This window comes from Siphateles boraxobius, unplaced genomic scaffold (genome assembly GCF_051911475.1).
Source record: "Siphateles boraxobius isolate OS27281-9 unplaced genomic scaffold, OSU_SipBor_1 2, whole genome shotgun sequence".
In the NCBI taxonomy this organism is placed as follows: Eukaryota; Metazoa; Chordata; class Actinopteri; order Cypriniformes; family Leuciscidae; genus Siphateles; species Siphateles boraxobius.
This window is the reverse complement of record NW_027508810.1, coordinates 12,827,384-12,959,041: the sequence shown is the minus strand read 5'-3', so window position 1 is coordinate 12,959,041 and position 131,658 is coordinate 12,827,384. Positions and strand designations below refer to the sequence as shown.

General features: G+C 37.5%; 3 protein-coding genes across 5 annotated transcripts; 2 read left to right on the top strand and 1 right to left on the bottom strand.

The window, feature by feature from the left end:
* Positions 1 to 10,117: 10,117 nt before the first annotated feature.
* Positions 10,118 to 20,306, top strand: sparc (secreted protein, acidic, cysteine-rich (osteonectin)). The gene is made up of 10 exons (XM_077235970.1): positions 10,118 to 10,249; positions 15,145 to 15,214; positions 15,427 to 15,453; positions 15,880 to 15,967; positions 17,099 to 17,220; positions 17,450 to 17,570; positions 18,101 to 18,234; positions 19,122 to 19,270; positions 19,642 to 19,790; positions 19,872 to 20,306. The coding sequence occupies exons 2-10, from the start codon at positions 15,158 to 15,160 to the stop codon at positions 19,898 to 19,900; spliced, it is 876 nt and encodes a 291-aa protein (XP_077092085.1). The 5' UTR covers positions 10,118 to 10,249; positions 15,145 to 15,157; the 3' UTR covers positions 19,901 to 20,306.
* Positions 20,307 to 26,188: 5,882 nt separating this feature from the next.
* g3bp1 (GTPase activating protein (SH3 domain) binding protein 1) lies at positions 26,189 to 37,779 on the top strand. 2 transcript variants are annotated; one of them, XM_077235965.1, is made up of 12 exons: positions 26,189 to 26,355; positions 27,462 to 27,578; positions 27,727 to 27,808; positions 27,896 to 28,069; positions 34,950 to 35,040; positions 35,148 to 35,238; positions 35,478 to 35,688; positions 35,811 to 35,912; positions 36,313 to 36,430; positions 36,667 to 36,795; positions 36,873 to 36,982; positions 37,069 to 37,779. In XM_077235965.1, exons 2-12 carry the CDS (start codon positions 27,484 to 27,486, stop codon positions 37,297 to 37,299), a joined length of 1,434 nt encoding a protein of 477 aa, XP_077092080.1. In that variant the 5' UTR covers positions 26,189 to 26,355; positions 27,462 to 27,483; the 3' UTR covers positions 37,300 to 37,779. The 2 variants fall into 2 exon arrangements, with proteins under 2 accessions (XP_077092080.1, XP_077092079.1); XM_077235964.1 differs by having other exon boundaries at positions 26,195 to 26,355; positions 36,313 to 36,454.
* A 10,133-nt stretch (positions 37,780 to 47,912) lies between these two features.
* On the bottom strand, positions 47,913 to 103,317 carry glra1 (glycine receptor, alpha 1). 2 transcript variants are annotated; one of them, XM_077235953.1, is made up of 11 exons: positions 102,993 to 103,317; positions 102,528 to 102,805; positions 93,955 to 94,079; positions 87,097 to 87,135; positions 77,695 to 77,762; positions 74,900 to 75,123; positions 72,909 to 72,991; positions 69,688 to 69,825; positions 65,554 to 65,768; positions 62,658 to 62,804; positions 47,913 to 48,943 (listed from the first exon to the last, which is right to left on the bottom strand). In XM_077235953.1, exons 2-11 carry the CDS (start codon positions 102,572 to 102,574, stop codon positions 48,653 to 48,655), a joined length of 1,377 nt encoding a protein of 458 aa, XP_077092068.1. In that variant the 5' UTR covers positions 102,575 to 102,805; positions 102,993 to 103,317; the 3' UTR covers positions 47,913 to 48,652. The 2 variants fall into 2 exon arrangements, with proteins under 2 accessions (XP_077092068.1, XP_077092069.1); XM_077235954.1 differs by lacking the exon at positions 87,097 to 87,135 and having other exon boundaries at positions 102,528 to 103,317.
* Positions 103,318 to 131,658: the final 28,341 nt, after the last annotated feature.

The following is a 131,658-nucleotide window of genomic DNA, read 5'->3' as shown; positions in this document are numbered from 1 at the left end:
CGGCATATTGACGCATGGTCAAAAGCGTCAGTTAGATGACGCCTTGGGATGAGACTGTGTTGTCCAAACTGTTTATCGCTACTGTTCAGATCCGAGTCGTGTGTTCATGCAGCTCTTTGGCAATGTGGCAATGACATTGCGTTGATGCAGGGGTTTGCATTTGCAATAGAGATGTTGTCTTATTTAAATTTTACAACATGGAAATGTGTAGCCGCCGCACTGGACTCCTGCGTCTTGAGCTTAGCCGATTTCAAAAATAATAATTTTCTGCTTGTCCGGCACTTTGCAACAACACAGCCTTGTTTCAGCAGCGACTTTCAGCATGTTCCCTTTAACAACGCCTGACGTTTACATTTTACGTGGCGTGAGAAAGTCACATACCAAGCGAAATCCGACCAGAGCGCTCAGACTGAAGCAGATTTCCGTGTATGTAACTTGAAAAGGATTTCAAACCACATATGGATGTAGCTTGAAACGGATTTCATGTGCTTTTTTTGGACTGACAATCTGAACATAGCCTATGTCGTGATAAGAAATTGAAGGAAGAATAGCGGTAAGGGCAAGAGAAGCTCGTTCGGATCTTTACCACTTATTAACTTTAGTTCGTCAAAATTCCACGCTCTTTCCTGCGTACTAAGTCCTTCTCTATATGATTTCGCAGCTTCCATGTGTTTTTTTCCATGGTTTAGACATCATAAATGAATGTAACAATGTGTTCAGTAGTACATAAACAGTGCAATCCATGCTGTTGTTTACATCCGAGTATCTCCAATATGGCTGCGTATCCGGGTAACTGACCAAATCGTGACGTAGGTGCAAACCCTCTGTGCTGGAGCCATCTTTGGAAAACAGTCTCGACCAGTCGAACCATGAACGCCGTGCTACGTCCTGGTCGATAGCATGGTCGATAGTCACAGTTCAGCTCACGTAACACGGCGTTCGTGGTTCGACTGGTCAGAATGCTTCGGTTTGCAAGTAGGGACCCTCATTTATGCTACCGTGTTATAGTGTGGGGCTATTTTGAGCCTTGTTAGTGGTATTAACTAGTGAATTTTATTTTTTACTTATTCTATGTCCCATACACTAGCGTTATATAAGCCAATCGGTGGTTAAACTAAAACTAACGTTAAAACTGGGTACATTCGATTATCATGAAAACGCATCCCAGAGAACGCTCGGCTCGGTTCCCATGTGTTATTTAGACCCAGGTTAATTCTTGGCCGGAATTGTCCTTTAAGGATGGACCTCAATGGCTAGAGTTTCCCACAACTGAGGTTGAAGACAAAACTGTTCAGCAGTGAACAAATATAAGAAATTTTTATGCCTCAATTTTAGGACACTTAGACATTTCATACTTGCAGCATATTACATTTTTTTTTTGTTGCTTTAAACAAATCACAGAAACATTGATGACTTGGGCCTTTTTTATATCCTAAAAAGTGATGTGAAATTATTTTGTGATGATAATTTTCAACTCTTGCCTGTTTTAGGGTTAATTTTAGTTAAGTATTATAGTTGTTTTTCTGTGTGTTTTGTCATTTTTATAAGTTTGTTTTTAAATTATGTTTTTATAGTTTTTATAATTTCTTTGTTATTTTAGTACCGTACATTGAATTAAACTAAATGCAAATGAGAAATGTTGCCTTTGCAACAATCTAAAATAGTTTTTTTATATATTCTATTTTATTTCAGAATGTTTATAATATTTTAAGTAACAAAAAATGGTATTGTTGTCATCATTTACTCACCCTCATGTTGTTCTGAACCTATGAGTTTCTTTCTTCTGTTGAACACAAAAGAAAATGTTTTAAAGAATGTTGGTAATCAAACAGTTATTGGAGCCCATTGACTTCCACAGTATTTTTTCTCCGCTATGAAAGTCAATGGTTACCGTCAACTGTCTGGTTACCAACATTTTTCATAATATCTTATTTTGTGTTCAACAGAAGATAGAAACTCATACAGGTTTGGAACCACTTAATTGAGGGTGAGTAAGTAATGATACAATTTTGGGGTGAACTATCCCTTTCTGAAGTAATATATTTATTGGTTACAGTACAAAATCACATCTTTATATTTGTGAAGCGAATGGACTTTCAGTAGGCTTGCATTTTTAGCCTCGGCACAGTAGGGGGCAATGTTACCCTTTCAATAAAACAAATCCATTTTCCAGGCAGCATTTTTTAAATTGAGTGTCTGAATGTTTTTTTTTTACCTCAATGACCCCTTTGGTGGACTGAGAGACGTATACATTCATGTATTACATTATTTATTATGAATGGTTTGTTGGGTTAGTTTACATGATACATTTTATTGTGAAGAGAATATTAAACTCTGAATTCTTGCTTTTTTAGGATTGGTTGAAGTTCCACAAATTTGTTTAAGGTTCGTTGCAGACCCCCTGTTAAAGATTTATGTTAAATGTAAACTGAATCTACATCACATAAGTTAAACATTTACTATATTCTGTTGGAATGCAAGTTTTGTTCTCATTCTCATGATACATTAGAGCTCTATACTGCCCTATTGATGAAGCCAAAAGCCCACGAACAAAGAAAACTTATACAATTTTCGAATGCAAAAAGACCCAAAGTCATCAGTTTTAGTTGATGTAGGCAAGTCAACATGTCCTAACATCATTGAAAATGTGGTGCAACTAATTTGTAATAAATAAAGCTTGCGTTTTAGGGATACTGTTTAAGGAGGTGTTCCCGGGAAACCACAAATCCTAAGGATGGCTCCACTAGGGAGGTATTCTACAGAAGTACAAGGGTCACGATCACAAGAGAGTAACAAAGAAATGCCATTCAAGCTTTTTCACAAAATGCAGTTAAACAGAGTCATCAAGCGGCTGCTTGTAGGAATGTATTACTATCAGCAGCTCAAGGGACAAAGTCTCATTTTAATACAAATGACTGTGTACACTGCTTGTACTTTAGAAATGGGTGCTTGCTGGATACCAATATGTCTATAGCACATTTTTTGTATTATGAGTTGTGTGTGTCAGATGTGTGGAATACAGATCCACAAAATAAGTGAGTGTAGCATTGTTCACACTGATGTAGAGCAGGTTCTTACCTGAAAATAATCTGAAAGAGTGAATCATCGACTTGCTTTTTTCCATTGTTCAAGCTGGTTTATAAGGGTGTAGCCTATGAAAGCACAGAGGAGATGTTGACAGGCATTGACAGCTGTACCAAACCAGGGCTGTCAGCAAGGGCAAACAACTGTATATCTGTGAATATGTATTTATTTACTGATGAAACAATACATAACTCCAGAAATAGATCCCAGTCTGGACAGAATGCAGCAGTGTTGTAAGCCTATTTACACGTCACACTCAACAACTAACCAAAAGACAAGAGTAAGACTGTCTTCAGCCATGCCAAGCTTCCCTGGTTTTAAGTGATGGGAATAGAGATCGAAACTCGCTCATACTACTGTGAGGTCCGCACAATTGATCTTTTGTTGTGTGGAATGGCTGGATTGAAAAGAGAAAATGCAAGGAATGCAGCTCGCTACTGCTAGCCTCTCAGAAAATTAAATTACCAACACTAATTTAAGTGCAGTGCCTAAATCTATTCCTACATCTTTTGCGAGAGGAATTAATTTTTTTCATGATTCATGAGATTAGTAGTGTGGTTTTGTTTACTTAAATATAACACACACACACACACAATTAAGTGTCAGCAAAGCTACAGGCTCAAACAGGGCTTTCCCTGCAAAAAATCAACAGCTACTGTATCAGAAGATGCAGTTCAGGACTGACTGAGCATCCACAGTAAATGGAGTCCTCCCCAAATCCGGTGTCAAATATCTACAATCTAGGATATTTGCATTTTTCCCCTTTGGTACTTTTGAAAACAGTACAATATCTGCAAAAATCTACTGATAAATGCCACATGGCATTGAAAAGAATTCCTTCCTTTTTTCAACATATTGAGCCTACAGGACATGACTAAAGAGTGAGATGCCATGCAGGATGAGACATGTGTAATCATGTACTCGGATCAAGGGTAACACAAGCACACCCTCAATCAGTGTGCAGACTTCTCCATCTCAACAAACACCCTGCACTTACTGCAAACATATATAATAGAAGAAATACAGCTTTTCAAGAAAAAAACTGAAAGATAAAAGAAGATAGAAAATAATAAATAATGAATATTTAATAATAATTAAATAATAATGTATTTAGGTTTATGCATAAACTGACAGAACAAATATCACAATGAAACATGACAAAATGATCATTGCAAGATTTCTTAAAGCGGTAGTAGCCTTCTCGAAAATAGGGAAGCTTGTTTTAATGGGTCACAATTTTGACTATTTTCTTGGAATTCTGAGTTTATAGCTCACTACTCTGACAAAATCGTCAGAATTACGAGATAAACTTGCAATTATGACTTTTTTCTGGGAACTGTGAGTTTTTATATTTTGGAATCTCGAAATTGCGAGTTATAAAGTCAGAACTGAGAGATATCAACTCACACTTAAAAATCACTATTACCTTTTTTTTTATTCCATGGCGGAAACATGCTTCCATAATAAAATGAAAAATCATTTATTCGCCCTCATGTTGCTCCCATAGTGAGACTGTCAAGTTATTATTTTTATTATTATCAATTAATTAATTTAATTATATTAATAAATTGTTAATTATCTATTTATTATTCCAAATCATTTAAGAGCTGGTGGAGGGAAGAGTTTCAGTGAATATTATCTTGTAAGGCTGTTTGGTATTTTTACTGGAAAAACAAAACAATAGGATTCTTTGCTGTGTCCATGCATGTAAAAAAACAAACAACTTCATTGATATAGTCCACGAGTAAATTAGAACAGGTTTGCAGTTATTGGTTATATACTAAATTGTCTGTTAAAAAAGCCTAACAGATGGGGTCTGAAGCTAATTATGAACACAGCGTTAATTCCATGCTGCTTTAATTTCTGTCTTAAATGATGTTTAGTAGAAAGACTCTATGGATTATTCATATGATTCAGATTTCAGAAGAAAGCTGCTGATGTGGCAACAAAAGGAAATTGTTATGAGATCATATTTCTACTCTTAATATTCTTGTCATCGGCGCTGTCAAATGTTTTAAATGTCTTCGGTATCGAATGCTGCTTGTGGGGATTATAACGGAATAATGGCCTTTAGGAATTTCATTATAAAAGGAATTGATTAAAAATGAGCTGCAGTGAGATGATAGAAGTTTTGTTCACACAGTTGGTGAGGAAATGGAAAAAAGGGAAGGGAAATGAAAAAGAGGAGGCTGGGACTGATAATTTAGCAGTTCTCCTGAAGGTGTTAAATGGGTTATCAAATTTGCCTTAATCTTTTGACATAGTGCCATAGCTTAAATCATCCTCCTCATTATAAACAAAGCATTTAATAATCAAGCTCGAAAAACAACTCGTTTTGATATTGGGTGACCTGTGACGACACACGGGCAAATACATTTGTATATGACTGCCTCCAAATCAAGACATTGACCAATAGTTATACGTCATCGCACCATAGGCCCCGCCCACTTGCATTCAGTAGTTTAATGTCTGACATTTGCCTTCACTGGATGTGAGCATCGTGTTAAAAGCAAATAGAACCCATTTTAATCACTGACCCTGACATTCACTGACTAACCTTAAAAAAGCCGCCCCTTAAAAACTGAGGGTTACAAATTATATATTTGTTTTGTTGAGCACACTTTATTAACGTTATAAGTGAACCTCAAGGAACACATTAAAATAATAAACAAAATTGCATGTCATGACCCGTTTGATCTAAATCAAACAGTGTGAGTAGCATTTAATTTCTATTTTAAATATACTGTGGGATTCAAAAATTTGAGTTATACATATTTTCTGTTTAAAAATTGTCAAAAGGTTCAAACTACTTTTTTCTTTCAAGTTTAAAATAGAATCCTAGATTTGAACCCTACTGTAGCTACGAAACTTGCTTGAAATTTCTCTTTGAGCCTCACTTTATTATGAAAAATGAAGACATCTGCATTTAAAAATCACCCTAACTCAACCTGAACATAATCACTGGGCTTCGTCTAGTCTTTATTGTACACGTTATCGGGTCACCTCCAGCAGCAGATCAGGATTCTGGAACACAAGCCGTCCCACTGAGATCATCTGATGCCCACATCTCACAACACTGCATTCTGATCTAGTTAGACACTCTGGAATCATAACATTCTAACTATTCTGTACATTTGCTCCATCTGTCAGTTTCTTCCTGAATCGACAACCAGATGTTTTCTCTCCATGTGTATCTGTCCAAGTCATCTTTGTAATAAAGGAAATAAGGAATACAGAGGAAGCTCCATTGTATTTTGTCTAGTACATTGCTCCCATCTGTTTCTCCATGCTTTCAGATGCTGAATACCTCAGCATCTTTTTACTTGTCAGATGAGAAGGCCACTTTATGGCCACAGATTACATCAGATCCTACACTGAAAAGGATTTGCAGCATCATTGACAGTGTTGTTAGATCCATGGCTTAATCTGCGTCTAGCATACTTTACAGTTTATGGAGATGAATACTGTCTGTAAACTGCAGATGCAGCGCAAATTGTATTAATGTTTTAATTTAATGTTATAAAAACATGACAATAAATAAAAATAAATACTTGATTTCACAATATTGACCAATATTTGTTTTAATTAAATAATAAAAGAACATGGTATTTAATAAATAAATACATGATTTCCAAAAATCTACAATCGTCCTTTGATGTTTTAAATAAATAAATAAATGAAAAATGAAAAGAAAAAACCTGACAATGAATAAATAAATTTGATCGTTGCCCATTGATGTTCTAAATGAAATAATAAAAAACATTCAATAAATAAATATACTTTATATTGCAGTATTGACCGTCATCCGTTAATATTTTAAAGGGGTCATGACCTTTTTTTAAATTATTATTTTAATGTTCCTTGAGGGTTTTTCCTACAAAAAAAAAACAAATATAAATGCAGAAAAACAATCATTTTCAACCTTCGTTCTGACCCTCTGTCTAAAATGATCAGTTTTTAAGGGACGTGATCAAAGGCTTGTCAGTAAACATCATAGGAAACTATGGGTGCTTCTCAATCCTCAAATGGATGCTTCCTCGTTTCCTCGCTCTTACGTCCTCCAGCCCGTGACCCGGAAACCGGTATGAGGAGTGAGGAAGCTTCTCGAGGATTCATGAGCGAGGACATATCCTTCCCTCGCATCCTAAGGGGGTGGAGCTGACACACAAGGAAAGGAAGTGAGGAAAGGAAACCACGATGCACAAACAAGAAATGAGAGGCACGCAGTATCAACGTCCACTCGGTACATCCAACGCAATGCTCACACCCAGTGCAGGCAAATGTCAGCCATTAAGCTACTGAACTCCAGTGGGCGGGGCCTATGGTGCGATGATGTATAACTATTGGTCGATGTCTCGATATGGAGGCAGTCATATGTAAATATATTTGCCCGTGTGACGTCACAGATCCCGCAATATCAAAACGAGCTGCATATATGTCAAAAGATCAAGGCATATTTGATTTCTCAAGTCATGACTCTTTTAAACAAACAAATAAGCTTAGCAATAAATTAGCAATTACCATTGTGCCCTTGAGCACTGGACCTGAACAAAGTCTACAACTATTCAAGCTGGATTCAGAGCCTGCACTATGATATTATTCACCTGAATCACATAAATAAAAGAGTGTGTGGCATGTGGTTGTTTGCACAGTACTGGCAAAGATGATGGGGTCTATTTCCAAATTATAGAGCAGCTCCTGAAACAATGAGATGGTTCACTGTGAAAAGACACGTTCAATTTGTGTGGGCTCCTTTCAGTTGACGTAATGACATGGAGAGGTTTCTCTTGCCAAACACATTCTGTCATTGTATTTCCCATCGCAACTTCTTTTGGTGGATGGAAATGAATTGCTTTACTTACTGACATTGTAAGTTATATGTCGATCTCTAAATAGTATTTCAGATTTATCAACATAATGCCACCTGAACCTGCACATCCTGTGTATATGTACAGTAAACTAATATGTGATGATATATTCCCGTCCTGTGTTGATATTATTCGCTGGTCCCGTTGGCCAGAGTTTACCTAAAGTCTAAACAGGAACTAGGATGAAAAGGGACCTTATTCCTTAAAGGATGGGGATCTTTGAAGAGCCTGTGGAACTTTATTGAGGAAATGGTGGTCGAAATCCCACCGTCTGGTGTGTAATTCAGAATCGAGCTATTTTCAGTCCGGCCTCAAGAGAGGTATTTCCCGTAAATGAACCAAAGAGGGGCTCTTTCAAAATAAATCAAGGGCCAGCATTTGTGATGCAACATTTTGACACATATTATTGCTTAATAGTACATTATAATTTTATATGTGTGTGTGTGTGTATGTGTGTGGGTTTCATTTTTACTGACCAACCCCCCCACCGCCTTTATAAAAGAAATGTGTCCGTTTCTGTTATAAATTTCAGGGAGTCTGTGACCCTTTGTGATCTTGTTAGATCATCTCACAGACAGCGCCACGTCTGCAGTGCATAGAATAATTACACCTCCTCCGTGGCCTGCTTTCAGTGTCTGCAGAAGCCAGAATGGAAAATGCCACGTTGCAGAGAAACTATTTTTTTCCAGTGTTGTCTCATCCAGATGTTTCTCTCCTAACTGCTCTGTACACTCAGAAAGTACAGACATTAGCAATCTATAGCAGAGTGAACCTCTTTGACTGTGAATTGACGGCAGATGTCTGATGGGTGGATTGAAACGGTAGGCGTGATTAGTTTAGTCTGCTGGTCAGGACACACAAATCTAAGAGACAGTACAGTGGGATGGGTCCCTGGAATTTCAGACTGTTTTTTTTTTGTGAAGATTCAACCATTTGACAGTCTCTCTCAAAAAATGCTTTGCTGCCAATCTGAAATACATGCTACAGTCAGCCACCAAAGATGATCTGTGCACCATTATCTGATCATAAATGCTTTTAGGATCATACATTAATAGGAGTAATTACATAATGGCATGTGTATGTAAAAATCTGAGAGAAGTTTTTGTAGACCAGGTCTTTCTGGGCAGATAAAGCATTTTTACATAAGAATAGAATCTTACTTCAAATATTGTGTCAAAGAATCAACAGATTAAAAAAAATGATACATTAATTGAATCTTTCCATCACATAAAACAAGTAAAATGTTATATAGGGCTATGTACAGTATACTGGGTCATTTTAAAGTATAGCTTACGTTTTTGAAAGAAATTATATTGGTTCATATATAGGTATTTTATATGTTATGTTTTTTTATGCATGCATTTTATTATGGAAATTTACATGGGTGGTCCAAAGTTTGGAATAATACATAAGATTTTTTTATATTTTTGAAAGAAGTCTCTTATGCTCAACAAGGCTGCATTTAAATTTGATAAAAAATACAGTAAAACAGAAATATTGTAAAATATTATGACAATTTAAAATAACTTTTTTCTTGTAATTTATTCCTGTGATGCAAAGCTGAATTTTTTTAGCACCATTACTCCAGTCTTCAGTGTCACATGATCCTTCAGAAATCATTCTAATAATAGAATGGGGAATATCTTTTTAGTTTAAACAAAAGAATAAAAGGCACATCCAAGCAGACAATCCCGAAGAGTTTGCACTGTTATTGAGTTTCTATTGCTCATTCTCTGCATGAGTCTTTCTTTGCTTCAACATTGACCTGCATGATCTGACAATAAGCTTAATTAAACAATTCTTAGCTGGAAGTGAGGATTTTTGTAAATCAGACACAAATTATGATCTGGCTTGTTATGTTGGTCTATGTTCCCTCAAACAAAAAAACTAAAAAAAGTTGCAGACTGTAATACACACCAGTTAGTTTTAGACACTTTAGACACTTTACTAACTATAACTCTCATTATAGTATTAGTGGACTGTACTAGATTGTGGACTATCAAAATAAAGCGTTACCAAGTCATATTTAACACTCTGAGATGATAAAGTTAATGGTCACATACCTACAGTAAAGTTCAAACATGAACTTAGTTAAAAGTATACATTGAGTATAAAGGTCCACGTGAGTTGGATACAGAGAGTTAACTGTGGGACGTCCCACCCTAACTGAGTGAAAGGGGTTGACCAGACCTGCCCACAGCAAATGTCTTCTGTGTGAACTTGTATTGCTGTTAGATAGTTTCAGACCCTTCCAGCAGCTGACTTCTCCTCGGGCTTCTCTGTTAGACGGACAGAAGGTAAGAACATTCATTTGGGTCCTCTTCCATTCTTACGTCCTGCATAAAGAATAAATACAGTCTATGGTCAAGTGTTGATTTACTAATACTTTCTAAACCATTGCCAAAACAACTCTTAATAATAGTAGCTTGGTTTTTGTTTGTGTCTTACTTGCATGCTAAAAAGATTGTGAGGTTACTTTCCCATGTCTGAAAGCACAGATGTATTGACCTCTCTGTAAACCTTCCACTGGAAGCAGGTGTCTGTTGTTTTATGTCAACTTTGAGTTGCTTATTCATTAATTATGAAATCTTTGTAAAATGAACATGAGCAGATTATTTACCAAGCTAATTTTCTTACTGTGCTGTTTACTCAAAGTGTGAGCCTAAAACGTGCACTGTAGCGCTCAGAGCAGCACAATATTGAGGTATTGTGTGCCACATATGCAACAGGAGGGGTGAAGACAGAAGCAGGGATGGAGGGGGAGGGGAGAGAGATTCGGCCCAATAGACCCCTCCCCTTACAATTACTCCAATCAAAAGGAATGCGTGTATCCATGGTGATTTTTCACCAGCTGTTTGAGACCATGTCAAACGAGGCAGATGTAGCTGCTGTAGACAAACAAGAATCGTGTGAAGACAAACTGTCAGCCAACAGCAGCCGGAGGGGCTGAATTTTCCTTTAAAAAGTTTGAAAACCGTTTTTTTCAAGAATTATTATTATTTTCTTATTCATAAAAATGTGCATAGCAATTGATTATGGTAAAGGTTCCAAATGTGGGTTTTTGCAGCGATGCCATTTTTGGTTCCCCAAAGAACCTTTAGTTAAACAGATCTTAAAAGAACCTTCTATGCAATTAAAAGAACAATTAATTCTTAACGGAACTATAGATGCCAATAAAGAACCTTTATTTTTAAGAGTGTATTTTGCAAGATTTCATGATAAATGTTTGGTACGGCATGAATAATATTTCCCCCCTGGTGCAGCAAAAGATTTTCATGAGAGATTGGAAAAAAAAAATATATATATATCATGTGCCTTTGGGTGAAACAGAAAAGATTAAAAGTTGTTTTTTCCCTATCAATTTTGTATGCTGGGAGTTTGTGAAGAAAGAAAACCTCAAAAATCAGATATGTTTGTCTTATATTTACAAATGCATATGGATTCACTGTAATACATTTTTTTTTTTAAAGTTGCTGCCCTAAATTTTTAAGGACAATCAACTTGGATTTTTATTTCAACTTACATTAAACTTAAATAAACTGAGCTGGATCTTGTATAACTTATTTTAAAAAGCTGAACATTGCTTTACTTATTTTTATGAGTTAAAGTAATGTACTATGTTGTCATAACATATTGATCATAAGATGTTTTTACAATGTTGGTGAATCCCAAAAAAACGGAAGACTTAAAATTAACAAAAATAATAAGTTGTGGAAATTGAAAAGAGCAACAAATCAGGTTAAGAATGTGAATTAGCACAAATCAGGTTCTGACCCCATTTTTAACCCAATGGTCTGGGGTTTGCGATCATCTTGAGGATCAGAATATAAATAAGTCATATTTCATGGCCACAGATAAGGTCTTTTCAAGGTGATATGCTTTTATTTAGAGTAAAATTAATTTCCTTTCCCACAGACAGTTGCTCTGTTCTTTGCACTGGATAAAGGAGACCGCTAGGCAGTAATAACAGTGCGGTTTAACTTACAAAAAGCAGTGGGGGATGGGCTGATGACTTAAAAAGGTCAGGTGATTGTTAGCTCGGGTTACACGGATCTTATTTGCTCAGTCACTCTCTTTTAACTGTCTTTTGTCTAACTCAGAGCTCCCTGTACTCCTTTTCAGCAGAGGATGAAATTTCCTCTTCCCCCACCTTGTTTTTCTGCACAAGGTTTAGCTTTGTAGGTGCAATTCGTCGGCACAGTAATCAAGATAAAGTTACAAAGAGATGAGTTTTCATTTCCTGAGCAACAAAACCCCAGGAGTTAAACAAACTTGTTGATTTGGTGCTGTAGCAGATTTCAAAGTTAGCATGTCAACGCTGATTTGTTTGAAACCCCACTTTTTGTCATATTAAATCTTTTTTTTTTTTACGTGACTGGCAGGTTCACTGTTTGTTTCAAGGGAGCTTTCAGTAAGAAGTCTGTTTTTCTGCTTAGCACTAAACGTCGCACAGATGCAAGCAAGTAATTATGCCGTAATGGACAGGTGGCTTGTGCAGAGGTTTACTGTTCATGCCAAGTGACATCCTGCTCTATAAATCAAGCATGCCCACCAAACTTTATCCCAATCCTGGGTATTGAATGATATTTGTGTTTAATATTCTAAAACTACCTTGGATGATATTAGTGTAAGCATAGCAAACATATTTTCTCAGATATTGTTTAGTATTTAAATTTGCCTTTTGATGCGTTGGCAGCAAGTCAAATGTAGTGGATACAGTTTTGCAGCTAATTTGTTTATCAAGAGATTGAACCACCTGTTTTTCCGCTTCGGAGAGGAAGAGAACTCCGTCTGCGGAGCTTCTGGAAAATGACTCTTTGGGGAAAAAACGCAGAGTACTGAGCCGCTGTTTTCCTCACGGTTTACACCCAACAGCCTGCTGCTTACCTAACTAAACTCTAAATTAAATATTGGGTAAAAATGGCATCCTTTATACCGCTGACTTCCCTTCAGTTCAGTCATGTTTGATTTTCAATGCGACCTTCCAAACAAAATAAGTTGTTTTGCTCTAAATTGACTCCACTAGAGTAGTGGACTTTTACTTCAGCCAAAAAAGTGAATTACATAAATGTGCCAAGTTGTCTCCTGAAAGGAACAGAGCGGACATCCAAATTAAATACGGGACATGATGTCGGGTCATTTCCTTCGTCCTATGACTCACACAACCTGTTAAAATAGGACGTTTTTGTTGACGGGAAGCGAAAAGATTCCTTGTCTGCCATGTTTCAAGACGTCAGTATTTGAGGAGGGTGACAGAGTCTCTGTAGTCCATGTCTAAGTCTATTAGAGATGTGGGGTGTCTGACCTTGGTTCGAGCAACCACCTTCTTTTCCTTTGCCAAAGAAAACAGGGCCATTGAAAGGTTCACAAACCTGCTTACACGGCTTTCGTGTGCTGAAATCCAGAGATCATGCGTCATGCACTCAACTACAAGAGTTCTTGGATGAACTGACCAACAATATTACTAAAAAATCAACTCGAATGGAGGATCCATGGATTTCCATGACATATCCAAAGGCTATATCTAAAACCGTTTTATGAAATATTTGACAACACAACCAACTGGTCAATCGGGATCAGAATGAGCCTCAAAGGATTTAAATTCGCATGAAACAGAATTTGAGATAATCTCCTCTCCCCTATTGTGGCGTATATCCGAGTGAAACGGCTTGTCAAACAAGAACATATGGGTCTTGAATTTGCCAATGTAAATTGATTGGATGTTTTTGGTTTGCTATAGCTGTGATCCCATGTGATTGACAAGTTGTCCCACCCTCGCGCCAATAAACACATCATCAGAGAAGAGATGACGCTGCAAGATGGAGGGGAAGTTATTTTGTTGAAAAATTATGAAGGCACATGAATTAAACAAATAATAATGATGTGCACAGATACATAATTGTAATAAATACTGCAATATTCCATAAAAACAAGAGTTTTTAGTATTGATTTCATGGTGACTTTTAATTGAAAGTACGCATTAAGTATGCATATGACATTTTGATTAAAAATAAGAGCCCAAAAGTTAAAATAAAAATAAAATAAAAACATGCACGTATGAATCTTTCACAATGAGATCAATAAGATGCAATTAGAAAATAGATAGGGTGGATTTCAACTTCAACTTCATGCCAATTTTAACAAACCTCATGCAGTTTTTCATGAATAAACTAGGAATTTTTCAACCTTGAGCAACAAGCCAAGGAGATTCTCAGCAGTTGCTGGGCAAATTATTCTCAGGTCAGTGGTTTCAAGAATACTCCTTAATTCCCACAAGAATTTTAAAACTCAGCCAATTACTGCACAGATTTTATGCACTAATCCCACCCATTATCCACTCATGCACAAACAGGCCCACCACAGCTCGAGGGGTGAGAAATTAGCTTTGTAAGTCAAAAACAAAATATGTCGGAACACATTTTCATCATGCTTCTTACATGAACTTGGCTGATGGATGCTCCCTCAATAACCAATAACTTTCATAATCAAACACAGTTAACGTTAGCATCGAGCCTTTCATGTTCAGAAATGGCAGGGTATCTTTTGTTTCGTAGCTGGTTTCATTACTGCGTCTGTGTTTTTATAGAAAAGCAATAGTGTATGGCTTTGATCTTTGTTCTTTATTGCAATAAAAATGACGTTGATAGAATCTCCCCAGTGATGGTCTACCGATGGCTGCTTTGAACTTTCCAGCCATAGACAAAGTATATATCTATATTGATTCAGAGAGACAAGAGGAAAGCAAGAGAGATCTTTGGTGCAAAGAAAATGGACATGAGAGTGAGTGCTTTCAGACAAACAGCCCCTATCTTCCTGCAGGAAAGTGTCGTTTCTCAAGGAGAACATATCGCATCAGTCCGTCTTCCAGGCGCTCTTTGAGCAAGAGGAAAGCAGTCGAGCTAGCAGAACAAAGACAGACAGAGCTCTTATCTCAATCAGCCTCTGTGTCTGGAGAGACTGACTTCTGTAGGCTACTTATCCGTCGTCGAGCATACAGAGCAGGTCTGGTGGCCCGAACGCGTGTGGTTCAGCATCTGAGGTGTATTGATCTCGAGTTACGGGTGGATTTATATAAAAGGAATATATAGGGCCAACTGGATTTTGTTGTCTCATACTCCTACAAAACATGCATAATACTAACATGATAATGTGATGCTCCGTAAATACTCAAGTTTTGGGTGTTTTTGCTTAGGCTGAAACTCAAGATGAGGGTTTGGATCTTCTTCCTGTTCTGCCTCGCTGGCAAGACTCTGGCTGCTCCAGTAAGTAAATCTGAAAGAGAAACATTAAATAAATATATTATTTATATTGAGTATGATATTATAGAAACGGATTTTATTATAAGTAAATGAAATAATATAAAACAAACTTTGTTTTAAAAACCAAAGAGCGTTTTTTTTATGTCCGTAGCTCCCTCAGTAATGTTGCGTTGTGACTAAACTTTGACTAAACTCCATAAAAATTTAATTTACAGACCGAAGAGGAGCCAGTTGTCGAAGAGGTATGTTATATTTATTTATGTTAAAAAATCTCTTTAATAAGGCCAAACTGCATTTTTAAAAAGCCTTGTCAAGCCAGTCATTGGCCAAAAATAGACACCTCCCCCCCATTATGGGACCAGATGTGTTTATATATGCACATGTTCAACTTCCTGTTAAATTCCCCGGGGGACTGAAATCCATAAAAGTTTGAAAATATATCTAAAAGGGACTAATTACAATTCATTGCTTCGCCACATGTGCACACAGATGCCAGTTGTGTTGGACACAAAAGCAAAACTCTTGTTGTGGCTGTGCAGTAATGTGGGTCATTCGCTCCCAGTGCAGTTTTATATTTTCCTCACATTAAAGAGGAAAGCTGTGTTTAAAACTGGGCTTGGTTCTACAGGCCATACCCATAATACTTTTTTTTCTGTCTGATAATTCAGGACCTGGAAGTGGGAGTTAACCCAGTCCAGGTGGAGACCGGAGAATTTGATGAGGCCATTGAAGTTGTGGAGGATGTTATTGCTGAGAGTGAGTATGATGTCTTTTCCACACCACCAGCAAAGTTTTGTACAGTACAGAGAAGTTTCTGCTGTTTGCATCATGTCTTCTGTCCCTGAATATGAGTGAAGTTGTGATAACATGTGTAGATGTACATGAGACCATGGGTAATAACAGGCTGCAGATAAGTCAAATGTAGACAGCTATAATTATGTTTTCAGACAGACTAAGTTATACAGGACATTGATGCCAGTGCCAGTCATCTAGCCACATGATGTTTTTGCCAACCATAAAATATTTAGAAAGGGGAAAGAATGTAAATCCATTGGAGAACAATTTGTTATACTGGATGCCCTTTAAAGAAATACAATTAAATAATATAATATAAAATTAAATAATTATATATATATATTACATTAAATATATATTCAAAATTACAACAAATTAAAGGGTTAGTTCATCCAAAAAGTTAATATTCTGTCATTAATTACTCACCCTCATGTTGTTCCAAACCCATAAGACTTTCATTCGTCTTCAGAACACAAATTAAAATATTTTTAATGAAATCTGAGAGCTTTCTGTCCCTCCATTAACAGCCTATGCAACTTCAAGCCCTAGAAAGGTAAAGACATCATTAAAGTAATCCATCCAACTCCAGTGCCTCAGTTTTCTGAAGCGACACGAGTGCTTTGTTTGTGCAGCAAACATAATTGACCATTTTATTTACAAAATATTAATCTCCAAAGCGGCTTCACGAGAGCACCACAGCGCATGTGCTGTTACGTTGTTGCGAGGAACGTGCATTTGAAATTAATATTTTGTAAATAAAGTGGTAAATTATAAAAAAAAAATGCACAAACAAAGCCCTCGCGTCACTTCCTAAAATTGAGGTTAAACCACAGAAGACACATGACTACTTAAATGATGTCTTTACTACCTTTCTAGGACTTGAAAGTGGTAGTTGTGTAGGCTGTTAAAGGAGGGACAGAAAGCTCTCAGATTTCAAAAAGCATTTTTTTTCCGAAGACAAATTAATATCTTACAGGTTTGGAATGACATGAGGGTGAGTAATTAACTACAGAATTTTCATTATTGGGTGAACTATCCCTTTAAATATATATATTTTTATATATATTTGTCATCAATGATTTTCCCTTACAGACCCCTGCCTAAACCATCACTGCAAGAAAGGGAAGGTGTGCGAGGTTGATGACAGCAACCAGCCCATGTGTGTGTGCCAGGACCCCTTGACCTGCCCCGCCCCAGTTGGAGATTTCGAGCATGTGCGTGGCTTTAGTCATTTCCTTCATTTCATATCTGTCTCAAGTCTCCACATGTGCAGTGACAGCAATGCCTAGAAACACATGTACACCATTTTAGCAGTTTGATTGAAATGTTAGTTTATGTATTGGGCAAGTAATGTCAGTAAACATTAGTAGGATACCTTGGGGAAATCCAAACCTGTCAAGTTGACAACCGTGGCATTTATGATTGCTCATATTTCTGTCACAGGTCTGTGGCACTGACAACAAGACCTACGAGTCCTCCTGCCACTTCTTTGCCACCAAATGCACCCTGGAGGGCACAAAGAAGGGCCACAAGCTGCACCTGGACTACATCGGACCCTGCAAATGTGAGCGCACAACTGTGAAGGAAAACAAGGCACACACATTCAAACAGACTTTGAGAGTCAAATTTAGACCACTCACAAACTCAGTCATGAATGCAAGTGGAATTGAGTGCTTTGAATTGATTGATGGCTTGAGGCTTTGAGGCGTCCCTGTTGCCCCCTCCAAACACTGAGCACGGGGCGAGCCTGAGCTTGCCAGTGCTGCTCCACAAAGCAGGCCGAATCCCCCTAAATCTTCCTCATCCACTTTCGTTGTACACCATGAGTCAGGACTGAAGGGCTCAGATGGAGCTCCCGCTGCGGCGTAGTCTCATTGCTAAGCAGGGTGTCTCAGTAAGAGACTCAGAAAACGTGTTTTTGGCATTAACGAATTAGATCTTGACATCTATAAAATTAATATTAGCCAGAGGGCTGTCATTTGCCTCCTTTTAGACTATCATGCTGCATTATGTGCTAAGAGGCATGTTAGCATGCTGTTTGTGTTTATTATTTATTACAAATCGATTGTTTTTAATGTTTGGATTTCCGCACAGTCATCGCCCCCTGCATGGACAACGAGCTGAATGAGTTTCCCCTGCGCATGAGGGACTGGCTGAAGAACGTGCTGGTGACCCTGTACGAGCGCGATGAAGACAATAACCTGCTCACCGAGAAGCAGAAACTCAGAGTCAGTTCAACTTTCTGCCTTTAAAATACTGTTTAACCAGCTGAACTTTCCATTATCATCTACATAGCACTGTAAAAATTATTTTAACTAAAGATCATTAACAGGGAACGACAAAGAAAAAGAAATAGTGCAAAAACATTCCAAAAAATATGTAGGCCATTTCATATAAAATTTCCATCCATTTGAACATAAACTAATGTGATGCATATTGTATCAGTCATAGATCATTGATAAAAAAACAGGTAAGTATTCTGTAATACTAATACATTTAATGTGTTTTAAATACGCAATAACCAGGTTTATATGTTTCTCGTCAATCTCTTTAACCAACTTAATATTGCTTGTTCCACAGCTAGCCATAATTTAACCATGTTCATTTTAATTGAATACATGTAGTTAACTGAATAACTATTTATGCTGATACTAAGCTATTTGATACTAAAAACATGAGGTCACACTTTAGTTTAGGGTCCATTTCTCTCTATTAACTACGAGTTTTGCCTCAATAAACCTCTAATCATTACTGCCTACTAGTAAGGTAGTTGTTAAGTTTAGGTATTGGGTAGGAGTAAGGGATGTAGAATATGGTCATGCAGAATAAGGCATTCATGTAAAATCAAATAGATAAAAATAAACTATGCCAAGATTTTTTTTTTTGAGTAAAGGAAACTAACCGGTTTTATTTATGTGTGACTGCAAATATGCATCCCCTTAGGTTTATTAGTTTATGTTAAAACTGAATAATCCAAATGGATAGAAATTTTGTATGCAATTCAATGCATGAATCTTAAATGTAAGCCTAAAGATTTTTTGAGTGCATAATTTAACAATAGTCAAAGCCAATTGGGGAAACTACTGAAATGCCGAACCTCACGCTGTGTTTTTAGGTGAAGAAGATTTATGAGAATGAGAAGAGGCTGCAGGCCGGTGAGCATTCTCTGGACCTTCTGGCCCTGGACTTTGAGAAGAACTACAACATGTACATCTTCCCCGTTCACTGGCAGTTTGGCCAGCTTGACCAGCACCCTATTGACGGGTATATATGTTTAACTCATTTTCACAGCCATTCCAGCTAGATCCAAACCTAATATATTTCAGAGAAAATTATGCTAAAAAATAAATATTTTATAATAACTATTACCTTGATGGTTCAGCTAAGTGTTTTGGTAGTAGAAGCTAACAGTAGCCTTGAGCTACACTGTAAAAAAATATTGTAAGTTTAGTCAACTTGAAATGTGAAATTCGACTAAGTGACAACTTGGATTATTTGAGTTGACTAAACTTAAAATTTTAATCCAGAAGAAACACTTACTTTTTTAAGTTGAAACAACAATTGTTTTTACTGTGTATATGTCAGTAGAAATGTTATTAATCTAAAAGCACATGTGTTATTTTGTGTTATATAAGGTTCCTGTCCCACACCGAGCTGTCCCCTCTGCGTGCTCCTCTCATCCCAATGGAGCACTGCACCACCAGCTTCTTTGAGCAGTGCGATGCTGACCAGGACAAGTACATCGCTCTCGAGGAGTGGGCCAACTGCTTTGGAATCAAAGAGCGTGAGTTTTTGACCATGCAATTCATATTTATTTAATGTTCAGTTCATTTTATAGCTAACTTTGGCTGTTTTCTGCTTTCAGAGGACGTCGACGTTGATCTTGTCATCTGAGCACGTCTACCATTGACGCTGCCTAGATACTATTGGGGCGAGGTGCTAACCCTTAAGTTAAAATCAAATTAAAGGTGCTAATTGCAATTTCTAACAACCTGCATATACCACTAAACATTCACAATGTTTAAAAGAAAGTGCACAATCCACATGGTAACTATCACAATAAGTGATTGAACACTGCCCATTTTTAAAAGTTAGTTGAAGTTGGAAAGACAAATGTTGGACAGGCTGTATTAAAGAGAGAGTTAAATATGATGAACTATGTATGTTGAAAAAACACTTTTTTTTGCTTTGGAAATGGATCCACAAATGTTTTTTTTAAAACTCAGAATCAGGGCTTGAATTGTAAGTTTGGAGTTCGGATGGTGGAAATGTACAAATAAAAATAAAGTTTCCAAATAAATGTTATTTCTGCTTGCTTTATAAACTTTTAGTTTAATTTGTTGCACTCTTTGCGGTGGTGGATTATTTGTTTTGATTTCTTTATTAAGTCTGAAAACGTCTTTTAATTAGAGCCCTGAATATCTACAGGCGGATGTTTTTATTTGCATAATGTTTCCTGTCAGAAATCAGGGCCAAATGTTGAGTGTTTTAAAAGTTGTTAAATACAAGGAAATATTATTTGAATTCAAGAGGACAGAATCTCGCAGGATGAGATTTTTTTTTTCTCCCTCCAGCATGTTCACATACATTTGCAGTATTTGCCACAATGTGAGCACCATGAATCTCTTTACAATAAATACAAAAATAAAATCAACTGAAAATTTAAAACTCTTTGCATGCATTTATCCATTTGTCTTGATCTGTTTCCGGCAGGTTCATATCTGCCCATTTATACTTAAATGTTTGATGGAAAGAATGAAAAACTCTGTCAAACATGATGTTTACAGATCATTTGTTTTATTCCGGCACCCACGATCATTTTAGCGTAGAAGTACATATGATTCTGAACATAGACTGTAAATTTGCAAAGAAAACAATGGTGCATGGTCAGCAGGATCTCTGTATACTGTGGGGCTAAAAAATCTAGAACACATATGTTAGTAGTTTCCTTGAGGGTGGAGTGGATGTTTACGTAATTTCCTTTATGCCTTTGCATTTTTAAATATATATTTTAGAAGCCTGTAATTTAAAGGATTATTTTTAAGCCTCCGAGGCCATGTGGCTACGGCTACCTCAGTGTTTAACTGTTTGCACTGAACAGTTAAATGCTGTAAAACATCCACAAATCAAACTCAAACAGCCCTCTCCTGTTTTATAATAATTTAGGCTAAGAAGATATCAGGGGACTCATGTGGAGAGAATTTTCTAATAGTTTGTTTTTGCTTAAAGTCGTGATCTGTAGTTTTTCACACTATTTAATCATATGTTATGTTCATATTTTTTAAACAACCAATAATTTCGGCTCTATTATAGCTCACACTCAAACAGAACCAAGTTTCAAGCATGTTGCATATATTGCACGAAAAAGCAGTGGGAAAAAGAGTCGATGGTCTCAGCGGGGAACAAGCAGAGCTAGAGAGAAAGAGCAGGATTTACCCAGTCACCAGTCTCACCCTTCCAGCCAGACACTCACGTCAGGAATCTCAAACAATGGCAGAGCTCCAGCCAGAACACTGTGCTGCGCAGTCCAGCCCACTTCTGCACCCGGGAGGGGGGAAACACTCTTCTCCACTCCTTAACCCTAAAACCAGAATGCTGAAGATCACAAAATCACAACATTACTAACACTTAAAGTCCCAACATGTAACACTAGACACAAATAGCCTAATATTGCACCTGTTGTTGTTTTGTTGTTGTCAAAATTATGACATATACACTGCCTTTCGAAAGTTTTAGATCGGTGTGATTTTAAAAAGTTTTTAAAAGAAGTCTCTTCTGCTGTATTCAAGTGTTTTCAAAAAGAAAACCGTTATTTTAAATTGTAATAATATTTCACAATAGTACTCTTTTTGCTGTATTGTGGATCATATAAATGCAGCTTTGGTGAGCAGAAGAAACTTTTTTTAAAAACATAAAAAAATCTTACCGATCTAAAACTTTTGAACTACACTATAGTGTAGGCTACACTATATCTCTGCCAGTGTCAGAAATTATTGATGGTGGTTTCTTCATGTTTTAGAGCTCATTGAATTGTTTGCATTAAAAAAACAGACAAAGAAATGAAAAAAAAAGTTTTAATATTTTAGCTGTACATTTTAAATAGGGGTGTAAATACAGATTTCTGACAGCTAAGGCCAAAGACATGGAATAAGGGATAATCCACTGATAGCTATGTGCATTAAATGAGCAATATCACACTTAGGCTAACAATTAGGCTACATGTTACACCTATAGGCACATTCTCTTGCCATTTACGCTCACTGTCAAGAACTATTTTTTAGCGTAATTAACATATACATGTTTGGTTTTAATACTTGTATTGTGTGGTAACTGTTTTATACTCGAGGCGTCGTACCTTATTGTTTACATTTCAGCATGGCTGTGATTTGGCCGTAGTCAATCACAGCCTGCTGATATAGAGCCGTATCGCACTACTACGAGTGTTATATTGCGTTTATACAACAGTTTGACGGCACAAGTGTGCAAATGAATAAGAAACAACAACGGAGTGTCTTTAAAAAACCTCTTTTGAGCGGAACTACTTCCTTCCGCCACGGATTCAAATATCAAGTTGACAGTTGAACAGTTGAGCCCGAGCATTACTAATTCTAAGGCCGTGTCTCCACCAAAGCGTTTTTTCACGCTCCTGGCGTAAAATTCTAATTGTTTTCAACGGGAGCGCCGCGTTTTTTGAACGCCATGAGCGTAACGAGGCGCTGAGCGAGTATTTAACGCTCAAGCGCTGAGCGCCCGGGGCTTTTTAATGGTCGCCGAGAGTTGAAAAATGTTCAACTTTGGGTAAAACGCTGCGCTCATCACTGTCAATTTTTACACAGCCGTCCAATCACAGTGGAGGAGGGGCGGGACAAATACCACACGACCAACTGTCACAACATTCTTTCTGTACAACGACGTCAACCAGCAGAGCTAACCGAACAAAGTGGATGAAAAATAAATTTTTAGTATGAAACAAAATTATCTGCGAAATCAGTTACAAGTAAACTGGGCTACGGATATTCTGTATCATAGCAACGAATCGTCTCAACTGAAAAAACGCAGCGCTGCCAAAACGCTCTCAAGCGCCCACAGCTAGGCGTTTTCAGCAGAGCGTCCAGCGTTTTCAGCCGGCTAAAAACGCTTTGGTGGATACACGGCCTAAGATATTGTGTCTAACGAGGCGCTGAGCGTGTATTTAACGGCGACCAGTAAAAAACGCCGGGCGCTCAGCGCTTGAGCGTTAAATACACGCTCAGCGCCTCGTTACGCTCATGGCGTTTAAAAAACGCGGCGCTCCCTTTGAAAACAATTGGAATTTTACGCCAGCTGCGTGAAAAAACGCTTTGATGGACACGCGGCCTAACGCTCAAGCACTGAGCGCCCGGCGTTTTTTACTGGTCGCCGAGAGTTGAAAAATGTTCAACTTTGGGTAAAACGCTGCGCTCATCACTGTCACTTTTTACACAGCCGTCCAATCACAGTGGAGGAGGGGCGGGACAAATATCACACCGACCAACTGTCACAACATTCGTTATGTACAAAGACATTAAAGGTTGTATCAGTGATTTCAGGCCCAAAAATAAATGTCTAATCTTTCCTAACGATCCGCTAGCTGCCCGCCCCATAAGCATGCCGTCCAAAAACCGCGTCTCTGTAGGCAGCGTAGGCTCTGAGATCTGCACACAAATACAAATGTGTACAACCACCACTCAAAACCAAAATAAACAGTGTTCCAACCAATCACTGACAGGGGCGGGTGTTGTGAGGTTTTGCACTCGTGCACGGCTGGATGCGAAATCGGAGGAACACCCGCCCCTGTCAGTGATTGGTTGGAACACTGTTTATTTTGGTTTTGAATGGTGGTTGTACACATTTGTTTTTGTGTGCAGATCTCAGAGCCTAGGCTGCCTACAGAGACGCGGTTTTTGGACGGCATGCTTATGGGGCGGGCAGCTAGCGGATCGTTAGGAAAGATTAGACATTTATTTTTGGGCCAGAAATCACTGATACAATCTTTAACCAGCAGAGCTAACGGAACAAAATGGATGAAAAATTAAATTTCAGTATGAAACAAATTATCTACGAAATCAGTTACAAGTAAACTGTGCTGCAGATATTCTGTATCATAGCAACGAATCGTCTCAACTGAAAAAACGCAGATTTTTCAGAGATTTAAACATTAGGCTATCTGCATAAACAGCGATGTTACAACCTCGTTGCTGAGAATACAATGTAGCGATTCAGTAGCTAAGCTATAGCAGCGTTGACAATTTTCTGTGCTCCTGAATGTTTCTTTGTGTGTGCAGCATGATCTCAGAGATTTGTGTCCTGTGTGACCTGTGTGTGTGTATAGTGTGTGTGTACTTCAATGAAACCAGCGCATGGTGATTAAACTGACTGGAACTACCTGTACTACCTGTGTCCTAATGCACACCTTCTAGCCAATAAGAATCGAGTATTCAAACCATGGTATAAAGTGTTGTAAACAAAATGTTAGATAGGCTGCTTTTTTTAAACATATTTGAATGTAGTACTATTTTGATCCTCAATTTAAATATCGGGGTTATCTCTCTCTTTCTGGTATTTTTGCCCTGCAGCCCTGGTTCATTTTGGACCTTACGTACTACTCCTAACAACCTGTCCTCAGACCAGTACATTATACAATAGCCTATTGATGTAAACTTGAAATATAAGCATGTCCTTTAAATAAATTCTACTGACAGAATGAAGAGGTTTGTTTAATAAAAAATATGAAATAAGATTTCACAGCTGTGTTCACATCAGATAGGCCTATTTCTTAATATATTTTTACAACTAGATTTGTCAATGTTAACTATAAATATTTAATACATTATTCTATATGTCAGTGTTTGTTGATGCATACTGAAATAAGCATTCAACATTGGTAAATACCTCTGAACATGCTGAACAGATGAATACAAAATGTATTTATTTGGATAAACTTTTTTCATCCCAGTTGATTGTAAAAGGGTAATAAACAGGGAAATGTTTGAGAGATTAACTCACTCTCCCAGAACCTGCAGTCCAATCTAACGGTTAAATCGGATTTATTCTCACGATAAACAAATGAACAGGCTGCGTTTCAAGCATCGATTCGTGAAGTTAATAGTTATTTGAGATGCCTTTGGGAAACGAAACGAAGCCCAATTTTTTTTCAAAGTGCTCATGGTTGCATGCATGGGAAGCGTGTCGCCCCCTAATGGGCAATATACGACCTCAATATATTCATATTTACAAGTCATTATTTATTTTAATCTCTAATGCAGTTCTGCCGAATTATCTGGATGTGTATATAAAAAAATAAAACTAGAAAAATCCGTGCTAATGCTTTTCTCCACACTGTAGGGTACCTGACCGCATCCAAATGGGTTATTCTACTTGAATTAAAAATATTTTGCATTGTGAGTGGTATTACTTTGACGAGATTAATTACCCCACAAATGTCATTACAGTACTGAGCCTGGACATATCATTATTTTCTACGATAACTATTACAGTATAGGCTATAGCAATATCATCATGATGTTATTTTTAATTAGCTTAATTACTATAGCATATCATCTTTAAAAACAAACATTACTATGATGTATAAACACATATAGGCATATACTTAAACAAATATATTTTAATTACCACACACTATTTATATATAGGCTATATATATATATATATATATATATATCGTTTTTTATATTCTGATAACAAAAATTGGCTGAATGTGCTTAATTTTAATACAATAAATATCATAATACAAAAAAATATAAATTGCTTGTAAAATATTTCTTATTTATGTATTTTGGTTTCTGAAGTGAAATGAGACCTGTTAGGCCTACTGTACATTTTCTTCACTTCCCAAGAAGCCCCTCAAAACACTTTTTTTATGTTTGTGGTTCACATTATCTAATGTGCATCGACATTACCTGGCAAGTTGTTAGTTTCGCAAACAAAACGCCAAAATGCGCAAAGCATCAACACGTTCAGTTGCTGCGTAACTCATGTCCGTGCGGGCCTAACAACCTTGCTCTGGTGTTCGTTTCACTCTCGGTTTCAATAGGTTGCAAACAGTCTGTAAAGTTTATGTTAATTAGATGAAGGTGGGGACTTTGCGAGAAGACGAATGCTGATTGCACGCACAAACCCACTGCGTCAATCTGATTGGCGTTTGGGTTCAGCCATCAGAAGGGTCGTTGATTTAGTAGGAGCTCGTGTGAAACCGGCAATTCGCCACACGCGCTGCTGCCAGTGTGTCTGAGCTAAAGCTTCACAGCTATCGGCGCTTCACTCAAATCACTTCAGACTCAACCCAAACACACATTACTGATTCCCTCTTGGTAAGTGTTTTTGGAATTAAATGGCTGATTTAAAAAAAAAGAGAGAAAAAAACATTTATTTTGTGCACATTTTTTGTTTTGTAGTCCGGTTAGCGTACTGAATCCGATAGCTCGTGCGCAGCTAATAGACATGTGCTGGATTTATTTGTTAAACATCTACAATTCCAACATTTTTCATATTAATACATACCTGGTGTAAAAATATGACTCTTTAATCGAAAACTTAAGCGGTAAGTCTCACGGTTAGGCCGCTGGGTGGGTTTTTGTAGCTCGACGCTGTGAGGATTAGCTTTAGCCAGTTCACCTCACCACCAGCCGACATTTCCGTGACCGAGCGATCCCGCGTTTGAGTTGTTACATTGTAATACAAGTTTTTTACGATGTTTACATTAAAATGTTCTTTAAACGTATTTTCCACACATGTTTAATGTTATCGTTTGCGGTTGATAACTTAATCATCATCGGGACCAAGCTTATGCGACAAAGTACTGGGCACGTGCCTGATTCATGAACGACGATTTAAGAAAGTCATTGTTTTGGCGTATATGGTGTAACGTTATCTGACTGAAAAAAATATTTGTTTCTTTTACTATCAAATGTCATAATGTGATCACAAAGGAACCGGGCTCAAGATGGCAACGCGGTGTGTCTTGTTCGGGCCTAACGTACTTTAGTCCATCTCACAATGGATTAATCTGATTAATAATAAGTTAAGGAATAATGTTCCACCCTACATGATGAGCAGCTAAACCAAGTAATGTTCATGAAGGGTGTGGCTTTTTCCAATCGAAATCTATAGAAACGAAACGATCGACTATCGACATGAAATGGCCTCATTGCTTCTCGATAGGCTCAACAAAGGGATTTGTTTCGGTTTCACCAAAGGGTCTCTCCTAGTTTTCAATCAACAGATGTAGTTTACCTCTATAGTAGGTAACGTTTTTCAACCAGAAATAGTAATTCTCAATCACCCATCACGATCTTTAAATCCGTATGACTTTCTCTGTAGGAAAAAGATATTACTGACAGCTCTTTTGTGTTCACCAGGAGAAAGTCATGGGTCACAAAAAAAAAAAAAATTGTAATGAGTCATTTTGTTCGTTTAGTTGAATCCAGTTGACCAAAGAAATGGTGATGGAGAAGCCAAGTGCCCAGCTTGTCGGGCGAGAGTTTGTCCGACAGTACTACACCCTGCTGAACCAGGCTCCTGACTACCTGCACAGGTGAGGATTGGCTGCCTTCATAATCAGATTTTCTTTGCAAATGAGGTTTGCAGAAATTTGATCACAATCCCTTGCTGTTAAATGCATGTTTCAAATGTGGTAGCACATATTGCAATAAACCTAAACCTGTTGCATTTATCTTTCTCAGGTTTTATGGCAAGAACTCATCTTATGTGCATGGTGGTCTGGATAATAATGGCAAACCAGCTGAAGCAGTCTATGGGCAGTCTGTGAGTTTTAATTCGTGTTGTGGATTTTTTTTTAATACTAGTTATGGTTCAGTGTAGTAGCTCAATGTCATTTTACCTTTTGAACAGGAAATCCATAAGAAGGTGATGGCTCTCAGTTTCCGTGATTGTCACACTAAGATCAGGCATGTCGATGCCCATGCCACCCTGAACGAGGGAGTGGTGGTGCAAGTTTTGGGGGAGCTGTCTAATAACATGCAGCCCATGAGGAAGTTCATGCAGACTTTTGTTCTGGCACCTGAGGTATGAAGATTTCTTCACAAATGTGTTATCAGATCAAATTAACAAGACCTGGGTGAATACAATAAAGTTGTCTTTGAACATCTGCCAATGCAGACGTAAACCATTGGAAATGTGAGGTCGTGTGGAGTAAAGACTGAATTCGAAAGACCTGTGAAATGGAAAAAGTGAATATGTAAATCGATAGCCATCATTGAAGTACTCACAGGAGCGAAAATATCAGGCATTTGATTCTTCACTCTGAAACTCGCAGTGTATATATTAATTTCTTTGAAATGCTGCATTTTTGATTTCAGAATAGCACTATGCTATATGAAATTTTTTTAAATGGTTTTAATATATTTTGCAGCGTGGGGATGCTGATTGTTTGTTTTTTGACAACTGAAGCTTGTTAACTGACAAGATTGTTGAATTCAAATGGACAAGTGTCTGTGGCCCATTAAAAATAACAATTAGTTTTAAGGTAGGGACACACCAAACGGACGCCAAAGAACTAGCCCTGATGAAAGTCGACTGTTGTCGCCTGCGTCAGGGCAAAAAAGCTGCGCTTGAACACTGAGAACTACAGCTAAGATATGTCTATTTCTGCAGATACACCAACCGTAAACAAAGCAGTGTGTGTTTACCGTTTTATCTATCATGCTGATCACTTTCTTTATTCCACTCGGCTCATGTTAAACCTTTATAAGGCACTCATTGAAATAATTGGAAATTCTAAATTTTAATCACAGAAAGCTAATGGGGGATGTTAAAGGACCTTTATACAAAAAAAAATGTTCTTAATTATTTTCATCTTTGCATTGCAAATCAAGGTCAATGAAGTTACCATATATGAGCACTTGCCTGTCTAGGGTAAAATAAATTACCGAGAGTGAATTTAAAAAAAAAAATGTCACAAACACACAAACTGCAAGGAACATTTATTTATTATAGACACAAACTGCAAGGAACATTTATTTAGAGACATCTGTCTTGAGGTACTGATACTGGCATCTTGTGGAGGGTGCTCTGGGAGTACAGGGTCCGGGGCCCTTTCCTAAGGGCTATCCAGTCCCTGTACGACCGGAGCAGGAGCTTGGTTCACATTGCCGGCAATAAGTCAGACTTGTTACCGGTGCATGTTGGACTCCTGGCAGGGCTGCCCTTTGTCGCCGGTTCTGTTCATAATTTTTATGGACAGAATTTATAGGCACAGCCAGGGTCCGGAGGGTGTCAGGTTTGGGGACCACACGATTTCATCTCTGCTGTTTGCAGATGATGTTGTCGTGCTGGCCCCAGCAAGCCAGGACCTTCAGCATGCACTGGGATGGTTTCCAGCCGAGTGTGAAGCGGCTGGGATGGGAATCAGCACCTCCAAATCTGAGGCCATGGTTCTCAGTCGGAAAAGGGTAGCTTGCCCACTTCATGTTGGTGGAGAGTTCCTTCCTCAAGTGGAGGAGTTCAAGTATCTTGGGGTCTTGTTCATGAGTGAGGGAAGGATGGAACGGGAGATTGAAGACGGATCGGTGCAGCTTCTGCAGTAATGCGGTTGATGTACCGGTCTGTCGCGGTGAAGGAGTTGCAAGGCGAAGCTCTCGATTTTCCGGTCGATCTACGTTCCTACTCTAACCTATGGTCATGAGCTTATATTTGCTCATAATTGTTTTATCACAAACCAATATTCAGTAATTAAAATCAATTCACACAGAACTAGGCCTCACACTAACAATAAGCACCTGTGTATGCCATTTAACTATAATTTAAAAAAACATACATTCATGAGGCATATGTCTAAAAATGGACACTTGCTAGTCTTAGTAAACGGGGTATATGATCAAATATGGTGCATGTAGTCTTCAGTCAAACATTAAGTTAATTTTTACAAATGCTATGCAAATAACAACAATCTTAATCTTTAACACAACTATTCAACCAAATAATTTGTGAGTTACATCAACTTACCATGTTTAGTTATGATGTTATTACTATAGCTGTGGGAGAAGGCAGGTTCAAAAAAGCAATATTTATGATTTCTGCAAGATGGCTGTGTTTGAGGTAATCCCGGCCACTGCTGATTGGTCAGATGCCTTGATGTCAATATCTGTCAGATAACTTGATCTCCCCTGATTGGCTGAGAGAAAACCACATGACTCTAGAAATCCAAATGGAGGCAGGGGGAGGGCATTTTGAATGTGTGTGGAAGTGACTAAATATGGTTACTTGCCTCATAAAGGGTTTTAATATTAAAATATTCGCTCCAGGAACCCTCAGGTAAGATGAAGTAAGCCTTCTGTCCGTACCGTCTTGACGACTGCTCACTGTTTTGCTATTGTCGAGTACTGGCTCGAGTTCTCTCTCACCGACGGCCCGACTCAGTTTCTACATGCTAATTCTCCAAGTTGGTCCGACATTGCCTGGCGGCCAATTGACCCTTCGCTAAGCCCCGCCCTCCTTAGTTACTGTTGCTACGCCTGTCAAGCTTTCACGTCTAGCACGTATATTTACAGTGTATGCACCGGTGTCAGACATTCCCGATGAGATAATTAGTAATTTTTGGCGAACATGTGAAATATCTGAGAGCAAGACAAAAGGGACTGCAGTATGCATTCGAGGGATATATCCACGACATAATATGCAACCGATTAGAGAATAATTTTATAAAAATTGAAGCTAAAGCCTATAGTCGCTGCAGCAGCGCCTCATACGCTGACGCTGACCATTCAAATGGGAAACACATAAATTAAGGAACAGATATGTTCATGCACAGCAGGGTAAGTGAAATGTGAAACTAATCTAATAATTGTAAATCAAACAGTTTATGCATAACTCTTGTGGAATAACATTAACACTGGGAGAGCCGCGATCGGATTGGGTTAAAGTTACTCAGTCAGGGGTAGTAACGTTAGGCCGTCGATTAACAAAATGCTGAAATATATTTTAAAGTATGTCAGTGAGCCTCCGTCTTGTCTTTAAACGTCTTATTTTACGTTAAAACGTGCATTATGAACAAAGGACCGTAATTATTTCCAACTTCCAAGTAGGGATGCAACGATTACAGATTTTGTAAGTACGATTATTGTCTGAGAAATAATCACGATTTAACGATTATCACGATTACTATGCATCAATTAATTTCACAACACTACTAATGTATAATATCACATGAACACTCAACACTAGATTTTAATGTGTTATTTATTGCTGCCACAACACAGTACAAAATTATAAAATGACAAACAATAATCAATCTCTTTCTTTGGAATTAAAGAGAAGTGCTTTGTAAACATCCAGTATTTTCCTTTTAAAAATAACAAATTAAGTCAAAGGCTGCAGGGCTCTTTGATTGAAATAGATAAAAAAATTAAGCGTTTAGTTTGTTCTTAATTTATTTTCAACCTGATGTAGAAAACCTGAAAACAATATATTGTTGGTATTTGACTTAAAAACATAAATAATAGTATAAAGGGAAAATAAATCCCAATGAAAATAAGAATAAACAAAGTCTTTGGATCTATTGAATTAAATGTAAGCAAAATATGAACCATGTATTTCTTATAAAAGAAAACAAATGAAAATTAAAACCAATTTTCCTAAAGTAAAAGTCTTCTTTTCAATGAATGATATATGCATTCTTTAACTACTTGCATACATCATTCTTTCAAGCAGACATATTTAATTTGTATGAATATAATTAATCCTTATTATTAACAAACAGTGAATGATTTTCTTTTGTTGCCTGATCAATATAAGGACACAGACCGCATTAGGTTTATTATCCACTATCACTTTAAGACATCGGATCAAGTCCAAAGACATGCGGATCCAATTGCACTGATACACATCCGATACACTCACAACTGTTTAAGACATAACCGACATAGTGTACATGAATACTCTCCAAAACGAACATTTAGACATAATGTTGTGTGTATTTGTCTATTTATACACGACAGAGAGCTCAATTCAGTACTCCCGCGCTGTATAGTTGTCTATTGTGCATGGCTGCACACTTCGGGTCGAGTGTGTGCGCACAGAAAACCGTACCGAATAGAGCTCTTCTTTGCTTCTTCACTCTTATTCAGATCTATATGTCTGCTCTATTCATTCTCCCAGACGTTTACATGTTTTAACTTTTTATGGGACCGCTGGGTAGATCAGCACATTACAGTACAAATGTGCACATCTACTACAAACGCAGGACATCAGTTCTGACTGGATCGCTTCCCAAATCGTCACTATCTAACATTTTTGTCTAGTTTTTACTCATTGACGAAAATGTCAATAGGTTTTCTTCATAGTTTTTCTCATTCAAAACTAGGTTTTATTAGTTTCATTATTTATTTAGTTAGTTGCAAAATTTCCGTTCCGTGTAGAACACTCGGTGTAGCATATTCTTTACGATTAATTACCCGTGACGTTTTAAAGCGCGGTTAATTGTGAAATCCGGTAATCGCTACATCCCTACTTCCAAGCAATATGTGTTTTTGTTAATCCTGTCGACATTTAGTTGTGAACGGGGTCTCCCACACTGCTTGATCCACGCACATCATTTCTCCCCTTGACTTTTAGATTTTCGGGAAGGAAAAAAATTCCACTCCCCCGTCCAAACTTTTAGGATACCGGGTATCAAATTTGCACAATCCATACTTACAACGCTTCGGCATGTTTCCCTCGCTTCGAAAGCTTGCCAGACCTCCCGCGCCTAGTTACGGTTGCTAAGACACGATTGGCCAGTGGCGGTTTTCGGGCGTGGCTTAGCGAGGTTCGGCGTGACCGCCTTCCTGCTGTGGTGTTATGCCAAGGTAGGCTTGCTACGATAGTCGGTGTTACACAGTGTTCAGTCGCAACACCGGTTTCATCACTTGCCCACCGCACCAAATTTGTTTGGTTTAAAGCGCTAAAAATATTATAAAAATATGCGCAATTAACGCAGTATCCGTGTTTTTCTGTGACCCATTGACTAGCGTTGTATGGTCCCGCTCTTATTAATGCAAATGCTTTTAAACCGTTCATGCAGATTTGTGAGACAATGGGACGCGTGTCAGATCCACGTCATGTGTAGAAGCGGGTGGTCTCAAAGTGTAATTAATAATAAAACTGCTGGAGAACAATGTCACATTTACCTCAGGAAAGCCATTTGATGGCACTTTAGTTGGCTAGACAAAAGAGAAGAGTATTTAGCTAAATATGTGTTTAATTGTATCATTCAAATATTGTAGCCTAGTAAAAACCACAAATCCGTTGTTATTTTTAACCTAATAATAATACCGGCTGACTGGGCTCTCTGTAGGTTTATAGCATTAGGTGAGATTTTGTTTTTTCTTGAGAAATTTGACGGGTACCTAATTTATCCAAATAAATCTATATAGAATCAAGATAAGAATCAAATCACAAGATTTGAATTGAAATTGTGAAATTTGTGTCATGCAATTTATAAAAACAGTAGCCAACAAGTCATTGTACCATGTAAACATTTGTCGGACAAAAATGGCTTATTATTGGTCAGATCGCCTGTCAATCAAACTCCCTGCGAAGAAATGCAACCCCCCCGATGAAACCAGTATTACCAGTGGGATAATTTTATCACCGTCACATATCTATGCCAAGCATAATTGAAAATGTGAAAGATTTTGTTTACATCGATATGTTAACTAGGCTTTGTACTTCGAACACCTTCCAATAAGTAACAGTTTAGCATCCCGATACATTGTAAATATGTAAACATTTGGATTTGTGCCTAATGAGCGGTAGGCTTCGTGTACCCAACGCCTTTTTCGGTTTAACTTTAAATTGATTTGTTTGGCTTAATGCTTGTATAGCTACCCTTCTTTTCCATTATTGTTCTGTTCTGAATATTTTTGAAATGAAAGGATTTGTTGTGCAGTCAATGAAACTAAAATAGCCTACAGCAATGTTTGCATACATTTTGCTTTATTTACCGGTATTTTACATTATTTCAGAATGTAATAGCCTAATAATTGCCCTTTTTCTCTCAAATTCACTTTTGTATGTGTAGCATATTTAACCATGCAGCAAACATCTTAAAATATCTTGAAAAAATTAAACCGTTTGACATGGTATTAATCTGTAAAAATTCTTACTCTTGGTTAATGGTTAACCAGTTAATTCTGAGCATCCCTAGAGCAGCCTTAGAAAATGGTCTAATAATACGGATCACGTCAATTGAATGCGCCACTTCTGGAGTTTTGCAGATTAATTGAGTAAATTGCAATTGAGGATTTAAAAAAAAAAGACCTTCAATTTAATCGAGGAATTGTGACCGACCTAAACTAAACATCTTGTAATGAATGTCACTTCAGTTCTATATTCAGATTATGAATTATCATATGCAGTAAAAGACAATATAGAACAGTATAATGCGAGCCCTGTAAAAGGTTTTGCCACAAGCTCAACTGTCATGTTGATATCGTGAGACTGCTTTTCACCAAGACGAGAAATGTCACGTTTTAATATCGAGAGATCATGTGGCACAAGATCTTGTCATGCCCCTAACTTTAAGAAATAATTGGGTAGATATTTCTTGTGTGTGGAGTAAAGTTTAATGCGCAGGGATGCTTCATTTTCTGCATTCCGCTTCAATCTATGCCCTCTCATTTCCCGTTTAGTCTCCTCTATTCATTGATTCATTAGCATCTATTTGAATCAAAATAATTCTTTCAGTAATCACAGATGATGAAATAGAAATTCACCTGCTGAAAAGTGTCAAGATTAGACTTGGTGTCTTGAAAGCATCAACTTGTTCTGATCCTCAGTGTTTGATTAGTAATAGTGTTCTTAGTAATAAAATGACTTTGGGCAGATTTGGCTTTTTTGCCAACAAATCAACTTGGTTTCTCTTTTAGATAATTTAATTTCATAATTTATTTTTGTTGTAATCTTTTAGGGAACCGTTGCAAATAAGTTCTATGTACACAACGATATCTTCCGGTACCAGGATGAAGTGTTCGGGGACTCCGACTCAGAACCTCCTGAGGGTGAGCAGCTGATATTGTTGGTGTATTTCAGGCATCTTTAGACTAATCTGTCTCCCCATTGCTCTCGCTGTGAGCAGATGACTTCATTCATCTCCTGTTGTTCACAGAGTCTGAGGAGGACGTGGAGGAGCTGGAGCGAGTACACTCACCTGAGGCGGTCCAGGATGAGTCTGCTGGATACTACGATCAGACACCTTGGTAACTTGTATTCAGTTTTCGGCTCACAGTTTGGTAATCACTTGAGTAAGGCAGGATGCAAATCATGTGGGTGTGTTTTAAGTTAAAACAAACTACACGCACTTCAATTTTGATTCGTGAACTTAAGGTTACTGAAGTATTCCTTATGTATCACAAGACTCTATTGCGTATGATGCACTCCAAAAAGTGTTGCCTTTTACCACCGAGTTGTGGTTTCATACAAGTCTGTCCGTTTACAGCGCGGAGCCCGAGGGGCCGCAAGAAGAGGTGTCTATAACTCCAGAGCCCCAGCCTGAGCCAGAAGCAGAGGTGGAGCCTGAGCCAGCAGCTGTAGAGCTGAAACCAGAGCCTGTTAGCCAGCCTGAGGTTCATGCTGAGGAAAAGACTCAGAGATCTTCCCCTTCGCCCACACCTACTGACTCCACACCCACCATGCCAGAGGAGAACCGGGTAAGACCACCCTCGTTCATAACTGTCTGTTGAGTCTCTCTCGTGTCAACTGACCTGTAGTTGTGAAGCTGTACAGTCATCCCGAACTGGATAGGTGAGATTAAATGCTTTCTTGTTTTCAGCAATTTTCTTGGGCTTCAGTCACTAGCAAGAATCTCCCACCAGGAGGAGTGGTCCCTGCCACAGGAGTCCCTCCACATGTTGTCCGAGTCCCATCTGCGCAGGTAGATGTCACAACACTCTTTTACTCCATTTAAAGAGTATTTGATATTGGTCTAGGAAATCTTGTCTCTAAATTAAAATTTAAAAGCATTAATTAGGATAAAGTCAGTAAAACCTTTTTACAGTGTCCTTGTTACATGTAATTACTATAAAAAGAGCATAATCACATGCAACTAACCCTATAGTAAAAACATGTTAATTCTTATTGCTCAACAGTTAAATATGTACTTTCACTATTTTAGTGTAAGGTTTCTGTGTTAGTGCAACTCTAAAGTCCGACAGTGTTACTTACTGTGGATCCTAATCAAGGATGTTTTGTAATAGTTCAGGGAATTTTGCATTAAATCATTTCATATACAGCTTTATTGCCATGCTTGATTAATTGTGATTTGTGCTCCATAGCCTCGTGTAGAGGTGAAAGCAGAAACACAGGCCACAGCACAGAGACCCCAGAGAGACCAGAGACCACGTGACCAGAGACCAGGACCCCCTCCTCCTCACAGAACATCGAGACCAGGAGGTGTGCAAAAGTCTACTGAATCTAGTATGGGTCCATTATAACAGTTTTTAAAATATTTACAAAAGAGTATATTAGCTGAATTTGCAGTTTCTTAATCTTATTGGCTCTGGCAAAACTGCTTTGTAATGAACTTCATGTCTGCATATAAATAGCATATACTCCAACGAAATTGAAAGTTAAATAAATAAAAAAATACCTGAAAGGACATGGGGTCATCTGTTTAATCTCTGGTTTAGTGGTCCGGGAGGGTGAGAGTGGGGAGTCAGAGGTGCGGCGGACGATCCGGTATCCCGACAGCCACCAACTCTTTGTTGGAAACGTACCTCACGATGTGGATAAGAATGAGCTCAAGGAATTCTTTGAACGTAAGTGGTAAAAATGGCACTTTTTAAAATGTAGTTCAGATCCTCCTGCATGAGCTTACCTGCTTATTTCTTTTCAGAATACGGCACTGTCCTTGAGCTGAGAATCAACAGCGGTGGAAAGCTGCCTAACTTTGGATTTGTGGTATTTGATGATTCTGAGCCTGTGCAGAAGATCCTCAGCAATCGGGTACGTGTGACACTCAGATGATGTGCGATACCGGATATTTAGGCTGATGCAGGATCATCAGAATGACCTTTTTCTATGTGTTGTAGCCCATTAAACTGCGAGGAGATGTTCGCCTGAACGTAGAGGAAAAGAAGACCCGCTCGGCCCGTGAAGGTGACAGGCGGGACATCCGCCCCAGAGGCCCGGGGGGACCGCGTGACAGGATTGGCGGGTCAAGGGGACCGCCCGCCCGTGGAGGCATGGCTCAGAAACCCAGTTTCGGAGCCGGTCGAGGCACAGGACCCAGCGAGGGCCGCTACGCAGGACCACGTCAGTGAGGCAGCTCCCACGTCATTCACTGCTGATGCAAGTCACCCTGGTTAACACAGATGGCTTTTCTGTTCCCTGTCTCCATCCCTCACTCCAGGACCCAGGAGTGTGATTTATTTGTTTCTTTATCTGGACTTCCTTTTAATTCTGAGATTGAACTTGAATTTGTTGTAGAAAAACAAAACTACTTGAATTGGGGAAAGGAGAAACCTAGCATTTGGTTTTAGAGTTCTCTCCCTGTTTCTTAAAGGAACGTGTTTTTACTGCTTGGGCAATCCTGTGTATTGCTAGCACCCGCTTTCAGGTCAAGTGCAAGTATGGTTTTATTTGGAATTGTTGCCATGTCAAATCATGGTTGTGTGTGAGTGACTATCTAGCATGTAAAGAATCCTGTTTGCCTTCTACTGTTGCACTTCATCAAGAATGACAACATATTTTAACAACTCCACTGATGAGAGAACAAAATAAACTCTATGTACTATTTTGAAGCATGGGTGTGTCTTGTCTACGTTCAGAAATGTTGACGGATCATACGGTAATGGAAAATATAAATAAGATCAATTTTTAATTGACCTAGGTCTGGAACTAAAATTTTCGAAAAGTGGCAATTTTATAGAAAAATATTTAGTATTTGACAAGGGAAAACATGTAAAAATTTCTTTGACTTGTAAAAAGTCTGAAAAAAGAAACTTATGGAATAGTTTATTGAACCTTTTTGGCAAAAACAGTTTGCATATGTGATCATATAATACAATAGAGAGCATAGAAATTTGCATGTGAAATAAGGTAGATTTAACAGGGTTAAAGTAATTTAATTTTTAAAAATATTTGCTGCTGCTCACACTCAAAATAATTAAGTTTAAATGGCTCTTTGTAAGTAGTTTTAAAGTTGTTTCAAATACATGGTAGTAATAAGTGTCATGGATGTTAGTCACCATGAAAGTAAAATTGACTAATGGATAACTGCATAATTTATTATAAATGATTTATCCATCCGTTTTTTTTTTGTAAAAGGCAGGTGCCCTTGTAATCTTTCGTCTAACCTCCCTATTTTATTGCAATCTCGTCATTCAGGAGATCACTGCAATGGTAATACCACAGCCGTCCAAACAATTCCCCAAGTTTTTCCTGTTTGAGAAGACATTTCACAGAGATATGTTACGATAGGGAAGAAAAGGATATTGGAATTTCCGTTTCATGTCAACTTAAATTATACAATACATGGTACAGGTCGGTCCCCTCCAATGTATTTCGCCATGTTAAAATGACGTCACAGACAGTGTTTCACTAAATGTGGAAGTGAATCCTCATGTTCATTGGCTGCCACATCTGAAGATACGTTAGTAAAGTGTTGATCATTTACATATATGTGTGTATATATATGAGAATATATGCAAATCTAATTTCTAAAGGCTGCGGCACCTGAAGATCTTCATAGCATCGGCTCAATCTTTTTTCCATTACTGCCGGGGTAGAACTGGTCATAACAGAAAAGTCAATTTTGCACTTATAGACATCCATCACCCAGCCACCAAAATGATGAGATTTTGCAATATTGTGCTGCCACTCTCAACAAATATCAATATGTTATATTGCCATAGCAGCATTCTTTACAGATACCTTATCCCGAGGCACACGCCGGCCAATCATCTTCCCATTTTCTCAGTCTGATTGAATTACTGATATTATTGGGCCTAATTATGAATTCATGTGCTTGCATAATGCTGAAAAAAAAAAAAAAAACACACACAATCACAACTGTAGCTCATTATAAACAGTGAATGTGATTAGCTGTAGCAGTGATGTAGGGGGGTGTTGACCAGCAGGTGGCCCAGCATTAGTATTCATGAGAGGGAAAGTGCAGCTTTATTTTGAAGCCCCACACCCTCATGACCCACATTAGTTCAGGATGTCCTCATACAGCTGGCCACAACTCGCCAAACATACGGACCCCCAGCTGGACCCTCTGCAACACCACAGACACCGGCACAGCTATTTAAAGGGTTAGTTCAGCCAAAAATCAATATTCTGTCATTACTTACCCTCATTTTGTTCCAAAATTGGAATTGGTTGCTTTTGTCCTTGCAATTAGTCCCCATGGTCATTGAGGCTTTTATGCCTTAAACCCAAAAAAAGCACCATAAAAGTTGTCAGAATTACTTTTTTTTTCTGTGTGAGGAACAGACAGAAATTAAAAGTCATTATTCAATGGAAATCCTCCCCTCTAGTAAGCTGTGAAACCACTGCAACCAAATCATTCAGAGTCAGTGAATTATTCAGACTGCTTATCAGTGAATCAATCATTCTATTCAAACATGAGCAACTTAAATTTTCTCTCTCTAGTCACACAAAACTATCGTATATTATACTTTCAAAATGCCTTTGCAACCTTCTTGAAACTGAATTCATCGTATTTGCATTAGGGATGTGCGCAACGACTAACTTCATTATCGTTTAAATGGAAATTCTACAACAGACCAGTCTAGACTTTGTATATGCTAGTGATATTAACTAATATGGACTTGGACAACCTTAAAAAAATTCGTTCCCATTTCTAATCTTCCCTTTTTTTCTAAAATTCTATTGAATTGTTGCTTAATTATACACTTCATCTTACTTAAAAAAATATGTTTGAGCCCCTTCAATCTGGCTTCTGCAAACTCCACAGCACTAAAACATCATTAGTTAAGGTCTCTAATTACTTAATAGCTTCAGACTCTGGCTGTCTTTCAATTCTGATCCTTCTTGATCTTATCTCTCAGACTGTAGGCAGCTTGTCTCCTTGGGTTGATGCAAGTCCAAAGTTGGTTGTTCAATTAGGTGTTCCCCAGGGATCGATTTTGAGCCCCTTACTTTTTAGCATTTACACTTTTCCTCTTAGTCTTAATTTTTATTTTTACATAGCTGCATTATCACCAGGTTTTTATGTAAACCTGGGTGTCATCTGTCACCTTTATTTAAATGTATTTCTGAGATAAAAAATATCTCAGAAATTTGTATTTGTCTAAATGACTAGCCTGAGGTTATGCTCAGAATACATGTATTTGAAATACGTATTTAATTACTTTTGAGTATTTTGAATTTTGTATTTTCCTTAACAAAAATAAATGTAAATTTGTAATTAAATACTTTGAGAGACTGTAATTTGTATTTAACATACTTAAAATACTTATTTTAAATATGTCATTTTATTTAGCATATATTAACTTTCATCATCAGGCTTAAAGGGATAGTTCATCCAAAAATGAAAATTAGCCCATGATTTACTCACCCTCAAGTCATCCCAGGTGAATATGACATTCTTCTTTCAGACGAATACAATCAGAGTTATTATATTAAAAAATGTCCTGGCTCTCCCATGCTTTATAATGGCAGTGAATTGGCCGTTTAAGTTTTGAAGAATGTCATGTACACCTAGGATGGCTTGAGGGTGAGTGAATCATGGGCTAATTTTAATTTTTTGGTGAACTATCCCTTTAATAGGACCATAGACATAAAATACAAATAGGTCTACCAAATTGCCTATCACAGTTTTTGGCTAGATGCAAGAAAATCACGTGACTTGACGCATCCTATTGACCCTGTTCACATTTCCGGGTATCTCAGAAGTAGTTGAGTACACTTCTATAGCAGTGAATGAGAGACTACATTAAATATATTTTTTCTGTCCCCATTTGCTCAAATAGCAAAAGATAAACGCCACAACAGCGTTTTCACAACTTTCAAAAAGAGTAAAAAAAAAAAAAAAAAGAGATAGATAGATTGATAATGACAATCGGAAGAGAGAAAGATGTCAACTTTGTCACAGTCGCGGTATTAGAAACACCTACACAACAGCGTTAACTAGTTTTTGTGTAGTAATACAAATATAGTGTTATAGGCCTACATGAATTTTTATTATGACAGTATGTGGCAACACGTATGTTAAAAGCGCATCTTCTGCACTAACGATTAAATTCCGATATTCTATACTCTTACAACTCCATTGTTACTCTCGCACTTCAAAATACTGTAAATTTTGTTTGTGTTTTTGTATTTTCAAATTACTTTTATTTTAATTAAATACTTTTTACACAGCAGTATTTTGTATTTTATTTAAACACTTTTGATGAATAAGTATTTGTAATTTGTAATCAAATACTTTTTGATGTATTTGTGCCCATCTCTGGTTATGCTCATTGGTTTTCCCCAAACTACTTAAAACTGGTTCTTTAACCTCACATTTGGATGGCTCTGCTCTGGAGCTTCAAACAAAATGTAAAAATCTGAGGTTGATTTTTGGTGCAAATTTTACATTTGATCCTCATTTGAAAATTAGATTTTTTTTTATTATCTCAGAAACAATGCAAGACTGTGCCCCATGTTTATCTTACTGTCTGGCTGAAAAACTGATCAGTACATTAGTATTTTCCCGCATTGATTATTGAAATGCTCTACTTGCTGGTGTCTCTAAATCTACATCTAAATTGCAGTTATGCTGTATGTGCAAAACTCAGCTGCTATAATCCTAATAAGTGAACACATCACTCCTAGTCAGGTTTTATATAGATGTTAAAATTCTACAAGGCTTTGTATCACAATATTTGTCTGATCTTTTAACCCTCCACACTCCAAGTCGTGATCTCCTCTCCCCCGATTCCGGTTTTTTTTTTTTTTTGTTCCTTCGACTCAGAAGATATTTTGAACAATGTCGGCAACCAAATTGTAGATGGGCTCCATTGACTTCCAAAGAATCCCCCCTCCCTTTTATTTCAATGAACTTAACATTTTTATGTTATATGAACTACATAAATGTGGCCCTGGACGACAAAACCAGTCACATGGGTCAATTTTTTTAAATAGATATTTATACATCACATGGAAGCTGAATAAATAAGCCATTGATGTATGGTTTGTTATGATAGAACAATATTTGGACGAGATACAACAATTCGAAAATCTGGAAACAGAGGGTGCAAAAAATTCAAAACATTGAGAAAATCGCCTTTAAAGTTGTCCATTTATGTCCGCTATTGGGCTGCATTCACTCACAAAAATATTGATTTATTCACGTACGATTTATACATTTACGGTAGGAAATTTACTAAATATCTTCATGGAACATGATCTTTACTTAATATCCTAATGATTTTTGAAATAAAAGAAAAATCGATAATTTTGACCCATACAATGTATTGTTGGCTATTGCCACAAATATACCCATGCTACTTATGACTGGTTTTGTGATCCAGGGTCACAAATATCTAAGCTAATTTGGCAAAAGAAAAAATGTTGTGATAACAAACGGGGCTCCCCGTGATTTCAGCAACAACCCGCACTGAGGCCCCGGATCCGCAAGCTACGGCCCTGGCAGCAGTATCAATTAATCGATTAGTCTCACTCATCCCTAAACGGCTAAAAGAGTGGCTTGCACATTTTTCGAAACTTATCCATTCGTGTTCCATGGATGGACCACCCCTTTAAAAAAAATTCACCTCCAGAGTTTTTTATTGCAAAGTTGTTAATAAAACAAAATGAACAGCTCTATTTCTCAGCTAAGACTGAAAATATTTCTCATACATTGAAGGAAAAAACATTCTGTCAAAGCCTTCATGTTTCACTGGCTTCAGGCCCCGCGGCGGTTTTCAGTGTCAGCCGTAATGTAATTCTAGTCCCACTGTAAAGCGCAGGGCAGTCAGAGGGGCGGGTGGTCTGGAGAGAGGGTCTTCTCCAGACTACTCATGCCAGGGGACAAATTGACTGAGCCTTTGTGCTTCATAATCCACTTGCATAATTTAAAAGCCTGAGCAAGGATGGCCATTAGGCCGAGTATGGATGTATTCAAATGCAGCCATAAAGGGCCTCTGGGAAATTCCTGCAAAGTGTATACTTTCCAGTGTTTGAATCTGCTTAATTTACTTTCCTCTAAAAATTGGTTGGGGGTATATAAAGCTCCAAAAAAACAAATGTTTCAAAGTAATATTAAAACAATGTCAATATTCAATGTGACTTTGACTTTTAAATTTCAAATAAGGACTACAGCACCATATAAAAAAAAAATTCATTCCCCTAAAATGGTTGAAACAGTGCATGAAGGGATATATCCATAAAGAAAAATATTTGATAAGTTTACTGGTTACTAATATATATATATATATATATATATATATATATATATATATAGATATGTGTGTGTGTGTGTGTGTGTTTGTGTGTGTGTGTGTGTGTGTGTGTGTGTGTGTGTGTATACATTTTACATATATAAAGGTATACAATATAATATTTTATATATTTTATGTATATATTTTTTAAATTGCAATGACCAATAAACAAAACAGACCTTCTATCTTTTCTGATATTTTCCTTTGTCTGTTTTTGGGGTTTTGTTACGACTATGAAAGGGCTTCCTGCATTTAAGATATGTATCATGCTTTGATTTTGTCACATTTTTGTCATAGTAGTAACATAACTACTTTACTTACTGCTTTTTAGAAATTATAACAAAATAATGTTACTACAATATAAAAACTTGCAAGGATGCCAGCCCTTTAATAAGATAATTTTTTTCTTTATTAGGGGCCTTCTGTATCTTTTTTTTAAATGTATGCGCCACAAAAGTATTAAAAAAAAGAATTGAAGTTCAGAAATTGAATATATGCTCAACACAGATGTCAAGACGTCATTATCAGAGTGGAATGCATTTTCTTTTGTAATAAATAGATAGATTCTCTCTCTCTCTCACACACACACACACACGCACGCACGCACGCACGCACAAACACACACACACACACACACACACACACACACAATATGGAAACATTCCAAAGACATATTGATTTTTACACTGTACAAAATGTATATTATCTCCCCTAACACTAACCCTACCCATCACAGAAAACATTTTTACATTTTCACATCACAACACATAACACATCACATTTAAAAAAAAAACTTTTATAAGCTTTATAAGCTTTTATTTAGAAGCTTTTCCTCATAGCGACCAAAAAATGTCCCCACAAGGACAAGGATTTCAGATATTGCAGTCTTTGCATGGACGAAGAACATAATGTGTTTAAAATGCACATACACAGTTCATTTGAATGATAACATTTTCCCTTTTTAATGCTGTTAAACAATGTACGGAGCAAACTGTTTGCTGAAAATATCCACAATAATGAAATAGGAGCGCAGTTTATTTGCCAATCAGTTGTGCCTGAAAGTTGTGTTCATTACTATATATGTGTGTGCTCATATCCAACAACCCCCTCTAATCCTTCTCTATGGTATACCACACACAAACACACGATTGACCCACAGATCATGGTGATTCTTAGTTTAGCTCACACAAATTTCACAATTCTCACAAACTGTTCAGATGTTTTAGTTCAGAAAACCTTTAATAGAATTAGATTTAGCATTATGACATATTTCAATAAATATTGTGTTATATACAGATATAGCAGAAATGGTACATTCCGTTTTTCTTCAAATTGCTCACATTTCTGTACAAGCCAAAAATATCTGCCATTGAATTCTATTCATGCAAAAAATTCCATGTTTTAGTATTGGAACATAAAAAATAAGATTTTGCTGTTCTTTTCACTGCTTGGAAGTGCACTCGGAGTATGACAAGAAGCAAATGAAGAGATGCACTTTGTGCCAATCCACAATAGAAGCAAATAAACCCCAAAATTAAGGCCATACCAACTTGTGCAAAAATAAAATTTTACCCACAGGTTTTGCGTACATAAATTACATATGATGGCCATGCCAATCATCACTCAGAGATCACCACTTCCTGGACAGCTGCGATCAAATCCAAGGTGGCATTAATCAAAACAGGACAAATCAATAAATGAATGATAAACACACAAATAAGATTCAGAAATCATCAGGACATTAAAATGATATTTTCATGATTATTAAGCCAAATAACAAATCGTATTTGCATATAGCACATATTTCACATCACATTGTCCTTGTGTTCCCGAGCCAGTATTATTTGTTAGAACTCGTCGTGTATATTGCGTGTGTGAGGGCCCGGGGCGTCCCTGCTGTCCTTTACACACGGGACAGTCCAGCAACATCGTCAATAGCCTTAAGCAGGGTTCATCAAGAAAGAAATCGGTCATTAACAGCAACATGAAGCTGAAAGTATTTCTACAAATGTTCTCTAAATGTGTTTTTGACTACATATTTGCGTTTCCCCATTTCAAGAATGAGCACATCAAGTGTATAAAGCAACTTTATGACTTTCCACACTGTACACCGTGATGTATATCATACATCGTGTGCCTCTATCAGTCTCACACACGGGACCTGCCGGAAGAATGACTACTTGAAACAACAATGATTTATATTGTTTGTAATGTTACAGATCCAGTCGTGAACACTCCTTTCAGCACAATTCATCATGTGTGAACATTCAAATGATGTGTGAAATGTGTTCTTGCTACATTGTGCTGCATGTGGATAGCGTTTCACATTACAATGTTCTCGGGTAGAACTCAGCTTCTGCTTAACGTATCATACAGCGAGGTCTAATATATAGTGTAACCCAGTGTCTACACGAGGTGAGGTATAAACCAGTTTTCAGATCACACATTTGAGCACTTTATCACAAGCCGATTCATTTGAGGGAGAAGATTTGATGTTAAGAATCAAAAATAGCCCTTCAAATTTACCATGATGCCTGGCCATTTAAAGAAATAAAAACCAATACGTTATTTATTAAGTCAATGGAATCAAATATAATAAATTAAAATGTGCCATCAATTACCTATGAACTTATTTAGCTTCACTCTCAACCAAAAATATATATACGTACATCAAAACATCATGATACCATTTGGACCTAGATGCAAGTTCGGATTTCTTGGTAATATTTTTCTGTCACAAAATGTCTGACTAGTCGCAGTGTATAAAGATATATGCTTGTAGGTTTTCTTGAATAAATGTTTGAAAAACGGAATAAATTACAAATGTTACAGGTCTTACAAAATTGGTCAATGTCAAACAGGACGAAATGGAGATGACAAAAATTGGTCAAACTTCAGTTTGAAAACCGGAAAGGCTAAATTGACTACAGAGTAACAAAACTGCTCTTTGGTTTTAAACAAAAATAAATAAATAAATAAATATGTCACGCATGGCAAAATCTTGCATATCCTACACAGAGCATCTATCACACAGTCTGGACACAAGCTCACTTTGTATAATAGTGTTTCTCTTCAGTTCGGCAGTCAAACAAAACATTACAAAAGTGAAAAATGACATCATCTGCACCACACACAAAAAAGCCTCGCCATGCATAGACAGCAAATGAGCATGACTGGAAGAGAAAATTGAACATGTACGAAATAGCATCTTTCGGGGCCTTCGGAATAAAACGGCCATATTCAACATGATGAACACTAAAAATAATTGCATATACTGTAGGATTATTGCATAGAGAAGCCAGATGAAGATGCATCCTAAATTTCACAAACTAAACCTTTGTGCACTTTTTTAATTCTGTTGCACAATGCAGTGTTTATACATATAGTTTGAAAAAGAAAAAAAAATCACTGTAATATACATTTGGTTGGAAATATAGATCTAGTATCATGGCACTGGCTGCACTGCTAAACCAAGCTTATAAAAAAAACACTGTTGAAGTATGAGATATGAAAGATCCCTTTGCTTTTCTTTTTGTCCGTTTCTGATATACTCTGAGATGATGAAAACGATGGCAAAACAAAAGAATGCAAAGAGAAAAAAATGCTTAAAGGTATATTTTATTTATTTTACTTGTAGCTAGATGAATGTGAAAAGTGAAAGTGACACGTGATGGCCAAGTATGGTAACCCCTGCATTTAACCCATCCAAGTAAGTGCACACACATTAGGAGCAGAGTAGTGAGTAGTGAACATACACACACACACACACACACTGCAAATGTGGATACACACACCCGGAGCAGCGGGCAGCCTTGAGTGGCGCCGGGGGAGCGATTGGGGGTTAGGTGCCTTGCTCAAGGACACCTCAGTCATATTCCTGCCGGTACTGGAATCGAACCAGCAACCTTTGGGTCACCAGTACAACTCTGTTACCATTAGGCCATGACTTTGTGGGGGTTATGACTTTGTGACTCAGGGGGGTTTAGATATATCTAATGGTAACACTTTACAATAAAGTTTATTAGTTAACATTAGTTAACTACATTAGTTAGCATGAACTAATAATGAACTGCACTTATTAACAGCTTATTAACAGCTTATTAACAGCTACAGCATTTATTCATCTTTGTTAATGTTAATTTCAACATTTACTAATACTTTAAATCTTAAAATCTTCTTAACATCAGTTAATGCGCTGTGAACTAACATGCGCAAACAACAAACAGCTGTATTTGTATTAACTAACGTTAACAAAGATGAATAAATACAGTAACAAATGTATTGTTCATGCATGTTAGTTGATACATTAACTAATGTTAACTAATTAACCTTGTTGTAAAGTGTTACCAATAAATGATTTGTATTTCCCCCCCACTCAACCCTTAGCAGGGTTGTTTTGGCTTTTAATATATCAACTGTTGAACGCAAATAAATAAATAAATAAATAAATAAATGAAATTGTCATTTATCAACCTAAAAGATGACGTTTGGCACATGAACAGAACATAACCTGATGTTTTTAAAAACAAAAACAAACAAAAAAATTTAAAAGAGCACAGATAGAGGAACACATTGACCACAGCTCAAATATATATATATATATATATATATATATATATATTTATTTTATTTTTTTCACTGGCACTCATCAAGATCCAATAATAATCGACATCAGAATGAACATCCAGGACATGTACTGTACCAAAACAAATCTCGGTCTCTGCAACGTTTTCATCGTATAATCATGGAAGCCCCAAACTGCCTCGAGACATCAAAAAAAGTTGAATTTTCAATCACTTTCTTATGGAAGTATTATCATTTAAATATATGATATATTACAGCAGTAATGTTTCTCCATATTCCCGCAATGCAGTGCGTCTTCAAGTTGCAAAAAAAGTTGTACAAGTTTTCCTCTTGGATTCCCAGTCATCAGTTCAGAAGTTCTTAAGTTGAATATTTACTTTTAGTCATTTTCATTTTTTTAGTAAATATATTGCCACATTCATATATCATGCATTTTACTGCATTGCTATTGCACAGGTCCGGATTATTCAGAAGGACAGGAGGGAAAGAGACGAAAAAAAAGAGGAATAAATACCTCTGCCGGGGACTCGTCATCACCGAAAGCGAGTGAGAGCGCTGCAGTGAGAGAAAGGCGGGCACGGTGGGACGCGGGGAGGGCTGTAGAGACGGGTGTATTCGGATCTCTTTACTGCATTATTTACTTCATATTGTGAACATCCTCGCTGCGGATGATCTTGTAAATGATCCAGTAGAAAATGTTAAAAATGAGGAAGACCAGCGGAAAGGCCACACGCGACACTGTGTCGATCCGTTTGGCGCGGCTGATGAAGAGCTTGCGCATCTCCTCGACGGTCTTCTCAGGGGGGTTGGTGGAGGTGGGTGCGTTGTTGTTGTTGCCCTTGATGGCCATGCCGTCTTTGCCCTGGAGACACGCCGGACCCATGCCGTAGGCGGAGAAGCTGAATCTCCCGTCTCCCGCCTCGTCCTCCTGCAATACAGCACAAGTGTTGATAGGTCAAGAAACACGTTATTCACACGCTTCACCTTAAACAATGCGATTTTATTAAACCCCTTTCACGCAGAGCTTCCGGAAAATACACTGATAATGTGTCCCGGGATCATTTGATTTTGATTCCTTCACACTGCTAGTGATTTTCTGGAAGCTGTGCGTGCGTTTACACACATCCTAGTAAAGACATGTGACATCAGGATGTCGAACACAAACTTTCTTCTTTGTTACTGGGCAATGTGAAAATTTATCTGCATTTAAAACCCCTGGTCAAAGAGTCGCACGATAACTACACCATTGCGAAGACACGTCCGTCATCACTATGTCACCCCTTACGGCAGGGGTCATCAACTATATTTGTCAGAGGGCCAGAATTTTACCATACAGTCTCCTTGGGGGCCGGAGCCTTAAAAAAAAATTAAATAAAAAATCAAATTTTGGTATAACATTATGATTGATGTTTATTGTTAATACTTTTTCCATTTCATTACAAAACTGAAGGCCTTTATGAGTCAGGTTCCTATCACCTATACCACAGACAACCACCAGGGGAGATAGATATTTTGCCTCAACTCAATTAAGTCAATTTTACTTATAGAGCACTTGAAAAACAAACACCGAGGAAGTGACAGGAAAGGGTCTCTTAACAGAGGTAAAATGGCACTCTCAAAGGCTATGAAACGCAAAGTTGATATTGAAAACAGGTCCTTCAATGATGACTGGACTGAAAAAGTACGCATTTATCATGCCAACCTTACGGAATGCCACAAATCAATGGACAGAGTTATTGCATCTGTCAAACAAGTCCCTCTATCTGCCTCAACTAATGCACGTCGTGTACACATTTTGGTGGAGCAAGTTCAGCGAGCTGTCATTGACGGGGTCAAGGAAGCCAAATATATTTCGCTGGCTATTGATGAGTCCACTGACAACACGGATATCTCACAGTTGTGCGTTTTTGTCAGATACTATGATGGCAAAGATTTCCGAGAAGAGCTGCTGGCATTGCTTCCACTCGAGGACAACACCACTGCTGACATCATCTTTGGAAAACTGGAGGATTTTTTAAAAAGCCATGGATTGTCCCTGGATAAAATAAACCGAACAGTGACAGATGGTGCACCTGCCATGATTGGAAAAAATAAGGGTCTGGTGAACAGAATAAAGACTGTCGCTCCTAAAACTAACGCGCTCCATTGTATCATCCATCAAAGTGTGCTGTGCGCAAAGCTAAGTGGGGAGCTCAAAGAGGTGATTGAAAAAACAATGAAAATTATTAACCACATCAGAGGAACTTCAAGCACGCAGCACCGCCTGTTCCGCAAATTCGTGCTGGAATCCCAGGCTTCTCATGATGACCTGTTACTACTCCACAATGACGTGCGCTGGCTGAGTAAGGGCAAAGCACTGGAGCGCTTCGTTGAACTCCATTTTGACATTTTCTCCCATTTAAATACACTTAATCTACAGCTGCAAGGAAAAGAAAAATCAGTGGTGGATTTAGTGGAAAAACTTGAAGCCTTTGGGAACAAACTTGATCTGTTCCACGCAGATTTGTTGTCAGGGAGGCTGCTGCACTTCAACACACTGAAGACAGTGGGAGAAGGCAACGTAACAGACAAGATGAAGATATTTATCACACAATTAAAAGACAACTTCTCTGCTAGATTTGATGACTTTTTTATTTTCAGGGATGTCATTGGATTTGTGCGTGACCCATTCACCATCACCCCAAGCAGAGAATTCTCCACAAACGCGGTGATAATGCTGCAGTTGGACGAGGCAGCCATTCAGAGCGAGCTGGCTGAAATTCAGGCCGCAGGCGCCATGAAGGCTGCTCTCACTGGTGCTGAAAGCCTGAGCGCGTTTTGGATATCTTGTCCCGAGGTCTATGGCACACTGAAGACGCTGGCTATGTATGTGCTCACCATGTTCGGTTCAACCTACACCTGTGAGGCTGCGTTCTCCAAGATGAACTCGATTAAAACGCACGAGAGGAACCGTCTGTCAACCCAGTCTTTGGAGGACTGTTTGCGCATAAGTCTGACAGCGGCCAAGCCTGATGTGAAAAAGTTAGTGTCAGAGGGGAAATGTAACTTCAGCCATTGATTAATTAGTATTATAGTAGTCCATTTCAGCCTTGTGATTTGATTTCGCTATAGCCCACTTAACGTTTTATTTGCTGTGCGAACAATATTTGTGACCTTTTTGTTCTGGTTCCAGGCTATTTATTTACCATGCTATTTTAAATTGTGCCTGATCGTTTTTTCCTTCTTTTTTAGTCCTGAGGAGTTTTCTAGTTCCAAGCATGTTGTTGAGACTTTGAAATAAAAAACAAATGTTAAGCAAGGGCATGAGGAAAAGTTATGTTTTAAAAAAAACTGTGTGAAACAATAAATACAAAACAGTGTAACGAGTCTGTCCTCATTTTGGGGTGTAGCCTAAATAGAGTCATAAATGGTGGTGATTACTGAGAAGAGACTCAGTTGTTGCTGCTTTTAGTTGCTTTAATAGTGTAGAATAGGCCTACATATTTTCTCTTTGATCCTCACAATTTTGGAATCCAGTCGCGGGCCGGATCGAACGGCTTGGGTGCCGCATTCGGCCCGCGGGCCGCCAGTTGATGATCACTGCCTTACGGCCTTGGTCCTGCCTTTTGTTCACTTCTGTTGGGACTGAACCCAGCAATAGGGGCTTTTGCACCGGGTAGTTCTAGAAACTTAGTTCTAGGAACTAGCCACCAGGGTGGTTCCCCGAGAATTAATAGTTCCCCAAGGAACGTTTTCCTGGTTGCATTCGCACCGCCAGTAGGAAGTCTGAAGTGACGTAAGCCGTGCTTGTTGTTGTAACTTTTATTTTGACGGTGCGGCAGACTTTTATTTTGACGGTGCTGAGAACGCCAGAGCCTGAGCTCACAGTGATCCCATTCTCTGTCTTCATTAGTTTACGACCTGTTTATCAGTCCTGTCTAATACTGTTATACAGAGAAAGTAGACAGTATATGAAAAGTTATTAGTGTATGCCGTGTGGTTGATGCCCAATGTCGCTAGCAGAACATAAATATATAATTTAAGAGGCCCATCCATCACTGTTTTCCATGTTCGTAGAGTTAGTTTCTGGAGTTACACTGCTTTAAAAATGGCAGGTGCTGGTGTTTCGCGTGCGTTCGGCAAATCAGCGTACACTAACGTCACTGGTAGTTCCTATAGTGCTGGTTAAGACCCTACTCTGAAGTAGGAGCTGAATTAGTTCCTCCAATAGGAGATCCTAGAACTAAAATCGCTCCAAGTTCCTGCGGAGCGAACACGCCAAAATCCGGGTAGCCAACAGTTATAGGAACTATGAAAGGTTTCTCCGGTGAGAAAACCCCTATTGTTACTAGGTCCACATCCTGGGACATGTTTGCGTTCAAACAGAAGGCACTATAGCAATTCTATGGCAGTTTTCTGGGATCAACGCTCTGTGTGAAAGGGGCTTGAGGGATTTTAATTCTCTGATCGTCTACTACTAGCACTCACCCTCATACCATCCCAAATGTACGACTTTTTTTTAGAAGAACAAAATTGAAGATTTTTAGAAAAATAATCCATCTCTGAGAATCAAATGGTGACGCATCCAATTCAAGGAAAATCTTGATTGCACAGTCAGCACTGTATAATATGAGTATGCTCAATGCTAGAGACTTGTAAACAGGTCACACTATGCGTGCGTCCAATCAATGACACTGACACCGCAAATAAGAACGTTAACCCAGGGTTCAGGAATGTACAGTATGACATTTATGAATATCCAGGAATAATTGTTAACCGTAAAGTATGTGCAGAGTGAAATGTGAAGGAAGATGAATTCTGTTTACCAAGGTTTACAATGACCCAGTGTTAACTAGTTCAAGTGAGGAGTTCTTTTCCAAAACGCTATAAATCCATTTCAATAGTTTTCAGGAAAATTACATTTTTTACCTATACCCACACATTTTGTGAATATTCAATTTAGCCTGTTAAAATGTTTTATTGGCTCAGTCTGAACATGTTGATCAATGATTATTAAATCAAACAACAATATTGTTTATGATAAATTAAAAGTTATTTTTTTTCTCAAAATGCGATAAATCCATCCATTTTTTTTCAAAACGCTATAAATCCATCAATTTTCGCCAAAAATGTATGGTTTGTCTTTAAAAAAATAAAAAAAATAAAAAGAGAACATGCAACATATAATCAGGGGCTCATAATATAAATTAAGTTTAGTAACACATTTAGGCTAATAGTCATTTGGTGCAGAACCTGAAAATAGTAATGATATCAATAGCTATTCAATAAGTTGTTTAGTAATACATTCAGAGTCATTTTTAGTAAAGTGTCAAACCTGTAACAAGTAGGACCATTTTGTCCACTACATATGCATGAAAAAAAACCCCGAATTATTAAAAATATTCAATAATGATAACGATATTCAAAAGCAGTGATGGGCACCCCTCCATCACATGCACACATACATGCATGAATAGGCTTACACAGCATGTGAGCAAAGCGGAGCGGCGTGACGCTTAAATATAAGTAAAAAAAAAAAACGTAAACATACGTTTCATATTTACGTTTAATAATATAATGTTTTTTTTATTTTTTATTTCATCTATGTTGATGATATGAAAAGGGAACCGCATGAGATGAGTAAGATAGGATCATAAGATGACCAATATATCGGAAAACATTTGGAATGGGTCAGACATGATTTTGACCACTTATTAAGTTTTGTTTAGTAGAAAGCCTTTCTTTAAAGTGAATTTCGTTTTGTATAAATTGTGTCTTCATTGTAATCAATGTTTCATCAACAAATTGACTGGATTAATAAATAAGCAGCAAATATAGCAGACATATAATCAGGACACGGAGGCGCCGGCGCGTGATCTGGAGCGTCTCATAAATGAACCGAAACACAGCGATTCTTGCCTCACAGTCTTGAGAAGTATATCTATAAAAAGCTTGAAATGTCTACTTTTAAACAAAACAATAAAAAACGAAAAAGAAATTGGCTACTCTTTGGGTATGTAGGCTAATTCGAAGTGTGCATTTCTCAATATATATGCACGTTCACTACTGCGAAGATGGCGAGTCAGCATCATCAACTTTATCTTTGCAGGTGACACTGACAGAAGACATTAGTTAAATTCAAAAATAAACAATTCAAATGTTTCATGCATAATCATTACTTTTGTCGGTTCTTTGTGGCAAGCTTTATGCGTGCGTTGAGATGCGGAATAGGCAATTAAAAACATGAACATAAACAAACCTCTGCTCAGAGCGCAGCCGTGCTGGATTGCGTGGAACGCTCAACGAATTCTGATTAGTCGAGAGGATTTATCGCGTTTAGGCTAAAAATAGGTTTGGTGCTTATCGCGGTTTGGAAAGAAACTGCATCTTGCAGTACATTTTGAACAGGGAAATATAGCGATTTGGCATGAAACGTTGATGGAGCAGTGAATAGGTTCAGTACACAGAAAAATGACATGAAAAACTAATTATTTTTTTAAATTTGGAAAAGAGCTCTTCAAGTGTGAAAAGCCCTCATTTAATGCCAGTGGACAGCAACCCAAGATTTAACGTAAAAAAAAAAAAAACACAATAATGATGGTAATCCATACAACCCCAGTTGATAAATCAATATTTAGTGAAGCAAAGCGATAGTTGTGAGAAAAAATATTAGTTTGAACTAATATTTAAACGTTTAAACTATTAACCATCGCTTTCGGACAACTGTCATACGTGGGTTCATGAGAACGTTGTGAAGCGCTAGGTTGTGATCCGTGACATAAGTGCTTACATCATGCTTCTTAACATGCTCATGTTTACATCGAGCGTGAAGTCATAAACGCACATATGACAGTTGGAAGGAAGCGATGGTTTATATTAGAAGTTGCTATAGTTGCGTTTCGCTTCATCCACTGGGGTCGCATGTATTGATTACCTTTATGTTTGTTTTGTCTGGTTTTTTAGGCGTCAACTTTTGGGTTAATGTCCACATGCATTATGTGGACTCACATAGATGATTATTTTTCTAAAAATATTTGTAGTCATCTGCAGAAATAATATCATATACATAAATGAGAGCATTTTTATTTTTTGGTGGAGTATCCCTTTAAGTCCTCCAGTCCTGTGAGGTGGATTACACGTTTTTATGAGTATTAACTATTGACGTGTCAGCTAGATTCCACAGGGCGCTGTCAGAGGTCACAATATTTCACGTTTCAGTTAATGGACTGACCTTGCCTTGCTCCCCACCTCCATACGCTCTTATTTGAGATTCAGCAGATGGACTTGATCTTACACGTTAATGAAAACAGTCCCCAAAATAACCACCTCGGTTAATTACATTTCAGCACGGGTAGATATTTCACCATGATTGTGCCTGCTTAAACACAAACCGCAGAAGCGAAATGGGATCATTATGTTCTTAATGCATGTTTTTAATTTGCAGGTGCAAACATCTAGCGCCGGGAAATATCCCGCTCCCTTTTAGTGAAAGATCAGCCATTTTCTACACAGGACTCCATTTTTAGACACTTTGTCCTCCTTCTGTCCTTGTCTTTCAGCCATCCCATTTATAACTGTTAATGTGTGTAGGGGTAAATGGAAGATCACACTAGGATGTGAGTGTGTGTGAGGGGGTAATGTTATTCCACTGCCCCTTTGTTTTTGTATACGACGCCGTCTTTGATGCCAGGGTGCTACGACCTTTCCTTGTCCTTCATTTGCACTGGCTCACCATTTGTAAGTATTACGGATGCTCGGCTTTATTTCAGCTGCCATATGATTAATGTGGTGGCTCCGAGACGTGACGTGGAGCTGTAAAGAGGAGCCGGGCTGCAGCACCGCTGCGTCCTGCGTCACTTTCCCTCCCGGCCCGGCCCCTGCCAGATTCATTACCCTCCCTTCCTAATTAAACCTCCGCCATTACTGCATTAGACGTGCCAGCTGCGTTCCCAGTCCAACTGTTAGAGGGCAGGAAAAAAAAAAACAATAAGCAGAACCCTAGCCTCCGCTTTAAACCTCCAAGTGCAATATTACCACCAAACATCAGAATGCTGCTCACGGCGGCGTTTGCAAATCAGGGGTGTGGTGTCCGCCACTATATACAGGACCTCTCAGCTCCTTCATCAATCAAAGCCCGTAGATCTGACTGATGATTTGGATGTGTTTTATTGGGACGTTGTGATAAACATCAGAAACCAGAACGTCTGTAAAGAAGCAGCCTCTTGCTTTTATCGTATATATCTATATACGTTTAGAATGTTTTGCATCGGATGTCCGGGAAGGGGATGATTTTATATAAAAGCATACATTAAAGTGAAAGTCACCTCTATCGTGCACGTTGAGACCGGGATGATGTCCTACATATATCTGTGTAGGCCATTACAATGCTTTGCATTTACATGCGTCTGTTGTTTTATCACCTATGGGTGACTTGGAATGAATATTTTACGAGCTGCACATGAAACAGATTCAGGCATTATGCTGATGTGCCCAATGCTTATGAGTCTTGAATGAATACATGTTTACAAAAATGTGATTTTTCTCCAATAAACATCTGCGCCCATATAAATGCTGGGAATTCAAATGAGAAGCCGACAAACAGCATTTGTTTGGTGTATTTCATGCAAGCATATTATGCCTTTCAGGTTTCCCTAATGGCCAAAATAATTTTCAACCCTGTTTTGTGATAACCACTGACATCAGCTGGATCGGTCCAACCACATCTAAAAACCTCTCTATTCCTTACTTGCTATTCCTTGCTTACTAATTAAACGAAACGCTTGCCTTTTGTCCTACGTCTCTAGCCCTGTGTATTCTCTTATAACAAATCATTTACCAAAAAAAAACCCACCTTTTTCTGGCGAAAATGCAAACGCTCGCCCAAGTTGCGGCAACAAAAGAGGTTTCTTTTGATGCACGATGTACCATAATAATATATACATTTTTTTTTGTAGCTGAGTTGAAAACTGTTCAACTTAGGGTAAAACGCAGCGCTCGTCACTGTCAGTTAATATTGCTCGTTACTGCATTTTTATATTCGCTAATATTCTTCAAAATGAGATCGTAACACGTTACTGCTGTGGATATTCCATATCATAGCAACCAAAGCAACTCAGCTTGAAACATGCTGCGCCTCCAAAGTGCTCTTAAGCACTCCTGCTGCTCGTTTTTAGAAGAGCAAGACATTTTTTTTCTGGTGGCTTTGGTGGATACGTTAATTGATTATTTATTGTTAGGTATATGGCCTATTAGTCTCTTTTGCATTTACACAATATACTGGAGCCAAGCCTGATTCCACAGCATTCCTGGACAAGTTGTAATTCATAGGTGGGGATTATGCAAATTGTGAATGAGCGTGCATGAATAATTGGAATTCAAATCTGATGTTTACGAAGCGTTTGTGAATCCGGAGGAGAGTTTTCAGAAAGGTCCTTTATACGTGCAAATAACTCAGAATTTACTCACATATTTACAAAAGTTTCATGAACGAAGCCTAAAGTTTTTTCAAGTGTTTATGTGTTTTTTAAAAGTAATTTGTTAATTGGCTAAATGGGACTACAGATGCTGATAGGGGCATGAAGCATTATGTCAAGCAAGAAAACTCATCTACTCACTAGTCTCACCATTCCATCTCAAATGTTCTTACTTGTAGATTTTAAATGAAGATTGATTTGTCGGAAGCTTAATGGTGGTGACGTTTAAGTTGTGCCACCATGGTGTGCTTCATTTATAGTAAGTGTACCTTCAGTTTTTTTTCTTCAAAATTCATTAAAGTTGCATTCATTTGTAAAGATTATCTTGATGAACAAAACGGGTACGAATTTTTGGTTGGTCCAAGAGCTTATTTTCTGCAATAATCCAAATGCCTATGTAAAAATCTTATTGGGTTTTTGTTGAGGGAACCAGAGTGATATCAACTTCCAGATTGGCCTACAAAAGTATGTCATCACTGCAGTTCTCAGCCCAGAATTCTCAGCACGGTTGGCTGACTGTGCTGGTAGAATGTGTGTAGTGACAGCGCCACTCAGGATTGGTCACTTGCCTGTTGCCTGGCTACTAGTTTCTCTGTAGCTGACCAGGGACATTATTTGAACAAAGTAAACAAGTTAACAATAAAATGATCTTATCATCTTTTATAACATGGCCGCTATTTATATCTCATATTGTCTGTAAACTCGTACATTACCAAGGCAACAACTAACGCATTTGTATTACATTTCAAAGAGCACCATTATCAACCCCACACTGGAAAAAGAAACCCATATCCATACCGCCTGGGACGGATCGGCATGGAATGGAACAGTTAAGCAATGAGATCATTAACAACAGAATGTTGTAAATCATTTGCATCATTTACAAAATGGCTTGTGTAAAGGTGTTCAGAGTGTTTTTTAGCATGTTGCTATAAGGTTCCTAGGGTCTTATGGGTGGTTGCTTACCGACTCAAGTCAAAAGAACTTATCAAAATGTCATATTTTGGTCCCTACATGTGTCACAGGTCTCTCTTTCAATGCAACTTTATTATTTATATAAATTAGAAATGCAATCCTCTTCTGAACAACTCGCATGATTTGAGTTATCATTCATGTCTGCAGAACAAGTGGTACAAGACATGCTACATGCTGAAGTTCAATACTTGGTTAGAGGTTTGTTACACCAAGAATCCCTAGTACTATATGAACACCACTAATAAACCCTGACAAAGTGATCAGGACCCTGACTGAAGCGTGTGCCCTGCTATAGGGGTTTATTTGGTAATATTGACCATCTGACTGAGCACAATTCCACTTTTACACGACTTCTTACAATAAGTCAATCAATATTTAATGTTTATTCATTTATTATTTTATTCGTAGGAGGCTGGATGTGCGGTCAGTTATACAAAGTTGCCCTGGTCAGACGACATTATTCAAAAATATTTGACTACTGATTGAAATTGACTGACAAATCAGAATCAAGTATTCAAGAGAGTTGCGTAATAAGCAACAACACAAGACTGCAGTACTTTGCAGCACACTAACAGTCCAGTGCCAAGTCCACTCAACACCTCTGGCTCTATTAACGACTGCGCTATAATTCAGGCTGCACCAAACCAAATAAAACGACACGAATCAGCCTCACTCTGCACCTTTGCCACCCTAACTCAAGATGGCCAGGAAGAGTGCGAAAGTGACTTGCTTATCTCCTCATGCTTATTTGCATAGACAATCCCCACTCGTATGAACGACATCTGCAGCGTTCAGAGTTCCCTATGAGCGATCCGCCTTGCATCACAATCAGCCCTAACAGGGTGATTACTCTTCATCAATAGGCTACTCACTAATATACACTTGTCATTGTTAGGCAAAGCAAAGACATCTGCAGTCCAGAGGTCGCACTGCTTCACCCAGTTATTAATACAGTAGTCTGGCACAGGGGCATTCTGGTAGTCTGTTGTACTCTGCTATACCCACGTCGTGTAGCAATAAACTGGACTGGTTCCAGTAAATAATCTAGATATTAGTCAAAATGCTATAAAAGTAGATTGTATTAAAGGATGAAAGCTAAATTAAAGTTTATTTATGTAAATGAACTAGCATCTTCATTTAAATCTAAAGATTCTATATGCAATAATCAATTATATTAACATTTTTAATTTAGTTGTGTCTTTGTTGATTGACTGTCTGATGAATAATGCACACAAAACTGGAACATTGGCTGAATTCTTAGAAACATACTAGCAATACTACTATTTCTGTCATATCTTTATATAGTAAGAGTAGAAAATAAGTATTTCTATTACGTCACACAAAGTGCTTCATGGGAATGGGTGGGTAATAAAGTGTTCTTTTGGTGCAATTGGTTGAAATTGAGTATTTAAAAAATTTGTTGAAATAATTTGAACATATACCATCAATTAATAACCTTTTAACTCACAGTGGGTCTTGTCTTCAATGGTTTATTGTTTAGTGATCGTTAAAATCAATTCCCCTATAGAGAAAATGAATGGGATTTTTACTTCCGGGACTTGACTGGTGCACTCTATAGACAGTTTACTGTCCCATGAGTCCAGGGAAGAGGATTTGTGAAGGGCAGTGAAGCAAAACAACTGAATGCAGTATGTCCATATTTCATTCATACTACACCTATTCATACTAGACTGCCCAGCCAAATAAAAGTCGTTGTTTGGATTTAAAAAGGCAAATGCTTAAGAGTCTATGATTGGATCTATGATTAGTGCATACATTTTTGGTCAAAATCTTGTACTGACAATGGAAGAGTCAATCACTCTATAAAGTATCCTCCAGCACATCTCAAAGACTTTCACTGAATTTAAGGTCTGGACTCAGAGGTGCCAATTCATGTGTGAAAATGATTCTGCACGTCTCCCTCCCAACCATTCTTTCACTATTTTAGCCTGATTAATCTTGACATTGTCATCCTGGAATATGGCCATCATGTGTCTTCCTACATGGTTGTTTAAGAAAAAAACTACACCCTCCATCAATTAGAGTTAAAAGAACCGTTGCCAAACATATAACATGCTAGCATTTCCCTATTTAAATCCGAAGCTTGACTCTTCTTTTTTTCTTTTTTTTTGGCCGGGCAGAACATTATTTTTTAACAATCGCAAAGTACTCATTCAAAACAAGTACCTACTAATGTGATTTTGGATGCAGACACATTTTTGTTTTTTGAGACACTCAGTAGTTACCTTGTTAGCTAAGTGAGACGTATTGTGAGTGACAAGTCAGATTCAGGTTGCCCACTGTGCACTACCCACCAGGACTCTTTATTTTTTAAAAACCGTGTCATGATTTATAAATCAATAAATATTTAAACGTGTTTACAGGACAGCAGTCTCTGAAACAAGTTTGCTCTGGTGTCATTTCCACCACTGCCGAGCACATATCTCAGCGCTGTCCAGCAGGGGGAATCCTCTTTCTACACCCGATGCCTCTCAGAGACATATGCAGGAGGAGGAGGAGGTCGATAAGCTCCCATGGTAATGCCGGGGAGTTGTTTTATTGTGTAGTGTAGGGAGGTGACAGCTCCGGGCTGCAGTGCAGAGAGCAGGCACTGACTGATAGCCCCAGTGAGGCAGAATGAAGGGCTGAACCCCAGCCGTGGATCACTGTGGCTGGGGAGTTTCATTAACCAGGGGGTGATAATGATAATGCAGCAAAACTACTGCTGTGCTGCACCTCCTGAAATGAAAAACACTCCATATACACACAAACATTTAATCATACATCTATGTACGTGCCATTACATGGAGTCTCATTCTTGGAGAGCTATCTGTGAGCGTTCATGTTAATGGCTATTCAAAGCCATGATGGCCAAAACAGACAGACAAATATTTTCAATTTCATGCTTTTGAGAACAAAAATGATGACTGGCAAACATACTGTGCCAATTAAATATTTCGATATACACTGCAGTTCAAATGTTGTTGTTTTTAAAAGAAATTAACACTTTTATTCAGCAAGCTAGTAGTCTGTTTCAACTAGCAGTTAGGTTAAGAAGAGTGACATTTCCCAAACACACTTGAAGAGGTTGACCAATCAACTTAATAGAGACCAGAACTAAACAGAGCGTTACTGACAGACTAGGAAGAGAAGTGCTACAGTGTACAATATGTGGAAAAAAAAGAGTTTTTTTGAGCATTCAACCATGAAAACCTATTCTAGTAACAAAATCAAGACTTTGAAAAAGGGCATAATAGGTCCCCTATAAAATATATTCATACTGAGAAGTTATTCACAATATTACTGTTTTTACTGTAAAATTAATCAAGTAATGCAGTATTGCTGAGCATAAGAGACTTCTTTCAAAAGCATTAAAAAGGCTAACCAACTTTTGAATGAGAGTTTTATAAAAATGTATTTGTCCAAATAAAGAGCTATTTTTTAATTAAGTTTGCCCCCAGAATGGTGCATTTATCTACCAGCATTGGCTAACTGGTCCATGCTAACCAGCCAAACAATTACTGCCTGGGTTGTGAACTTATTAGATGGAAATCTATAGCATTTACACCAACAGTTGGATTTGCAGTTTGCATCATTTGCCCTTGGCGCCTGAATGGTGGAAGGACTGCTATCAGCGAAGGCTGTGTAGTCTGTCTCTGTGGATTTACCTGTATAGGGCTAAGGGAACCAGAGACTAATCTCACTGCACCCATTACATGCAGCCCAGAGGCAAACTGAGGATTACAACGGAGGGATTCAGGATTTATTCGGAGCTTTCTGAGCTACTTGAAAGATTTCACCATGCCAACTCACATTACTCTATGAATGGGAGGAGCATTAATGTTTCAACTTCAACTCACATTATGTTGGTTTCAGTCTCAGCATGCTAAAGTCAGGAGAAAATATCTATCCAGCTCCCCCAAATATGACGACTCCCTTCTGAAAGACCCACTCATTAAAACGTGTTTATAATGTTACAAAAGATTTCAGTAAATCAGCATATTAGAATGATTTCTTAAGGATCATGTGACTCTAAAGACTGGAGTAATGATGCTGAGAATTCAGCTTTGCATCACAGGAATAAATTACAATTATAAAATTGATTCAAATAAAACAATTACGTTACTGTTTTTACTGTATTTTTTAATCAAATAAATGTGCAATATTGCATCTGCAGGGCTTGTAGATAGAGTGTGCTTGTACTGTAGGGTTTACCTTAAGATGCCTTCTCCTCCTATGAAAGCGCAGCAGCTCCTTGTGTTGGCGTGCAATGAAGTTGACGGCCGCATACTCCAGCAGAGCAGAGAACACAAAGAGGAGGCACACTGCCATCCAAATGTCAATGGCTTTCACATACGAGACCTGCAGCAAGACAGAAATCAACAGGATTTGCAACGAGCAATGAAGACCAACTCTGAGTCACCGCCTGGCTCAAAGTTCAGTGACTGAGTCACTCTTGGCTCAAGAGCTCAGAACTTTCTAGTTGAGAATGTCGTAAAATATGCCCATTATAGGTAAGAATACCTTTCATCTGAAATCTGGAGAGCTAAAAGGACTGTTCTAGCAAGCCTGAGATAGGGGATCAAAGTGTTAATGAATAAAATATGTCAATTTTAAGAATTTAGGCTTAGCAGTGATGCCTTTTTTTTTTGTCAGAGCATGATGGCTGTTAGACAGTGGGCCGGTCTCTATGCATAGAGACGACTGAAGTGTGCTTTGGAAGACGAGCTGAGAGATGCTTCTTTGGCCTGGAAAAGAGCTGGGCTGCCGGCCCGACCGCTTGGCTGAGACTCACTTTATTTGACAAGCCAGTGACCAAAGTGGTCATGGAGTTTAGGTGGCATTACAGAGTGCACGGTTCACAAAGCATTGTTGAAATGACGGGAGCGCACTGGGGTGAGACAGCGCTGATGAAATACTGCGCTCTGATCTTCACTGCTAATCTCATATGGCTTTATTGGAACGGTTTTCTTTCGTTAATTGAAACCTTTACAATTACTTCAATCAGTAACACCTTCTACTATCAAAACAGAATAGTCTTTAGACCTTAAGCCAAGAAACAAAGCTGTGTTTTTTAGATAAATGCAGCTGGACACAGGGGATGTACAGCCATCCAAGGACATGGCTTGAGCACCGACATTAAAAAAACATGGCGTTTTTCAACACCTGCATGATCAGTATTGCGGTGAGAAGACTCAAAATCATCCGCCAAATGTCAAAACTGGGAATAATCTCCCAAAACATTCACATCCAGCTAGATGTTTTTCTATCAAGCATATGGCAACCTATTTAAACCTGAACGGTATGTGTGCCAAGTCATGGTGCATGTAAATGATGATCAGCATCTCAAACTACAGCAATATCCTGTCTCATCTTGACGCTGCATGTAGGATCTGAAAATCTATGAAGTACTACAGCAGGCTGAGTAAGTAAAACAGGTACAGAGAAATGATGGGTACAATTTCTGTCCTGTTATAAAGTAATTGTCAACAATCCCCAAAAACCACAAACACAGAAAAAAGGACATCAGAATTACAACTGAAATAAGATATATATATATAATATAAATTAGTAATAATAGCAGGTCATTGAAAAATCATCACCACAAATGCCTATCAATGCAAAGCATTAATGAATAATGAATCACATGTACAGCTTGCCGTACCAATGCAATAAGCTAAATAGTTATGAAGAACCATCTGAGGACTTGGTTACTCTTCATGAATAGCCTGGATGTGTTATTTTGGTATGACTCAGTATGTCTATTTGGGATGTCTCTGACAAACAGCACTTTGGCAATACACATCTTGTACTAAACATTAATTACAAGAAATTCACTCCTGCAGGTGAAATTTTGCCTTGTAAAAATATTACAAACATATATGTTTATAAATTGTAAAATTAACTTATACAAAGTGTAGACAAGACATACATGGCTGTCTCAAAATCAAGACAACCTGGATATAATATTTGTGAAACAAAGAAATGCTCCTGATGTCAAGCTTGTCTCAGACTTTCTTATAAGGCAGACAGATTTTGGGGAAAATCTAATTGCAAAATTTTCTGATAAAAATTGTGATTACAAATAATTTGCAAAATTTGGCCCGAGATTTTTAGACAAACCAATAAGCCTACAAAATAAAAATAATAATAATTATTATTATTATTACAAAAATAAAATTACTATTGTAATATTTCACTGTATTTAATAATAATAATGAAAATAATAATAATAATAAATTTACTTAGCAAAAGTAAAATTACAATACTAATATTTATGGCTGTCTTAATTTCTTCATTTTCAAATAATAACATCAAACTTTTATTTTGACTGGCCCTCTGTTTGCTTCTCATTACCAGTATGGGAAGATGGCTGGCACATGTTGTGTTCCCAAAGGCGCATTTAAGCGATCCAAACACAGAGCAGATGAAGAGATGGAGCTCGTGTGGAGAAGCCTTTGCGAACTGACCCACTGCAAACTGTTTTTATTTATATACTAACCTAATATAATTATATATAATAATAAATAAAACAAATTTGCAGCCTTGTTTTGGATTTATTTCGATTAATCGAGCAGCCTTACTTTCTTATTTATCTCAGTGTGGCAAGATACAAAGATCCATGTGACACTGGCATTTTTATCATTTTCCTCCAGTTTCACAGACCAGGTTTAAGCCTATCCCAGACTAAAAATGCATGTTTGAGCTGTTTTTACTCAAAGTAGCCTAACTTGCACTGACATATCTTAAACATATATCAGAGCCATTGTTTTGTCTCAAGATGCACACCAGTAATGTTTTCTTCCAAGGCATGTTTATAAAAGCTACTCAAATATCCTAATTGAACTAAAGCCTAATCCTGGCTTAATCAAATACCTGTCTGTGGGACCAGACCATTAAGTCTTAATTATTAATAATTAAGTAATAATTCATAATTTTCGATGAGGTTTGAGTTTGATCAGGATGATGTTTATGTAGACAAGCAGTGGACGCTCATGACATAATGCAGTGGTATAAATGAAATAGATTAAAATGTGTTTGTGAACAGAGTATACTCTACACCATCAGGGCATTGTACTGTTAAGATGATTATGCTGGAGACCCAACTGACCTTGGGAAGAGAAGCTCTAGATCCCGAGCTCTGGGTGGTCATGGTCAGCACAGTTGTGATGCCCAAGCCTACACGGGCAGGAGCAGCATCCATGTTGATCCAGAAGGACACCCAAGACAAAATGACAATCAGGAGACTGGGAATGTACATCTGGATCAGATAATAGCCCATCTGTCTCTCCAGGTGGAAACGAGCCTCTATACAGGTAAACTTCCCTGAAACACAAATTGTATGTGGCTTTCATTGTCTTCTCATGTTCTATGTGATTCCCCAGTGTTTTGTCTTTGCAACCCTATTTAAAAGTCTTAAACCTGCAAAGGCATACTGGTTCTTATTTAGAAACAGTTCCATAAAAAATACCAGAACCAAATGATGTTTGATTCAATTAACAGTTTACCAAACTAAAATACAGAACAAAACGGAGAGCATGACCAGTGTAGTCCATTACAGAATGAATGACTCTTATGAATCTGTTCTTTTTTAGTGAATCTGATTCCTGAACAAATGATTCTGACGAGTTGATTCTTTTTAGCGAATAAAACTTCAATCAGTGTGTATACTGACTGCTTTTTTTTCCATATGACAGATACACAATATGCGTTTTGTCAATCGTAATTTCAAAAAATAAATATGTTATAACATTTTGGTTTGTTTAGTAGTTTGTTTAGCCTTAAAATCCAAAAAAAAAATGTTTTAAATGATCAGATTTAATTGTACTTGTTATTAAATTATTATTATTAAAATTATGAATCAATGAGCAATAGCATTGTTTTTTTTCCCTCAAATATCATTAAGTATCCATAACTGCTAAAAAGAATCTGTCAACCAGAATAGTCAAATCCTATTCCTAGTTTACAGCCCCATGACAATTCCATGAGTGTTCCCACACTATAACTAGACAGCGGAGCTGAAAATGTCAGGGTCAAGGTTCATTTAACTTCCACCATTTACTCAGCTGAACTGGAATAGCCAAGCTTTTGCAGTTGTTTGGAGTTGATGCTGCATAAACCTCTAGATTATTCCCTTACTCTTGGGCATATTATGTATTGACTACACTGTTGCATTTATGAATATAGATAAAGGCATAAAGGGAAAGTCTAGTACTAAGGTATTGACTCAGACAGAGAGAGCAAACACTTTCTTTGGAGTGCAATCTTTGTTGATCGTAAACAGCCGAGCGAAAAACAGTAGGGATGCAACTGACCAGCACTAAAATTAAAACTACACAAGTGCCTATTTTTCCCAAGGGACTTGGAGGATGTATTTGGATGAGGAAAACAGGCTGGACTGCAGAGCTTAGGCCTGCTCTGCAAATCAAAATAGATTGCCACTAATAAATCTGAAGAAAAAAAACCCCGACACTTTAATTTCCGGTTAATGCTTGACTGGGGAGCAGCAGATCTCATGTACTGAATGTCCAGTGCTCATGCTGGAGGAACACGACTATACAGATAGAGAGAGAGAGAGAGAGAGAGAGAGAGAGAGAGAGAGAGAGAGAGAGAGAGAGAGTGAGTGTGTACTCTTGTACACACACATATGCAAACACACACACACTGAAAGTATATACACTTTTTCTTTCTGTTTTTCCACACTTGTTCAATGCAAAATTTGATGTACTTAGTTCATTTTTATTTTTCATGCTCATAGATAAGCTTTGGCAATACAATGTACAATTGTAGAGAGAGAGAGAGAGAGAACTGAGACGGTGAGTGATGATTAGAGCGTTAGGGAATCTTCAGGGTGTTTGATCCGCACAAACATAGAGGTGATAGGTCAAGTGCAAAGTAAGCACACTGAAGAATTATGAGATGCACCTCAGACAGGAATGAGAGAGAGAGAGAGAGAGAGAGAGAGAGAGAGAGAGAGAGAGAGAGAGAGAGAGAGAGAGAGAGAGAGAGAGAGAGAGAGAGAGAGAATTAAGCAAATATTGAACCTTTTTAAAGTATTTAAATCTTTACCTCTTGGTAAAATATGCAAACACAGACAAGTGATTTATCTAGATGAATTATACTTAATACAAAATATGATGGGCCTGCATGAGCACAAATGTCTGTGTAAACTTTTGTATATAAATTGTTTTTAAATTTCATTTTTAAACTCAATTTTATAGACCCCATTTGAATATTTTCACATAAATAAATACAGAATACATATACACAAAAAAGGAAAATGCATATTTTAAATTTTTTCAATACATATTTTCAAAGAAACAAAAATCTAAAAGAATGCATAAATTAAAAGCTCTCAATATATTTACATATACTTTTCCTCACCATTTTGAAATTCTTGCAGAATTGATATCTCAGGCTCTAGTCTATAATGGCTTGTTATACACAATGCAAATAAAGTTATTGTCTTGTTCTTTAATAAATTAAATTTAAAGCAAATAGTTTGAATAGTTTTATATAATTTCATGAATGAGGCTAAATGCTACGAGTATTTGGCCAGTGATTTATAACAGAACGAGATATTAATGGAAATGTGCTCTAGGTGACATCAGCATGAGGTGCTCGAAAGCCTCGGAAAACCGTGGAAAAAAAGTTAAAATTTATTTTGAAATAAAACTTAATGTTAATCTAATAACATTTATCATCATGAATTGAGAAAACAACATTTTCCCTGATCTTTTGACATATAAGAGGTCATTGTACTATAAACGTATCCCGTAAGTTTCAGAACTCAAGACTTCCTCGTTAATCCAATTTATTGAAACCAAGCTGTTTTGGATTTTGTAACATTATAACGTCATAGTGCGATAAAAGACCGCCTCTCAGAAGAAGCTCAACGCTTACTTCTACATCATTGCCTATTAAACCCCTCCTACCAATCCACGTTTTTCACGTAGTAGTAAATGCGAGACGCAAACACAGGATTACTACAGAGATGCTCTGAGGATTACAAGATGTTTTACAGTGCCAAGTTGTGGAAAAACAGCCTTTGCATTGCCATCCTTGTGAGCCTAAGATTAAGAAAGCGTGGATGAACTTTATTTTTTACTAAGTTCCAGTCAGATCGTGTCAGTAAGACGCTCGTTTATTTCGCTTCATTTTACTGCGGATTAGTTTTTAAACAAGACACTGTTTGGCGCAAGCTTTTCAGAGAGACTGAAAATAAAAGATGATGCAGTGAAGACTATATTGATTCTGACAGTAATGGCGCAACACAAGTGTGAGTAACAGTGTTTTTACCATGTTTGACTGTAGCGCTGGGTTATCGGATAGGGAAGATAGCACACAGAGAACGCTGCTTTTGTCATTGTTTTGATCAAGGACATTCACTGTAATCCTGAATAAAAGCTTCAGTGAGAAACATCTGTTTTGTCATCAGTAAGACATCACAAAAAGTTTCACTGCAAATGACAATGCATAGCCTACATTTTTCACTTTATCGAAAATGATGAACGATAAATAGTCTAAGTCTATAAGAATGACAGTGTGACAAACGATGGTACATTCATTCATAATTCGTTTACATGAAACACCGTTATCCTGGATGCAATCGGATGATCCACCATTTCAGTTATCCACCGTTATCGTTATCCTGTCAACTATAACTGGTAACTTCAAGTACTTAAACTTTGTTTTGTATAAACATTATAAAAAATATATAATGACCTTTTTAAAGTTCTCTCAGTCCTCAAACCTATTGTGATATCAGAAAAATGTGACCTTTAATAAAACCTAATGCTCAAGAAAAAAATAAAGAAATCATATCCAATAAGACTGTTTCGAACAAAACAAAAACACAAACTCTCATTAGCTCAATGATAATAATTCAAGAAAAAGGCCGGAAATCTGCTCTGACTGTCCCTGCTGTTTTGGCTTGCTTCTATTTTCGATCTGAACTAGTCTGGCCTTCAGCAGTTTTCCAGTTTATCTGGAGTGTAACTAATCCTGACCGTCAACGTTGACTGAACAGATGGTCTTTTACCCAATCAAAAGTTCATGAAGAAGATTCAAAGCATAGCTGTGGTCCACAACCTTTCACTGAACCCATTTTGGTGTCAAGTGCTTCATAACAACGGATCCAACAATAGTTTCCGATTGTGTCAGGTCACATTTAGACCAGTGTCAGCTCTGAACAAACACTACAGCTTCACATGCAGATGAATATCTCACACTGAATGACACTTACCTGTATTATAGTGCTTGGTACAGTAGCGCAGATCCTTCTCTTCTTTCAGTATAAACTGAGGTAACGTCAGTCCGTCTGCTACCTGCACGGCTCCTTTCTCGTCCCACTCAAATATAAGATCATTCATCGTGTAGCCAACTAGTGGAGGAAAGATGAAACAATAGTGTTGTCCATGACAGCGGAAAAAAGAGCTTAATTTGGTCTGAAATTGGAAATTGGCACCTATTTTAGCGAATCGTCCACCTCACACCTCTAATACCCCTTTTCCACCAAGCCAGAGCTGGTGCTGGTTCGGAGCCAGAGCCTAGTTTCAATTCGGTTCTTTGGTTTTCCACACGCAAAGCACCAGCTCCGAACCAGGAAAAGTGGTTCTTAAGTAGCACCAAATAATTGCTGGTCTAGAACAGAGCCAAGTAAGAACCACTTGCGTCAGGGGCTGGGGGCGGGGTTACCGTGACCAACAAGACGAATAGAAACTTGTGACCGCCATTTTTAAATAGCAGCTAGTCGAGCTAATAGCAGCTCGATTATAAATATCCGTCTATGTAAGTTACGGCGAGCTGCACAAACGCGTTGGACTCCGATGTATTTTGTAAACCCATGAGCATCCATAGTATTGCAACGTCCGTTATTGTTGATGGCTTGTTCGAGATGCATCGGAGCGGCGCGGACCGATCGGAGCTGCGGGAGTGTTTGGAGAACATACGACTCCTTGTGCTTTTAGATCGCTATCGCAGCGCTTTGATGTCATGCGGAGATCGATCTGCGAGAAGCCGATGCATCTCGAACAAGCCTGGCGTACTGTTTGGCGCTACCGCACTAGCGTTGCTGGGCAACATGAGACGTATACAGTGACGTAAGATTTGGCTCTGTTGTGGCTCTCTAGCCGGTGGAAAGGCAAATCGGTTCTTATTAAGCTCGTCAGTCGAACCCACTCTGAACCAGCTTTGGCTCTGGCTCTGAACCAGCACCCGGTTCTTGTTGGTGGAAAAGGGGTATAAAAGAAACGATCTAAACATGCATTTCTTGAAAAACCAATAACATGTAGTATATAATAGGGGTATAACGATACCCTCATGTAACGATTCGATATATATCACGATACTGAACTCACGATACGATATTATTGCGATACTCCCAGACATATGATAAAAAGTTAACAAAAAATTTACTCTTGCTTTAAATGCTAAATTTGGTATTACATAGGGAGTAAATGAATAGGCTTGGACTTGGTGCTGGTAACCCAATGCAACGGACAATGGTGACACCAGAATACAAATATTCAATATTCAAGCTTAAAATACAGAACTATTTTAGACAAATATGTGTGCACCCTGTCACTGACTAGATATATTTAAAATAATGTAGGCCACTATTTACTGGTAACATAAGAATTTGCCATTATCAGGAGGACCCACAAATACAGTATTCCCCCATTGTATTATTATACATTACATTCAACATTATAGAAGTTTAATGCAGTACTGACAATAAAACTCTGAAAACTTATTTTCTCAGACTGTAATTTTCATTTTGGGTGAACTATACACAATACATATTGTCACTATACACGATACATATTGTTGCATTTTTGATTTGCGATACATTGTGACACGATATTGTTACACCCCTACACTCAAAAAAATGGTTTTGTGGCACTGTTCTTTTTACCCAAATATGTTTTGTTAAAGTAACACACAAATATTTATTTTACCACCAAAACACTATTGTATTGCGTTTAATTAACTTAACCGGTATAATTTTCCACTTTACTTAATTATCAATCGTTAAACTAATGTAAAGGGTTTAATTTTGCGATTAAAAAAAACCTGGATGTGACAATTTCCAATGTATTGGATGAAGATGGAGTGTGAAGAAAGTAGCAAGGTGCATGGCCTCAGAGAAAATATAAAGTTAATCTAAAGGCTAAGTCTTTCATTTCTGTGAGTATTTCGGAAATTCTGTTCTGGAATGCTTTAAATATATTTCAATGAAAAAAAAATTGCTGTGAATTTGCAAGCAATGAATTTGCTTGTTCAAATTGCTTCAAATGAGCTTAAGAAACACAATTGCTGTACATTTTATCCAAACTTAATTTGATTGTGTTCCATCTGCTTAAATATGTAAAATGTACCTAATCCGTTTGTGTTAGATTACATGAATGATTTGTGTTGCATTAACTGAAAGTGGGTGGTGCTTTTTAGTTCCCAGCATGCTTTGCATATAGCTGAATTAAGAATAAATGTTGAAATTAAGTGTAATTTTTTGTGTTTTTTAGAAAATTAGGAAAGGGGAAGACTTTATAGTGTGTAATTGTGTTTAATGTTCAATTACATTGCAATTATTAGAACCATTTAAATTACATTGGGTTACCATTGTGGAGAAGAGTGGACTACTTGGTTAGGATGTGGACTGATTCCAATAGGTTTACTCTTGTTGCTGAAAGAGCATATAACTCTTAACATTTAGTATGATAATAAGTGCTATTATTAGCTAATAGCTAGTTGTAGTATAGTAATTCATTTGAGAAATCATGTAAATCCTGCATACATTTATTTTTCAGTGCAGTTTTAAATAAACTAAAGCATGTTCACTAAACTTAACCGGTTTAAGTTACAGGGAAGCAATTCCATTGAATTGTTTGGACTCATTCAGTTTAGTTGTCACAACACAAGGAGCTTACATAGATTAAAAAAATGTCATTGACGTTAATACAAAATAATTTGCTTGTGTGGAACCACTGTCCATAATTGAATTAAGTTAGTTTAAAGAGTAATTTTTTTGAGTGTAGTATATAACGTCAAAATGTGAAACAAAAAGAACCCACTATAATTAAAACAAATGCAATCGTCTGCATTGATTTTAACGGGAGAGATTTGTTCAAATGTTACATAACCACCAAACCTGGGTCACCATCCGTCACCCACAAATAATTTGCTCATAATTTTCAAAATGCTTTAGTCAAACGAAGTTTCCCCTGCAGAAATGCGCTATAATTCGACAAATTTGAGAATCAATAGTAAATAACAGATATCTGTAATGGCAGGGAGGGCCGGAGTTGGCTTGTGCTTGAAGCGTCTCTCTGCTGACTGCTGAATCTACTTGAAGGCGGCCTTAAATCACTACGCTCTTCATCTGCTGGTGCCAGCCAGTGCAACATCCATCTCTGCACCACTGAATAAATCCTCTCCATCTGGCTGAAAGGATCAGGGCATACTCACAGCTCTCCAGCTGCATTATACAGGTCTGCACATCCATAGGGAAATTCTTCAGGTCCATGGGGCAGGCCAGAATCAGTGTTATTCTGAGAACAACAACACCCGCGATCAGCAACAAACTCCACAACAGGTCCAATTAGACAGCTCTTATTTTATTCCTTTTCCACTGGTCAAAGCGGTTAAATTTAAAGGAACAGTTCACCCACAGTTTTTTAGTTAACAATAACACAGCACCCAATAATTACAATTCAGTCATTATTTGATCATTGACATCAGTTGTTTCGCCACTGCAGCTTTCAAATGAAATATGTCACAGTTCGTTTTGGTTTTACGAGACACCTGGTTATGAGACACTGGAGAACCAATAACGTTTGATGTTATTGATGTCCAACCTGAAGCATAGGTGCCAAATTTGATTTGAGAGCTGCATCAGGGGTGACGATTATCAGTGAATAACTTCAATTTTATTCTGTTCCTCGCTTCAGACGACTTGAAATATAGTGCAGAAGTTGCTCTACAGACCGTTCCTATTGTGCCTTTTAAAGCGTGTGGTCACTATGAATTGTTATTGTATGGAAATAACAGCATACAGAATTGGAATGATATAAGGTTGAGAAACAAAATAGAGATTTTTCATTTATAGGTGGCTGTGCCTGTAAGATATGCAACCAAACTCTCTTAAATCTATGATTATTATCTCTACCTCAAATGATCCTAAAGCTAGACAAAGAAGCAGCCCAGTGCAGAGCTCTGATTCGAGGCTGTATTTACGTCACTATCAAAGGATAGTGCTTATTTACCTGAAATGTTCAATTTAACTGTGCACTGTGGCTGGTGCAATTTAGAGAGAGTTCACAGACAAAACTGAACTGATCTGAAAGGTTCATTTGATGGTGTCAAGTTAAGAGACGAGGCTTCCCAATCCACACAGCTATTCACCACAACCCCAGTCCTCTTTAATGCTACAATGATAAGACATAAAGTGAATTTGGAAATTGGAAATGTGCCAAGAAGGATATATTATATTTTTTTGCTTTAAGCTATTTCATTTTTTAATAATAGAGTACCACACACAATTAAGCAAACATGCCGTGCAGTCTAAACAGTGTATAATTTCATCAAGATAGACTACCGTTCAAAAGTTTGGGGTCGGTGAGTTTTTTAAAAACGTTTTTAAAAGAGTCTCTTTATGCACACCAAATCTGCATTTATTTGATCAAAAACACAGAACAGTAAAATTGTGAAATATTATTACAATTTAAAGTAGCTGTTTTCTATTTTAATATCTCTTATAATGTTATTTATTCTTGTAATGCAAAGCTTAGTTTGTCAGCATCATTACTCCAGTCTTCAGTGTCATATGATCCTTCAGAAATCATTCTAATAAGATTATTTGATGCTCAAGAAACATTTCTTATTACTATCAATGTTATAAAAAGTTGTGCTGCTTAATAATTTTATGTAAACCATGAAACTGATGATTAATTTTAGAACTCTTTGATGAACAGAAAGTTCAAAAGAACAGCATTATTTAAAAAATAGAAATCTTTTGTAACATTATAAAGGTTTTTATTGTCAATTTGTTGCATTCTTCTGTTGTATATGTTTTATAAAACTTACTAATTACAATATTTGTTGGCCAAAAGATATTTGTTGATCATTTTTTGTTACCAATTAAATTTTTCTATATAATGATTTTTGTCTTACATTTTGCTCAAAATTCTATAAAATGCTGTTTAATGGCAGGTTCTATTGCGACAACTTACCCCATATAGTGAAACAACATGGCCCACTACTGAGCCATGTTATCACAAAAGGTCAAAGTATGTTTAATGAACTGTATGTCTTTTTTTAAAGGGCACAAAGAAATCAATCCACCCTGAGAAACACAGACAGCAATAAAGCTGGTTTGACAACTAGCCCAGGTTTAAGTGTACAAACACACCGTATAATGTATTATCGACAGCATTAGATTATATATATTGCACTCTCACCTAATACTGTACAAAACATTCCCATTTTTGGAGATCCTCAAAAGCTTGTTGTCAGTGGTAACCTCATGGAAATTAGCTCCTTTTTCATTGGCAAAGAACAGATCAGGTTTCCAAATGGAGTCCAACATGGAGGGATCAAGGTCAAGGGAGTCATCGGGATATTCGCTGTAGGCCAGCCGAGGGTCATTCCACTGCTGTCTCAGGAAAATGTTCACTCTGTAATCCTGTGGCACACAAAGACACACCATGCCAACAGATCAGAGGTGAGGAAAGAGACACCAGCACATTTTATAAGCTAACATCAGTGAAGTTTCACAAGGACATGCTTTTTTTTTTTGTTGCTACTATGTCTAAACTTAGTCCAGGTAAATTTGGCATCGTCTCACTATATATTTAGCTTGAGATAATTGTTATTCGTGAAGGCAGACCGCCCGGTGACATGGCCGATGCGTAAAAGCAGACACCGTAAAGCAGTGGCATTTCGCCCCAACACTCTGCTATAATTGTCAATTCTTCTCCAAAACGGGCATGCAGTTATATCATTTCAGGGAGACCATTAAACTGTCTGGGCAGTAATGTACCTTGGGATGACTTGGGATGATCCGCATGGCACGAAATAAAGTGGATGACCTTTGCAATGGCAATCAGCTACAACATGCAAGGACATTTCAGGGCAATTATCCTAATGTATGGTGACCGGTTCATCCCAAGGATTTCGAAATATTTTGATGGAGGAGAATCATCTGTCCCAGGTTATTAGATTTGCCTCTCGGAGAGCACAGGAAAAGAACAAGTCCCATCGATTTTACTTTGTCAATATTTTTCCTTTATGATAAACAGCCCGCAGTCATTGTAGACGCAAAATGAACCCTGCGAAAACAACTGAGCGATGCATAGCGGCTTCATTACAAGTAGCATTATCTCCCAATTACTCAGGCGATATGTAAACACATCTGTTCTCTTCGGCAAATGCCTATTACACACATTTAACGTCACAGAAACCATGCATATATATGGCAAAATTAGTAAAACCTTTTGCTCTTGTCTACTGTGATTTTCAGACATCCATTGTCAAACACTCCCCTTCAAACGTACAGCTATTTTCCGACAGAATGATTTTGCAAACAAGCGAGGAGTGGGAGCACATTCATCAGCGCACACACAACTTTTTTTTTTTTCCTTTCTGATTTGATTTCTCTAGGCTAAGGAGAGTGATTTATGGCAACAACCCACTCATAATGCGATTCAAGCCCAAGGCCAGATCCTATCCTGACGGTGACATATTAGAAAAAGTTTGCATGACTCTCGCGCGCCCAACTCTGCTAACAAATGACGGACGGATTTACACGTTCGCTCTCTCTTGCTTCCTCAAGAAAATGAAAGAGCCGCCGAGATAATTAAATAGCCACTCGCCTCTCCCTTGGGCCCCTTGCCTTATAAAAAGGGTAAACAATTAGGACAGCGAAAGGCCGGGGGGGAACGACGGTCCCAGTAATGGCCGGAGTCGCTCAGATCATTACTGGCTGAAACATTGTTCATGACTCCCCTATAAGCAATAAAGATTTATCGATATCGCTCGCGTTACCTGCTCCTGCCCCTCCACTTCGCCACCGCTTGCTCAGTGTGAACACGAGCATGAGCAACTCGGATCAATTCCGCTGGTTATGGTAGAAACAGAGAGTGGAAAGCACTGCATTTTTTCTGCTTGAGGGGTTTTTGCAAGCTGTTGAAGTTTTGGACCTGCTCAGCTGGTGCCAAACAGGAAATCTTAGCATTACAAGATATAAAAAAAAAAAAAGTGTAACCTTCACCTGGTCTCCAGTTGAAAATGTCTTTCGATTGCATTTGCCTCCATGTATCAATACATTGAAAACACATTCAAAACTATATTGCCCTTGAGGTACTTATTGGCATCTGATCAATAAAACTATATAAATGTGAAAGTCTGGCTTTGGGTGCACATATGAAATTCACTGTCTTTCATTATCATAAAAAGAGGGACCATTAAGGCCCACTGACCCCAAGAATGATAACTATAACAATAACTATTTTAGCATTTACATCAATGGCAGTAAAATTCTGAGCTCTTTCAAGTCGGATGGATGCTGATTGGCTGTCAGTGTTTTTATAGAAAAAAGTAATTATGTAAGTGTTTTCTGAATCTTTTTTGTTATAGTTGTGGTGTGGACTTTACTATTCGCTAACACTTTAATTTAATGGTACACTTTAGATATTCTAAGTAATGACTAAGTAACTATGCAACTACATGTTAACTACTAGTCACTGGATTATTGGTAGACTTTCTGCTTTAATATCTGCTAACACTTTATTTTGATGGTCCACAACAGACACTCTACTGACTATAAGTAACAGACTACTAACAGTCTACTTAAACTCTAATGACTGGCAGTTGCAAAGTTACTTATGGTTAGTAGAAAGTCTACTATTCCTATAGATATACCCAATATTCTTATAGAATTAAAAAGATTATTATATTATTATCATATACTTTATAGTTATTGTGATCCTCCTTGGTGTGAATGGGCCTTTACAGCGGGGTCCAAAAGTCTAAGACCAACTCCAAACTTTGAATTTTAATTAAAACCTTGAAATAAACAACAAAACTAAGCTAAAGGAGCATATTTACATTTATGTTAATTTTTCCAGTTCATCTTCTCTTTCAAGAGAAAGATAATGTTTTATGTTAATCATAAGTCCGTTCATCTGAATTTTTTTCTTCACCAAACCGTTATAGGGTTACATATCATGTGCATCACTTTTATCAATATACTCACCATTGTTGTTTCAGCAATAGATCCAAAACTGTTAATAAAAATGTTGCATGTTACGTTCACAGGTGGACCTGTGGAAAAAAGAAAAGAGAAAAACAACAAAACAACAACAACAAAGTCAAATGATACTGATAAAAAAACAGGTTATCCTCCAAATTTTAATCTTACCAAAATTTAAACCTATTTCTTACTAAGAATTATCTACAAATATTAACCAAAACTTACCTGCTAACTGCTAAATTAGCACATTATAATTGACTTCAAGCATGTACATATTTTTAAGATACATACATTGCCTTATCTTAAAAAAACAAAGATGCTGTTAAAATATGGTTTATTATACTAATCATCCCAAAGAGAAAGGAGGTTGAGGTGAGTCTTCTGTGAAGACAAGGACCACCAATATTATTATTATTATTATTATTATTATTATTATTATTAGAACAGAACAAACCCTCAAAGGGAAGCCATTGTTCCTCCCATTTCTGTTTTTAGAAATATTGGAAGTTAATCTCTTATGCTGGTGCATAAATGAAAACATGGAGTCAAAGAGACAGATGTATACGACTGAACAGAAACCATACTTCTGCTGTTAAAAAAACAAAAAAAACAAGCGATCCATCACATATGGCTCAGTAAACACAGAGAGGGGGATATTTGGAGTGACACTGCGCTCATGGCCTCGTAAAGACCCTGTCAGGCGGCTCCAGACTTCTGATTCGGTTAGATACAGAGCTGCTGAACAGAATGGAGAAACCCTGAACCCAATTTCTCTGCCTGCTGACGAGCCACACGCAGCATCCTAAGGTGCTGAATGAGTAGATTACTGGAAAGAAACATATTGCAATCTGCAAAGTCTTGCACAATTTATTAGGCATTCTATAAGGCGGCGAAGTGCAATCACCAAGAAAACTATTACCTGGAAATAAATTTACCTCATGTATGATTTGACAAAATTTTACACACGATTGTATAGCGTTGCGCCATCAGAAATGTTGTAATTGACGAACAGATCTTAGATAGTCAGGGTAGTGCCATATTCTATTTCAGACATAAATGAATACGAAGCTTTGACGAATAGAAATACAGTGCGTTTATTATAGTGTTTAACAACAACAAAAATTCTGTAGACAAAAATAGAAGGTGTTTTGAAAATTACTGGATCTAGTATTTTTACAATACTGTATGTGCCATTGTGAAGAAGACTAAGCCACAGCCTCATTTTCATCCATGTTAAATGCAATATGGCGTCAAACCTGACTAAGGTCTTTATTAGGGCAGGAACGACATGTCAATGTATTCGATTATGTTGATTACGCACTGTTTATGCTCATCCATAATCCTCTGTCATGCTTCACACAAATCTCATTCTAACTAGCCATTAGCATCTGCTCTAGAGTTTTATTTTGTGTGAAACATGACAGGGGATTAGGGATGAACATAAACAGTGCGTAATCGACGTAATCGTTACGTCTACACGTTGTTCCAGCCCTAGTCTATATCTTAAATGTGCATAACACCTGTGTTTCAAAACCTAGTGAGAAGCCTCACTGCCTGCCAATAAAGACAGCATCCTAACCATAATCAAACAAATTTGTAACATTCCAGACGCAATACAATAAGCGTTCTGCATGAAAGGCTCAACTCACAATTGATTTCATTAGAGTTGGACATTAGCATGTTGCTAAGCTAACAGCACAATTCTCTAACAAGCATAACAATAAGTAGTTGAGCGTAATTAATTTTTGTGCGCAACGTAATATTTAATTTTAATCGAAATATAGCATTATGTATAAGTCAACATAGCTTTGTCCGCCATCTTGATTTTCATTCGTTGTAGTACATTACAGTCCGTCCAGAAAAACGCGATTATGCGATCGCATGGTTTAGTGCATAATCAGCCAAAGTCCGCATATTTATGCGGGGGCCGCATTTTTTCATATACGTCACACTTTCGCCGCATAAATTGACGATTTCCATGCAAAATATGCGGGGCTTGCATGATTTCATAATCCTCGCATTTTCCTCGCATTTTAATGTCACATATATCTTAGCAGAAAGTTGATAAATGTTGCGTTTGCTTCACACAAGAGCAGCCATTTCCCCCTGTTGCCATGGGAACGTTATGAAGTGACGTAATTACGCGACGTGAACATCATCGAAAAGCTGTAAAACAGGAGCACACTTTATTTTTTTATATTTTATTTATTAATTTTTACAGAAGTTGTAGCATAGTCCTTTTGTAAAGCTACAGAACTTGTTTGACTCATCAATGTTTTGTAAGTTTGATGTGTTTATTAAGGTCTGAAATAAAACAAGATGAACGGAAATATTCCAGCACTTTCTGTGATGTAGTATGCTTGCTTATCATAGGAAGTAATAAGAAATGACTCTTTACATTAAGGTAGTATCCTAGTGAGAACAGGGGGTTGGGGGGGATTACTTTTTTTCCCTTTTTTTCATCAAACCGCAGTTTTTGCAAGTTCCCGCAATTTTTGCAAGTTCCCGCAATTTGATCGCATAAAATTGCATAAATATCCTGCATATTCCATCGCATTTTTTAAGAAAACAGGCCGCATAATCAAGGATTTTTGCCTGAACAATCACAAAAAAAACCTGCGTTTTTCTGGAAGGACTGACATTATCAGAACGATTGTGAAGGCCACGCGATGTTGCCTCAGAATTTGGCTTAAAGTATCTTAGCAGAATTCAGTTGCCTACCTTTTGAACTAGACTTTGCCTTCATAGGCAGTTCACTAGTTTTTGAACTGGCTCAAATTGTATCATATTATCAGGCAGTTCCTGTTTGAGCCTCTATACAGTGTCAAGCCCCATAGTTGCTCTTGGCTTATTCCTTCCACTGGGTATTACTGGCTGTAATCATTTGTCTGTTCTTGGCTTTCCTTGCCGTATGTGACGCAGCGCAGAGGAAATCTAATGTCCTCACCCCCACTGCAGTTCATTTGTAAGCCCAGCCTCCAATAAGGAGAGGAGAAAGAGAAAGACAGAGCTCATTAACTGTCAGGAAAGGGTGAGTCATCGCCAAGAGTGATTTGCTTTGCCATGTTTTTGCCAAACAATCTGCGCCCTGCTCTCCTTAGAGAAGCTCACTGCAGAGGGAAGCAACCACCAGCGAAGGGACGTTCAGGTTATTTATACATTTTTCACTCAGCTGTCCTTCCCAGCAAATCAGACCTTAATTTCTGAGCCGTGCCTCCACTCTCATCTCGTAGAGGTGACGGTAGTTTAGAAGCCTCACACGTTTCACTGCGCTTCTCTTTATTACACAGACACAAACAGGACACGTGAGTCACAAAGATCAGCCTCGTCTTTCCTACAGATGAGCTCATCAGAGACAGAGAAGGAGGAAGTGAGGGAAGAGCGTTTTCCCATACTGTATTGACGTTGCACAGTTAAGTATTTACGAAGAAATATCAAGACATTCAGAGAGCCATTACTGTGATTAATTTCATGCATAAACAGAACATTCATTAATCAAATGTCCCTTGGGTAAGTATAACCTCCTTAGAAAGCCCATAAATTACGTGCTTGCCACCGAACAGCAGAAAAAAAAATCAGTTATCCGAGAGACCAATTACTTCTTCATAAACCGACAACCACTACTCATCTTTACAGTTAGCAGTTTATAATCATTCATTAACAAGGTGCATGTCTAAACTGATCAATACCAGAGTGAGTCCATCTCTTTACCTAGCAGCAACCGGAAAATGATACAGCCTCAAAAGCCATTAGTCTGTTTTACACCGGTCAGCTGGAGGGAAAATGGCGCACAAGATGTTGTCCCCCGGAGGACACTCTCAATAAGGGAGCAAAACAGATTTATTACAAACAACGGGCACTTAAGATGCCTCCCAGGTAAGTGGACCACCACAAATGAAAGTGTCTGATATAAATAAAGAAAGCTTAATGATATTGCTCATGTTAAAAATCGAGCTGCTCTCAGCAGAAATACAATGGCACAGAGACATTAAATATTTATATGGCTACGGCTATACCGATAAGGTTTTGGCAAGGCAGTTTTCAACTGAAGTGAGATCCACTGGTAACAAAGGGAGAGCAACGTGCCCTACCAGCCTTTCCATGTTAGCACACCTCACTGAATCAACACCGGGGCAAATGTCAAGGGCTTCCTCTTACTCCTCCTACACTGACATATGGGCTGATGCTGAGTAAATCTATTGGCATGGGGCAATTTTCAATTTGCGCTGCTCTAGTTACAGTGATAGGGTAAAAAAATAGGTGTTAAGCGCCAGCGAAGGAGCTGAGCTTCTTTATTAAGAGTGTAATGGGAAAAAACAAATACATCATGTAGCTACATAATCCAAAATCCATTTCTGTTGAGATTTTGTTGTTTAATGTGATTTGTTCTGGTCTGAAGAGATTTAGAGTACAACAAAATCAAAATAATACAAAACAAATATAGTATAGAAACATATAGAATATAGTATAGAAACATAGAATAAAGTTTAGAATACTATAAAAAAAGAATATAGTACAGATTACAATAAAAATTACAGAATATAATATAGAACACCTAAAATACCCCAAAGAAGCCGTTTTTGAATATCAAAAATAGAATGCTGTATTACCAAACTACAGAATATAGTAGAACATAGTACAAAATCCATACTGGACCACTGCTAATAGAATACCACAAAAAGAACAGTATAGAATAGTTTGAAAAAAATAATACTATCAATCAATCAACCAATCAATCAATCAATTAATCAAATCATATCAATTCACATGCATTTATATAGCACATTTAAAAACAACACACGTTGGCCAAAGTGCTTTACATACAGCCCAACACATACAATCTAAGATTATAAAATAAAGTATAAAACAATTACAAAAATTATTTTACACTAGAATTATTATATACACTAGAATAAATAAAAAATTATATAAAAACACAATGCAGTATAGAATATTACAAAAATAGACTACAAAAAGAATATGGAACAGAATAATACACAAACAGAAAACTATATTAGGGTACTTAAAAATCTATATTTTGTGTACTTCTGTCATCCGGTATCTCAGACTCACTATCTCGTTTCATACAAACGCAGCTGCTGCCATTTTGCAACATATGTTTTGTATACTGTAATGAGTTATTAGATAACAGGTACGATTTTAAAATGGTTTCATCTCAGATCAATATCACTTATCCCCATAATTATTAATATGGCGAAATGCTGTGTAATAAGTGGTATGACTGTACCGTATTCCTTAAATGTCCATCTAGTTGGAACTTGTCGCTTGCTAGCAACTGCTCTCTCCGTGAAAGCTATGCATTTATAGAGCTAATTAAATATTTCATCTCAGATCAATATTTCATGTCTAATTATTAACTTGCGTGGCAAGCCGTGTAATTTGTGTAAAGCCGGTTGTTATCGTAGAATAAACCCCTTCAGTGTGATCCTGTATGGGTTTATTCTGCGATAACCACCTGGACATACATTACCCATTACTTAACGCACAGGTAGTTCCAAGTTAGTTTAATCAGCATTATATATTAATGTACTGTTTTCATTGAAGCACACACACGTCACTCGGAGATCACGCTGCGCGCACACAGGAACATTGAAGAGCACGAAAACCTATTATTAAAGCTATGCTGCGACTTTTATTAATAAAAAGCTTCGCTACTGAATCGCTATGTTATACATCTCAGCAACGAGGGAGTAACATCGCTGGTTTTGAAGTAATTAAACTCACAGCTTCGTGTTAATAAAGAGACACTGAACAGACGCGGGTAATTCTCTCTCTCTCTCTCTCTCTCTCTCTCTCTCTCTCTCTCTCTCTCTCACGCTATCTATCTAGATAATCAATAAAATTGAAATTACTTAATTATAATTAATTCATTCAAATAAATGTAATCGTACGCACAACTTTATCTCAATGTCTGATTCAAAGATTGCTGGATCTAACGAGCCGTAAATGACAAAAACAGCTTGAATTTGTCACTGCTGGCAAATGACCATGGTATAAGCGTGATAATCCACTACTAGCTGTGCATCAAACTATTTTAATGCACCTCTGCTTCGCGTCGGGTGGTTATTTGCCTCCATGTCGCACATTAAAATCGCTTAATGCAAAGCTAACCGTGGATTATCCCATACATATAGGACATTACATAAAAACAAAAGTACTACAAACACAGAGCATAATATAGAATAAAAAAGAATACATAAACAGAATATAGTATAGAACAAAATATAGTATAGAATAGTACACAAAAAACAACAAAATATTATACTAGAATAGCATAACAGTACAAAAAACTTTTTAGAGTTACACAAAAAACAGAATATAGAGTAGTAAAAAAAAACAAAATACTATACTAGAATACTACTAAAACATAATAGCATAAAATAGTACAAAAATAAAATATTTGTTCTTTGAATTCTACAAAAAAAAACAGAATATAGAGTGGTTAAAAAAGAACATTATATACTAGATTAGCACAAAAACAAACAAAACATTTTAAGCATAAAAAATGCAATTTAGCACAACACGCCCCGAAATGTCTTAGCAAATTACTACTACAAAACGCCTGACAATTAACAATCTGGTTTATGCACATAAAAGCAGCTATGTGGATCCCTGACTCAAACATCATTTTGCATTCTATGCATTTTCTACTTGAAACAACCCACTCCAACAAAACCAAATCCAGATTGGGCAGAAGTCACAGCCATCCATCACTCCAGGTTCGGTTCAGCTATGGCGACCCTAACCATTAAGGGGATTGTATTAAAATTCATAAGAGACGGACAACGACGGGTCAGACGGGAAAGATGCCTGTGCAGTGACAGCTAGTTTCAGAGAGAGTGTCTGAGTTAGCATTGTCACATGCCTATAAGTAATGACACACTGCTAAATTACCAGGATCTCTTCCTGCCCCTGAGGCTAGCATCACTGATAGGGGAAACATGACAGCCTTGGAGGAGGGAGGCTGGAGAGAGACATAAATCAATAGGAGGGCTGTGGCACCGAGTCCGGAATGGAGAATGAGTCGACTACAGTTTGATTTCACTGGATTACATGGGTAGCTTCAGCTGCAGAAGTCATGAGATAAAATGGTCAATATTACAGCAAAATTGATTCACACCGAGGTTAACTGATGGCTTTAATGATATGAGAGACTGTGTTTCCTTATACTCTGTGGCTCTGCGTATGAAATAATTAGATTAGAGAATAGAGATAAGAAGGAAATTAGATTAATATGATGAATCTCTATTAAACTGGCCGACATCTCGGCTGGACTAGCGCTGGCACTGAGCTTCCTTACTGTCCAATCCAGATTTCACTGGCCATTACATTGAAATTCCTGTTAGAGTTATTTACATATTTCATATGCAACATACAGTCCTACCAGTGTTGGGGAGTAACTAGTATTATACAAGTATTAAGTTAACGTTACTAACTTAAGCACATTGGTTTTTATAGTGTTAAAATAATTAAGTTGCTTTTACATTAACAAGCTCTTTTTAAACTGTGTTTAAAATTCTACATATCTCTGTTGAGCAAATCAAAGGTAATAATCAAACATGTCTTTTGCTTTCAAATAGAGTTAAAACATTTTAGGGAATCTGTCTGTTTGGATGATTAATTTTAATGAACCCGTTATAAAACATTCCCCAATTTTTATGAATCATCATTCAGTTTTCAGGTATTTTACAGTATGTCCTCTTTTCTGTAGCAAATTAAATATTTATCTAAATACTGGTTTAAATACTGAATAAATTTTTAACTCTTTTCAGTTATATGTTGATAACATAATTAAATTATATATTTTTATTATTATATAGTTTAAAGCTGTCAGGCCATTTGCTAATATTGCTCCTTTGTTAATATATAGCTTTTTTGTTAGCAACTTGTGGTGTATCTAAGTACTTTTTCTAAAGAATAGCTAGAATAGAGTAAGAGTTTAACTACCTCAAATTTTGATTAGCTTGTAGAAAAACAATTTTAAAATAACTTCAACAGAGTTATTAAGAACTCACTACATTGAGCTGTATATTGGATGCGTAAAGGACTCTTAGAAATAAAATGTGTGCAATATAAAAAACAAACACTGAATATTCATCATCTGATAAAACAAGCTGCATCCCTGACAAATTAAATATCATTTACAAACACATCTACAACCTGCTACTTCAACTAGAAACCTTACATGGTCATGATTAATGTTGTTTAAGGTACCAAGGCATGAAAAACTCACAAACAACATGACTAACAACTAACTATAAATAACATACAAACAAACATTATAGTTCTTAACACACTGCTAATATATGCATACGATACACATTAAACATACCACAGACCACACCAATAGCAAGCAGTAATCTCAGCTGGGATAAATGATGATTAAACGTTGTGTGATAAATGCAGAATAATACTCTAATGTGATTTGTGGAAACTCCTCCTATGATCATTCATTTGAAAACACTGGAGCCGTGACAAACATCCAGAAGGCTTCACATTAGTCTACATAAAGGGAGTGAGCTGTGTATATAATGCCCGTAATAAAGCTAAATAACAGGGCTCTAATAAGAATCTACCGGCAGCGTTCGGCCCACAGGACTAGAGCTGCATCTCTGCAGCCTCAATAGTCACAAAAACAATATTACATGCACCACCGGGACAACCGTACATCAGAATCAAATATATTATTTGAATACAATATCTGAAACCATGGCTTGTTACCTAAAGCAACACAATTTGATTAGACGAATAACTGAGCGTCAACAGTTGTTTTTTTGTTGTTTTTTGTTCAGTCATATGTAGAAATTCATTTGTTCTCCCAATTTAATTATAATTTAAGCCAAGATCAGAGGGAAAATCAGTGATGCACAGATTAAAACCGTGCCTGGCTACACAAAGTTTATCTTAGGGATGAACTGGTACTAAATAGTGGCAGTCACAAAGTCCCAATGCTTAATCAACAACTGGAGGCTACGCACAGAATTAGATAAATAGTAATTTCCACAGCATGAGTAAAAGGAAGCTAATTAATAAATAAACGTACGCTATTTTCAAATGTCTTGCCTGAAGCCCAATTACTCTGATCCTCCTACCAGTAAATAAAGGTCAAGAAATGATATCCAATTATACCAGAAAAGATAAACTAATATCTCCATGTGTCATTTGGTTATCAGTTAGCAAGCCATTTATAAAAAGATCAGACGCCCGTCTGATGTCAGTTGCATTGCGGGCGAATGCTTTAGTTATGTTACTCTCAGCCATTAACAAAACACACAGACATCTTGAACTCATTATATCATTTAGCTGTTTCTCAGATGAGATATCGCCCGCTCATTGCATGAATCAATAAGCTTGTATAATCCTGGATAAATAAAAAGGAAGTACCTTTTTTGTGAGTACCATCCGATTTGGAGCCTTGTGGGTCTAATGAAAAAAAGATCAGGATTAATAACATGATATTCTAACAGCAAGATTTGTAGCTTTTTTTTTTCTTTGCGGAACCAACAATAGAAAAAAAACAAAAAAACATAAGCAGTACGGCTCACGTATTCTACTTTACACTCGCCAACACTTTGAGCGCTGAAGTGTGTGGTAGGGAATATTGGGTGCTAAGGGCATACTAAAGGCAAGAGCAGGTAAGGAGGGATGCACTTATTCGTCCAAAACTTCAGAGCGGGCAGGACAAGAGGCAAAGCACTGAAATGAAAGAAAGGATGGGGGTTGCAATGCATATCTGGTCACGGAAGGCAGAGGTTAGCAAAATGCACGAAGAGATGCAATACACTAGGAGGGAAAATGCAAAGACTACATGTCAAACTGGCTTCACTTTGAGTTTTACACAAACTGTAAAAAGGATAATTGTTTTCAAGACGTTGTCTTGATCGGTAAATCAAATTGATTTGCCTGGCATTGGGTTGCAGGGCTGTGCAATACAAAAGGAATGGGAACTTACTTTGGGACCACAAAACAGCTCCCCTTTTTTTTTTTCTTTTTTTTTTTTTGCAAAGAGAACCAATTTGGGGCATTTTCCCTAAATGTTCAATCTAGAAGACATACGTCAGGTCAAAGTGTACTATATTCCAGTCAGTTTCCTCAAAACCATACAGAAACTACTACAATAGTGTTTTTCTTGTACAGTTCTGTATGGTAATCACAAGGATAAAGATGCTACTTATAAAACACTACCATGCACATTTGCGACCGTAGATATCGTGTACAGTAATGCGCCACAGCGAATGCAGTTCAATCTGTTCTGTTGAGGCAACAGCACCGTGGGTGGCCGCCATTTGTGTGTTACCCTTAACGCAAATCACTCATCCACTGGATCCTAATTAACATACACAAACATGAAATGTAGACGGGTGATTTAAGGACTTCAAAGTCCTTCCTTACTTCTTCAGCCCAACTGCATGTTCACCAATAACGCAGACATAATCCAGGACTTCCCAATAGGCTTATCCTTTGTGAAAGAGCTACGTTAACCATTCAATTCCCAGTCCCCATGACCCAGTATTGATTCCCATCTAAAGCTCTTAGATAAATGATATAAGCGACAAATATTTTAGAGACGCCCACTTCTTTATCGGGTAGAGAACAGCTGACCCCTGTGCATTTCCATTACCAATTGTACTGAGCTAATATTGAGAGAGCTCAGAAAATAAAAAAAAAGTATTTTAAAAGAAGAAATGTTCTATTCATAGTTTTAATTGAAAACAGATCTGAAAATGAAACCAGCGACGATTACCCTACTATTAAGGCAAGACTTTGTTGCAAAACAATAGATCTACATAATAATCGCATATGCAGTTCTTAGGGGACATGACGTATTAGCCCTAAAGTTAAAGCATGTGATAATATTTAAACAAGTGCCATCAACGTTAAAACGGTAACGCATGCGATCATTTTTTTTTTACAGTTTAACGTTCACTTTTTTTTTAATGCAACAAGAGAACGCTAGTCAGTATCAGCGTGCCATAAACGAGTTCTCTTTCGCTTTGAATGAACAATAACACACAATTATGCTCAAATTTTCGTGTTCTCATAAGAGCAGTCTTAAATAAGTTGAATAAAGTCTTAAATGAACGTAAAGACTTGTGAGAAACTGGGACGCGTGTGAGATCCGCGTCATATGCAGCAGCGTCAGATCTTAAAATGACAGCAGTCACTAAAACTGTCTGTCATTAATGTTAATAAAAGAACAAATGTAACAGTTACTCACCAAGTACCAATTATTCAATGCAAATTACGTACTGGATTATTAAATTCAATTTGATGCGATTTTACTATTAATTAAATTGCATAAATCTTAAAAAGGCTTACATTTTTTGTGTAAGCTCCGCCCACAAAACGTCATCGCTGTTTGCAAACACCCAAACGGTCTCTTGCAAAGGCCAATCTCAATCTAACCATCTTGCACTGTAAACATTTTTTTTTATTGATATTGAATATGTTCTACAAGCAAATGTCTACTTGAAAATTTCAGAATGTCAATGTTACTTGATGTTTTTTTGCAATTATTTGTCAAAAGTTCTAGCAATTTCTGAGTGAAAATTGTTTCAAAGTAAACCCTACACCATTCCCCCCCCCCCCAGTCTGCAGACAGTGATAAATCGCTCTGGAGTTGCACCCTCAAGTTCAAATGCGAGTAACAGAAGTTTTAAAATTACATTTCCATGGATGATTGTCTCTGCAGCCCTGTGAGAACTGGAACAATTTGTAGGCGATGAGCTAAAACGTGTATGAAAAATTAAAATCACATCTAACCTTGCTCTATCTCGGTGTCATTTGATTGTTCTGTTGTGATGTTTCTTGAGGCCCGCAGCCCCCCTCACAGACGCATTGCCTTCTCTCTCTACCCGCGAGATAAAAACGCAATTATCTAGCGCGATCCTGAGACGCTTCGTTACCCCCATGGTGGAAATACAGTTCATAGCATCTCTGAAAGCTTGCTTGATGTTACAAAATCATTTATAGCCATCTCTTAAAGCAGATACACACATTCTGCTGGGAATGCTGCAGCTCTCTGCAGATAACTTATCCGTTAGCTTAAAAAAAAAAATCACATAAGAAACAGTCTTGATCCGGATTTCACTCATTTGTCATCATTTAAACCGAGTGAAAAGCATCAGTAGGTTCACCATTGCCGTTTGTATGTGAACGCTGCACCCCGACTCATTAGAGAATTCCCATTAATCCTATTAAAGTCCCATTAAGCATGTGCTGATGGCACCAAATTAACATCAAGCTCCACCAGCTACTAAAGCTTCAGTTCTGCACTTTACATGAATGAGGAGGAGATGCAAAGAGGTAACAGACACATACAGGACATCCAAAAAGAAAAACAAAAAAGCAATCAGTAAATATACCGCAGCAGACTGTATATTTACAAAATGTTCACTTGTCTCATCGAACCCATTCAGAAGCAAAGCGACATATAATCAAGAAAGTATTGCACTGATCATGACTATAATGCATCGTGGCAGCTGGTTTGGAACGGGACGGGAGGGAGACTGTTGGTGTGCGGGATGGCGCAAGCAGCCGATGATTGTGCTATTTGGGCGGAATCTGTAGCACCTCGTGGCTGTCGGCCTCGTAGCTCCTCGCTGTGACTGATGAGAAGGGACAAGGTTAACGTGGGTACGGGAGACGCAGCTGCATTCCAAAGCATTCATCACTAGCGGCCGCAGATTACAGCTCAAGCTAGCGGACCAACTGTCCCCGCTCCTCTCAGGTTCACACGTCCCCCAATTTGTTTAACACAGCACTTTGATCTGTCAGTGAGCGCTAAGATATGGTCTATTCCAGAAAAACTGAGGCTTAAGGCTAAAGTGTGTAATATCTGTGGTACCAAACGGATTATTTTTTATAGTTTTCAAACTGGTTTCTCCCCTGTTCACCGTTGGTCAGCTAGACAGATAGCACCGCCTCAAGGTTGAGTCAATGCCGCTGTGCTGAGCTGGTCAGGATGCTCTTTCTGATACACATTTTGGGGAAATGCATAAGAAAATGGCAATGGCAAAGAAACACTTACCAATAAGGTAAACTAGTTAACATCAGTTAATACATTAGGTATCATGAACTAAAAAAAAAAGATATACACACACATATATTATATATTTAAAAAGAAAAATATGCCTAACTAATAATTATCGTACAATACGCAACCGTTCAAAAGTTAGATTTTTTATTAATAATTTGAGTGACAGAAAAAACATTTATAATGTTACAAAAGCTTTCTATTTCAAATAAATGCTGTTCTTTTGAATGTTCTATTAATAAAAGAATCCTGAAAAGTGTTTCATGGTTTCCACCAAAAAAAAAATGAAAATAATAAGCAGCACATCCATTTTCAAGATAATAAGAAACGATTTCTGAAGGATCAAGTGACACTGAAGACTGGGATAATGATGCTGAAAATTCAGCTTATGCCATCGCAGGAGTAAATTACATTTTAAAACGCATTAACATAGTAGACAGTTACTTTAAATTGTAATAAAATACACAAAATATATAAAAACATTAATATTGTGAAATATTGATAGTACAGCCTTGGTGAGCATAAGAGACTCCTTTCCAAAACATTAAAAAACGAAACATTTGAACAGTAGTGTAAATACTCATTCATTGTAAATTCATATTCAGTCGTAATATGTTAATTTTAAGTTTTACATTAAATTTTATGTTAGAAATGCAAATGTAAAAATTAACATGAACAAATTAATAAATGCATTGATAGTTCATGACATTTAATGCATTAATAATAAACTGAACCTTGTTGGATAGGGTTACCAAAAATTAAACACTTCAGCCTTAATAAAATAAAATCTTACATTATTCATTGACTGAAAATGTACATGTGAAAGATTATGATGTGAAAATATATCTATCCTGGTCCTAGCTGCATGGGGTGCCCCAAATGTGCCAGACTATGATCTTTCCATTTCAAATGGTCCCGGCTAAATCAGTTGGAAGGATTTCCCACTGTGAGTCCCAGTCATGATCAGTGTAATTTATTCTCATGCCAGCACATTCGTTGCTTCAGGCAATTCTTATCTTTTTCCTTCCTTTTTTCACTATTGCTGTACGACCAAATTTGCAGGAGAGGCAGTAATCAGAGGAGGTGAACTCCTCCTCCTCCTCACCATGAGCCGGAAAAAAATGTCTTCTCACATCAGATGCTGTTTACGTAGGAGCCTAGGACCCTTGAAACGTTCTCTCTCGGCTTTTCCTTCAGAAACGTATCAAGATATGCTGTCAGGCTGCCTGCTATCTGAATTTTAGGGAATGCGTTCTACAGTGGAGCACAAAAAACTGTCGGAGGACGCGCGAGCTTCCGGCTCAGAGTGCAGTTACACGCTTGACCTGACAGCCGTGACGAACCTTTGTATTTCATAATGTCTGGTCTGGTCATGTGACCATGGGACCCATGTGCCCTCATAAAATGAAGTGAATGAATTACATAATGAAATCACGAATGAGCGCCAGTGCTTATTCAGACAGCGGATATCAACTGCCATTGTAACTTTTGTTATATGTATATATATATATATATATATATATATATATATATATATAATGTTAATATAATAATTAATTAATTAATTGGATTTCAGACAATCAGGGTTTAAATTACACATTGAAACCATTAAGGCAATGTGGAGTTTATGATGTTGAGAATATTTGCTACTTCTGGGTAAATTTAAGAGAGAAAACAATCAACCGACGCCATTCAGGTTGCAGCAAAACTCAGCAAACAGCAACATTGAAGATGTCAGACTTCATTCACCACATCACAGCACTGACTGTCAACAAAAATAAATAAATAAATAAATAAATAAAAGCGAGAAATTCGTTGCCACAAGCAAGGTTAAGATGCAAGGCCACTCAAAATCAGACGGTGACCCTCTGCCATTTAAGCGTTCAAGCAGGTTTAACAGTCTGGACAAAGTCCCAGCATACATTACTGTAATGTTCCTATCATTCAGTAAGGGTTTTACCTACCTATATTTTCAAAGGAAGAGTGAGATTGTACATATACAGAATGCACACATTTTATTCAGTTTTTTTACTCTTTAAAATATCATTTAGCAAAGAATCTGCATTACATGAAACATATCTTGGTCAAAAGAGAACACTTTATAATATCTTTCATTAATCAATAATTAAACTTTACATAAAGCTTAAAAGATTAGCAGATCATATTTCAATGTATACAATAATGATTTGTTAAGCAAAGCATTATATAATTTAATAGTTTGCTAAATTTATTAGAAACTGTGCATGCAAGATATCAAACAACTGATACATTTGGCACTATAAACAATATGCACTCAAACAGGTTAATATTTGAATTGATTTGAATATATACAAAATATATACACACAATACATAAGAAGTGAAAATATACACTTTCTTTAATCAGCTGCTGCACATAATATACACTACATTATAGTGCAGTAGTCACTATAAATGCAGAAAAAAATTGTAAGAGAAAGAAATACATAGCTTTTAATCTTGCATCGGTGTTTATGTGTACACAAAATTGTCACAAATATATTATTTTGTTTGTATTTTGTAATTAATATATGTATTAAAAGACAGGGTATTGCTTTTAACACAGCTAAACACCTTTTGGAAAAAAAATGATATTTCCAAGAATAGCTAAGAAACAGGCAGACTGTGATTTGCAGTGATTTATAAATATATTGTTGAATATAAGGAAACCTCTGACATGTATCTTGCAGTGGCTATTACTAACATTGCCAGAACACGTCACAAAATAATATATAGGATACCGAGTCTCACCACAGACATTCCCTCAGGATAATGATTCGAGATCATGGAACAGGAACAGCAATGTAGCCAAAAGCTTTCTTAATAGAACTACTGTACAGGTAATTCAGGAAGTATCCATCCTATATAATCTATCCTAAACAGTATCTCTCATGCACTGAGATATATAGCAGGCTGCCATTCTATTATTATTCAAAAAATCTTAAAATAATAATTTACATTTTGAGTATCAGGTTTGGATGCAATATGCTTTGAAATCAGAATCTGAAAATCCTTTGAACATGTTGGATTATTATAACAATACATCCCTTGTTTCCATTTACAGACAAATAATCCATAAGCATTTATCGTATATATTCTTGCATAAAATTTCCTACTCTTTAACCATTTTAAAATACCGCTTGGCTACATTCCTGTGACATCCAGCAGTGTCTTGGTGGATACACCTACCTTTGAAATTAGGTCTGATTCTTGCATCATAACCGGACACTTTTCCCATAAGCTTGTCCAGGAATTCTGACGGGGGCATGGGGGAGGCAGCTTTCCGAGCCGCTGCTTGTTGGGACGCTGCCAAGCTGTGGAATGGGAGAAAGACATGTGCGTTAAAGAACAGAGGAGGACAGGCAATGCATTATGATAGATATAAAGTGATATGAAACAATTGACAAGCTTTGGGTTTAAATCTCCAGAGCTGAAGCTTATTCACTTTAAACCATAAGAGAATCCATGAAAAAGCTAAATGAACATGGAAATGAATGGAGACCCTCGTCATACAGGAGTGTCCGTGTCTTCATTAGCATTGAAACCCATTAGAGCTTAATAAGTGATAACAGGGTGCATGTCTATCCCTTTGAAACCTCAGTGTAACCCGCCCACTGAATTTACACTAAAAGTCAGGTCACTAACTGGCTTGCGAGTCACATGATAACTTATCCCACTGGATTTTTAGCCTAAGACCACTTTTAGTGCTGATTAGTCACATTTTAACTGCTTCCAAAGGGCTCTTTATCTGCCCTACATTTAATTGCCAAGTCTCTGTGTTACATGTTGGACTTTAATATCTATTGACTTACATAGGCTACCTGATTACTGAAAACTAACAGGAACAATGGACTTTTTTTCATATACAGCATCAGTGTGTCTGACAAAAATGGAGGATAATAATCATAAAAGAGCCTGTGGTATATTGATTTCACCTAAGTCCTTGAGACATGGTCCTGTTCTTGCCAATTTCATGGGTCTTTCTTTGAAGGGAATTGCTCTATTTTCTTAACCAGCCACTGAATCCTGTCTAACTGTTTCGGCAGCATATCCATTATTCTTTCATGTCCATTGACTTTCTGCGTCACCACTTATCCTTTTTATTTTCGAAATAAGCAAAAGTCAGGCTTTTTCCATTCCGCACATCATTATTCTTTCTGCTCATTAACATTTACTGGTGTTGGGCAACTATTAAAATGGAGAAGTGTATGGCATTTAAATGTGAGTACGTCATAGAGAGTATTCTGGGAAATGCGGCTCAACATATCTCTTTTAAATCTAAACATAATGTGTGATCGGTCTTAAGAACACCTTAACAAAAGACTGTTAATCACTTTTAATTAAACTCTTTCATTTTAACACACGCTGAATGGTTCAAAATGAACAGCATAAGAAAAAAGTGTCAGTAAAGATCCAAAAGCTCAACTCTGTAGATACAGGTGCAGAAAATTAATTAATTAATACATTCAAATGAAACATAAACTGATAGTAAAGACTTATACATTGTTACAAAAGATTTCTATTTTAAATAAGTGCTGTTCTTTTGAACTTTCATTTCTTCAAAAAAAGGTATAATGGTTCCCAGAAAAATATTAAGTTGCTAACAAAACTGTTTTCGACATTGATGAAAATAATAAATGCGTCTTGAGCGTCAAATCAGCACATTAGAATGATTTCTGAAGGATCATGTGACACTGAAAACTGGAGTAATGATGCTGATAATTCAGCTTTACCATCACAGGAATAAATGAGAAAACCAGAAAAAATAAATTGTAAGTTTTAACATGTACTGTATTTATGATAAAATAAATGCAGCCTTAGTGTGTGTGTGTTTTGGGGGGACTGCTAAACCCTATATTATGGGGTCAAAATATACACACAAAGACGGCAATATCCAAAATCCCTGTCCTTGTGGGAACATGTTTTGGTCCCCATGGGAAAACAGCTTAACTGATGATTTTTCAAAATGTAAAAACGCAGAACGTTTTCTGTGATGGATGGGTTTTGGGCTATTAGTATAAGGGGAGAGAAGATACAGTTTGTACAGTACAGAAATCATTGTGTCTATTATGTCTAAAGTCCCCATAAAACATGAAAACACAACATGTGTGTGTGTATCAAGGGCACAGAATTTAGTATGGACGCTTGGGACATGCCCCCATCAATATTCAGCGACACTGAATTGTCCCTAACAATAATGTTGATCCAAAAAATTTAAGTAGACCATACATGACAGCAATGAAATAAGTACATTGTATTTACCTATGTCATTAATTTTATGTGATGGGGTTGAGTTGTTAAGCTTGACAGTACCCTCCCTGACTATAATAGGCCTCAAAAATATGAATAGAAATGATGAAACTACTTACCATCTTCTATACCAATGTTAAAGAGACCTGAATGATGTCATTCAGACATTCTTTTCTTTATAAAATAGCTTTCGTTTTTTTGTTTTTTCACAAGAAAATAAAACAAATACTTACAATATTGCCAAAAATTATAGACACTATGCACATTTTGTTAAATATTTAGGGAAATATTTGTTAAATAAGTACAAATTCAGTGAAGTGCCTTAGGGACATGACAAAATGCTTAGAGTAAGATAGAAATAAGACATTATGATAAAAATCATTTAAACGCAATGATTATTTTTATTAATTATAATGGACATACCAAAATATTGTGAAAAGCTTTTTTTTTCATTTTGGTTTAAAAAGTCGAAGGGACTGAAATATTACAGAATCCCAGGAATGAATTATATAGGCTATATATATATATATAGCCTATAATATAATATAATATATATATTTAGTGTGTGTGTATCATTCCGTTGTGAGAAACACATTGTGAGAAACATTTGTGTTTTATGTAAAATTTTGCAATGCAAGCATAATGAGATTAGTCATGGCATGCCAGATTATTGAGTCTCTTCCAGAGCTACTCTCTGACTATAGGCTCTTTACATGAACACAACATCGAAAGAATCTTGGTGACAGTGTGAAATCTGAGGATACAGTCTCTATTAGTTTTGGTTCCCTGCATATCAATCTCATTGTAACCAGTAGCTGACAAAAATGGAGTAAGCTGGAAATGTAGTGTGAGTTTTAAAAGTAGGGTAGTCATTTTTTTTATAAACACTTTTTGTTATACTGGTTGAAATTCTCTTCACATCCTGATAGCAATCAATAATAGAAGTGGTCTAAATATTTAACAACACGTACCTACATATCTTCTGTGGAAGTCTCAGGTAGGGCTGGGCGATATGGCCTAAAAAAATATCTTTACGATTTAAATCCCAAAAAAAATCTCTCACCTAATGCTGTAAACATAGAGAGCCATGTCAGCTGGTATTTTTATTAAAGGTTTAAAATAACATCTTAAATTAAATAGAATGCGTTTTTATAATAACGACGTTATAATATTTTAATTATATAGGTAAAAATATAATAAACATGTAATGTAGTTATATTCAGTAAAATACTCCTTTCGATAGCAATTTTTTTAAAGTCCAACTAACGTGCTCTGGTTATTAAATGGAGGTAAATGTAACCTTACGTGACATTGTTCTCCAGCTGTTTTATGGACCTCTTTCCGCGGTTGAGAAACACTGATCGATCGATTTTATTACATTTCGGTAAGTTGAACTGTATCTTTCAAATGACCTATTGATCATTCGTGTTTATTAACTAGTAGTAATGAGTAACGGATGATCGGTTCACGTGCCGCTTGAACTGAGACCTGTCAGCGATCTGTCACGTCACATTTACAAGCGCCAAAACGGTGTTTATTGTTTGAATTTCATAATTAAATTGACACAATCTGAGAGCTGAGGATTTGTTTCATATCAATAGTAACCTTCTCTGTCTAGTCTGTCAGTGTCAGTGTCCTCTTTGCTTTGCGATTTTTCTCTGCGTGAGAAAATGGATGTGTGGCGAAAATGTTTTTGGCGGGTGTGCTTGTGCTGCCGCGGTCTTGTTCATTTGCCATGTCGTTTGTGTATCTCTATGGCAAACGCTGAGCCCGTTCGGAACTACGGCGGATGTTAAAGAGAAAAATGTTTTTTAATTCAAACAAGTCGACGTAAACTACACATTCGAGTTAATCGATAAAATCGATTTATCGCCCAGCCCTGGTCTCAGAACAGAAAAATATTCGTCCAATCATTGCACTCGGCCCGAATGCAATAATAGGATGTCCTACCAGCCTATCAGTGTGTGTTTCCATACCTCCGCACACCCTGCTCACACAAATATCACATGTCATTGGAGTGTTTAATGAGGCTATGCAGAGTCACCGAGCGCCAAAAACAAACAGCAGTCGCCTTTTACAGTTCTTCCTGAACCAAAACAAAGAGCTTATGCTGCGTTCACGCCAGCGTGGGAATTATACCGCGGCCACGGCCGCCGTTGCCCTACACTTTGGCCTTCATGCCGTTAAAAAAAAAATCATCGTACGGCAACAGTGGCCTGTGTGCCCTGTCCAAGTTCCATGTATAAAGCGCAAATGCGTCGATGTAATCATTATGAGCGCTGTATACTGATGTGCTGTGTTTTCAATTCATACCAGCAGCCTGAGGGCGCTCTACTGAACATTATAGTCCATATTTAAAACACATGAAGAAGAGCGTTCGACAATGCAGGAAATCGCAAATCCCGACCACAAACAGAGCTAACAGATCGCTGTAACATGCAGATTATGTCGTTTTGAAGATAATAAACATTTTTGCAATGATATTTGACTTACCTGTGTTCTTCGAGCCATGTCAGGCATTTTCATAATAATAGATTATGTATAATGTTATGCTATTCAATAGACTTTATCATTGTTGCTTTATACATAAAATATTATATTTTCTGTCTGATTTTTTTTTTTTATCCGAAGCCAAATCAGATCACAGAAGGTTATTTAGAACACTCGACTTGAGTTATAAAGTAAGTTTGGAGCACAAACATGGTTTTAATCTCATAAATTGTCGTGTATTGATGGTGTGCTAAGCTAATAAATAAAGTCATATGACATGATCTTGAAAAACATTTACCTAAATACAGAGTTTTACACATCATCTTCAGATTTTAACTATAACATGACCAGACATGTGGCTTTAGCTGCAGTGCATTTCTAGATTGATACAATGCCAACTTTTTTTCATAAAAAAAATTCTCATAACTTAATTTTTTTTTAAATCTATTTATAACTATTTTTTTCATTATGACAATAATTCATTCTACATTTACAATAAACTACCAGGTGTCAGCTTTCAAATGAGATCATACTTGTGCTTTTAGTATAAAGGGTTCATGAACTGTATCTGTTTCAGTTTGGGTATGCCATTTCTGGGTATTTTTTTAAAAGTGGGGTTGCAGCTTAACAAGTTGTAGTTGGAAACAGAGACCTCTTTCAATACATTCAAGGGTTGCTGAATTTGACAAGCCCTGATCTCAAGCTGAATTTTCTTATTTGTACAATCGTATAGGTCTCCATAGACAATACATTGCAGACCAGCACATGTGCATTTCCCGGTGCAATTGTGTTTTTGTAAATTGCACAGTTTGATTTCTCTGAATCCATTGCAGTAAGGTCAGTGAGGCTCACCATGATGCACAGGGAATTACCATGTTATGGTATCAATCTGAATGGGAAAACCATCGAATTGTACTCAATGGCCTTTGTGCCCTGTCATATGGCCTTGGTGCCCCAAAAAAAGAAAAGAAAAGGTGGAGTTCAAATGGCCTTGCCCCTAAAATTACATAATTCCCACCCGGGTTCACGCCATGTCATAACTGTAAATTTCAAGATGGCAACCCGTGACGTTCTACTCAGAGCGGTTCACGTCCTCAGACTCAAATGTATGCGTTTCTCTGACATCACTATCAACGCTGAAATAAATCTGCAGCAGTCAGGTGGTACAAATAAGAGCTCTGTAAGTTGTTTACATTGCTTAATATTGTAATTTTATGTGCTTTGAGACATGAGGTAATTTAACGCCGTCTCTCATGACGCTTTGCAAACTTTGCTGTGTTCGTTCCTGTGTTTTGAAGGAGGCGTGGCTTTGGAGACGCTCTGGGATCTTATGATTTTAAAGCTAGCTTGCTATTGCTAGCCTCTCCAAAATTGCCTACCCTACCTTTAAACTGCATCTTTAGTAATTAATGGTTTCAATGATCAAGGCAGCTCTGAACAAATGAACCTTGATCGATGCTGGCCATGGCAGTGGAGAGGGCCTGATCCTTCTGCTGATGCAGCAGGAACCAAACCAGAGCCTCCTTCCAGAAAATATATGCAAACAACACAGAGACCTGCATACTTTAATGTGAGGATCCAATCATTAGCCCTAAGTGTAGCTCATTATGTTCTTAGGACCACTGATGAACACAATCCTTATTGATCTTGTAACACTCAAGAAATCAAAGGCCTCTCTGGCACCAAGATGGCATTTCTTCAAGCTGATCTCAATTTATCAATGCGGTTACTGAAGGACAGAAGAGAACATGTCAGAATAAACCCCAAATTACTTGATCTTCAAATCATTCATTTTAACACAGAACTCAATAAATAAAAACCTCTCAGATAGAAAGAAAGGTGGTGGATCCAAAATCAAAATGAGTATTGCTAGTGATGGGTCAGTGCTATTTGTGGTACAATCCGGTCTTTGATTATTAATGACGCATTATGAGTTAGGAATGATCCTTTCTATAAAAAAAATAACAGTTAAAATGAATTTATTTATAGCTTTTTTTCTTTAGATATTGAACAAGCCGTCCTTCCCCTCATTTCCCTCCACTTTGAGTGGAAAGATTAGATGTAAAAAAGCTCTACAGTGGAGCACGAAATTGAGAGCATATATGTATCCGCTGCAGTCACTACCTGTGCATATACAATAACCAGAGAGACCGAAACTAAACTCTGATTCCAATCTCTATAAGTAGATATTAACCCTTGAGGCAAGTGCAATTTTTGTTCATAGTTTTTATCATTGAGCCAAGCAGCAATTTAACAGAAATAGGGATACACGTTAATATCAAACAGCAATGCAACTACACTTTCAAAGAGGATCTTCATGCAAACCAGCACAGAGATTACATTGTTTAAAATTTATTAAATAAAAAATTGGCCTGATGGAACAGAGGGACACTGGCATTGACACAGCACTACAAAAATAAGTCCTTGCTTTGTTTCATTTTATTTTTTCTGACTCTTCTTGAACAAATCCTGCAAACAAAGCGTTTATTTTTATGGTTGGGTTTTGATGACATGCAGTACATCTTTGATGAGTAACAAACTCAAAAATAAAGTTAGTCAACCCAAAACCAAAAGTTTATCTTGTAAATTGTTTCTTAAGTTCTTTTAGAATATTGTTTATATTTTAGAGTCATATCATTAGAATGTTTGTTTCCTCAAATGTTCGATAGTTATGTCGCACTCTCCAAATTTTGAGTATTTAATTTTGTAATATGTTGCTTTCGTTGGGTTAAATTAATGTTTATTGAGTCGTAATAAATAATGTTTCTGTTAATTTAGATGTAGTGTTTCTACACTGTAAATGATATGGTAATGCACACAATAATTGGATTGGCTTAACACAGCATTACCTGCATATTGTATTGTGATGGTGTGATGACATAACATCATAACTGCTTCATACATGTATTTTAATAGCTATGCCTCTGCTTCTCCAGTGACATGCACACAGCAGTCTCTCACGTGACAATCCTTGCTTGGAAAACGTGCAAGCTAATTTGGAAATCAATTAGAGAGATGCAATTCATAGAGCAAATGGCATTAGCATTGATAGAGTGATCAATGTGTAGTAATAAGTCTGCATGTGAAACGAGGTTGGAGTGTAGGCTGAAACTAGGAGAAAGATATCAATTAACAGCCTCTGCAAAAGTTCAGCAGCAAGAGCTGAGACTGCAATATCCTGATTCTAGTTCATTAACTAAACGCTGCCCATAGAATGAAAAATAATTACTGCAAACCACCAACCAGATAAGGTGAATACGTTCATGATATTGTAATAGAGGATTCTTACGTTTGAGATCATCAGTGTTCTGATAGAAAAATGTGGAGCTTTAAATATATGAGCTTGAAATAGATTGCATCTGTAACATTAAATATTCATTTTTTAATTAAACAGTAAACTGAATAAATGTGCATACACATGGCGGCATAAGGGTGGTGTAAGTGTTTAATAGGCCTATACTTTGTCATAAAACTGCACTGTATAACAACAGACCCGGTTGATGGATGGATGGATGGATGGATGGATGGAATAATTACATAGTCAATCACAACACATTTGTCATAATATATATCATTCCCTAGTTTGGGAATTATTAGCTTTAGGGACTTTTTATCTCGGGAAAGTTGTTAAATAAAACTCACACACTGATTTATTTTAGGTAGTTTGTTGCCTTCATGTGCCTGTTGATAACTTTCCATTCATCAAATGACCACTAGTAAACGCTATTTAGCCTGGTTTTATGAATCCTTGCCATTTCTGACTTGGATGACTGAATGACACGGAATTATGATTTAGCTTATTTTTTTAATTAGCAAACATGAGATTACAACAGATGAACTAACAGACCAACGACTCAATCATCGATACGACGATTTTGTATTTTGTTGTTGTTGTTGTTGCATTTTTATAAATAGGGTACACAATTCTCAGCAAAAGTAAAGAAACCACCTCGATAGAAAACAAGAAAATAGCCTGTTTGAGTAAAAAGCACTCTCGCATCAAAACAGCGCGATTTACGTACCTGAAAAATACAATAGTTTCCCACAAATAAATCCCGAGTGCGAACATTGTGTCAGGTTGGAGATGAGTAGATGTGGTAACAGCTCAGAGCACCATACAATTCCTTCTTCTCTCACTTCTGAGGTTTACAATTCGTCCTTTGCTTGTTTCAGATTCCCAAAAAGGCCAAACAAATCTCAAGAGCATACAGACGAGCTGGTCATTTTCCCGACAGCGGCTGTGTAGGTGAAGCGGAGCTCCTGTTTCATACGGGTTGCGGAATTTCAGGTGGAAGCAGCGCTGTGGAAAAAACTCGATGAGATAAATTCAGATGTTCATTCCGGACGATCCATAGCAGCATTAGATGCGTAGTCGCCGAGGATATCTAAAGACGCTCCATCGCAAACATTTAAAACAAACGAAACTACACACTAAATCTCCTCACAGTGCTGGAATGCCACCAAAGTCATTGGGAAAATATACATACGCGACTGCTCTTTTCCTCCACGCTTCTTTTTGCATGCATCCCAGTGAATAAATGTGTCGCTTTCGAGCCACACGTTAGTTTTTGCTACCTCTGGCTGAGGTAGTCTGCTTTAGTACGTACTTGTTTCCCTGGGATGAATTGTTAGTGCTGCATGAAGCTACTTCCATTGTCTGGTCCAGTTAAGAGACGCTGCTCATTTTTTTGTTTCAATGTTTTTCTTGAATCCTCGTCAGAAAAGCCCAAAAGCGGTTATTTCTGCACATAGGGTCTGTTCCATCGCTCAGAAGCCCCCCAGCCCCACAGTATTTCTTGCTGCAGTCATTTACTAAACTCAAAAAGCACCTCACACACTCTCAACACACGCCCACATGCTGCTGTCATTGGTCTGAATGGCACTCCAGACAAATGCCTCCTCCACGGATTGGAGATGGGCATTTATTGCCATATGTTGGACTTCGAGGGCTACGCTGTTTTTGGGCCAATTATTATTATTTTTTGTATGGCACAGTTTTCAGAAACATGCTACAAAAAGACATTGAATGGTAGAGAGCTGCAGTGCATATAATTCCGTTCAAGCCACTGGGGTATTTCTGACCAACCAGCTTTGATAACTGTGTTTATTCGATTGTCGAGGAGATACTGTAGCTACCCAAAAAAGAAAGTTTTTTTTTTTTTTTTACACAATTGCTACTTGGTCCTTAAAGGTAACACTTTGGAATAGGTTTTCATTTGTTAAATTGACTCTAGTCAAAGGGATAGCTCACCCATAAATGTGATTCTGTCATCATTTACTCACCAACAAGTTGTTCCAAACCAAAAATGTTTTTTCTTCTGCTTAACACAAAAGAAGATATGTTGAAGAATATGTGACCAAACAATGGTGGGGCACCTCTGACTTACATAGTATAGAAAAGAAAAAAACGGAAGTCAATGATGCCCCACAACTGTTTGGCTACAAATATTCTTAAAAATATCTTCTTTTGTGTTCAGCAGACAAAAGAAATTCATACAGGTTTGGAACAACTTGAGGGTGAGTAAATTATGACAGAATTTTATGATCCAATCCCTTAAACATGAAGCAATACTTCTACATTATGAACATCATTATGCATTCCTTAACCACAGTTGCCCATAAAAAAGATGTATTTAATTCACCTTGTGTATGGTATTTTGTCTCAGACAATATAAGTTGTCACAATGAAATCATCAATTAAATAGCATAGTATAGGTTTTTTTAGAAATTTTTAAATAAAACAAGTTATAAAACAAAAAGTGTGAAGAAATGTGGTAGCCTATGAATACACAAAAATATAGTTTTCTCCAACTTGTATTTTAAACACAACTTGCCCTGAATGCACTGAAACTTTTTATGTTCAAATATACCTTTATCGAATCGTCCTATTGGTTACTCTTTATTTCGATAGTCCACTTTAGACATTCTGCTAACTATAAGTAACTTCTCAACTACATGTCAACTAACTCTCATTAGAGTATTGGTAGACTGGCAGTAGACAGTTAGGTTAGGGTTAGGTGTAAGGGTTCGGGTTCAGTTTAGGAGAATAAGTTGACTTGTAGTTGCCAAGTTACTTATAGTAAGTAGAATGTCTGTTGGGGGACCGACAAAATAAAGTGCTAGCAGATATTAAGCAGACAGTCTACTGATACTCTAAGTTGACATGTAGCTGCAAAGTTACTTATACTGTAGTTAGTAGAATTTCTAAAGTGGACTATCGAAATAAAGTCTTACCGTACGGTTGTCTGTATGTATGCTATTTGTGTTTTTATTGTTCACTTGTTAACTTAACCTAAATATCAGTATGATGTTATTATAAGTTTAGTTTAGAAGACAGATTTAAAAAGAAAATCTGTCTAATTTCAAATTGTTTCGAACTTGGCAATTGTAAGTAAATCACAAAGCATTTGCTAGAGAAAACTCACATTGGTGTAATTTGACTTATGAGTCAAACCCGTATAGTTACTGAGAAATATCCCATGTGACAACAAGCCCCGGCCGGCCCTTCGTCATTCTTGAAACACACATAAGGAGTGAAGTTTACTTCAGTTGGGTTTCATAGGTCTGTCCTGCTCAATGTCACTTCACTGCAGGCATAATAACAAGCAAAATGTTTGCCAGTGCAAAGCCGCAAGTGTAAAAAAAAACAAAAAAAACATGACGTAATCATAACAAACATATGTTTCGAATAAACACTGTCACAGTGCAATACAGTCAGCATCTATGTAGTTCAAGTATTTCTACCATTTGGATGAGATACGTACATGAGAATGGAATAGCCTCTTGTTTTTATAAAAAGATTAAATATTAAATATTTATTAAATAAGCCATTGTTATATCTCAAATCTATTATATTATTGTATTTATCTGTTTAAGCGTTCACTTAATCAGTTTGAATCTGTGATCAATTACAGTTGTACCACTTGTATTTGTATTTACAGAACTGTGACTCAGATGCTCTGTATATCTCTGTCAAACTCTATTACACCTTGACAGCTCTAATATTTCATGATGAATAAAGAGCCTAGAAATTCAGTTCAATTTTGTTATCCGTGACAACACAAACAGAACAGAAGTGATTAAAGATATCAACAACTCAGCAGCTGAGACTAGGGATAGATTCGCCCGTTCTGCATTGTTCCCCTGCACTGACGTTGTTGTAAGTGGGCCAACACACTGACAGAATTGAATAATGTCACTTCTGACTGCTTTGAATATAGTATATTAAAACCTTTGAATAAGAATTTGAGATTAAAACGTTATTTACCATTAAAAAACTGTTAACACAAGCATTTCACGCTGAACAAGCTAACGGAATGACAGGACTAATCGAAGAAAACAACTATAAAACATTTATTTCCATTCACATGTCTGTGTTGTACACACTGGAGAGCCAGATCACTTTATATATGATAAAATAACAGATTGTTGCACTTTTTTCCCCCACTCTGACTTTTAGTGAAAAGTGCTTGACCTTTATCAATAAAAGATAAATCATATAACACAATAGTCGGATATCAGTTAAGATGAAATGCTAATGTATTGTCTAAAATCTATTTAAGTGACTGAATTACTATATCTGATTTTCTCTAATAAGAAAATGCTCCTAATTTAATCCAGTTGGTTTCAGTGTGGCGGATGTCGATTTTCAATGGTGCTATGCAACAAAGCACCGCCATATTGTTCAGGCACAGAAACATCTCACATCTCCATCAGTGGGAGATAAATGAGCTGACTGAATCATCTCAGTATTTCCCAATCCAAAATACCTTTTTTAACTTTTTAAAAGTACACCATGGTCTGTCTGAATACACGATTCTGATTGGCTGTAAAGTTTGCAATAAAACCGTTTAGTCAGTTTAATAACTGTTCTACAGACCTTATGCTCCAGAGAAACAAGCTCGCAGCCATCTTTCGAATTTTGTGTTTTAACTTCTGTTTTTGCGGTAACTCTGTATATTTCTATGGCACTATCGGTGAGTAATTAGCTGGTGAAGTGGGTTTACTCAGAGTTAATGAGAGTTATCATGAGCTCTGTAATGTTTGAAGCGGGTGTCATAACAAATATAACCAGGAAGATTTTAAAACGAGCGGTTCATTCATAAATCCGTAAGATCTTACATTTATGCTGTGGAGATGTAAACCGTAAAAAAAGAACACAACGAGCACAGCACAGAAAAAAAGGGGCGGGGCATAAAAAAGAAATAGGAGCCCCTTTATTTTGCCCCGTTTTCATTGAAGCACATATATACGGCACTCTGAGACCACATTTACACATAGCCGGGTATTAAAGAGAAACAAATTTGCGCATAATGTGACGTTTGAGAACCTAAAACCCTGTTTCTCCCAGTTTACATGGCAACACATAACCGGCGTTTTCAGAAATCTCCACTTTGGCCAGAGTTTTTAGGAATAATCGCTTTCTGTGATAAAAACTGGGTTTTCGTGTAAACGAGAGGCCAAACCGCAGGGAAATATCTGCGTTTTCCCTTTGTGTAAACGGGGCCTGAGATAGTGAAGCGCGCACACATTCAGGAGGAGCACAGAAACTTAACTACCCTGCTACTTTCATTAATAAAATAGTTTCGCTACTGAATCACATTATAATTGTCATCAACGAGGGAGTAACATCACTGGTTTTGAAGTAATTAAACTTACAGCTTTGTTGTTAATAGACAAAGAGATGCTGAACAAACAGATAATTCACACACGCCTCTCTCTCTCTCACTCAATAATGAATTCAAATAAATGATACAATTCATTTGATTCAAATAAATGTAATCTTACACACTGTACTATATCTCTGTGTCTGATATAAACTGGAACAGAATGATCTAACGATCTGTAACTGACAAATATAACCATTTTTACCCGTCAAATATTGCTCTGCAAACATCAGTAACAGCTTTAAGTTGCAAATGCTGGCAAATGACCATGGTATAAGCATGATAATCCACTGCTAGTTGTGCGTTAAACGGCCTGAATGTGTGCCCTTTCACATCAGGTGTTTTTTTTTTTTTGCCTCCATGTTGTGCATTAATATCGTTGGGGAATCACATGACAAGACACAGAAACATGACAATGACAAAACCAAAACGTGACACCCGCAGTCGTTTCCCGATCCCAACCTATCTCTCTCCAATCACCCTCCACTTTCTGAATAAAGGTAAAAGGCTCAAAAATAGTCAAAAAATTATTCACATAGTATAACTATAATGACACAGAAGACAAATAGAAGACTCTAAAAATAAATTAAATATATAATATCATATTTATATTGTAAATATAATAATCAATATACAATATTATATATATATATATATATATATATATATATATATATATATAATTGATGTATAAAAAAATAAAAAAAGAATAAATAATAAATAAATAACCATAAAAAGTGTACTGTTAAGTAAGTTGTACATAAGAAGTGCATAAAGTCAGTAAACATTACACTTATATTCGTCAAATCTCAACACTTCATTGACATAAAATATACAGTTTTAGTAGGCTATAAACTTGTTCTAAACATCTTGTTTCGGGAACATCTTGTTCTCTTCAAACGGGATTAAAACTTGGAGGTCGATAATTGAAAGCCGGCTCATATCACGCCATTATTCATCTTGAAATCATATTATTTGATTCGCGTTTTCTGATTGGTTCTGTGAACTTAGAGGATTTTGCTGGCGTTTAGAGGTTTCTGCCAACTAACCGGCATTTATGAATATAGGCTGAGGCTGGGATTTAGCGAGTTTGAAGTGAAAGTATTTGATGAACATCAATGTGTGCACGTGTATTCGCTCAATACAGTAATCTAATTTTTGACGGTGGTGGCGTTTAGCTGCAGTAAATATATGAGGTCTTTAGGCTATATATTTAAAGGGTTAAATATAAACTCCACTATTGTTGAACTGGTCAGGATGCCGTGTTGTGAATATTGTTCAGGCATTTCCATAAGCTCCCAGTCCACCACTCTACCTAAATGAAAAGTGGGCTTTTGTAGTGGATGGCATATCACTAACTTAATCAAAATTACTTATGATGGTCCATAGCCTACACGGCCCAATTTAGTTTTATGAAGCAAACATGGAGGATATTCTTAGTGTAATCAAGGATGTGTGAGGCCCTGGAAAGGCCATGAATTGAAAATGTGTTGTATGCATCATCATAAACGAGGAGCTTTTTCAGTAGGAAACACAAAGGCAGCACAAACTCATATAAGTTCAATGTAGCGTGCTCATATTATCTCTCTCTTGATGAAACAGCTTGCTGGTAATCATCTCTATACATGTGGTTCAGCAGCAATAGAAATGCACAATAAAACATCTTCTGCATGCATTTACAGCCGATAAATTAACTGGTAAATAATGTGAGGAGAGTTATATGACCTTTGGAGCTGCACTATTCTTTACAGCTGGCATCAGACTGACCTACCTATTTATATCCGTTAAAAAATGATCTGGAAAAAGCTACTCATTGGGGAAACGGAGATGTAATTTTGCTCAAGCGTGACTGAGGTTCCCTCGCTTTCTATCCTGGTCATATTAAAACACAGACCCATTTTAGCAACTGGGAAACACACTCCATACAGCAGGATGGCACATAATGTTGATCATTCATGCTGAATGGGCACACCTGTGCCCGAGATCGTGCATCCAGGAGCAAGGACACACTGGAGAGCCAATGCTAACAGGTCACACATGCCAATTCAGGGGACTGTCAGCGATTTTTCTGCCCTCTCTGCAGCACCGTATGATTTCCCTTTAGAAGGAACACCCCTGCAGCCGAGACGATTTGCTAGTTATGAATCCTCCCTCCATCTGGCTTCAGTTTTAGGGGAAGGATGTGTCTAGCATTTGTTATGGGGATGATAAATCCACCTGTCTCTGGAATGAAAGAGCACATCCTCTGGTTCTCATCCAGGCTCAAAATGATCAGAGGGAGCGCGTGTCACTGATGCCGTGTGACAAATCGGCAGAGGCCGATGCGAGATTATTTGTCTGTTCTGACAAATTCGTTTATGTGTTAACCGAGTGGCTTATGAATGACTCCACCAACTTGCCAGAGTAAATTACAACACATCTTGTTTTGGACGCGAGAGTGTGCGTCTTGTAATCCGACGCAGCGGTGCCATCATGTCTTCAGAAGTATCTCATGCATATAGAGGGAGGAGAGCTGGCTCATTAATTTTAACAGGTGCTTTTTCAAAGCATCCACATGTACTGTTGTTGCACACTTAAGATGGCTATGAAACCAGTCCCTGACCGCAACCAGCCTTAACCTTGACTGATGGCACAACCGCCTCCGGCAATCACATTAAAAGCCACATTTGTTCATATTCGCGCAGGGAACCACATTTTGCAAACTCCTTAATTTAGCCAGACTGATAAATCGCAGGGTTGGTGCTTTACTGCCACAGCGTGTTATGTCCCCAGCATTGACTGCCCTTGAAATGAGCACTGTCCTATTTCAAAAATAATACAAGAGACTCGTGTTTTGAGGTTGCAAAGACCTCTGAATACGGACGCTTGGGGTAATCACTGGGATTCTAAAAATCTGAGGCAGGGGCCCCCTATCTATAGGGGCCCATCTGATGTCATCAGGAGCCAGTGATATTCTAGTTATGTTTTTCTATCTAGGACTAGAGCTACATTAACTGTTTTCCTGTCAGTTACATCATTGTCGAAAGTTTACTGATTAGTACAACGTTTTAATCTCCAGCCTGAAGAGCTGTGTGTGTGTGTGTGTGTGTGTGTGTGTGTGTGTGTGTGTGTGTGTGTGTGTGTGTGTGTGTGTTCATTTATATGCGTTATATATTATTATTATTATTCAACTACGACTTTTTAGTAATATTTCAGGTGCCCACCTTAACCTAAAAATATGTTTGTAAAATATTTTTTCTTCTTTCTCAAATTCTTTCGTGGATCCAAGTTGCATCATGTGAGTGCCGGAAGCTTAAATACCAAGGTAAATTCATTGTGTGCGCAAAAACACTTGGTAATAAAGCTCTTTTTGAGTCTGATCTCCGTAAAGCCCACGAGTTTGAAATCCCCTGCTCTAAATGATAGATCAGCAAAGCCCAGAAAAGAGACGATTCTGTCTTAGGGTTTATTAGAGCCCAAAGGTTTGTAATACACCACTGTCTGTTTGTACTGATAACATCTGTGCCTTCACTTCCCAACATATGAATGTCAATGATCAATTTCATTCTAGAAAAGAGAAATGAGAGTGTCTATGTTGTTAATTGCTCTTTTAAGGTGTTAGGATGAGCGTGCTGAGTTGAGTTCTCTACTGCTTCAGCAGAATCAATGAGAAGTGAGAGTTCCCGCAGTGTGTCAAGGTGGAGAGATTATGACAGGTTAGCGAGAGAGAGAGAGAGAGAGAGAGAGAGAGAGAGAGAGAGAGAGAGAGAGAGAGAGAGAGAGAGAGAGAGAGAGAGAGAGAGAGAGAGAGAAACCTCGAAACATACCTAAAACACATGGTGGTACTTGTAAATACAATGAAAGTTTTATGATTCTTACCACCAAGATAGGAGTTTATTTCCAGTGGGCAAGTGTAATATCACCTCATCCAATGCTAGAAGATGACCTCTAATTTGAACTACAGCAAAGGGAATGCAGATGAATAATGCATAAGTCTTGTCTGCTTGTACTGCTGGTCTGAGACGAATGCAATTACACGTCCCTCAGGAACTAAACTAAAGTTACTGTATATGGAGGATTCATATGTGAGGAGTGAAAGGCTCTTATAGTGAAAAAGAGACTTAGCCACTGTAACTGTTCAGCTGAGATCAAATAATTGTTTTAGTGCATAAATCCAAAGTGACATATATTTCAATTCATGCATTTCCTAGGCATCAAACCCATGACCTTGGTATTTCTAGCGCCTCAGTCTACTGCGCTGGGGTACAAGAACATCATGACAACACAGGAAAACGCTGACTAGCTGATGGCACAGAAGAACGACTATATGGTCGAAAACCCTTTACTGAGCTATGACATCAAAGGCAACAGACAGGGGAAAAATATCAAGTCCATTTCACACTTGGGATTAATATGAATTATTCATTGGAATACAGAGCTACTTTTAAATGGCTGTCAATGGAGAAAGATATTTTGTGCGCTCAGATGTTGCAGTTACAGCATCTACCAGCAGGAGCTAACAGGGCCATGCTAAAGCCCAAAGTATTAGTTTTGATGCAAATGCTTTGCCAATGCATACAGCGAAACGCGTAGCCATTCAGAGTATACTCCTTTTGATAGCTTGTGTGACAAGTGCACACTAGAAAGTTTAATCTTTGGTCAGTGTCTGTGCTATTTCCCTTGAGAAGTTATGAACAATAAAAAAGGTTTTTGAATTCACTTAAACTAGAGTTGTATGTTTCTCTTAACCTCCTCACAAAATTTCGGGGGATGCATTCTAAGGTAGGAAGGCATCAAGACATGTCCAAATCTAATGTTAGCTTCACTGAATGTCTCCTGAGATACCTTAAACTGATACATTTTTGAAGGCATCATAGATGTACAGTATCCTTCACTGCCTTTGATATCCTGCAATCCTGTGCTTTCCATTCTGTGACAGCTGAGCTAAAAAATCAAGATGGCATCTGAAAGTTGCGGTTGGTGGTCAGTTTGTGTGTAAATTTACATTTTTGACCAACATTTTCCATTTTTGATGTCATTTCTAGAGAGAAATTGCTATTGTAGTCATTAAATAGTATTCTTTCTATTATGCTGAAGATCATTAAACCGTTACACTGCCTTAGAAGTCTGTCCGAGATCAGTTTTGTGAGGTACCTACATGCGCTAATGCTGCCTGCAAAGTCATTGCCTGAGAAGGCAGCGAAGCAACAAATCATCTGCCTGAGCTTTCGGACGCAGCCCTATAGTCAACGCGTCTATTGTTGTGTCACTGTAACGGGGAAAATAAATAAACTATGAATTGTGTCAAAATGTTTGTTCTTGTTGTAAAATAATATTCATTGAATATGGTGTATTAGGTGCATCTAAAAGGAGGGGATATGGAGACACCTACAGGTGATTAGAGTAAACAAATAAGTGAAGTCAGCCATTTTCTCTTCAGTTTCATCTAAGCTGTTGAGGCTAATGGCAGTTTTGTGACCGGATGAACAGCATTTCATGTCTGTTTGTTGTTTTTTCTTTATCTTTACGGCAAGTGAACCCCTGTTTAATCTAGTTTGGGCTGTATTTTCTTTTGTGTTTTTAGCTTTGTTCATAATCTTAGAGGATAAAGGCAGTCATGCAAAATGTCCTTCATATGCCTCATTTGGCTGCTTCTAAATGACAGGGAAATTTGCACAACAGAGTTTGATTGAAAGCCCAGCATTTGATGAGGAGTGTTTTCTACTCTCTTTAAAAAGTTGATAAGCCTGTTTAATTATATCCTAAGCATGTACAGTTCCGTTGTTTTATTATTTGCATTTTTATTTATTCTCCCTGTTGTTTCCAAAAAAAATATTTTTATCATAATATTTGGCTCATGACCGAACAGTCGAGAGGCCTGCACTAGCAGCATTCAGGGTGAAAGAGATACGTTGATCCTGGAACAACATTCCAATCAACCAATCAGATTTGAGGGATAGGTTTTCAGTTAACTTAATTCAATTCAATTCAATTCACATTTATTTGTATAGCACTTTTCACAATACGCATAATTTTAAAGCAACTTTACAGAAAATGCACGAGTCCACATTACAATTAGAGTGATCTGTTATAAGAGGTAACTGTCTAAGTTGTGTATTTCAGAACATATACAAAATCACAGTTAGCGAAAAAGGTATTCATTTAAACAATGTAATAATTTAATGCAGAAACAATGAGCTCATTGAAGTAATGAATACTTGTTTGTTAACAAATGATTATGACATTTAGAAAAATGTAGCACTGACAGTCAAGTTCTGGTGTACAACAAGAGTTAAGGGCTTCTACACCATTCTTATTCATTTCCCTCTGATTTTAGGGATAAGTTACGGGTGGGGTTAGCTTTAGGGTTAGGGAAATACAAAAGATGTTGATCCAGAAACACGTCATACTTGGCAAAATCACAGCGACCATACAGATAATCTCAAAGCTGACATGGACTAAAAGGCAGAAAAGTCCAGTTTTGATTTCATGGTCTCTTAATAGCTCTCGCTACGCTGAGAGATTCAGTGATTCAGGACACCGAGCATGTGAGCGAACCCCGATCAATGAACCTGGCCGTCTACTGAGATCGCGCATTGTGCATCTTCTGCATTAACATCATTGATCAGCAAACGCCCCTGTGCTGACCAATGCCAAAGAGGCTGTTGAAACCAGTCTCCCTAGATGCTTCAAAGAAAGACAGTTTGCATAATCCAGCCGTCAGTCTGAAAACCCCGGCTGAAATCGAGTCATACGTGAAATGAATACGGCCTCCTTTTAACAGGTTTTTCGGACATTAGAATACATGCAAATTTCTGCATAGATTCAAGGAACATAATGGCAGCTTTCAGGTTCCCCAGCAGGAGTGAATAGATATGCTGTCATTAGCTTTCTGTTGGGGTAATAATTGGCAGGGTCAACGGCAGTTGACATCTGCTTGTCCTGCTAAATGCTATCAAACAGATCTGACTTGCCCGAGAGAGGAGAGTCAGCCAGCCAAGGGATCCGGGGAGCTGAGACAACTCCACTGAATCATCGACTGTCTTGTCCACGTCTTCCTGTGGAGAAAGAATTTGCAGCTCCCCAACGAGCCACGACTGTGTTCGATATCCCAGGTGTCTCCTACATTAGAAACAAATGTGTGAAGGTGCTGATTGCTTAGACGAAGCAATCATTTACCTCATTTACCTACCGAGTGCTGTTTATAAAAGCACACCGATTACACGTTGTGCATGATTGATGCTTATGCAATTAGTATAAATAGAACGGAAATAAACACAAAATTGTCTCCAAAAACGTAGAAGAATGCAACTAGCCAGACGTTTATAATGTTTTCTTGCTGCTCTTCATGGTATTGTTCCATGTAGGCCACAGCCCAGCTGTATTCCCAGAGGGCATTACAAGCAGATGCAGCAAGCAGGAAGTCGAAATGAGCAAAAGCCGAGCCGTGCGCCGCAAAATCAAGTCGGAATCATCACACAACACTTGATGAGTCATATGGCAGGATACATGTAGAGTCGTCTGTGCAAACACAGTCCAAGACTCATTACTTGAGCTGTTAATGAAGTGCATATATGAAAAAGTGATTAGAGGCGAATTTCGTATGAGAGTACGGAATTTCTGTTTGACTTGTTTGAAACTGCTTAAATAAAAATAGAGCGTGATTTGCATTACAGTCCAATTATAAAACTCTCACTTTCCCTCAAAATTATTCAGGAGATAATCATTTTAAAAAGCTTATTTTGCTTGGCCGCAGTGTAAAGGACAATAAATGGTAGCAGGGTACATAAAATGACGACTAAAAGCTAAGCAGTAGACTTTGCCAACCGTTTGCTTTGACAGTTGGCTGATTAAAAGCACAAGTGATAAAAGGCTTAGCGCTTGTACCAACATTCACCTTTCAGGAAATCAGTTCAGGTGAATGTCACATGACGTAAATAATATTCTTGACACAAGCTACACCTGGAACAGTTTGCTCTGAGCTGCAGACAGAAAGCAAACTTCATATTGCCTTTACTTTGTTCATAGTTTCTTAACCCCTGTGTAACAGAATACTTCAATGACATAATAGTCTCTTTTAAGATGATTTTTATTCTTATTTTTAATTTTAGTACTATTAGTAATAATTCTAGTAATCTAGTAATAATTCTGCAGCCTATACCTCATAGTAGTGACGAATGCCAAACCTTCAGACTGATAGTAGCTGAGTTTCCATCACAGCTACGATTACATATCACAAACTGATGGATTATTTAACAGAGAAATGAAACAAGTTGCAAAGTTTGGTTTATAAGTCTTACCAGTGGTATACATTTTGATTTAGTAGTGCTGTACATCATTCTATGGAAGCCTTTCTGACTCAAGAGTAAAATTATAACTGATAATAGATACAATTATATCTGACAATTGTAGCATTATATTTTGCAGTTGCCAGCAATCTGACATAATTTCTAATTTTAAACTTTATTTCACAATTAGTTTTTTATTTCTTGGCTCATGGTTTCATGGCTTTTTTCATGGCTCATGGCTTTAAACATGTAAAGCCGGATATGAAATAATAGTCATAAAAATAACAGTTTATTGAACCTTTAGACAAAAGGAAGACGTTGGACCCCAACGTTGTGTAGATGTCAAATTTTGGTTGAAAATGAAAATCAGGGTTACGTCTAAATCCAATGTGTTTTGACATCAAGCTCCAACGTTGTGGAGACGTCAAATTTTTATTGAAAATGACAATGTGTTGACGCCTAAACACGACTTTTGTCTGACGTCAAGCTCCAACGCTGTGCAGACGTCAAATTTTGGTTGAAAATGACAATTGACCCTTCGCAAAGACTAGTTAATAGTTACTGTTAGTATGTCCGACAAGCCACACTGCTCTCACGCCACACATCATGTTCTCACACAGTGAAAAATACAACACGGAGCAGAGGACACTGACAACGCGCCTGACAGACAGGACAGACCCGTTTACTTTTGATATGAAACAAACTTTCAAATTTGGTAATTTTTGAAAGAAATTTAAAGAAACAATAAATACCATTTTGTGGCTCTTTAATGTGTCTGACAGATCGCTGTAGAGCCTCAGTTAAAGCTGCTCGTGAACTGATCATCTCTTCCTTTTAGTAAATTGATAGCATCAAATAAGCATGAATGAACAAGAAGGAATGTTATTTTAACCGCGGAAAGACGTCAGTACACTTAGTTTTTCAAGTTAAAATCCTCCAACGTTAATCTACTAACTCTCCTGACTTCCTTGTCCGACAAAAATGGCGGATGGCGGATTATGATTGGTCAGATCGCCTGTCAATCAAACTGCTTGCGAAGGGTCAATTGTCTGACGTCAAGCTCCAATGTTGTGCAGATGTCAAAGTTTGCTTGAAAATGACAATTGTGTTGACGTCTAAACCCGAAGTTTGTCTAACGTCAAGCTCCAACAGTTTTCAGATGTCAAATTTTGGTTGAAAATGACAATTGTTTTGACGTCTAAACACGACGTTTGTCTGACGTCAAGCTCCAACGTTGTGCAGATTTCTAAATTTGCTTGAAAATGACAATTGTGTTGACATCTAAACCGAACATGTGTTTGACATCAAGCTCCAACTTTGTGCAGATGTCAAATTTTGGTTGAAAATGAAAATCGGGTTGACGTCTAATCCCAACATTTATTTGACGTCAAGCTTTGACGTTGCGCAGATGTCAAAAACTAATATTGATTTGATATCAAAATCTAATGTTTTCTTTACATCAACCTCCATCTTTGGGCGCTTGAGTAAAGCATTAAATAAAAAAGCCAGTTTTTCACTACACTCATAAAAATATTTTGAGGTGAAGTAAATTTCATGTTATTTACATGAAAAAGTTAGTTTAGGCAAGAATTTAAAAGAGCAAATTCTATATTAGTACTCGATTCAAACGTGTAGAAATGAAAACATACATATCAACGTTATAAAATTAAGTAAAATTACTCAACTTTTCTGATACTGGTGTTCCCATCATGCACTGGGCCTTGAGTAATTAATGAGGTTGATTTTTAACTGTTTTCCAGCTGTATTTACACTGATTTATCATTACTTTTGTTGCTAGGATTAGTGAATTGCCATTTTGTGACATTTGGAGTTCAAACACAAAAACGATCCATAAAATGTTACCGTCATTGTGTATTGTCTACCAGGTATTTAGGTCTCTGCATTAACATAATGCGTCTAGTAAGTAGATATGGTATCTCACACAATATCTATCGTATTAATTACTTAGATGTTTCTAAATAAAGCATACATTTAAAATGTGATGTTTAATTCACTGTTATATTGTTTAAGTGAAATGTATTGCAAAGGAAACTTCAACTAAATAGGTATTACTCAACCTTTCACTAGCCAAGTTAAAATTACTTTTTTTTCTTTATTACTTTCACTTAATTTAGTTATTTAGATTTAACTTAATTCCATATGTGAAGTTTACTTAAAAAATATTTGTGCAAAAACTTGCCAAAGAAAAATTAAGCAAATTTTACTTATTGTTTAAATTTTAAATTTTACATATTTACAAAGAAAAAATAAGTAAATTTTACTTATTGTTTTTTTTCAGTGTACCACAGGCAGTGCACCCACCACTCTGACGAAGCCAGACATTAATTCTGAGGATAAAATTATTTAAACTAAAATTATTTTAACAAAATGTTCACAAATGAAAATATATCACTGATTAATTATTAAATGAGTATTTTAGCATGAAGCAAAACTTAAAAAAAGAAGGTTAAATGCTGCCTGTCTGTAAATTACACTGACAATGAGGCAATGGCATGTTCACTGGGGTTATTAACTCAATTTTATATTTGTAGACAAAACCCTACATCATACTTACGTTAGTCTAGCGATGCAGCCAAGTGAAACGTACAGCACTGTAAGCTATAGGTGGAAAATGGTGCCAACTCTACAATCTGTATTAGATATCATGACTTCAAACCAACAAAATACCAATGTCTAATGATGCTATAATTGGACGTTGTGTGGGCATTAATCTTACGATGTTCAGTAGATGTTGGCTTTTGGTTACTAGATACCATGACTTCAAATCAACAAAATATCAACGTCTAATGATACTATAATTTGACGTTGTGTGGAAGTTAATCTTACAATGTCTGGCAGACGTTGGGTTTTGGTTACTTAAAACCCTGACTTAAAATCAACACAATATCAACCTCAGTTGTCGTCATATTCTACATCAAATTGACGTTGACAATAGGCGTTTTCCTGACATTGAATTTCGGTCATCTGACGTCAGAAACATTATTCAACCAAATTGCAATGTCTTATGACGTTGTGTGCCTGCTGAGATATTTGATACTCATATTTTAACAACATTTTTCTAAAAAATTTGGTATCAATAATCAAGTAAGCCTAAGTTGCTTCAGACCATTAAATGAAATAATACAAACAATATAAAATTGATTCACTCATTTAAAAAACAGTAAAGATTTCACAGAAAAAAAGGACACATGCACCACATTGTGAAAGAGGCAATTTTTTGAATGACACACTAAAAGGACTTTTACTAAAGTAAAACCTATCAATCAGGTGACAGGGGGCATGTAGTAGATTGCATACCACTGATTTGCAGCAAAATTTTGATCATGTTGATAATTTAGAGGCTTTAGACATTTGCATGTCAAATATGATACGGTAGGCTTTATAGGGTTAAATATACCTGTTGTACATATTGTTTTGATTCATATAAAATTACAAATGGCATTTACTCTAAGATCTATTGCTCTGTGTATAAAGAATAACGAAATTAATGAACGTCAGAGGAAAAAACAACAACAGTCTAAGCAGACAAACAGTAAAGATTTCGAAGAAGTTCCCTTGTTGAAATTGTAACACGGCTTGTGTTTGATCAGTTTTCGGCCTGCATTACAACATTACAATAAAGCGATTTGCAGCTCTGTCGTCATCAGTTTTCGGCCTGCATCACAACATTACATTAAAGCGAATTGCAGCTCTGTCGTGCTTCAGATTCACTGCACCGTCACTCCTGGTTTCATCAGTGTGATTTCAGAGGATGGAGGCAAGGGCCCTGCTGCTAATTACACTGAGTGCTTTGTTGTGCGATCTGCAGTTCTGCCCTGTGTGATGGTCTCTCACTGGTCTTGACGTTCACATCAATAGCAGTTTAAGAATGATAGATTTTCACTGCCTGCAACACAAGCTGCCTCTTGATTAAAAATGCTGCATGTCTTGTGGTCACGAGGTGCATGTGGAAGGTCAGACGTAGGAAGATTAATGAAGGCGAATCTGGGATTCAAAGTCAGTTTGTGACTCTGTGTTACTCATTCAGATGAAATCAACGGTATCCTTCGACATGTCAGAGCTTTAATACTCAAAGGCATTTAGTCATGATGACTAATTCTGCATTAGTAAGATGATGTTTTAGTTAGTTTAGTGGAGGATTCCCTTTGAGACATTTCCCATGACTAACAATTTTTTACTGAGAATTTCACCCAAAAATATGGGGTGAAACACTGCACAGCATGATCAACCTAGATACAGTAAAGCATGCAAAAATTGTATCCGTGAATCAAACGAACAAGATGCTCTATTCTGTATTTATAAATCACACACACCACCATTCAAAAGTTTGAGGTTGGTCAGTTTTTTTTTTAAGGTTTTTGAAAAGAAGTATCGTATGCTTACCAAAGCATAAATTTTATTAATATATTTTAAAATGTAATTTATTCCTGTGATGGAAAAGCTAAATTTTCAGCATCATTACTTCAGTCTTCAGTGTCACCTGATCCTTCAGAAATTTTAATATGCTGATTTACTGCTCAAGAAACATTTCTGATTATTATCAATGTTGAAAACAGTAGTACTGCTTTATATTTTTGTGGAAACTAATATTTTTTTTTTCAGAATTCTTTGATGAATAGAAATTTCAAGAGGTTTTATTTGAAATATAAACAATATATTCAGAATGTTAAGCACAACCGTGTTAATGTAGAGCTTTAAATATTATGTATTTTGCATCAATCCAAGTGACATTAGCACTAAGATTCTCCAATGCTCCTAGCAACAAAGACATTTGCGAATGAATTCGTATTTTTGACGGAAAAAAACCCCACAAGATTGAACGAATGATTCAATGACTCTTTTAAAATGTCACTTAAGTGCTTCTCAGTTGGAAGGCTGCATCATAGTGAGGTTGCATCCTTCTCATCCTTCTTGTATGTTGTATGAATAAATTCCTAGTCTAAACGAAATTGCACCCACTTGTTTTATTTCTGAATGAATCTGTGTTTTTGAAATAATTATTTGATTCAGTGATTCACTTATAAAAGACAAAATAGTTGTGTCCCAAATTATGCACTTTACGTTATGTACTTTAACACTATATATGCACTATGTACTCAATTGTGTAGTGTATGATTTTATAAGGTTATTTTGCAGTCCAACATTGGAGTCTGATGCATGAAGTGTCCAACATCCCACACTTTTTCTTTTTGTAACTTTCAATGTGAACACACTACTCACACTATTTATAGGTACTACAAAACAGCAAAGTGCATAAGTACGCCAGTTGGGATGCAAGTAATCAGTTGTCTCCACTTACTGGCGCAACAATGTAACAGGAACTGTGCAACTGGAAAATCTTAATATCTGATCAGAATGATCAGTTCATTTAAAAGAAATTCATCAAATGATAGAGAAAAGCACAGCAACCGACATACGTACGGATGCAGTGTGTATTCACATTCACATTTGGCATTTCAAACAGCTGATTCAGGTGTCTGGATTGCACTGGTGGAGTTATGCTGCAGTCCTAAAGTAAGGGAGATCATTTTAGTCTTCTGCATTCTTCACCTCCTACAGCAGCACTCAGAACAGACCCAAAAGATGGAGAATTACACTCTTCAAATTGCATTCAGGACTAATTTTGCGTGTGTGTTTTGCCTGATTTGCATAATTCATTTTGCGAATTGGGGGTTAAAACAACACACACACACACAAAAACGCTAGTCGTTTCTAGTGAATTCTCCCATGTATCTTTTATGAAGTTACATTTCTAGATGTATGACCACATCATGAATTCATAAAAAGCACGCTGATTAGACTCGACGTGCTCTATTAAGAACGGAGGGAAAAAGAATGGGGGAGGAAAGAACTCGTTTCCGCACAAGACAGTGCTTCCCAGGAAAAAAAAAAAAGGAGGGCGCTTCCTCAACACCAAGGTGTGTATTTTATGACTTCATTTGGTCTGGGACAGGCTTCAGTTGCAAGCCTGCAACATACATCATGATGAATTGTGGTGTACCGCAGGCCAAGATTAATGCAATTCACTGAACAGCTTTTCTGGTGACCCTGTTATCGATACCAGGGACTCACTCCAAATTATTCAACATCTTCGCTCACATTAGTTTTGTGGCCAAGGCTGTTGTAGTGAGAGACTGCAAATTCTCAGTGCTAACTACAGAGATGTTGTAAATAAAGGTCTGAGGACATATTGAAGTGGGCGCAACCCCCCACCCCCCACCCGCTCCCATCCCCCGCCCGCCCCGATCGCTGTTCTGCTGCATTCAATCTATGTAGGTCTGTACTGCAGCTAAATTTACATTCTATGTGCTGTGACTGTCACAGGCTCCTGCCTCCATTCGGGTTTATTGCCATTAGGTTCTCACCTGAACATGCTCTGCACGAATATTCTTCATTTTGGAACTTTTTTACTTGATGTCAATCTGTCAGCGTGTTCCCTATTCCCCAAATGCACATTCTGCCTGAGTCGGCCACATTCAGCTCACCCATTCTTCCTACAAGACTGTGGGGTGAATTTCACTATAGTTGTGCTACGTTTGCCCAGGCCTAATAAGACTAAGGGGACATACCCTAACAATGTTTCTGCAACATTGTGGAAATACATATTTATGATGTTAAAATAAACAAAAAATGTCTTTTGTATTTGGAAACTGTAGGGCAACAACATTATCGCAAGCTTTTCACAGCATGCTATTTTTTTTACAGTGTGAAAAATATTTTTAAATGTCTTACACAGATTATTTTGATGGTCCCTTTTGAACATTCTGTTGACTATAAGTAACTTTGCAACTACATGTCAACAAACTCTCATTAGTATCAGTAGACTGTCTGCATAATATCTGCTAACTCTTTATCATGATGCTCCTCCAACAGACACTCTACTGACTATAAGCAACTTCGCAACTACATGTCAACTTATTCTAACCCTAACCCTACTAGTCTACTAATACTCTACTAATACTCTAAGGAGGGTTAGTAGACATGAAGGCAACATTACTTATAGACAACAACATGTGTTAAAGGTGCCATGTGTAAGAATTGAGGTAAAAATATCAAAAAAATGAGCTACACGCATCAAAAGAATGAGAAGAAATAAGGGCGATGATGTCATAAAAAATAATAACTGGCCACGGCCGGACAGGTGTCATAATACCAGTTTCGGCCATGGGAGGCGGTATGCGGGCAACATAACCACCAGCCAAACTGCAATACACGAATAACTCGCACGGCTTGTGGGCGTACATGAACCTGATGTGTTTGATGGTTAGCTCTACCCACAGATCCGATCCGATTTTTACCTGTTGTCTAACAGAGCCCGTCGCTACCAAGCTGATGATAAGATGTAATATTAGCTAATTATATTATGTTTATTAAATTGCTTTCCTGAGGTAAATCTGACATATTTGTTCTCCAGCTATGTTATTGACCTCTGCACGCTGATTAAAAAAAAATCATTGGTCGATATTATGTATGAGGAATACATTTTGGTAAGTTGTACCCTAACCTTACTGTAACTTTCAACAGTGTTCGTGTTTTTTTACTATTAGCTAGTAGAGATGATCGGTTCACGTGCGCTAGGGATCTGTTGTGTAACATTTACAAGCGCCAAAACGGTATTTATTGTTTGAATTGCGTAATAAAATTGACAGAATCTGAGAAGTGAGACTTTTTTATATCATAACTAACCTGCTCTGTCTAGTCTGTCGGTCTTCGTTTCCTCTTTGCTTTGCAATTTTTCTGTGCGTGACAAAATTGATGTGTGGCGTGTGTCTCACGGTGAATTCGTGAGAGTTGGCTGCTCTGAATGGCGCTAGCTTGGTCAACATCAGCGAATGCTGTCTGTCAAATTAATGTAATTCAAACTAACAATAAAATTGTAATATGAATAAAACGAATATGAACATATTCACTGGTAAAGGTGAAGGGGAGTAGCTTGAAGAGGTCATATTTAAAAATCACTTGACATCACCAACGTTCCTCTGGAGTCAAAACGTCCTCTATTAGGAGTTGGCTCGGCTTCGGCTACGGCTCTAGGGTCGTTGTGAAGGTAGGGGCGGAGCATAGAGACTATGCCGTTTCTCGTTTGTTACTCTAGAGTAGACCAACTCACTTTCTGGAGGTATACTGCCCCCATCTGGTATGGAATGTGGAGTATGAATTGATTTTTTGGCGGACATGACACAAGGCACCTTTAAAGGGACCATCAAAATAAAATAAAATCAAAGAGAACCTACACTGAAAAAACTGAAATAACTTTCCACTTGCTAGTAAATTTCTATAAAGTTCACAATTAACAAAGAAACAGCAATTCAAACTCTTCAAATTCTGAAGTAGAAAGAATGTTTTTGTGTAAAACGTACTCCAATAATGCATTAAACAACATTTACAAAATGGTTATATCAACATGTGTGACTAAAATGCACCAATTTTGTAGTTTAGAACTGCATATATATATGGCCATACATTAAGAAACTGCATATCATCGTGGTTTGGTTATATTACTTTTTTAATCACAGGATTGATTTCTTGCACATTTTTAAAACATTGTAGGCATTGTAGCCTACTGTAACCTAACTGCAACCAGAATCCGGTGAATGTGATTTCACCAAGTACAACATGTTCCTGGATCATCCTGGAACAACATTCCAATCAACAAATTCCAATCACGTGCACACGGCAGCCATTGTAAGTCCACAAGACAGAAAGTGCATATGAAGTGTGGCATTTGGGACAGGGACATTTTTGCAAAACACAAAACACGTTGAGTCGTGCACTTTTTGCAACAGTTTCAAAGTGAAATGTCCAATGAGTGGCGCTAAAAGCGTGATTCGTTTTTTTCTGGAACAGATGGATGTGAATATGACAACGTTTTAATTAGTTGGAGTTTGTACATTTCACCGCAGTTCTGAATTGAAATATCCAGTGAGTGGCACTAAAAAATGTGGGCCTACACAAAACTACTCGATAGTGTTGACAAAAAATGTGACATAAAAACGAAATCATAACCATGGCATTTTAGCTTGTTTTTGGACTCTTGTGTTTGAGCACTTTCATCATGACTCATCTTTCACGGGATTCATACCTGAGCTCTCCGCATCACAAATACAATTCTGTTCCAGCTGACCTATCGAGCAAGCTTTGAATGTCTGTAAAACCGAACATATGGAGCTGGTTAAGTGATGCAAACTACAAAATGTATTTGTTTACAAATCATGCACTATGGTAAAAAGTGTTTCGAGGTCATAACATTATTGTGCAAGGAGCCGAGTGAAAATAAGTCTTTATTAATCCATAATCTGTAGCATATCATAATTGTGTGAGAAAAGGATTAAAAGTGCTTGCTGTTTTACTGCCTCTAGTGTATCTGTTGGAATATCTGCTGGAAACTGCAGTGATATGTACATATTGCTACATATTTTGCAAAAAAAATTGCCACAGGTCCTGTAACCTTACATTTTTCCAATGAGCTTGTGTTGGTCATTCACCTATCATTTCCCTCTGATTTTAAGGATAAGTTATGGGTAGGGTTAGATTTAGGGGTATAGGGATAGGCTTAAGACAGGAATGTTGATCCAGAAACATGTCTGTCTTGGCAAAATCACAGTGAAGAAAAATGTTTTGTGCTTGCTGGACTGACAGTAAACTAAATTGTATTTAATAAAGTATTTTGCAGATGTTTAGCTCTAAGAAACAGTTTGCAATCTGGGAAATTGTGGCATGCAAATGGCATTCAACAATTTATTTATTTATTTTTTTGTGTGGGGGGTCATTTTTGCACTGTTACATTATTTGCATAAATCCTTTAGTGAATTGGGTGCTTAAACAAATAAGTGACAACTCATTTTTAGTTATCTATTTATTATTAAAGCAAAGCAAGCAAGCACTTTAGGGCTGTCCTTCTTTTCTACCTGTTTTTTGGTAAGAACAGAACAAGCATTCAAAGTTTTTAAAAAAAAAAAGAGAATCAAAAATTGCTTTCAAGTTTTCTATTTGGATCTAGTTTGGGAACAAAGAACAGCCCCAGGAAAAGTGAACCTTTGTAAGAGCTGCTTGTTTCTGCTTTGAAACCTGTAGATACCAATGAATATACTTCTTGAATGCTGATCAAGTAAGCCTCTCAGAAACAGGAGACCATGGGCTAGGTTTATGAAGATTGTTTGCTCAATTCAGGACTGTTTCAAGGATTTGTTTTACACAACATGAGCGTGTACCCGTCTTTGGTCACGCTTTAAACATTACATTGCCAGTTTAAGGCTGTCTGAACATAATACAGCAGATGTTCATGGACAGACTGTTTGCTGAAGTGAGGGAGTGCATGAAAACATATGAGGCCTCAAGACAAACAGGCAAAACAGCATTTAGAATGATTTACTTCAGAGACGGAGTCAATGGATGTCTGTCAGGGGTTTTGCAGGTACTGCTTGGCCTTTACTCTCGGCTCGTTTGTTGTTTTTCAAACATTTGCCGGCATCTTACAGTTCCCACAGCTAAAGCTGGGATTTCCAAAAAAAAAAAAAAAAAAAAAAAAAAAAATAGAGTAGAACTTACATGGAGCCATATGGCACATGTGTTCAAGGAGTGAAGCCCAATTAAATAATTCACAAAGCATACAGTCCATGTATACTAGTTACGTTAAAAAACAATATATATTTTGCAATGTTTAGATTAAAACAAATAGGTGTCAATGAAGTTGTTAACATGTCACATTGGCTAATAATTCATGTTAGTAATTTCATCTAATTTACCTGGATATTGTAAATCAAAAATGTTGACTCTCATGTAAAAAAAAAAAAAAAAAAAAAAAATTGCTTCAGAATCAAACAAAGATCGGGATTAATCGGAAAAGGGATCGTTTTTTCTCGCCTTATATATTATGAGGCTGAATATATGAAAACATCATGATTGATTGTAACCAAACTATTCAAAAGCAGCCAATGACAAACATGCATTAACTAACATCATATGTCTGCTGCTTCACAGACGATGCCGAGCTGTTTAATTAATGTTAAAAAAAAAACATCACTGCAATCATAAATTTTAAATGCATATACAATACAGCTGATATAAGGCATAATGCCATTGAGTTTTCATCACAAGCTGACTGGCAAGCTAAGCTGTTTAGGTCCAAAAAAGCAACAAACAGTCGACATTTGGACTAGATGCATCTGTTGGCTCTGAACCAGACCACATGCCCTAAAGGTGCCTGATAACTTAATTAGACTGCCACCCGGGAGTGTGTAACTCACTTTGTTTTTCAGTTAGATGTGGCATAATCAAATTCATCATGTGTATTTGTCATAAGAGCGGACCTCGTTCAAGCTAACAGCTCTCTACAATGTGTAAATAGTGAGAAAATGCACAGCAATTTATTTGGCAGTTAGAAACCTGAGGGTGCAAAAATGATCAGAATTGAGAATTCTCCATCTTTTTCAAAATGTCTGATTAAGGACTTTAATTAGTATGCAAATTAACCAGCTTTAGTGCTGACTTCTGCTGGGTGGCTAAAACCTTTTTATATCAATGAAGTAAATTGGGATTGGGCTGCCATTAGATCTTGGTAATATCTAAATAGGATCGGCATCTGCGTAATGAAAGGTGGAAAACATTTAAATGGCATGGAAAAGTAATAACCAAAATATTCATAATACAAGCTTAGCTTTTTTTTTTAAACCATGAGAGATAAGACTTTTCGATTAATATTGTTCAGGTGTTTATACTTGCTCTAATATCGAATTTTCAGTTGTTATTAGTGAGAATAATATTGAGAGAGAAAACATTGCATATTTGCCAGTTTCTCTCATTTTGGCATTTAGGAAAAACAAACAAATATGTAAATATCTAAAGCCCAAACTATTCTTCGATTTTTATGCATTTGCAAATGCACACGCGCCTTGATTTTTTTTTTTTGCCTTAATTTTGTGCCCCAGTCTTTTGCTTCACATGAAAAATAAACTGATGAAGTTGAAGAACAACAACAAACTAATGGAAACAGCAACAGCAATAGATTATCAATGTTGATGAGTGAGGGGGTTAAGAAATACCTGCAATAACTTTGCATGAGTAAAGAGACATTTTTATCACTCATAACTTCTGGAGAGAAATAGACACTGAACAAGGACGAAACCTTCTAGAGTGCATGTGTCGAGCGTCTGTGTTTGCGATTGCTATCAAATGGAGTATACTTTGAAAGGTTATGTGTTTGTCTGTATGCATATATTAAGCGTTTGCGTCAAAACTGAAGTGTACTTTGGGCTTAAAGAATATTATCCAGTGATATTTCATGAGTGCAAGAGAGCAAATCAGTTTTTAATTTAGAATTTTTTTAAATCACAGTCCTTGTCCTTTCCCGATCCCATTCTCCTTTTTTTCACTGATTCTACGTTCCTATCATAACAAAGGCATAAATGCCAAAATAAACTTAATATTTTTATTAGGCCTAAACTACAGTGGGGCCCTTCATAAAGCAATTCTGCTCATTTTTGTTTGGATCAACCCAAAGAGTAGTGTCCCCTTCTGGCGAAGCCCTTCAAAGACGCAGAAATAAAACATGCGGAATTTGCCCATAAAAACACAGAGGTAAAAGCAAAAAAAAATAATAATAATAAAAAAAAACCCATTAATCCTGCATGTTGATCCAGCTTTAAAGTCTGCATGGTGGTGTTCCATGTAAGAAGAGCTTTTACACCAGGTCTTTCTCTGAACTCTCTGTGGTCTCATTTAGCACTCTCTTCCCACCACAATCCTCCACAACACAATCATGATCTGCTCCCTTTACACACATGCACCTTTGCTCTCTCTCTCTCTCTCTCCCTCCGTCCATCACTCACATAAACACCCCACACACCATCATAAACCCCAAACACAGCTACACTCAAAACAGGAAGATGCAGATGTAGCGTCAGGATTGAGCCTCTAAATTCATACATTTCCACCAGATTCAGAACGCAACTGCTTATTAATCATTCTATCGAAGGCAAGATTTTGCAGCACCTTTGCAGGTAATTAATCATTCTGTCAAAAGCCAGGCTTGTTATTCACTGCATGTGCATTTTAAAGGCATATCTACAGCAGGGATTGCTGGCTCAGACACAGCACAGCACTGGCCACGCACAATAGATACTGGCCAGAGCTCAGCGCTGGGTGTAATTATATACATTCAGAGATGTCTCAAGGGGAAGAAGGCTTTGGATTTCATGTGTCATATATGTGCTCCATACTCTGGAAGTGCATGAAGAATTACCCTCTCCACCCAACATGGCAGCCACAGATTCTGGTAGCGATGGAGGTCGTGTCCTCATGCAGCAGTTTTGACAATGCGCCTGGAGTAAGTTGCTAATTCAGTCGCTGTGCTGCCCCATCTCTCTCCCTCCCTCACTGTCCCATCTCTTTTTCTTCCCCTCTCTATTCGTCATTTATATATACATATATATATATATATATATATATATATATATATATATATATATATATATATATATATACACGCACTTTAGGTTATGAAACCATCAGCTGCACAATGCTTCTGCGTAATGCTTGTGTATAGACTCCAGGAAAAGAGCTAAGCCGGCACACATTTTTAATTTGTCTTGACATAAGTGTGAGGTTTCAGTGGCAGCTTCATTCGGTAGCTGTCATTCCAGTGTATAGGACATCTAGACCACGGTGTTGTCACTTTGTAGGTCGTATTTGACTTGAAGAATGCCTCTCATTATGACTCTGGGCTACAGACGCGATTCCTCTGTGTGAATTAAACAGAAAACTTTAGAAATGGAAAGAAATCCTTTTTATTTTTTACTCCACGTTTTAAGAGCATTTGCCAGATACACACTTATGCAGAATTCTTAAGATTTCCAACACATTTTTTCTTACATAAAAAATCGAGAATTATATATGACAACTTATTTGATTTGTTCATAGAATAGAGTGATCTTGTAATGGCAGTGTTAATAAGTGCACATAATTATAAGACAAATGATATAACCTAATGGCGCCCCTGAATGTAAAATGTGCCTATTTCTGGTCCCAAAGTGTATGAGGATTAAACATATATATTTTTATTGATAACAGTGAGCAACACAATGTGTGGTAAATCGATCAAAGTGAATATATCCACAAAAATATTAAGCAGCACAATTTTTTTTTTCAATATTGATAATGCTAAGAATTGTTCTCTTACGAGAGGTTCTCTCGTATTGCGTAAGTTTAGCTTACGCTACGGGAAAGATTCATCTTCTCGAGATATGGAAGCAAAAAATTCTCCTTAATTTTGTATTCATTGTCAACGCAGTGCAGCAGCTAGCAGACCTAGAGCAGGCCATTTCGCGTGCTCATTGGCTGCCCTGCGGGCAACTGCTGCAGCCTACCAGTGAGCCTGTCGTGACGTCACGCCCAATGAAGGGCGCCCGCGCCTTCATAGCGTCACAGCCCGCCAGAATGGGCGTGGCTTAGCGTATAAACATAGGCTGACATCCCTGATTTTTCGTCTCTTCAGTGAGCTCTTCGCATCGCTGGATCTGAGAGAAGCCACCGCCGCCGTCGAACAGCGAACACCCAGCTTAGGACAGCGCTGAGGAGGCCGGCCGACTTCGCCACCTTCAGCCATCCTTCCGAGCTACGCTATCGGCGACGTATCCTTTACCTTGCTAAAACCTATTCTAAAAGAGCAGCGAGTGTCTTTTTTAAGACGCCTCGCACTTCCGGGGCTGGGAGTTCTGTGAAGCGCTTCCGCTGTCGACCCTGCGGGCTCGACTCGAAGCCTTCAACACCCCCCGCCCCTCCTCACTGACGCGCAGCTGCCGCTCACGAGCCTCACTGCCGTCGCATCTGAGGATGAGGCCGAGGGACACGTACGAGCACGCAGCTAGCTCTTTTTACGTTACAAGAGAGCTACCCCGCCCTCGTGTCCCTGTTCGCGTCATGCAGAGCCCTCTCGAGCTCTCTTAATGACCCGGACGGGCTTGCCGTCGAAATGTCTCGCCCTGTCAGTGCCCTTAGATAAGGCTACTACAGCGGTGTATTTGGCAGCCAACGAGCCGGTAATGTAACCCGCTCGCCTGCACACATCCGCCGTTCTCGCGGCGACCTAGAGAAATCTGAAGTGAGTAGCAGGATAATGTCACGATCAAGAAAGCAGGTTATGAATGTAAGTCTCGTGCCCGCCAGAGTGCGTTCACACTTGCTAACACAAACCTCCCCCCGGGGTCCGCCCGCGCGTTTAAGTGTTATCACAAAACGCAAGGCATTAATAAAACGCTCCCCATCCATTATGATCGGGGCGTCAAATACAGTTGTAAGTCTAGTGCCCGCGCACACGCGCTCACGCTTACAGGAAGCTTTTCCGCCCGGAGCGCTGCTCGCGCGTCAAAAAGTGAAAAAAGAATGTTCCCCATCCTTATGATTGGTATATCTCACATAAATCAGCCGGTTTCGGCTTTCAGCGAGCAGCCATTGCCCAGAAACGAGAGTGCGCGCCGCGCTTTCGGCTCCGGGTCAGTTTCACAAAAGAAATCAGGTTATGAATGTAAGTCTCGTGCCCGCCAGAGTGCGTTCACTCTTGCTAACACAAACCTCCCCCCGGGCTCCGCCCGCGCGTTTAAGTGTTATCACAAAACGCAGGGCATTAATAAAACGCTCCCCATCCATTGTGATCGGGGCGTCGAAAACACTTGTAAGTCTAGTGCCCGCACACACGCACTCACGCTTACAAGAAGCTTTTCCGCCCGGAGCGCTGCTCGCGCGTCAAAAAGTAAAAAAAAAAAAAGAAAAAAGAATGTTCCCCATCCCTTATGATTGGGACATCTCACATAAATCAGCCGATCTCGGCTTTCAGCGAGCAGCCATTGCCCAGAACCGAGAGCGCGCGCGCCACACTTTCGGCTCCAGGTCAGTTTCACAAAAGAAAGCAGGTTATGAATGTAAGTCTCGTGCCCGCCAGAGTGCGTTCACGTTTACTAACACTAACCTCCCCCGGGCTTCGTCGCGCGTTTAAGTGTTATCACAAAACGCAGGGCATTAATAAAACGCTCCCTATCCATTATGATCGGGGCATCAAATACACTTGGAAGTCTCGTGCCCGCGCACACGCGCTCACGCTTAAAGGAAGCTTTTCCGCCCGGAGCGCTGCTTGCGCGTCAAAAGTGACAAAAGAATGTTCCCCATCCCTTATGATTGGGACATCTCACATAAATCAGCCGGTTTCG

Coding starts and splice junctions, on each gene's coding strand:
- sparc (XM_077235970.1), top strand. CDS start 15,158: ATGAGGGTTTGGATCTTCTTCCTGTTCTGCCTCGCTGGCAAGACTCTG. Junction 15,454..15,879: donor AGGAGCCAGTTGTCGAAGAG/GTATGTTATATT, acceptor CTGATAATTCAG/GACCTGGAAGTGGGAGTTAA. Junction 17,221..17,449: donor CAGTTGGAGATTTCGAGCAT/GTGCGTGGCTTT, acceptor TTTCTGTCACAG/GTCTGTGGCACTGACAACAA.
- g3bp1 (XM_077235964.1), top strand. CDS start 27,484: ATGGTGATGGAGAAGCCAAGTGCCCAGCTTGTCGGGCGAGAGTTTGTC. Junction 27,579..27,726: donor GCTCCTGACTACCTGCACAG/GTGAGGATTGGC, acceptor TATCTTTCTCAG/GTTTTATGGCAAGAACTCAT. Junction 35,913..36,312: donor TCCGAGTCCCATCTGCGCAG/GTAGATGTCACA, acceptor TGTGCTCCATAG/CCTCGTGTAGAGGTGAAAGC.
- glra1 (XM_077235953.1), bottom strand. CDS start 102,574: ATGTTCGCACTCGGGATTTATTTGTGGGAAACTATTGTATTTTTCAG. Junction 87,136..93,954: donor AATCAGACCTAATTTCAAAG/GTAGGTGTATCC, acceptor TTTTTTCATTAG/ACCCACAAGGCTCCAAATCG. Junction 72,992..74,899: donor AATGTTTTGTACAGTATTAG/GTGAGAGTGCAA, acceptor TGTTGTTCTCAG/AATAACACTGATTCTGGCCT.